The sequence below is a fragment of the Staurois parvus genome, unplaced genomic scaffold (genome assembly GCF_062004578.1).
Source record: "Staurois parvus isolate SC_StPar_1 unplaced genomic scaffold, SC_StPar_1.0 ptg000151l, whole genome shotgun sequence".
NCBI classification, from domain to species: Eukaryota; Metazoa; Chordata; class Amphibia; order Anura; family Ranidae; genus Staurois; species Staurois parvus.
The window spans coordinates 23,480,794-23,624,972 of NW_028317947.1; the positions used below are offsets into that span (position 1 = coordinate 23,480,794).

Below are 144,179 nucleotides of genomic sequence, written 5' to 3' on the forward strand. Positions count from 1 at the left end.
CCTTCCCCACTGGCGCCATCTTTGGTTAGATGGACAGATCCACATTGGTAGCCCCCAATAGCACAAGGCAAAGCCGAGACCTCCCTGAGCAAGGGCTAGTAGTGAGCCATTGGACCTAATTCAGCACCAACCCTCAGTAGTGCCCGGTACATATTAGGAACATGCACCACTTTGGATGTACAACCACCCTACCAGAACAAAAAGCATGCTGTGGTTTCTCTTCAGATCGAGTAAATCTTTTGCCTTTTACTAAAGATTTCCATGGAGAAGAACAACCAGTTTTTTTTGAGTCCTGGTGACCAACATTACATAGTCAGAGCCTTTCTGTATAGTTCCAGGCCCCATAGCAGTCTCATGGGGGGTTCATTTATGAAAGCTGGAGAGTGCAAAATCTTGTGGAACTCTTCATAGAAACCAATCAGCTTCCAGGTTTTATTGCCAAAGCTTAAATGAGCAAAGTTAGAAGCCTGTTGGCTACCCTGCACAAGATTCTGAGTGCTCCAGTTTTTGTAAATCTCCTACCATAGTATGTAATTGTTATAGTCATTCCTTTAGGTGGTTATAATAAAAAGGCAGACCTTCACCTTAGCAGTAAGTCTGATAAAAAAAAAAAAAAAAAACTCTGAGAAGGCAGAGAAATGGAAATATGAGAATATTCCTGCATTGTTTCCTATACTTCCTACAATAAAATTGGAGCTTCCCTTTAAATCCTCACCTAGAATCCTTGCTCATTATTCCCAGTTACGTAACATTTTCTGACCTTTCCTTCCATGTTGTCCTCTGCTGTCATGAATACTCCTCTTTGTTTATCAAGCTCCGTACTCCATGTAATGCAGCCAAAATGATGACATAGTGCAGTCTTCTCCAAAGCAACTGATTCAATAGCTGAAAGGGCCTAGTGAGAGTAAATGGAAAGAAGAGTCCGCCATCAATCAGGTCACTCTGTTTGTAAACACATTCTAATCAAGTAGACGTAAACACATTCACTACAGTCTATTAGAAGCTTTAATGTCATTTCAAAAATATCCATGTTTTATCTGCAGCTTGCATTAATATAATAACTGGTGATCCTGCCATGCAGCCCCTTGTTTAGGCACTTCTTGTTATATATACGGTGACAATGCTTCGTGCCTGTCTCCTGACTGTGATCTATTGTTGTCACCCGGCCACGCAGGCTTTCAATGAAGACTACAAGTGACCATTTCAACACACTTTACACAGACATGGTTGTTATCGTCAGGAAACCCACCTTGGGATATGCCATGCAGCCATGTACAGTGCCTTGAAAAAGTATTCATACCCCTTAAAAATGTTCCACATTTTGTCATGTTACAACCAAAAATTTAAATGTATTTTATGTGATAGACCAACACAAAGTGGTAGAAAAATGATAAATGGATTTCAAAATTTTTTACAAATAAATATGTGAAAAGTGTGAAAGAAAAAAAAAAGAGAAATAAAAGAGAAAAGGGAGGAGAAAAAAAAGGGAGAAGAGGAAAAAAAAAAAAAAAAAAAAAAAAAAAAAAAAAAAGGGGAAAAAAGGAGAAAAAGGGAAAAGGAGAAAAAAAAGGGAGGTAGCTATTTAGGCCCTTTTTACATGGGCGTCATCTGCTCAGTCACGTTTTTCCATCCATTTCCATCTGTTTTTTTTGTCCACTTCCATTTTTTAAATGGAGGAAAAATGCAGATTTGTTCTGTTTAAAAAGAAAAAAAAAGAAAAAAGGAGGTAGCTGATGTAGACAGACAATGGAATACATTGCTGTCTGTTTTTCATCTGTCAACAATTGGATGAAAAATGGACAGATGGAACACCCATGTGAAAGGAGCCTTAGGATAAAAACTGCAGAAACCTCTCACATCAGAGTCCACATACATGCGGGGCTGGTTTCAGTGTGTTTTTTTAAAGGGGTCCAGTGTGGTTTCATTCAGTGGTTCAGGTGCAAATGTATAAAGTGTTTGACAGTTGAAATCTCACCTGAAGTGGGAAGAAAAAAAAAAAAAAATTGCACCGTATTCTTTAAAAAACGCTCCACAACCAGCCCACAGATATGTGAACCAGCTCCCAAGAAAGACAGTTTTGTTCACATGTCATGCGAATCGGTTCAAGATCTAATTCGTATGTATATATATATATATATATATATATATATATATATATATATATATATATATAAAACTAGGGCTTACCCTAGGCTCACAACTAAGCAGTTTCTGCAGCATTTTGCAGAAACGTAGTACAGTCCATTTAACATTATTTCCTATGGGACATGTTCACACCTGTGCGTTTTCACCCGGTGCGCTTTTTGGAAAGGGTCAGGGACTTTTTTGAATGAAAAAAAATTCATTTTTGTTTGTATAGACTGCAATGGAAACACTGTAGAAAAGCATGCATTTCATATTTTGCTGCATTTTGCATTTTAAATCTGCCTAGCAACAAGAAAACAAAAACGCAAAACGCGGTAAAAATGCAGTGCAGAAACGGCTCAAACGCAACCTGCATAGATGTGAACCTAGCCTTAGATAGCAAAACCTGCACCTTGACATCTATAGGTTCCTTTAAGAAGTGGGCATGGCCTGACTGAGAGGGATCTGACAACTATGAGCGTGGTTAATATAAATGTGGGCAGCACAGTGGCTAAATGGTTAGCACTTCCGCCTGGCAGTACTAGGGTCGTTGGTTCGAATCCCAGCCACGGCATCTCCTGCCTGGAGTTTGCATCTTCTCCCTGTGCCTGCGTAGGTTTCCTCCCACACTCCAAAGACATGCTGGTAGGTTAATTGGATCCTGTCTAAATTGGCCCTTGTATATGAATGTGAGTTAGGGACCTTAGATTGTACACCCCTTGAGGGTTAGGGACTGATGTGAATGTACAATATATATGTAAAGTGCTGCGTAAATTGACGGCGCTATATAAGTACCTGATATAAATAAATGTGCATTTCTGTTGAAGACTATGGTGTCAGCCATGACAGTAGAGCTATCGTGATGACATCGCTCTGTGTTGGCTGGCTGTGATGTAACGATTAGAGACTTTCCTATTGATTGTCTAGTTGTACGCACTGAACGCTCAGCCAGGATACACTGTCAAGATAATGTGAAAATCTATAGAGGAAAAGATGCATTTAATTACCTGGTTAGGCTGATTCTTTTACAGTATGAAGTACTGACAGATAAATATTTTCCATTATTGCACCAAACACTCGCAGTATGCTTATGAAATATATCCAGAGTCATGTAATAAGGCAGCCTAAACAGCATTGCCACCTTGAAAAGTCCTGCGATGGCAGCCAATCAGAAATTATCTTTTGTTAACTTGATATCAATACAAGTGGGCAGCACAGTGGCTAAATGGTTAGCACTTTCGCCTGGCAGTACTAGGGTTGTTGGTTCGAATACCAACCACAGCACCACCTGCCTGGAGTTTGCATGTTCTCCCTGTGCCTTCGTGGGTTTCCTCCCGGTACTCCGGTTTCCTCCCACACTCCAAAGACATGCTGGTAGAGGAATTGGCTCCTGTCTAAATTGGCCCTATAATATGAATGTAAGTTAGGGACCTTAGATTGTATCTCCCTTGAGGATTAGGGACTGATGTGAACATACAATATATATGTAAAGTGCTGCGTAAATTGATGGCGCTATAGAAGTACATGTAACAAATATATGTCTCCTAGATTGTAAGCTCGAAAGACCAGGGCCCTCAATCTCCTCATGTTTTGCATTGTATTGGTATTGTTCTGTCACATGTTCTGTCACCCTCTGTAATGTACAGCGCTGAGCGAACTATTGGCGCTTTATAAATACTGTATAATAATAATAATATGATACAATAACATTTGTTTGCAAAGGGTACTGCATTCTACTCAGGGATCAGAAGGGGGCAGCAGTGAACCACCTTATAATCATCAGTGTATTTTGCACACATGTGCCTTATGTCAGCATACATAATTGTTGAACAATATGTCACAGTGCTGCAAGTATTACATTTGATCCATATGTGAAAACATGGAAAAATGATTTAAAAATCGTAAAACAAATAACTGCTCTGTGTTGGATTGCATGACCTTTGTTGTAGCCTCCTTGTAGCCATTTTCTATTTTTGTAAACTTGTAAAATCCAAAATAAAGAAATAATAATAATAAACAAAAAAAACAAACAAACAAAACACACAACATAGTGAACAAATGGCTTTTACCTTGGGCAAGGTTGGATGTTTGTTACATGCTGATTCCAGGTCACTAGGTAGCAAAGTCAGCATCAGGATGACAGCCCTTGAACCTGCACATTTACAAACAAGTCAGCCAAAATTCCTTTGCTCATATGTAAACATACATTTTTTTTTCTTTCAATAACTGACACTTATAAAAATACCTGTGCTGAGCAATATAGCTAGATGTCCACCTCTGCTCTACGCCTGGACATGTTTGTTGCCCAGCGGTCCTTTCAAAGTCACGGATCTGAAACAATCACCTAGCAAGTGAACTCTTCTCAATCTGCCTATTTGTTCCAGTTCAGTGACTAGGAAAGTACTGAAATGTCTGAACCAGCATGACAGCCAGGCAATGAGCATTTTCTAAAGAATAGGTCAGTTGAGGCTGCCTAGGATCCTCATCTGCAGGGAACTGAATGTGGAGAGGGTGAGTGAGTGGAGCATGTACTGCACTGGGATCAATGACAAATCGGCCATAACATCACCTTATCTTTGCTTTTCTACTGACCCAGAAAAGATTGGTATCAGGACTGCTGCGGATGGAAGTGACACAGCAAGTCATGTAGGAAGGATGAGGATGACAGCCACAAAGCTCCTATGGTGGAACAGGAATTGTGGGGCCTAAAATGGACCTATTCCCAACCATAGTGATACCTTTATAATGTGCTCCATCAGCTGATTCAAATACACCCCCCCCTTCCACAATATACATGCTACTTACTGATATGCACGCTTCGACTTTGGTCAACATAGTCCTCATCTTTGTCTGTGAGCAGATCGAACTAAACAGCCTGTATTTTATGAATGGGTTGTAAAACATAGACCCTGCTAAGGAGTAATCTGGTGGAGTATGGTCTAAGCCTAGACTGATCAGATCCAGTACAGGGTACCCCCCCCCAAGTGTAGACTGATCAGATCCAGTACAGGGTACCCCCCCAAGTCTAGACTGATCAGATCCAGTACAGGGTACCCCCCCCCCAAGTCTAGACTGATCAGATCCAGTACAGGGTACCCCCCCCCCAAGTCTAGACTGATCAGATCCAGTACAGGGTACCCCCCCCCCAAGTCTAGACTGATCAGATGCAGTACAGGGTACCCCCCCAAGTCTAGACTGATCAGATGCAGTACAGGGTACCCCCCCAAGTCTAGACTGATTGGATCCAGTACAGGGTACCCCCCCAAGTCTAGACTGATTAGATCCAGTAAAGGGTACCCCCCCCAAGTCTAGACTGATTAGATCCAGTAAAGGGTAACCCCACATCTAGACTGATTAGATCCAGTACAGGGTACCCCCCCCAAGTCTAGACTGATTAGATCCAGTACAGGGTACCCCCCCAAGTCTAGACTGACTAGATCCAGTACAGGGTACCCCCCCAAGTCTAGACTGATTAGATCCAGTACAGGGTAACCCCACATCTAGACTGATTGGATCCAGTACAGGGTACCCCCACATCTAGACTGATTAGATCCAGTACAGGGTACCCCCCACATCTAGACTGATTAGATCCAGTATAGGGTATCCCCCAAGTCTAGACTGACCAGATAGGGTAAAGGACACCCCCATATTCTCCATGTAGATGAAAGAATCTTACCTTTGGTCATAGACTATGGGGCCCCTGCCTTGCATGCAGAGAACAGTCAAACCTTCCTTGGATGCAGCATGCAGATCAGCAGGTGCCAATTAAAGCAGCTGTGGAATAATTATTACTGGGGCAAAATATGTTATGGCTGTCAGAGGTGGGGGAGGGGCAGCACTGCCCTGGTGTGGTATGGAAGGACAGAACAATGTTGTTTTCCTCCTGCCAGAACCTTACTAAATATCATACAAGATTTTCTGATGTACACATTTGCTGCGCTATGCACCATACTAGTGTGACTACAGGGAATACATAGGGTACAACTGTTCCCAGGTCCACCTATCTGGTGACCAGTCAGTGACCAGTGATCACCCATGCGATCCGATTCAGGTGCGGACAAAAAAAAAGGGTCCTGCACTATTTTGATGCGGTTGGCTCAAATCGCACCGCACAGAAATCGCATGTGCTTTGCACAGGAATGCGGTGCGGTCCCTGTACAAATCACATGCAATATAGCGCATTGCATCAGTGTGAACCATGGCTGAGCCCGGGTTCACACTGATGCAGTGCGGAATTTGCAGCAGTTTCTGTGTGAATTCCACACCGCATCATAATCGCACCCCATTCATGCGAACCGCTGCGGGTGTGTATGTGAAGATAACAACACCCTGAAATCAGTCCGCAAAATGGGGTGCATTGTGTAGAATCGGATAGGTGTGAACACCCATGCGATCCGATTCTAGTGCAGACCAGAAAAAGATTCCTGCACCTTTTTGGTGCAGATGTGGTGCGATTGGAGCCATACAAAATGTATGGCTCCAATCGCACCGCACAGAATTCGCATGTGATTTGCACAGAAATGCGGTTCCTGTTCAAATCGCATGCAATGTGATGCACCATGTCAGAGTGAACCCCAGGCAGGGGCGGACTGACCATTTGGAAACTTGGGCACTGCCCGAGGGCCCAGGGTCAGTAGGGGGCCCCATGAGATGCCCCTGGTACCTTTTTCATAGGCTTTTTTGAGTTTGGGCAAGGACACAGGGGCCCCATGATCCCCTATTGCCCAGGGGCCCCATGAGTTGTCAGTCCGCCCCTGACCCCAGGCCTTAATGTGAAATTCCCTTTTATGTGCATAAGGCCGCATTCCCGCTTGCCATTAGGACTGTTAGGCTCTGTTCACACCTATGCAGTTTGCGTTTTGTCCAGTTTGCAGTGCTTTTTGCAATGCGTTTAGTGTTTTTCTACACACGTTTTTGATGCATTTTTACCACATTTTGTTCAGCTTCTTTTTTTTTTTAATTTAAAGTGGATTTTTGTTTTGCTGGGCAGAATAAAAACGCAGCAAATACGCACTACCATGCATTTCAGCAGATTCTCCATCGAATGCTATTGTAGCAAAAATGCTGCTTTTTGCTTTAAAAACCTTTCCAAAAATGCAGCAGTTCAAAAAAGCATCGATGTGAACATGTTCCATAGGAAACCATGTTAAATGGACTGTAGTGCGTTTCGCAAAAAGCATTAAAAAACGCATTGGTGTGAACGGAGCCTAAAACCCAGGTTCACACTGAAGTGGTTTTAATGCTTTCTTTGATCAAATCCATCCTTCCTTTATTTTAATTTAATGCAGCAGGAAATGTGGCAAAAACGTGTTTTTTAAGCGTTTTTCAGACAGCAGTGTGAAGGTTGCCTAGATGGATGTGATCTGTACCAGCTGCAGTGGAGTTAGCAGAGGGCGGTGGAATGTGAGAGACACAGACTGACCAGCAGGTGGTGCCATTTGATTATATTCCCAGATTGCTCCACCTAAAGGCGAACGTTTGTTTAGCTCTGTATACTGGAGAGTGGTGAGGGGTTAGCGCCTCTGTCAGGGTTCTATTGCTGCTCCGTGTCCCTTTATGTCTAATTATCCTGGCCAAAAATCAGTACCCCCTTTTGTATCAAAAGTCATCCTTTTCACATCAGAAGCCCCCATCACATCACAGCCCCCCTTTGACATCATAAGCCCCCCAGTCACATCAGAACCCCCCCACCTTCCATCAGAGTTACCATTTCACATCAGATGTTCCATTCAGTCAGAAGCACCCCTTCACATGAGTCCCCATTCATGCCTGAATCCCCCTTTTACATCAGAAGCTCTCCCATCATATCAAAAGCCCCCCCTTTTCAGAAGAGTCCCCTTTTAACATCAGAAGATCCCCAGTCACATCAGAGCCCCTCCCTTCCATTAGAGCCCCCCTTTCAGAAGAGTCCCTTTTCACATCAGAATCTCCCCCATTGCATCAGAGCCCCCTTCCCCTGCTGGTTGATGTGGTGATCTACAGCAGGGTGTCCAATAGTTTTAGTATGAAGGCCACATTGTCAATTTTACAAATTTTCATGGGCTGGAAAATCAGTACCCCCTTTTACATTGGAAGTCACCCTTTTTGCATCAGAAGCCCCCATCACATCAGAGCCCCCCCTTTCATATCAAAAAACCCCAGTAACATCAGAGCCCCTCCCTTCCATTAGAGCCCCCCCTTCAGAAGATTCCCCTTTTCACATCAGAAGCCCCCCATCACATCAGAGCCCCCCTTTCATATCAAAAGCTCCCAGTCACATCAGAGCCCCCCCCCCTTTCATATCAAAAGCCCCCAGTCACATCAGAGCCCTCCCTCTTTCATATCAGAAACTCCCTAGTCACATCAGAGCCCCTCCCTTCCATTAGAGCCCCCCTTTCCGAAGAGTCCCCTTTTCACACCAGAATCTCCCCCATTACATCAGAGCCCCCCTTTCCCTGCTGGTTGATGTGGTGGTCTACAGCAGGGTTTCCAGTAGTTTAAGTATGAAGGCCACATTGTCAATTTTACAAATTGTCGTGGGCTGGAAAAAATCAGTACCCCCTTTTACATCGAAAGTCACCCTTTTCACATCAGAAGCCCCCATCACATCAGAGCCCCCCCTTTCATATCAAAAGCCCCCAGTCACATCAAAGCCCCCCCTTTCATATCAAAAGCCCCCAGTCACATCAGAGCCCCCCCTTTCATATCAAAAGCCCCCAATCACATCAGAGCCCCCCTCTTTCATATCAGAAGCTCCCTAGTCACATCAGAGCCCCTCCCTTCCATTAGAGCCCCCCTTTCAGAAGAGTCCCTTTTCACATCAGAATCTCCCCCATTGCATCAGAGCCCCCTTCCCCTGCTGGTTGATGTGGTGGTCTACAGCAGGGTGTCCAATAGTTTTAGTATGAAGGCCACATTGTCAATTTTACAAATTTTCATGGGCTGGAAAATCAGTACCCCCTTTTACATTGGAAGTCACCCTTTTCGCATCAGAAGCCCCCATCACATCAGAGCCCCCCCTTTCATATCAAAAACCCCCAGTCACATCAGAGCCCCTCCCTTCCATTAGAGCTCCCCCTTCAGAAGATTCCCCTTTTCACATCAGAAGCCCCCCATCACATCAGAGCCCCCCTTTCATATCAAAAGCCCCCAGTCACATCAGAGCCCCCCCCCCCTTTCATATCAAAAGCCCCCAGTCACATCAGAGCCCTCCCTTTCATATCAAAAGCCCCCAGTCACATCAGAGCCCCCCTCTTTCATATCAGAAGCTCCCTAGTCACATCAGAGCCCCTCCCTTCCATTAGAGCCCCCCTTTCAGAAGAGTCCCCTTTTCACATCAGAATCTCCCCCATTACATCAGAGCCCCCCTTCCCCTGTTGGTTGATGTGGTGATCTACAGCAGGGTTTCCAATAGTTTTAGTATAAAGGCCACATTTGTCAATTTTACAAATTTTCGTGGGCTGGAAAAAATCAGTACTTCTTTTCACATCAGAAGCCCCCCATCACAGCAAAGCCCCCCCTTTCATATCAAAAGCCCCCAGTCACATCAGAGCCCCCCCCCCTCCCTCTTCCATCAGAGTCACCACTTCATATCAGCTCTTCCATTTATTTATTTCAGGTACTTATATAGCACTGTCAACTTATGCAGTGCTTTACATATACATGTTGTACATTCACATTAGTCATCAGTCCCTAACCCTCAAGGGGCGTACAATCTAAGGTCCCTAACTTACATTCATACATACATATACTAGGGCCAATTTAGACAGGATCCAATCAGGGGCGGACTGACAACTCATGGGGCCCCTGGGCAATAGGGGATCATGGGGTCCCTGACCACATGGGGTCGCCCACACTCAAACCACACCCAAAAAAGCCTATGAAAGGTACCAGGGACATCTCATGGGGCTCCCTACTGACCCCGGGCCCTCGGGTAGTGCCTGAGTTCCCCAATGGTCAGTCTGCCCCTGGATCCAATTAACCTACCAGCATGTCTTTGGAGTGTGGGAGGAAACCCGAGTACCTGGAGGAAACCCACGCAGGCACAGGGAGAACATGCAAACTCCAGGCAGGTGGTTCTGTGGTTGGGATTTGAACCAATGGCCCCTAGTACTGCCAGGCAGAAGTGCTAACCATTTAGCCACTGTGCTGCCCATTCCAACAAGATGCCCCCATCACATAAGAGGATCCCCTTTCACATCATAGCCCCCCCCCCCTTTAATATCAGATTCTCCCTGTCACATTAGAAGCCCCCATCAAATCAGACCCCTTCTTTACATCAGAAGCCCCCATCACATCAAGATTGCTAAGGACCGGGTAGAATCTTGTAGCTGGCAGGATGTGGCCTTTAGGCCGTAGTTTGGAGAGCCCTGGGCTACAAAATCTAACAGCAGGTTGAACTGAAATTATTATGAAGGGAAAGCAAAAGATTCATCATAGTGTTAATAGGAATTACTGGGGATGGAAATAACTCTATTATATTTTGTTCCCTTTACACAGAGACAGATGACTCTAGTGAATTAGAACCCTTGCTAAAATTATCCAGCCCGGTGATAATGTGCTTTTTCTGAAAGTGCGGACCTCTCCCCTGGGTTAGGGGCCTCAACATGGAACAGTTATCAGAAGTGACTGGAGGACCATGCAGACACCATCCCTTCTTTGGTATGAACGCTTTTCTTATCTCTGCTGGAGGAGATGTTCCTCTGCATGCTGTAACAATGGACAGTTATTTTTATTTTTATCGGGTGTATGGGGGCCCTGGTGAAGACCTGGAGTGTGACCACACAAACCACAGATGGACTTTACCTGACTCTACATAGTGAATATTCAGTGCTTCAGTAAACTAGGGAAACTTTCAGTATGAAGTCCTTATTCTTAAAGGACAGCTCCATTAATTATCTCTAAATATCTTAATCAATAAAGACTTCCTAAAGTTTAGCTCCTACGAAACTATTAGAGTCTGTTTTAGGATACAGTCAAAAAAAATCAATCACTCTTTTTTATTGCTGGGTGGGTTGGAATTACACTTTAGAGCTGAACTCCAGGTAGATATATCCCCCACAGTTACTACCTCTTGTACCTCTATCCCCTCCCTCCTAGATTGTTAACTCCAAGGAGCAGGGCCCTCGAATCCCTCTTGTATTGAATTGTATTGTTACTGTACTGTCTCGTGTACTGTCTCCCACCATAGTGTACAGCGCTGAGCAAACTTTCGGTGCTATATAAATCCTGTATAATAATAATAACAATAATAGATATAAAAAGTACAGCTTATCTAATGGACTTATGGCTGGCCTTATCTCTTCTCTTCTCTTCTCTCTTTTCTTTCCTTCCTCCTTTCTTTTTTCTCTTTTGTTTTTTTGTTTTGTTTTTTTCCGTTGTATTCTTTACTCTCTCCTTTGATTTTTTTGTTCAATTTTTTCAGTCTCCTTAATTTGTTAGATGACTATCTGCAACTGCCCAGGTTTACTGACCGATGGAATATGTTCTACCCTACTGGGGTTGTGTTCTCTTGTTTACCCCGTCATTGGTTGATGTATTTTTATGTGCCTATATACTCTATGAATCTATATATTTGCCACAACTCACCATGTAGGTGGGCTATGTTTCCTATTTTTCTGTGTACACTTTCTACAGTTTTTCAATAAAAATATTGAAATATAAAAAGTATAGCTACATATTCATTAATACATATTTAAAGGGTAACTCCACTTTTGTGGAAAGTAAAATAACAAATAAGACTCCATGCACACGGGGCGTTTTAATAACGCCGGTAACGTTAGCTGTGTAAAGTCACGTTAAAAATGTTTTTCAGTGTTTTTAGTGTTTTTGCATTAGCATTTAGAGGCGATTTGCTGCGTTTTTCCACGTTTGCATTTTGTGGGGTTTTTTAACAAAAATATATATATTTTTTTTGGTTAAAAAGTCCAAAAATGCCGGTCTTTTCATCATTCGAGTGTTTTTACAGCTAAAAAACTCCTCTAGAAACCCACTAGTTCTGATTTTTTTTTCCAACCAAAAAAAACCCCTGCCAAAAAACGTTGATTCCAGTCTATGTGTGCATGGACACATAGGATAACATGCTGGTGGGTTTATTGGCTGTAGGAAAAAACATCAAAAGCCAAAAACAGCCGTTGTAAAAATGTCCCATGTGCATGAGGGTCCGGGGTGAGGGGATATAGTGAATTCAGGGTCCTGGGAGTCCAGATATAGTGAACGCAGTGTCCAGGGAGACCGGATATAGTGAATGCAGGGTCCGGGGAGACCAGATATAGTGAATGCAGGGTCCGGGGAGACCAGATATAGTGAATGCAGGGTCCTGGGAGACCAGATATAGTGAACACAGGGACCGGGGAGACCGGATATAGTGAATTCAGGGTCCTGGGAGTCCAGATATAGTGAACGCAGTGTCCAGGGAGACAGGATATAGTGAATGCAGGGTCCGGGGAGACCAGATATAGTGAATGCAGGGTCCGGGGAGACCAGATATAGTGAATGCAGGGTCCTGGGAGACCAGATATAGTGAACACAGGGACCGGGGAGACCGGATATAGTGAATTCAGGGTCCTGGGAGTCCAGATATAGTGAATGCAGGGTCCGGGGAGACCAGATATAGTGAATGCAGGCACCACGGAGACCATATATAGTGAATGCAGAGTCCGGGGAGACCAGATATAGTGAATGCAGGGTCCAGAGAGACCAGATATAGTGAATGCAGGGTCCGGGGAGAGCGGATATAGTGAATGCAGGGTCCGGGGAAAGCGGATATAGTGAATGCAGGGTCCGGGGAGACCGGATATAGTGAATGCAGGGTCCGAGGAGACCAGATATAGTGAATGCAGGGTCCGGGAAGACCAGATATAGTGAATGCAGGGTCCGGGGAGACCAGATATAGTGAATGCAGGGTCCGGGAAGACCAGATATAGTGAATGCAGGGTCCAGAGAGACCAGATATAGTGAATGCAGGGTCCTGGATTTAGTATCAATTTAAGTGTAGTTTGTTGTATGTGGTCAGTACCTACACTTGGTATGCTACTCTTATTATCCCCTATACAGCAGCACTTAGACTAGGAGAGGAAGGGCAGTGAACGGGAGCCAAACAGGTGTTTTCCATGCAAATGTGTTGCAAGGAAAATACTGACTGGAGGAGATGGACCAGAAGATGACCTTGCCAGTCTGCTGATGCTCTTTAATAGTCCAGTCAACAGGCTGGGAGTGGAGAGAGATCACCGCTGTATTCCTTAACTGTAAGTGATGTCATCCTCCTGGCTGTGCTGTGTGATCAGGCTGTGTAAATCTCAGGACCGCATGAGCAGAAATACAAATCTTTCAGCATTTGAAATGTTGGACTGATGACTGTAAGTGTAGTTAAATCACCATTCAGACATCAATCAACAGTCATGGTGGATTTTCTATACGTAGCCACCTGCTCCTTGTTCACATTGGAAGATGTGAAAAGGTATGTCACGATAAATCAAGTCTTTTAGGAGCACGCACCTTTCATCATACCCATTCCCACCAATATCTGTGGCACTATGTCACACTTTGCAAGGTACATTTTCTTTAGCCCTCAGGAATCTGTCTACTATGAAAAGGCCACTTGGTTGTATTCCCCACCCCACCCCTTCTGACCAATTGTTCCCAGTCCTCTTCTAGTGCCAAGACATCTTCAAAGTATACCGGATATTTGAATGTGATTAATGATACAGGTTGCAAAGAGAGAAGAAGTTGAACATGTGTCAGAATGTACACACCCAGGGACCCTGTGAGGTGCTCTGTGGCATCTAGCTGCAGCAGATCACAAAGAACTCCGATCAAAGCTGTATGATCCAAACTCAATTAAATACAGTGGTCCATCCCACTTCCTTTTGTTGGTAATCTGGTTCTCCTGGAACAGTTATGAGAGGATGCCTTCTATTATAAACTTTTTTACTGAGTTACACTTTTTTATTTATTATTATTATTACAGGTACTTATATATTATATTTTATTAATTTACACAGTGCTTTACATGTGTGCATGTATACATATACACTATATTGCCAAAAGTATTGGGACCCCCCTCCAAATCATTGGATTCAGGTGTTCCAATCACCTCAATGGCCACAGGTGTATAAAATCATCACCTAGGCATGCAGACTGCTTCTACAAACATTTGTGAAAGAATGGGTCGCTCTCAGGAGCTCAGTGACTCCAAGCGTGGTCCCGTGATAGGTTGCCACCTGTGCAATAAGTCCATCCGTGACATTTCCTGGCTACTAAATATTCCACGCTCAACTGTTAGTGGGATTATAACAAAGTGGAAGCAACTGGGAGCAACAGCAACTCAGCCACTAATTGGTAGGCCACGTAAAATGACAGAGTGGGGTCAGTGGCTGAAGCGCACAGTGAGCAGAAGTCGCCAACTGTCTGCAGAGTCAATACCTAAAGACCTCCAAACTTTGTGTGGACTTCAGATTAGCACAACAACAGTGTGTAGAGAGCTTCATGTAATGGGTTTCCATGGCCGAGCAGCTGCATCCAAGCCTTACATCACCAAGTGCAATGCAAAGCGTCAGATGCTGTGGTGTAAAGCACGGTGCCACTGAACTCTAGAGCAGTAGAGACATGTTCTCTGGAGTGACCATTCACGCTTCTCTGTCTGGCAATCCAATGGATGTGTCTGGGTTTGACAGTTGCCAGGAGAACGGTACTTGGGGATAAGGCACACTCAGGTCCATTAGGCAAAAAGCCCGATGGACCCCTCTTCTCATGATCAGCAGAGGCTGATTGATGGTGCAGCTGATATACAACATACAGGTTGCATCCTATTGCCCTGGTACTTAGCATGTTGGAAGACCAAAGTATGGAGGGTTACAGAGAACTAGGTAAACTGAACCAACATTCTGACATTGGCTCAGCCATGGTGTTTTCTTCATACCATTAGCAAATGAACAATTGCTTTTAACCTGTTTCCTGGATCTGCCATTCAAAAGACATTGGTTGCTTGCTAGACTGCTCAAACAATTGCTCTTAGTGTATGGGCACCTTACATCTTATAATGGACTACTAAAAACAATTAATTATAAGACACAAACTTGTTTTCCTGTGAAATTTATTTGGTGAAAAGTCACCACTGGAGAAAAAAAGTCCCAAATAAATTTACAATCTCATATGGCACTTCAACAAAGGATGAGATTATTTACAAGGACTTCAGAACTTCCACGTCGGAGAGGCATATTACAGACAGCTCGGGTAATGCATCTTCTGGCTCTTCTCAGAAGGGTCAGTAGGGCAGTTGGGACTGTGGGAAAATCTGAAGGAACCTATAAAACATGGAGTATATTTGATTAATTGCCTTTTCAATACAATTGTATGTGTATTTAATGCTTACTCTAACTATAAAAAGCCTTTTGGGTAGATGCTGGGAACCTGGTATACCTTAAAGATGTTTAAAGTCTGTGGTACACTGCATGGGGGCCCAATGCACCCTATAGATACTTATAACTCTATAGTACGCTGGTGGGAACCTAATGTACCCTACTAATGTTTATACCTCTGTGGTAAATTGGAGGTATTCTAATGTACCCTACTAATGTATATACCTCTATGGTAAACTGGAGGTATTCTAATGTACCCTACTAATGTTTATAACTCTATGGTAAGTTGAAGGTATTCTAATGTACCCTACTAATGTTTATAACTCTATGGTAAGTTGAAGGTATTCTAATGTACCCTACTACTCTGTAGTACACTGATGGGAACCTAATATACCCTACTAATGTTTATACCACTGTGATATACTGGTGAGAACTTAATGTACCCTATTGATGTTTATAAATCTGTGTTATCCTGGTGTGAACCTAATGTACCCTATGGATGTTAATAACTCTATAGTACACTGGTGGCAACCTAATGTACCCTACAGATGTATATAACTCTATGGTAAATTGGAGATATTCTAATGTACCCTACAGATGTTTATAACTCTATGATATACTGGTGTGAACCTAATGTGCCCTATGGATGTTTATAACTCTGTGCTATCCTGGTGAGAACCTAATGTGCCCTATGGATGTTTCAAACTCTAAAGTTGACTGTTTTTGGAATCAAATGGTAGCTATGCCACACCAAACCTCATTTTTCCCTGTACTTTCAGCTCCCATCAGGTGCATGCTCAAAAGGGCAGCCCCATTCAGCTGTGCCACTTGTTAAGTAGAAATGAACAGCTTGCACCCTGATGCCGAGGACTCATGACATACAGTCTTAACTGTCCACCTCCTTCCAAATGCGTTTCATCCCATTAAGGGCTCAATCAAGAAGACAGAACAGAACAGAAGGGGGTTCTTTCTGAAGTGGGTGGAATTCCCTTCTTAGAGAGTTGTCACAGAATAGGTGTCTCTAATGGAGGATTTTTCCTCACTTCTTGCTCAGATAAGAGCCCTAAAATTTTGTCACCAGCTCAAAGAGAGAGAGTGAATTTCTTCTGTGGGGACCAGGGGTGGACTGACACCCCTTGGGGCCCCGGACAACAGGGGATCATGAGGCCCCTGTGTCCTTGCCCACACTCAAACCACACCCAAAAAAGCCTATGAAAAGGTACCAGGGGCATCTCATGGGGCCCCCTACTGACCCTGGGCCCTCGGGCAGTGCCTGAGTTCCCAAATGATCAGTCCACCCCTGGTGGGAACACAGAAAACAACAGAAACCTGACAGAAGGTCTGACCCCTTTCCACTTTATCCAGAGCGAAAAAAAAGAAAATTAATTATATGGGTACCATAGAGGGCTTGGTTATTTTCATACAGTGTTGCTAAGGCCAGAAGGTAGGTTTTTGGAGGAAAATTCCCACTGGGCATAAAAAAGGCATTATCAGAGGTTCCAGGGGTTACAAGTGTCACACGCCCTCTGCAATGTTATTGTTAGTAGTAGGCAACCAAGTAGCGACTTTGGGAACACATACCGCATTGTCTCTTCATCCTGACATGATGTGCTTAATGAAAGCTAAGAGAAAATAAAAATGAATATGAGATGAATGTATCACTTTTTTTACACACGTATTAGTAAAATATGCTAGACTGTCTTAAAGTGAATCATCTACAACAGGGCTGCTGCCGTAATTGAATTATTAGTCTTACTTTATTAGACTGACCTGTGTTTTTATTTACTTTACTTGTGTCTGACTTTTAAGCTGTGAGTCAGGAGTGAGGAGTCATCTGATGTCTGATAGTCATTACCATATCAACTGCCCACCTCCTGCTGATAACCTCCAGCTCCTAAGCTTGCATGACAGTATCAAATAAAACTAGGTACGCACTGACATCATTTCCGGTGGCGCAGTGACGTAATTTCCGGCGTCGGCGCCATTTCTGGAGGGATTGTGGAGCAAGTGGAGCTGCATGCATTTCTTAGCATGAGAACCATGGAAACACACCCATGATATGGGAAAAAGCTGATCTTTGTCATTTTACATGTGAGTGGGCATTTTATTTATATTCATGTTATTATTAAAACTGGATTACACTATGGAGGAACTTCTTTGTTTTTAATGGTATCTTAAATGGTTTTGTGGAATCGAGTACCTAGGAGATAGGAGAAGATATTGGAGGGATCTATCCATACGTTCCATCCTTTGATGATACCTTATTGGGTGTATAAGGTCACCTACATAGCTGTTTGGCCCAGTGGGTTGCATCAAGGAGGTGAGGGGCCATCTTGGCCATCTGTGGATTGACCGCACACTGAGTGGCACTGTGATCACCTCACGGAGTTTTGCTGTGATTTTTCATCATCATTGGCATTTATGGACTGCTGCACATAGTATTCATTTTATGAGAACCTAACACTGAATATTTATTGTGCATTCTATATGTGATATTTCCATTTATCTCATTTGTATTTTAGTATAGGTTGTTAGCGCTGCAGTATTTTTTTATCAAATAAAAGAGCCCCACATTTAAAGGAGCACTGTTTATAGGACCAAAAAGCTGATGCACTTTGGTCTGGAATTTGGCTGTATCTGTAGACTTCTTGAGGCTGCTGCAGGCATGTACATCTCCAGGTGCTCACACAGTTTTCAATTGTTCTTGTTCTACAGACTTTTTTTTAAGAGGTTTTCTTTTCTAATAGAAAACTAAACAACCTTGGGACTCTGTTAATTTTTTATTTATATCTTTTATTAACTTTAATTTCAGTACAAAATAAATCACATTAACATTAACCAATTCCAATCTATTCATAATACCTCATTCCCCCCCACTCCCCATCCCTGTCCATTAAGATCTTCCTTATTTCTTCTTTCTTCTCCTAAGGCTGTCTACCTCCCTTATTCAGAGCTATACATTCCATTCCATCCCTACTACTTTCCCAACTAATCTTTTTCTTTCTCCACCTCTACTTCTGGGGCTCCCATTATCTCATAATATTTTTCTGAGGTCTTAAAAGCATCCCACTTACTCCAGCCCTTTCTAAATTTTTCCAATTTATCTTCATCTATATGGAATAACTCCTCCATCCTATATATATATTCTATCCTATTAATCCATTCTCTCATCCTTGGGGGGTCCTGTGCCTTCAGGACTTTGTTATTTAATGCTGTTACAATTTGTATTATAAGCATGATGTCAGGCAGTTGACGGAGCAGCAAGTTGACTCCTTACCATGACTCTTGGCTTAAGAGTAAGACACAAAGTAAGCATGGGTAAATAAGGTTAATTATTTTTATTCAGAAACAATAACCAACCCAAAGCAAAACAAAAACTAGGGCAGTGGCATGCCTGTATGTGGTGGTTTACCTTCATAGTTGATGCAGCCGTTGGCATCTTCTTGCCCTGCTAGGAGCTGCTCCACTTCACTCTCTTGTAGCTTCTCACCTACATGAGACAGAGATAAAGAAAACCTTGGAGGTTTCTGAAGGATACAAGCTTTAGCACAGGTTTCATCTAGTGGGGATATATTGACATGACTGATGTTGGCCGATATGAGAAGGCAAACAATAGGCAATGTGGAAAAAAGCGTCACTGGATACTACTGATGAGCTATATTCTGCTAAAGTGTTCTAAAGTCTTAGAAGTGGATAAATCTTTAGAAAGGTTGTCCTTCAAACCATGGGAATCCATGGTCCAACCAGAAAACCTTGGGTGCAACCTGGATAGGAGAAACATGGAGCATCATAGAAATGGTGGTGAGTAAAACCAGTATATGACAAAACGTTCCAAGATAAAAAGTTCTAACATGGTTTAGGGGTTTATTAGTTACAAGCAGTCTGCCACCAGATTGCTTACATCTATCATCTGCAGACTGTGCCAATAGAACACACATTACATGCAGGCAGTGACTTTTCTACAATCAGAAGTCCTTGGCCATGTTCCTCTTCATACACCCTGAAGAATTAAGTGATTTTAAACTCCTGAAATGCATTGGCACTTTGTATCAAACTAAAAACTGAGTTGTCATTTACCAGATTTGCCTTCCTCTGGATCAACTTTTTTTTTTTTTTCCTTTAATTTCCTATATATTTATATTTCTTATGCTTCCATGTCTATGCATACACACATATACCATACACTATACCAATTTTACCAGATATTATACTATATTGTAACAATACTTATTTAATTTAATTTTATTTTATTTAAACTTTGTGAACCATATTAAGAAGTTTTCTGTAACGTTTTATATCAACATTTATGTTTTGCTAGTGATTTATCTCCTTTGTTCTTGTATATAGTATCGCATATGCATATCCATCCATGGTGCACTACATTGCCACACATGCCTACGTTTCATCATATGACTATACTAGAAGGATAAGCACACACCCTGTAGGCTGCATTTCTATGAATTTATAAGTGTCTCTGCTGGGTTTCAGATCTACTCTCTATATTAAATCCATGTCCCATGGTTGTCTATGGCAAGCAGAGCACTAGGCAGCTTCGTAGCGTTGCTCATCCATCCATCCATTTATTTAAAGGTGAGCAGTGCAGTGCATCACCAGGGAAGGATTTTTATTTTATATATATGTGTAACTTTCCATTTATTTATTTTTCACTGTGCACACTTCTTATGGTTCATATGATTTTATGATTGTCACTAGTTTCAATGGTTTTATTTATACATATATATATATATATATATATTTATAGACCTTTCGTGTTTACTTACACTATGTCAATTGCCCCTGTGACTCCTCCACCTGCACAGGGGAGTGTCCAGGATGGCCCATGTGACCTTTGGTTTAACTAGTAGTGAGCATATAAAAGAGGGAGCAGACATTTGGTCAGTTGGCTCTGAGGAAGAGGCAAGTCCTCGAAACGCGTCAGCCTTTTGGATGTCTAAACTCCCTATTGCGGACTGTTACTCAGCGCGGTGTTGACCCAGCTGTTCTTTATGATGTGCCTTGACTATATTGTCGTTTGTGAGTACAACACATACTTTATTTTTTATTAAACATTTTTTATGGTAATGCACTAGGCCTGTGCGCCCTCTGTTTTGTCTTTCCTCGTATAGGATTATAACTTTTTTTTTTTAATGGTTGAACTGGATGGACTTTTGTCTTTTTTCAGCCAGACTAACTATGTAACTATGAAACACTCCAATTTCTTTGTCCTTTTATTATGAAGAGGCAAGATGCTGTGACTCACCCAAAGTGGCCAAAACGTGACGCAATTCTGCTCCCATTACAGTGCCATTGCTCTCTTTGTCAAAGACACGAAGTCCTTCCACAAAGTCCTCAAAAGATCCCTGGTCTTTACTTTTGGAGATGTGCTGGAGCATTGGAAGGAAGGTATCAAAGTCCAAGAGTTTGGTATTTAATTCTGAAATTCAGAAACAGAAGTCCAAGGTTAACTTGCTACTAATCACTAGTACCTCTTAATTATCAATAAATACATTTTCATTAATGAGATAAAAATATAGGCTTCCCAAAACAGATTTTTTTTGCTGTTGGGTGAATGCTGGTAAGTTAAATCGCCCAGTGGTTTATTTTTCTTCATTATTTTTTTGTGACCTAAAGTACAGTTCCAGCCAAAACCCTTTTTTTTATTTTGTTTGTTTGAAGCAAGAGGCTTACAGAGGAAGATGTAACCCTTTACAGACAGCAACCACCCAGGAGCTCCCAGGTCGTTCATTCTCCAACCTGCCTGCTTGAGATGCTGTGACACCATTCTATGAAGGGGGACTGCTGGGACACACAGTCAGCCCGAAGGCACCAGCTTATCGGAGACTGCCACACTATGAGCTTCCACCAGGTTATAGACTGTCACCTATGTAAGGTATGCCTGGGCAGCCACAAGTCAGAATAGTTAGTGAGCGATTCTTTTGTACTCAACTGTGTTTGAGTAAAGTTTGGTAAAAGCCTGGTCTAAATTTACTCAAAGGGGTGCATGACGGTTAATGGCAATCACAAGAACTTGGGTCAGTTAAAGCACATATGGGGTGTGAAGTGAGTCTGTTACCAGGGTCTAACTTGGCATCAAGAGTGAAGGAAGAGAGAGTAGTTGCCACTGGTAACCAAGGACCGGTGTAAAGTTTTTCAGCAGCTTGTCATTAAGCATGGTAACTGGTAAGGTGAGTTGTTCTCTGGTAGCGAGGATGTCGGTGTTCTGGCCCCCTCCCCAGGGACAGTTTCCCATAGCAACCGGGACCGAACACACATTACAGAGACACACAGCCTAGCCACATGGTACAGGAGAGAGGTAAGCACCTCTGGTGGGTTTCTATTGCTTTTCGTGTTCCCAATAGGCAGATCTTCCTATTTATTCTTTGATCACCCGGACAGAAAGTGAGGGAGATCTTCCTAAAGGGAAGACAGACGGCAATGGAAACTTTTCCCATATTAAAAAATAATAATAATTAATATATATATATATGTGTGTATATATATATATGTATACAGTATACCATATGTTTTGTCTGAAATTGTTGCAGTGTATTTTGTATATTTGTAAATTTTCTTCCCCCTACTGCATTGGGAGGAGTCTCCATCCCCTTGCTGCACTTTCTGTAAATGAAATTAAAACTTAAACATTCAGGAAGAATAGTGAGATCTTCTTTTAATGGTTGTAGCAGGTGAGAGGAGCAGAAAACCCATGTTGAGGGATTCCACAAAAGAATTAAAAAGCCAGTGAAAGATTCTGAAAATTAGCATCAGCTGTAGATGTAATATTTTCTGAACCACTGATCTTGAACAAGTATAAAGATGTAATTTTGGGTCAGTGACAGTCATTGGTGTGACAGCCAGGCAATTAGCATTTCCAAAAGGAGACTTTGCCAATGGCTGCCAGTGTTTCTCTCATTACGGGTTTGCCTTAAGGCAGTTGTCTTGGCCTTGATCCACTTCTTCTATAGTCCTTGCTATGAGAGATTGATGCAGTCCTTTATTGTGCTATGATTTAAGCAGTATTGTATTCTGAATATGCTTTAGAGTATTGTATATCCGACCGGGATCTAGAGCCAGACAACTGGCAGACTTTGTGTATTAAGTCACTAAATCTAAAGTCTTAGAAGTGACCATTTGCGGCCTCGGCTCTTAAGATTTTCTGTGACCCGGCATTGACTGCATTCACAGATAATAGCACACATACCATAGCTTACTGAAATGTCACTTGCCCTCCCCTGGGTCCCCATTGGGAATGTAATGCCGTTCATGGTATGGGCCTGGTCTGTACTGTTAATACTGGGAATTTAATTCCTCTGAGTATAGCGGTGATCAGACCCCCACAAATAGGCTGGGTGAATTACCCACAATTCTTTGAGTCCTCTCGGCGTCATGCCCACCCCTACCCTGTGCTTGGGCCTCAAGGGACCTTAATCCCTGTCGCTGAAATAGAAAGAGCCCTAATGCCAGGTGGGCCAGGCTGAGTGTTTGTTCAACATAGAAGGTATGTCACATTGAGCCAGAAACCCTTGGGACCTGCATATCATTTTACATAAGCAATACTATTTATATGGTAGATTGTCTTGTGCCGTTCCTTGTTGGCCATTCTATGGCTGTGATATATAAAGCTCCATTCAAACACATGGCTTTCTGTTTGCTTAGACCTGAACTCCAGGAATTATCTTTTTTTTTTAATTTACATTGTTCCAACTTGGTTACATCTAATTCTTCATATCTCACAGGCAGGGGCCCGGGGTTAGTAGGGGGCCCCATGAGATGCCCCTGGTACCTTTCTCATAGGCTTTTTTGAGTTTGGGCAAGGACACAGGGGCCCCATCATCCCCTATTGCCCGGGGGCCCCATGAGTTCTCAGTCCACCCCTGCTCACAGGTTTGCTGGGGATGTAGCCTGTACTACATACAGTCAGGTTTGCTCTCTTCCAGGTCCTGAGTGAGTTTCCATCTGTATTCTGAACATGGTTGCTTACTCTGCAAAGAATGTCCTGTATTTTTTCAATGAATAGAAGGCACTCTTTGATTGGACAAGGTGGAGACATTGTCCGTCCTTCCTCTCCACCCTGTCCAATCAGAGAGCGCCTTGTATTCATTGAAAAAATACAAGACGCTCTCTGAATGGTGGGGTTGTCAAGTGAGTGACCCCCTGTGTTCAGAAGGGCAGGTCGCTCAAAGAAAGCTAAAAAGACCAGCACTAATTGTATGTAGCACAAACTACTACTACTTCTGCATCCCCAGCTGCCCTCCGGTTGTGAGAGATGAAGAATTAAATGTAACCAAACTAGATCAATCGTAAAAAAAAAAATCCTGGAGTGCTGATTAGTACAGGGTTTTGGAATGGGGTTTATGGAAAGCATAGTGTGCTTCACTTGTCATTTCAGTCACATATTTGAAAAATTAACAGTTCTGTTTTTTTGTACAATGGTTCTAGCTGGACAAAAATATAAAACAAGAAAAATTACCTGCAAACATTTCATGAGATAAATTAGCTAGAAGCAAAATAAATTTGTAGTTAAAACTGTTATTTCACCTTTAAAAAAAAACGGTGAAATAACCCTTTTAACTACAACTTTATTTTGCTTCTGGCTAATTTATCTCATGAAATGTTTCCAGATAATTTTTCTTGTTTTATATTTTTGTCCAGCTAGATCTATTGTACAAAGAAAAAAAACAAAACTCCTGTTCATTTTTCAAATATGTACTGAAATGACAACTGAATCACACTTTTCCAGTCAATGGATGTCTCAGCATCATCACAGTATCATTCACAAAGAGCTACAACCATTTTCAAGAGACAACTCAGCTAAATAGTCAGGTGATCATGGAAATTCTTAAAGATCCCTCAGATGACAATACTTCTGTCTCAGCTCTTTAGTTATTTTGTTGGTTTAATTATTTTTGCTTGATTGCTATACAAAACTGACACCAAGAATTAAGTGCAATAGATCAATAATAGTGTGAATGTCTATGCATTGACCCAAAAATTGTGCCACAGGGGGATTATGGAAGGTTTGTTCTGACAGTCACTTGCCATCGATAGAAAACAACTCACCCTCTGTTTTGGGTCTTCCCAAGACCTTCATCACCTCTGCATTGGTGGGATTCTGTCCCAGAGCCCTTAGTACATCTCCGCATTGTCCATAGGTGATCTTCATCTCTCCTGTGGGGGTACGATCAAACAGCTGGAAGGCCTCTTTGAATTCTGGCAATAAGGAAAGTGAAAAATATAACAACTCATGATAATATCTCAAATACAGTTTCTATATTGAATAGTGGCTGTAGGTGGTTACCGTTTCCATGCTCCTGCATCAGAGCCCCCAAAATAATTCCTGTCCAAGGTTTGACTTTCTAATAGTAGACCTTCCCCAAGCCTAAGTAAGCTTCTTCCTTCCATGTTTAATAAAACGTGGTCCTGGGAATGGCTGCTAAGCTGCAAGAGGCAGCTGGAGAAGAGGTGTATTGTGCTCCTCATACCTAGAAATGTCTGGTTTTCAGAGGTATAAAGCAGTGGATTGGACAGTGGGAAAATTTGGACCTAGTAGGACAAGGCTCCATCATGGGTTCTACTTTCAAAATGTTGGCATGCTTTTTGGAAGATAATCTCTAATGTTGCCTTTTCATGCTAACGGGACATGTTCTTTTGAAAGCTCAACTTCAAAACCCTACCCTCCCCCCATTACTCAACATCATTACTCTCCTCCGCTGTTTCATTCATCTGTTAGAGCCATCTAAAATAGCCAACGCTTCTGAGTATCCTTTCATTCTTTCCAGGATGTAATGCTTAAGCTAGGGCAACCAATCACCAGGTCTAAACAATTTGTGTGAGGGAGGGGAGAACATCATTAACCCTGTGTAAGCTCTGACACTGTCTGACATGGAGATTTCACATTATTTCTACCCACACCATCTCCAGCAGATGAATGGTCCATTCATTTTGGTAGTAAGTGGGTTTTCAAGGAGACCTGGCCTCTCTCTTTTAAGTATATATAAACTTTAATACCTATTTTCAGTTCTTTTAAGGACTGTACTCTAGGAAAACAAGTGGCATTATATCAACATTATGACCTCAATGGAATATCCTAGACAGCTGGAAGGTATCACTCTCTACGCAGTTAGACACTATGGTATCATGTTACTGTAATACACATTATACATGAGTTAGAATTATTCCATGGGGCATTCTATTCATTCCAGGCTCTTCATTAGCCCTATAATCCCCAGACAATGCTGGAGATTTGTCTGTCACGGCTGTTTCATTATTTTTGCTATGCTCCAGTATCCATAATTAACACAGATCTATAGTTTAACTGGGTGAAATCAGTTAGCTTGAGCACCATGTAATATGAACACTTAAATTACACAAATTAAATTACATTTTATCAGCCTTTTTTACAGATTTTTGGAATCTCAGTGCTGCTGATCTCCTCCACCTATGTCAATGCAATCTCTCACAGCTTGCAATCTCTCACACAAAAAGAACAAAGATGAATAATCTCCTGCGCTCAACAGCAGTACACCGGTACATGGTGGATCTCAGGTTCTTGGCTGTTTTGAGGCTGGCACAGGCCTTGCTGCCCTCTAAGGGCTGAGGAACCCAGGACAAGTACTAGAAAACAAGGAGCAGAGGGTGCACCAGCCTTGCGCATTACCTTTGTACCATTGGCTGTGAGGAAGAGGGGACCCCCTCTCGAAACGCAACAGTTTTGGATGGCCCTCCTGTGGTTGTGACTTGCTTAGGAGACTAGGTCATCTTGAGTGAATTGGGAACATTGATGTGCCTTTATTCTTGAGTTATTTGTGAGTAGAATTTATTTTGTTCATACAGTAAATCTATCACAAATGTAATGTGCAAGGCCAGTGTGCCCTCTGTTCCTTGTTGACAGGGTGACAATGAAGCAAATCAAGCAGGCCAACTGGAATGCAGTTGTCACCCTATACCAGGAATTGCCTGAACAAGGACCTTCTAGGCAGAATCACCATGAAAAGTTGAATACTTTAAAAGGTTGAAAAAAACTTTTGGAATTTTAAAGTAAGTCAACACACAAAGGAAGCAGACATTGATACATTAGAACATACCTGCCTAATGCTAAAATAGCGAACCTCTTTGCAGACACTGAGATTCAAATTGGCCCTGAGACTTTTTTTTCTCAAAGGAATATTAATAAGAGACATTTTGGAGGTTACTCCGGAAGTTGCTTTTCTCATGAAGCCCGCCACTTGCTGGTGACTGAAATATTACTGTACCTTAATATTAACACACTGCTGCAGTACTGCTGTTATGAAGGGGCCCTATTCTCCCTTTGGCCTTTATATCTAATTTTATATAACGGAGAACCTTCTAAAGAGTTATAGAACGGATAATTAATTTTTATAATATAGATGAACCCAAAGCTGGAGGATGCCAAAGGGTGCAGTTGCAAATACTTATTCAAATGTAAAAAGGACTTGCCTTCAATCTGGTCAGAGGAGTACTCGATCTGCAGATAAAAGAAAGTATTGACTGTTAGTTGATTGTATTAGGGTCAGGGGTGTCAAACTGGCGGTGAAAGTCCCATCATGCCTCTACCTTTGGGAGTCAGGCTTGTAACTGTCAATCTTGCAATGCCTCTTGGGACTTGTAGTTTGTAAACAGCTGAATGGCCGCCAGTTGGACACCCGTGTATGAGATGATGAGAAAACGCTATCTCAGATCAATATGGTTTTCTTGTCCAATATCTTTATCATAAATCAGAGTACATAGGCAATTGGATACACACTGATATCACATTAAACAGGAATACAGCATAGCAGTCCGTTACATTGGGGTGACATCAGTGAAGAGCAATAGACAAAATACCTGTAAGACCTTAAACAATAACTGAATCAGAAATGTATAAATATTAGAAACCCTAACAGCTATAAATTATAAGTGTTAACGTAAAAGGAATAGGAAATGGAGTAGGGAAGGGGGAGTGAGTTCTTCGGCGTCAAGGTAGGTTATATCAGACCCTCAGTGGAAACAGTAGGTCAACATCATAGGTCCATCAGTTGACTGTCATCAACATATTTTAACATTGCTCCCTGTTATCTACCCCAGCTTGCCTGTGCCCATTATAAAAAACACCCCTCTTCCTACTGGATGTTTAGTTTATACTATGGAGAATGTACTAAAAGGAGCTGAAACACACAAAGTTGGGTGGGGACACCCTAAAATCCTAGGTGGATAGGAGCAGAGTCCGGAGTTATGATAGGGAGATCTCACTGTTGAAGAATTTAATACAGCGGTGTCAAACTGGTGGCCCTCCAGCTGTTGCAAAACTACAAGTCCCATCATGCCTCTGCCTTTGGGAGTCATGCTTGTAACTGTCAATCTTGCAATGCCTCATGGGACTTGTAGTTTGGCAACAGCTGGAGGGCCGCCAGTTGGATACCCGTGATTTAAGATACAAAAAAGAAGCTAGGGGCTAACTCAGGCAACCAGGCTTGACAAAGAGCTAAAATATCAGTTTCTTGAGTTGTACAAGGGAGGCTTTGGATACAAGCATTGTGTTGGCTGACACTTTTGTACAGACAGTTTAGAGGGAATATTTTTGTTCTCTGTGCCCCTTTGGGGGAGACTTCCCAGGGACACAACGGGAAATAAGAGGAGATCCTACTCTCTTCAAGGACAGTTGTCGCCAGAACAGTTTCCCCAACTGGAAGATTTCCTTCCACCTCCTTTACCTGTGACATCTCCACATTTTTGGATTTCCATTACTTTCTATATTGAAAACACTGGTCACCTGGACAAAGAGTGTTAATCTTCTCATCAAAAACCTGACATGGGTTCTAACACTTCCACATTATATCCAAAACCAAAAAAAAGCAATATCTTGACTTTACAAACCCTTTCATTAGGTTCCTTTGCTGGCAGGGGACATGGATTGCTTAAGCACTTCAGTCAATTGCCCCTCCTAAGTGCACCTCCTTTGCTAAGTCTAAAGTGATAGGTTACATGGAATTTCTCTCTTGGTGCAGCGGTAATAGTTTCTCTGTTTCTGGAAGTGTAATTGGCATCAATCAGCAGCAGGATTAGTGCACGCTGACTATTTGATTCGTTATGTGATGATGTGCTAGCTAGTAAGCACTTTCTGTGTCAATGGTCTTTCCTCTTCATGACATCTTTCTTGACTATAGTCTAAGTAAAATTAGGCTGAGCATTGCAAGCAATTCCAGCCTCTAGATATACATGATAAGATTTCTCTGGTTCAGTCCTGTTGGAGGAACTGGCTTTGAGATAAAGATTGGAGAGATAGGGGGCCCCTATTGGTTTTGTTACAGGGACCCAACATACGTAGCTACAGCTGACCCTTGTTTAAAGCTCAATTCAGTCCTTCTCCAGTTCCCATGTATGTTGTATGTCTTGTTGTTTTTGTATATATGTATTTTTTCCAAATTCATGAAGATGGGGATGTGCTGCACTGGGTCCTCCTTCAGGTTTCTCTTCCCTCATGGAAGAAAAATATATTTGAAATATATTTTTTAAATATTCTTCCAAAATATATTTGAAATACTACAATTTTGGCCATATTCAATATATTTCAAAATATATTTCAATATTGAAATACGTTTTATATATATATATATATATTACAAAATATTTCAAAACTATTTTGAAAAATATATATTTTTTAAATATATTCTTCAGATTTTTTTTTACATATAAAAAAGTAATTTTAACATATATTTTTACATATATTTGTAAATGCATTCCAAAAATGTAGATTTAATATACTTTTAAAGACATACAGTATATTTGAAAATTAAACAAAAATATATATTTTTCATATATTTTGTAATAAAAACATACTATATATATATATATATATATATATATATATATATATATATATATATATATATATATATATATATAAAAATGTATTTTGAAATTTATTGAATACGGTCAAAATTGTAGTAATTCAAATATATATCAAATATATATCATTATATTTGAGAAGAATATTTTTTAAATATATTTTTCTTCCATGTGGGTTGGGAAAAGGAAAAGAAAAAGCCTCCAGAGAGGAGATGAGTACAGTCTGCTTTTTTTTTTTAACACAACCTGGGTGACCATATGATGAAAAAAAAATAGCACAGTTGGGTTTTAGCCACTTTGAGTCATAATAATAATAATAGTAATAAGTGTATATATATATGTAGAAGCCTATCCCGCCCTCTGCTAATTCTGGAATCCTCCAATTTCCAACCACTCCATCCCCCACAGTGACTACCTACTGTACCAGTCACCCCTCCCTCCTAGATTGTAAGCTCCAAGGAGCAGGGCCCTCAAATCCCTCTTGTATTGAACTGTATTGTTACTGTATTGTCTCCCACTATAATGTAAAGCGCTGAGCAAACTGTTGGCGCTATATAAATCCTGTATAATAATAATAATTATATATATATATATATATATATATATATATATATATAATTATTATTATTATTATTATTATTATTATTATTATTAATAATAATAATAATAATAAACATATTAATAGTAACACTGTTTGGGCTGTAAATACCCTGTACAAAACCCTGTACAGGTTACAAAAACATTTTTTTTCTAGTTATAGGCTACGCTTCAGTCATTGATTTATTGTTTATTATTATTTATTGTTATTATTATGTTAAAATAATAATGAAACTAGGGCTATCCTCTGAATATCTCTATTTATTGTATTTCTCCATTTTTTCCTATATTTTTCTCCATTCTTTTACCTATATTTTTTTCCCATTTTTTCCTACTGATAGTTATAGTATCAATGCTCACTACCATGCAGACATATCCATATGTACAGCTGTCATGTCAGCATCAAAGTGACAAAGTAAGACCCAACAAATGTTATATATAGTAAAGCAAGTTGTTTCTTGATAAGCCTGGAATTTCCTCCCACCAGTGCCACATTCCTGTATGTCTGTATATGCTCTGGTTCTAGCCTCTCATGTATAGGTTCATACTTCTCTAATCTTCATTCGGGACCTTCTGATCCCATCATTCGGGACACTAATTCTGTGCATGTTGTCACCAGCCCCCAACATGCAGAACAGATTGTGAGATCAGTGTGAAAGAATGCATGATGGAAAGACAGAGAGGTCATGTTTAATTCTTCTTTTTGTTTTGACCACCTATACACCTAAATGTAAAAATCACACTTCCATGTTGTGTTAACACCATCATTTTGAAGGGCACCCAATACAGTAAGGCGATGTGGGATGTAGTCAATTTTTTTATTTCTGTGTTTGTGCAACCAGCCTTATATTACAAATGATGTAATGGGAACCTGTAGGAACTTCATTTCCTTGGTCCCTTTACAGACTTGTGTGTCCCAAACAGCAAACAGTCTCCAAGAAAAATTTAAATATCGGTAACTATCAGCCCTCAGCACCTTAACGGATGGTGAGGATGGAATCTAACATATATATATATATAAAAAAAATAGAAATAAATATATATATATATATATATATATATATATATATATATATATATAAATAAATAATATAATAATATAAAATAATAATAATAATATATTAAAATATTAATGGTAAAACCAGAGACAGATCTCAAATAGCAATGAGAGATATTGAGAGTTGTCGTTTCTCCAAAATATCATTGGTATAATTGGAAACTTGGTGATTGTAGCAAAGGTTTTTAGTAAGATGCATTGGAGTCAACAGAGAAGGCAAAGTGAAGGTGGCTTTTGGTGTTTTTTTTTTTTATTTTTTAGTATTCAGTGAACTTTAACGCCTGTGGGTTACAGAAGTTCCATCAAGCTATCCTGCACTTGCACTTGTGTAAAAAAGATTGTAAGCTCCAAGAAGCAGGACGTTGCTGTATTGTCTCCAGGGGCGGACTGACAACTCATGGGGCCCTTGGGAAATAGGGGATCATGGGGCCCCTGTGTTCTTTCCCAAACTCAAAAAGGCCTATGAAAAAGGTACCAGGGGCCTCTCATGGGGCTACCTACTGACCCCGGGCCCTCGGGCAGTGCCCGAGTTTCCAAATGGTCAGTCCGCCCTTGATTGTCTCCCATTATATTGTAAAGTGCTGAGCAAACTGTTGGCGCTATATAAATCCTGTATAATAATAATAATAATAAAAGAAAAAAAATTAACAGAAAGAAAACAGTGATAAAAAACTAAAATGATAGTGCACAAATAATGATCACATGCACATAAAAAAGGAAAACACAAACACAATGAATAATAATAATAATAATAATAGTAATAAAAATGTAAAATAATAAAAAAAAAAATTAATTAAATAAGCCCCCCTCCAAAAAAAAACCCCACACCTTTTAATTTGAAAAAGTCAATTTTCTTTTTTTGCTTTTCAAGCAAAAGCATGAGCGAAATTGAGATTTTTGGAAAACGTGCCACAGGGAAACTGGAAATTTTGTTGGGAAATCAATTGATCTGAAATGGCTTTGCTCATTCTAATCTTAAAGCCCTAAAAATCAGACAGCGATGGTAACTCCAGAATTGCCCGAGTATCCTCATCACCCTTCGTTCATCAGTACTCACCGTGATACTCTTGGGGTCAAAGAGAATCTCCTTTGGGGGCTCTGGGGCAGGGGGTTCAGGTGCAGCTGCCGGCTTAGGGGCATCCTTTTTTGGTTCAGGCTTCTTGGGGGCCATGATGGTGCGAGTGAGGACGGCTTGGGGGTGAGAAGGAGAAGAGGACTGGAATGACAGAGCCAGGGGTGGTCACTCTGGTCCCTCTTATATGTAAGGAGTGGAAGCTGTGTTACTATAAAAGGAAGCCTGACAGAGAGATTCCCCCCATGGGACAGAAGAATTCATTGTTATCAGCCCCTGGCTCTGCTCACGTATTAACACCAGCCCTGCCACACACGCTCAGCATTGCTGGCAGGCTGTCACTCATTCTCCATGCAGTCACAGCTGTGCTTGTTCAGAGGGCGAAGTGTACCGTGCTGAAAGTGAGAGCCTCAGGCTCCGTTCACACCAATGCTTTTTTTAGTGCTTTGTGCAGAAACGCACTACAGTCCATTTAACCTGGCTTCCTATGGAACATGTTCACATCGATGCTTTGTTGAGCTGCTGCATTTTTTGGAAAGGGTCAGGGACTTTTTTAAAAACAAAAAAGCAACATTTTTGCTACGATAGAGTTCAATTGAGAAGCTGCTGAAATGCATGGTAGTGCATTTTTGCCGCATTTTGCATTTTTATTCTACCCAGCAAAAAAAAACAAATTTTTATTCTACCCAGCAAAAAAAACAAATTCCACTTTAAAAAAAAAAAGTTGACCCACATGGAAGAAAAATATATTTGAAATACATTTTAAAAATATTCTTCCCAAATATATTGACATATATTTGAAATACTACAATTTTTGGCCATATTCCATATATTTAAAAATAATTAAATAAATATACAGTAAACATACTATATATATATATATATATATATATATATACACACTGCATGTTGAAATGCATTTTTATTACAAAAATATGAAAAATATTTTTAAAAATACATTTCAAATATACTGCAGGTCTTTAAAAATACAACTCTATATTTTTGGAATGCATTTACAACTATATGTAAAAATATATGTTAAAATGACTTTTTTATTTGTTAAAAAAAATCTGAAGAATATATTTAAAAAATATATATTTTAAAAAATATATATATTATTTAAATATATTTTTCAGATTTGTTTTAACATATAAAAAAGTAATTGTAACATATATATTTTTACATATATTTGTAAATGCATTCCAAAAATGTAGATTTGTATTTTTAAAGACATACTGTATATTTGAAATGTATTTTCAAAAATATTTTTCATATTTTTGTAATAAAAATGCATTTCAACATGCAGTATATATATATATATATATATGTGTGTGTAAATATATTTATTGAAATATATTTTGAAATATATTTGAATATGGGCAAAATTGCAGCATTTCAAATATACGGCAATATATTTGGGAAGAATATTTTTAATATATATTTCAAATATATTTTTCTTCCATGCGGGCAGGATCGTTCATTTTTGCCGCGAGGTCAATTTCGCCAAACGCACTCCGCCCATCCCTGGTGCCAGGGGAAAAGGGGGTGGCAGCTGTCGGTGGCTATTGTCAGAATCTCAAGGTCATCGCTGAGAACAGCTGCAGCCATTAGCCTGCTTATATAAATATAATATCTGTGCGGCATTAGAGGCTGGCCAGCGGCTAGGAGGGGGTTAGCCGTACGAAGGTCTGCTTCTATTATTAGAGGTATAATGCCAAGTATCATTCCCATTGGTGGCATGTGGAGTCCAGGCACTCAACCAACCCCCCCCTCCCATTGACTGAGCGGCCACTAATTGTAAGGAGGGTGGGCTCCTTGTTAATGCTGTGTGACAATGTGACAACTTAGGTAGCACTTAAGTGACAATCTCTCTCTTGCTTGTCTATTAATAACTAACTACATTTTAAATGTAATGCAGTCCGTAGATCATTAGCAGGCGCAATATTTAGCACGCTTGCTCCGGTTGCATGTTGTGTACTTAGTACATCTTTACAAGGCTTAGAACTTGGGGGCCTCTTCATAAGTAAGCTTTCATTTGATAGGCACTGTTTTTTTTTTTTTTTTCTCTTGGTTATGGATGGTTATGGATGGTTTTGTATGCCTGGGACCCCTGGACGAGATGCAGGTGAGAATGTTCTGGTACCATGAGTGATGAGGAGGTAGCTGCTTAAAATCTATGAGCCCCTGTTTTGGTGTAAGATAGATTTAATTATCGTTCTAGACCAACTTTTTTCAATAAAGGATAAGTATGACAGTTCTGCGGTATGGACTAAAGTCAGACTACATGTTGTGGTTGTTTGACCTTCAACAAGTAAACCCCAAAGTCTAACATTTTATTACAGGGCCCCACATTTACCTCGCTCTTTATTAATCTTGGACTTGTGCCCTGGCCCCTGAGTGTACAGGCACCTAATCCTTTCAGGGAACTATTTCTCGGTTAGTTTGACCTCTGCCTGGAGGACATAGTTGCCTGCACCCTGTCAACTCATGACCCTGATCCAGAGTAAACTGGGTCCTGTGCTGGGGGCACCTGGGGATAACCCAAATGGTACCCACATTGAGTCAACAATGGATTCTCAGTTTGCAAATATTGCAGTAAATGTTCAAGCTGGACAACTGTAGAAATGCAGTAGATGTCCTTGTTGACTTTTTTTTTTTAAAACGTAAGCTTCAAGGTTTTCATGCTGTTCACTTGAGGAGTCCCTGATGTGGAACAAGTGTGTGCATACCAGGGCTGTGAAAGAAGGACTAGTATGACAGTTCTGCAGTATGGACTAAAGTCAGATTGCATGTTGTGGTCGTTTGACCTTCAACAAGTAGACCCCATAGTCTATCATTTTATTACAGGGCCTACATTCACCTCGTTCTTTATTAATCTTGGACTTGTGCCCTGGCCCCTGAGTGTACAGGCACCTAATCCTTTCAGGGAACTATTTCTCGGTTAGTTTGACCTCTGCCTGGAGGACATAGTTGAGAATGATGAGTGTCATCTGCCCCCAGCAGTTACAGATCTCCCTCTCTGTCTCCACACACACTCTTCCCTGTCTGGAGATAACTCCTAATCACTCCACCACTACACACTCATCAATCATGCTTTTGCAGGCCATAGATTATGCATTTTTCTTTCCTTCCACCAGATTTCAAAATCTCCATTTTCATAGTCAAAGTCCAGGGGTGGAAATTTATATGGACCTCAGGAACAATACTGTCCAGTCAAGGAGCTAGGATTTTTTTAGGAGCCAAAGGTTAGGTGCACTGGCAACCTGGCTGCTGTCTTTGGTCCAGCCCCATCTCTCTCTTCCTCTATACAGTATTAAGCTGGCTATATATGGTTCAAACTCCAAAATAATTTTCTTTTGAAAATATTTTCTAAGAATTTTTGTTCGAATTTCAAACCATTAGTAGGTCACAGAAATGGCCAATTTTTGTGAGACCATGGAATCTGAGTAATCGGGCATGTTGGAAATTTTTTGAAAAACGAACAAATTTCAAATCAATGTTGGGAGAATTGTGCGAGAAATATAAATGAAAAAGACATGAGCCTGAGCTGTGACCTGGAAAGAAAAGCAAATTCTTGGCCACGAAAATTCTCTTCTGTAGCAACATGAGGTGAAATTGAAGGCTTGGTTGGCCAAATTTCGAAATCAATGGTGGCACCATTGGATTACAAAATGCATGAAAATTCAGATTTTCTACAGAAAATTTGTTCCGAATTCAACCCATGTATGGCCTGCATAAGGCCACTTTATTAGGTACACCTGTTCAATTGCTTGGTAAGACAAATTGCTAATCAGCCAATCACATGGCTGACGTGAAGACAACTTGCTGAAGTTCAAACCAAGCATCAAAATGGGGAAGAAAGGGGATTCAAATGACTTTAAACATGGCATGGTTGTTGGTGCCAGATGGGCTGGTCTGAGGATTTCAAAAACTGATGATCTGCTGAGATTTTCATACACAACCATCTCTAGGGTTTACAGAGAATGGTCCAAAAAAGAGAAAAAATCCAGTGAGTGGCAGTTGTCTGGCCGAAAATGCCTTTTTGTTGTCAGAGGTCAGAAGAGAAAGGGCAGACTGGTTGCTGTGACATTCAGATGGTAGGGTCAGAATTTGGCGTAAACAACATGAAAGCATGGATCCATCCTGCCTTGTATCACCGGTTCAGGATGGTGGTGGTAGTGTAATGGTGTGGAGGATCCATCCTGCCTTGTATCAAAGGTTTAGGCTGGTGGTGGTGGTGTCATGGTGTGGAGGATCCATCCTGCCTTGTATCAACAGTTCAGGATGGTGGTGGTGGTGTCATGGTGTGGAGGATCCATCCTGCCTTGTATCAAAGGTTCAGGCTGGTGGTGGTGGTGTCATGGTGTGGAGGATCCATCCTGCCTTGTATCAACAGTTCAGGATGGTGGTGGTGGTGTCATGGTGTGGAGGATCCATCCTGCCTTGTATCAAAGGTTCAGGCTGGTGGGGGTGGTGTCATGGTGTGGTGGATCCATCCTGCCTTGTATCAACGATTCAGGCTGGTGGTGGTGGTGTCATGGTGTGGAGGATCCATCCTGCCTTTTATCACCGGTTCAGGCTGGTGGTGGTGGTGTCATGTTGTGGTGGATCCATCCTGCCTTGTATCACACCGGTTCAGGCTGGTGGTGGTGGTGTCATGGTGTGGTGGATCCATCCTGCCTTGTATCACCGGTTCAGGCTGGTGGTGTCATGGTGTGGTGGATCCATCCTGCCTTGTATCAAAGGTTCAGGCTGGTGGTGGTGTCATGGTGTGGTGGATCCATCCTGCCTTGTATCACCGGTTCAGGCTGGTGGTGGTGGTGTCATGGTGTGGTGGATCCATCCTGCCTTGTATCACCGGTTCAGGCTGGTGGTGGTGGTGTCATGTTGTGGTGGATCCATCCTGCCTTGTATCACACCGGTTCAGGCTGGTGGTGGTGGTGTCATGGTGTGGTGGATCCATCCTGCCTTGTATCACCGGTTCAGGCTGGTGGTGTCATGGTGTGGAGGATCCATCCTGCCTTGTATCAAAGGTTCAGGCTGGTGGTGGTGGTGTCATGGTGTGGTGGATCCATCCTGCCTTGTATCACCGGTTCAGGCTGGTGGTGGTGGTGTCATGGTGTGGTGGATCCATCCTGCCTTGTATCACCGGTTCAGGCTGGTGGTGTCATGGTGTGGTGGATCCATCCTGCCTTGTATCACCGGTTCAGGCTGGTGGTGGTGGTGTCATGGTGTGGTGGATCCATCCTGCCTTGTATCAACGGTTCAGGCTGGTGGTGGTGGTGTCATGGTGTGGGGGAGATTTTGTTGGCACTAGCAAGGTGTACCTAATAAAGTGGCCAGGGGTTGTGTGTATACATATACAGTATATATATATAGGTATATAAACTCTTTCTATCTTTTTTTGTTTTACAAATAAACATTTAATAGATGACAAAGGATTCTCTGAGCTCTTTGGTTTTGTTGATGAAACACAACAGCAGACAATGCCCGCTTTCAGGCTCTGTTTGTCTGATTGAAACCACACACTTGGCAATCTGATTAAGGAGGAGACATTGCTGAGATTGCTCTTTTTTTTTCAGCACAACTGAAAGTGGTACCTACCTACCTTCTTCCTCACCTATTGGCTATGTTTATACTTACTGTATGTACTTATGGTTAGGGGATGGAAAAAGCAAGTGGCTGTGCCGTATTTTTACCCCCTCCCCTTTAGGCTGCAAAAGGCAACTGGACAGGGTTGCGTACTTGTCACAATGTTTTGTTTTGCAGTGCTCCCCTCTACAACAAAATGGCACATGTCTACACACTGTTAACCCCTTCCCGCCACCAGGTTCTAAATGTTGGGAGGCAGAGGAGGGCGTTCTGATCATGTGACTGCTGTGACTGGCAATCACGGGATCAGAAAGCTCCCGAACGCAAGTATGTACCCATCGGGAACCGGTTCATGTACACCATAATCACTGAAATCTACCAAATGGCTCCAGCCGGGTCTCTAGGGAGTCTATGGGAGAACACCCCTCTAACGCGTTTCACCCGCAAGCCCTCGTTAGGATGAAAGCTTGGCATTGGTCACGTGATTTCAGATGAAAGGGGAGGAACAGATATTAAGCAGAGCTGCTAATTGGCTGGTTTCTGGGTCAGCACCAGTTCCTAAACTTCAAAAAAAAAAAATTGGAAAGCCTTTAAATGAAATAAAAACTGTAAGGGTTCCTTTTTTTTCATTCTCGGCAGAGAAATGAATGACGATGAGTGACAGGTCACCACAGACAGGGTCTCCACCATGTGATTTGCAGCCTAGACGTTGCTGTCCAAGTTGGGTCATCGAATATTCTGCACCAGTCGTGGTCGGTGGTTGTCCTTCTCCCTGACACAGGGTGACCTCTTCCTGATTTGCCGATCTGTTCCATAATGGTACTGTACCTCTGCTCACTGTGTCAGTGGATCTGCCAGTCTGATCTGTGGAGGACAGAATCATTTCCCCTTCCTTTGACCTCCCCGGAATTCACACCCACCATCAGGAGGCTCTAGAGAATGTCTTACCACCCCCCCTGTCCCGGCCCAAGCTACCTTCACACGCGGTGATGAGAGACAGAAGAAACCAGATCCCTGGTGGGGGTGTAATGTGCCCCTTCTCACAGCATGAAGGACACAAGGACATTCCTCTGTACCAGTGTATATACTGTATACTGTCCACAGGTAATACACTGAACTGTCACTTTATTTAAAGGGAAACTCCACTCTTGTGGAAAAAAAAAATAGCATATACAAACCGTGGAGTAATTTAATGTTATTAAAAATTTTCTGTAACATTCAATATGAGATGTCAGCCAAGAGGCATTCTGTACAAGGTGGGTGCACGAAACGCCCCCCAAAATGTAATTTCCTGCTTGTGTGATTGGCTCTCAGATTTTCCCAGAGGTCTGCACTACAAGTCAGATTTTAGGTACCCCTGCCATAGAAATTCCAGTTTTGGAGGGATACTCCACGAGGGTTAAACACTGCAGATTTCCTCATCAGAACACCGAGAGTGCACCAGGTGATTATAATGAACCAGACCCCCCCATTCAGAAAGTCTGGAATCATCCTGGTGAAACAAACAGCTATTTCTACACAGAAACAAAAAGGTAGGAATCTGCTACCAAGATAAAATCCCCGCAGTGTACATAGATCACCCCAGGGGGATTCATTATTTTTTTTCAACATAAGTGGAGTTACTTGTTAAAGAGGAACTTCAAGTGTTACTAAACCCACAACCGTACAATCGGTCTGTATATGCAGTAAAGCATGCTTGTTATACTCACTGTGGGACCTAAGGGGTTAATCCTCTGCATTATGTAAAAAAACACAGTTTGACCTTGTCTTCTCTGATCCTCCTCTTCTTCCAGTGTCCCCCACTTATCTCCTGATAAGACATATCTTATGCAGTCACTTTGCACATGCTCAATTTGGTGTGTATTGCTAGAGAGGGTTTTTTTTTTTAATCTTGGGAGACTGTATGTGATCAGCACAGGGCCAATCAGCACTGTCCAGACAGAGGTCAGTGGTTCTGCATCCTCCTAGAGCAGAATGAATTGTACTCACTGTGGAACCTAAGGGGTTTATCCTCTGCACTGTGTAAAAACGCTGTTTGACCCTGTCTTCTCTGATCCTCCCCTTCTTCCAGTGTCCCCCTCTTATCTCCTGATCAGACATATCTTGTGGAGTCACTTGGCACATGATCAGTTCGGTGTGTATTGCTAAAGAGTTTTTTTTTCTTGGGAGAGTGCACGTGATCAGCACAGGGCCAATCAGCACTGTCCAGACAGAGGTTAGGGGTTCTGCATCCTCCTAGAGCAGAATGAAACCCCCTCCTACAAGCTTTAACCAGTGCTCTGCTGGACACTGATAGAAGTCACAAGACTGCTCTAACTGCTGATGAGAAAAGATATTTAGCAGTTTATATTTATTAAAATAATTGCATTTCCATGTTGTGTGTACTGTGGGGGACCAGATATAGTGAATGCAGGGTCCGGGGAGACCAGATATAGTGAACACAGGGTCCGGGGGGACCAGATATAGTGAGTTGCAGGGTCCGGGGAGACTGGATATAGTGAGTGCAGGGTCCGGGGATACCAGATATAGTGAGTGCAGGGTCCGGGGGGGACCAGATATAGTGAGTGCAGGGTCCAGGGAGACCAGAGAGAGTGAATGCAGGGTCCGGGGAGACCAGATATAGTGAATGCAGGGTCCGGGGAGACCGGATATAGTGAATGCAGGGTCCGGGGAGACTGGATATAGTGAATGCAGGGTCCGGGGAGACTGGATATAGTAAATGCAGGGTCCGGGGAGACCAGATATAGTGAGTGCAGGGTCCCGGGAGACCAGATACAGTGAGTGCAGGGTCCAAGGGAGAACGGATATAGAGAATGCAGGGTCCTGCGAGACCAGATATAGTGAATGCAGGGTCCGGGGAGAGTGAATATAGTGAATGTGGGGTCTGTGGGTCGGTAGCCGTGGCCCATCATGATCTGACGTGGCCCTGCATCACTGGACAATGTGATTGATGATGGATAAACATAAATTTTTAATAAATCATTGTAATCATTTTTTTTAAAGAACTTGTCTAAAACTGCGCTGATGTTTTTATTTTTACTTGACATTTTTTTTATAATGAGTAGGGGTACCCCTTACTCATTCACATGGGGTGGGCAAGTATCTGGGGGTCCCCTTATTTTTATAGGGGGCTTCCAGATTTGGATAAGCCCCCCACAACCACCGGCGAGGGTTGTGGTGAAGAGGCCCTTGTCCTCATCAACATGGCACATGGTTACCCCCTCCCCGCCAAAGTACCCTCCCCATATTGAGGGTGTGCGGCCTGGTATAGTTCAGGGGGGGGGGCATGCTTGGATGGAAATTGTTGGGGACCTCATATCATTTTTTTTGTTTTTAGGCTCCCCCTTAAAATTCATTATAGACCTGAATGGCCTGAAACGGATTGTGGGGGGAACCTCCAGACTGGGCTCTTTTGTTTACATTCACCTGTCAAGTGGGAGTCTCCGGAATCTTTTTCATCAACTTTTTTCCAACATATTAAAGCAGAACTAAAGGCAAAACTTGTTTTTTCTATTTTGGATGGAGTAAAGGAAGGTTATAACTCCCCTACGTTTTTTGGGGTTTTTTTGCCATCTGTGTCCCATTAGGGAGATTTCCTTTCCCTTCCTGTCCCATAGCCAAAACAGGTGAGAGGGAATCCCTCCAAAGTGAGGGAATCCCTGGGTGTCACCATAACCAGTGTCCCCATTAGAAGATTTCCCCTCTCTACCTGTTGTGGGGACAACCCAACATTTCAGATTTTCTTTCACTTTAGATAGTAATGGTAAACAGAGCAAATAGAAAGAGTGAATCTCCTTGATGAGGGCACAGACTGCAATACAAACCAGGCAGGGGGTCTATTCCCTCTCCACTCTGTCCAAAAAGAAGAAAAAAAGTTTTGCTTTTTGGTACGGTTTTGATTCTTCCCAGTTCCTATAAGTAGGGGAGGGGGGTGTCTTTTGTCCTGTGTGATAACAGGTGTCCCTCTTTCCCATCTCAGAAAGTTGGAGGCATGGCACTGCTTAGGACTCCCTACCCCCCTCAAAAAGCATGTAGCCAGTGAAACATGATATGCAGATGGTAATTCCAGGTGTGCAAGGATAAGGATGACAGTCTATGTAGTCCACACTTTCAGACACACCCCAGCACTGTCACCCCTGTATGTGTCTAATGACAGGTCCCCTTCACCCTCATTCTCTGCTCATCCATAGAGCACAAGGACCTGCAGTACCAGATCACACCGTGCAATATCCTCGGCGCCCAGCAGATGTCGCCCTGCCCCGCTCAGCTCCCTTTATGGCCTCTTTAGCCCGGCTTCCGCCTCCTCTATTGTAGAACTCGGGGAAAGATGGCGGAGCCGGAGGAGAAGAAGTCGGTGTGCAGTTTTATGTTTAAGAAGAGCAACCGGAAATTCGCCGGCCGGAAACGGAGAGAGGAGGACCGGGGTGAGCGGGTCTTGCTGGCTGCCGGACTGTGCGGGGCATCATGGGAAATTAAAGGGGAGCTCCATTTAAAGGAACAGGATGGGAGAGATCGATGGTGATGAGGAGCTGGTTTAGCACGGTGGGGTGAGGGTGATGATGTACGTGAGCCACCTTCACCGGGAGGGTATGGTTTTTAGTGAGGCCAGTTGGGGGAGGGTAAAAGAGGGTATAGGTACACCGACCGGTCACATGGCAGCCTCAGCGGGGGGACAGCCCAGCGACGTGACCGACTGATGGGGAGACAGCCTGGTCCGCCTTGGGGGGACGACGACGTTGGCAGCCCTGTCTCACAATCGTATTGGGGGAGGTTTAGCCCGGTGACGCAATCGCCTGGGGGGGGGGGCGTGGCACGGTCTTGTGGCCACCTTGGGGGGGAGGAAGTGTTGGCAGCCTGGTCTCACAACCGCCATGGGGGGGGCGGTGACGTTGGCAGCTTCGGTCGGGGGTAGCCTGGTCACACAACCACTTTAGAGGGGTAGCTTTGGGGGGGGGGGGGGGGGCTGGGTTGGCAGCCCGGTTTCATTACCGCCTTGGGGAAGGGGGGGGGGGTTTTAGCCTGGTCATGGTATGCGGCACCCCGGTGACGTGACCGCCTGAGGGGGAGGCAGCCTGGTGATGCGACTGACTGAGGGGGCAGCCTGATCATGTGTCAGCCTTTGGGGGGTGATGGCAGCCCGGTCACACGACCGCCTCGGGGGAGTCATCCCGGTCAGGCGTCCGGCGCAGGGGGAGGCAGCCCGGTCACACGACTGCCATGCATAAATAAAATAGGAAGTCCCCATCCTGCTGCCAGAACCCAGCTGTGTACGCCATATGCAGCTGATGGTACATACCGGTGACAGCAGACATATTTCCGAGTGAAGGAACACAAAACCTGGAATTAAGCTATAAACCCTCAGCGGTTTTTATTTTACCCATTGATCACAATCAGATACACATTCCCCAGCAAACTATTTGGTAAAATTATTACCCCACCACTATACAACTTTCCATGCTGCTGGCTCCTGCTCCTTCAGTGCTGCTTTCCTGAACTTCCAGTCTTCATAGGAAAGGGTCAACCAAGGACAGCGCAGTCTGGAGTCAGTCTGTTAGCTTTGAGAAAAGAGCAGTGGGGCACCTTGCCATCCTAAGCTGTGGGGCTGCGTGTTTCTATTGATGTACACGGTGTAGAGACACAACTCTAGTCCCTACATACGCAGGTGATTCCATAGAACACTGTGGGGTTAGGGGCCACCATAAAGCAGGAAACTTGGTGCAGTGGTCATGACACCGACATAAACTGGAACATAGGCAAAGATTAAAAGATGAAGAGCTGCTACTCAGTAAATGAATAAATCAGGTGCAGTAAACACTGAACTGAGGATTTAATATCACTTTAAAGTGTTCCTTTCCTAAGAGGAGTACAGAGGCCTCCATTGCTGACCTCTGGGAATGCTGTTGGCTGGCCCTCTGCCCTCAATCCTGCCACACTCCATGATCTGGGACAAGTAGACTTCGAGAAGTTGAAGTGACGTCCAATGTCCTCATCTGCATAGTTGTTGTGGGTTAGGGACGCTCAGCATGACAGCCAGGCAGATGGCATTTAGAGAATGAGGAGTTGGCAGTGGCAGCCTGTCTCAGGAAATCTGATGTAGTGTCCTTGTGTCAGAGGAGCAGTGTGTGCTGTGCTGGGGTCACGGTGAGAAGGCATGCTGACATGTTGTCTCTGCAGAGAGCAGTGAAGATGACGAGGGAGCTTCTGTGGTCAGGAGGAGGAAGAGAGAGGTCGTCAACCCCATGGTGCAGAAGGTAGGTCGTCAAAGGTTGGTCATATGAATGATACAGGAGACCCTTTGTAATGAAATGCTGCTACGCAGAGCCATACAAAGCAGTGTGCAGGAGCTGATAGGGGAGAGATCTGTGTTGTTTATACACAGGTCTCTCCCCCGTCAAGAGATACTCGGCGATCACCGGGTGCCGGCGAGTAATCACTGACCAGGACCCGGTGATTGACCGCCGAGGCCGCGAATGGCGGTGCCGATAGGGTGAGCACACACCACCTGCCGAGAACTGCAAATTCAAATATATATATACAGTATTTCTGCTATAGGGTGGCGCGAAAGTGGTTAAAAAAAAATATTGTTTTCCCTTTTTGTATCCTTTGTTTTATCTCCACACTACTGATCCTATCTTTGCAGCCACTACATGCACTCCAGAGATGGCTGCATGGCATTTCTCAGGGCGGGTTTCCTGATTGTGACAACAGTGAATCATGCTTGTGCAATGTGTGCCTGCACTTCTATTTGTAGTCACCGGGGTGGGAGAGTGTGTTAATGGGGAACGAGGCAGGAAGACGTTTAAGTGACAGGGACAAAGCAATGTCACCTTAAGAACCTTCATGGTAGGGCCGGGAGGTATTCATTCAATAAATGCTGCAGATTATAAAATATAGAAAATTACTTTTGTGATTACAATGATGTCACCGTTTCTGAGTTTTTAATTTCAGCCGTTGGCTTTACATCTGTTAGACCAGTTTGCATTTTCCATATTTAATATTTTACTGTACAGGTAACACCTATGTGTCAATGGGCAGCAGAGCTTTCTGTGCATAGAGCATGTCCCAGCACAGTGACTGAGCCGTCAAAGTCCGCTGGCAGTCCATACTAATGATTGAGAGTCGGGTGTGAGCAGTTCCTGATTATGCGACAGCTATGCACATTGGTCATGTGATCAGGCAATCCTTCTCACCCTCCAGGCATACAGATCCCTTTAAAAGGATGCCAGGGCTGGGCAGGAAGGAGTTTAAAAGACATATAGGAGATATTTTCTCCCAGATGATAGCAGTAGCATAGAGGAGTTGCTCATATGAGCATATAGTTGCCTTGCTGACAGTGGTCGGGGTCTGGGTGCTTGGGCAGCAAATAAAGTTTTCCATGATAGTTTCCCTGTGATGTCAGTAGAAGGGACACATATCGGGGTTCTGCCTGTATGACATTGTACTGTCTCCTGAAACTAAAGTATGTTCCTTTTTCAGACAAAGCAAAGTGCCAAGGAGGAAGCTGACTACAAAGCGAGCAGTAGTGAGGAAGAAGAGGTCTCCAAATCCGTAACGGTGTCCTATAAATCTACAAGATCAGCGGTGAGACATTTGTCACCTTGATACAGTGACCCCGCTATTTACTGTCACCTCGATAGATACACTGACCCCGCTATTTACTGTCACCTCGATAGATACACTGACCCCACTATTTACTGTCACCTCGATAGATACACTGACCCCACTATTTACTGTCACCTCGATAGATACACTGACCCCACTATTTACTGTCACCTCGATAGATACAGTGACCCCACTATTTACTGTCACCTCGATAGATACAGTGACCCCGCTATTTACTGTCACCTCGATAGATACAGTGACCCCGCTATTTACTGTCACCTCGATAGATACACTGACCCCGCTATTTACTGTCACCTCGATAGATACACTGACCCCGCTATTTACTGTCACCTCGATAGATACACTGACCCCGCTATTTACTGTCACCTCGATAGATACACTGACCCCGCTATTTACTGTCACCTCGATAGATACACTGACCCCACTATTTACTGTCACCTCGATAGATACACTGACCCCACTATTTACTGTCACCTCGATAGATACACTGACCCCACTATTTACTGTCACCTCGATAGATACAGTGACCCCGCTATTTACTGTCACCTCGATAGATACAGTGACCCCGCTATTTACTGTCACCTCGATAGATACACTGACCCCGCTATTTACTGTCACCTCGATAGATACACTGACCCCGCTATTTACTGTCACCTCGATAGATACACTGACCCCACTATTTACTGTCACCTCGATAGATAGTGACTCCATTATTTACTGTCACCTCGATAGATACACTGACCCCACTATTTACTGTCACCTCGATAGATACAGTGACCCCGCTATTTACTGTCACCTCGATAGATACACTGACCCCGCTATTTACTGTCACCTTGATAGATACACTGACCCCACTATTTACTGTCACCTCGATAGATAGTGACCCTGCTATTTACTGTCATCTCAATAGATACAGTGACTCCATTATTTACTGTCACCTCGATGGATACAGTGACCCCGCTATTTACTGTCACCTCGATAGATACAGTGACCCCGCTATTTACTGTCACCTCGATAGATACAGTGACCCCGCTATTTACTGTCACCTCGATAGATACAGTGACCCCGCTATTTACTGTCACCTCGATAGATACAGTGACCCCGCTATTTACTGTCACCTCGATAGATACAGTGACCCCGCTATTTACTGTCACCTCGATAGATACAGTGACCCCGCTATTTACTGTCACCTCGATAGATACACTAACCCCGCTATTTACTGTCACCTCGATAGATACACTAACCCCGCTATTTACTGTCACCTCGATAGATACACTAACCCCGCTATTTACTGTCACCTCGATAGATACAGTGACCCCGCTATTTACTGTCACCTCGATAGATACAGTGACCCCGCTATTTACTGTCACCTCGATAGATACAGTGACCCCGCTATTTACTGTCACCTCGATAGATACACTAACTCCGCTATTTACTGTCACCTCGATAGATACACTAACCCCGCTATTTACTGTCACCTCGATAGATACAGTGACCCCGCTATTTACTGTCACCTCGATAGATACAGTGACCCCGCTATTTACTGTCACCTCGATAGATACAGTGACCCCGCTATTTACTGTCACCTCGATAGATACAGTGACCCCGCTATTTACTGTCACCTCGATAGATACAGTGACCCCGCTATTTACTGTCACCTCGATAGATACAGTGACCCCGCTATTTACTGTCACCTCGATAGATACAGTGACCCCGCTATTTACTGTCACCTCGATAGATACACTAACCCCGCTATTTACTGTCACCTCGATAGATACAGTGACCCCGCTATTTACTGTCACCTCGATAGATACACTAACCCCGCTATTTACTGTCACCTCGATAGATACACTAACTCCGCTATTTACTGTCACCTCGATAGATACACTAACCCCGCTATTTACTGTCACCCTTATACACATTTTAAATTATTGTATATTCTTTCTGAATATAATTTTTGATGTGACCTATCTTCATTGTGCTGTCTTATATGTCATGGTTTAGTTTCTAGGGGTCCTCTGTGGTTTTATTCCTTCAGGTCTGTCATCTCTCACACGCCTATAAGGCTCACCATACACATTACAATCTGACTCCACAATCTCTATACAATCAGTTTTATATCTACCACAACTATGTATAATAAGGACCTACCTAAACTATCCAGTCAGTTTGTATCTAACCAGGCAGGTCCTTGCACCACATACTTGTTAGTAGATCTGAAGGAAATTGTACAGTCAGATTGTAATGTGTGTGTTGAGCTTAATAACGTTCTAGAACATGATCTTTATGGCTCTAGAACCTATGGTTTTAATGGACATGGGTCCAGTGAGGTTTTAGAAGCTCAGCTTGCTGAATGAAGACTTCAAAGTAAGCTCCCTCCTGATAATCGTCTTTGTATCAGCCGTATTCCTCATTAAAAAGAACTCGACATATTGCTTTATCCTTTTAAACTTTTATTCATCAATTAAAACATAGGAAATACACTCACGTTCCGGAGGTGTATTTTGCACCAGGTATGATGAAGATTCTGTGATGTACTGATTGAACACTAGATGGCAGTATCATCTGAGCAGCAGAGTCCTGTACATGCTGAAAACAGACACCATCCGTAATGTAATGCAAGGCAGAGCAGGGGCCCACTTAATGAATGCCGCTGCCTGCTGTGATGTCATTCCAAGAGCTGTTTACAGAGTGCTACAAGCCACTGTCCCGATGAATGGCAATCGTATCAAGGGGATATGATTAGCAATCGTATCTCCTTGATAGTCACGTGACTAGTGATGAAATGCGTCGGGAAGGAGTGTGCGGATGATGTCACGACGTTGCCATTCATTCATCAGGATAGCGGCTTGAAGTACTCTACAAATGGCTTTTGGAACGACATCACAGCAGGTAATAGCATTCATTAAGTGGGCCCTTGCTTTGCCTCGCATCACATTACAGATGGTGTCTGGTTTGAGCATGTACAGGACTCTGCTGCTCAGATGATGCTGCCATCTAGTGTTCAATCAGTACATCACAGGATCTTCATCATACCTGGTGCAAAATAGACCTCCGAAACATGAGTGTAGTTCATATGTTTTAATTGATGAATAAAAGTTTAAAAGGATAAAGCACTATGTGGGGTTCTTTTTAATGAGGAATACGGCTGATACAAAGACGCTTATCAGGAGGTAGCTTACTTTGGAGTCTTCATTGGAGTCTTCATGGAGTCCATATGGGACCAAAAGTGCAGTTAGACCGTAACATTGTATAATGTCAGGTCACACTGCGTGAGGTGAGCAGATATATGCTGGAGGATGTCTTTGCATGGGAATTGATGACAGATGCACATATTTTCCATTATCCAAAGGAGGGTTCACTGAATGAACACTTTATTGATTGAACTCGATTTTTTTAATTACTTTTGTTTGATTCTCACTTAAAAATATTCTTTATTTTTTGTGTGGTTTTTGATGTATATTTTTTTATATATATATATATTGTGTGTGTGTGTAATTTTTTTATTTCAACATTAATATTTTTTCTACTATTTTTTTTCTTCTAATATATATTTATTTTTTCACTTTGTTTTTTGGTTATATAATGGTTTGTGCCATTGTTTCATGTAGCGCAGCATTTTTCACTTCACATTATGATTGTATAATTTCCCTCACTGAGACATGGGTTGTGTGCACTAGCGGCTACAGCATTTAATTGCAATTTTTGTTTTTATTTCACCACAGTTAGCGCTTGTGTTATTCAATTTATTTTTGAGGTTTTAGAAGACAGATGGGTCCCTGGTTCATTAATAGTCTTGTTTTGTTTTTCTCTCATTTAAAAAGTATACCTACAGTGTCATAGTTTAGGATTTTTTTTTTTTTAAAAACATGGCATGGTTGAACTTTCCATAAAATGGTCATTCCTGTGACATGTGGGATGTCTAATATGTGTATAAGATGTGTATCGCTTTCTCAGAAACCTGTGGGGCCTGATGACATGGGGGCCACAGCCACATATGAACTGGATACAGAGAAGGACAAGGATGCCCAGGCAATATTTGAGAGGAGCCAGAAAGTACAAGAGGTGAGATGGAATGTTTCAGAATGACTTTGATATCCAGTTTGTAATCTTATTTTAAAAAGGTTAGACCTGTTGACATTTGTAATCTCCTGTATTGGTGATACTGCCTACAGCATAACATACATAGACAATGGAGATTGTTGCTCTCCCTAACGGAGCCTCCAGCATAGTGTCCTACCATTGTCCTTCTGGCCCACATATGTGAAGGTCCGTTTTGGGGGGAAATGCGTTCATCGTGCCTGCACTTTGGGGGTCCTTGCTGATTCTCTTTCTCACGTTAAGCCCACAAGGGTCTGTCTTAATTGAAAACTACAGCCTTATGTCTGTCATGAAGTGACTTGGCTCTTGTTAGCCAAGGGCCATGTGATCACCTACTCAGCAATTGAAAGCAAGATTACATTGTATTTATTTAAAAAAAAAAAAAAAAAAAAAAAAAGTCTTGAATGCTGACACAAACACTACTGACTTATGTGATATGTGACTTTCCCTTACCCTGATGTCAGGAGCTAAAAGGAAAAGAAGATGACAAGATCTATCGTGGAATGCACAATTACCAGAAGTTTGTAAAGCCTAAAGACACGTCACTTGGAAACGCTTCCTCTGGCATGGTGAGGTAAGCCGGCCAATCACTGATCACCTGCTGTCTTGTGTTGTCCCTGTAACACTGTACATGCTAGGAGGTAGAGATTTTTTTGAAAGAGACACAGAATGTCTTCAGCCAAGAAACATTTTACACTTTCCCCTAGCAACTTTTATTGTACACTGTGTGGCACATCTGTTATGCAGGATACATTCCTGGCTCGTTTCTAGGATCTGTAAAATACTAGGACTGCAGGAATCACATAATCAGTGGCCACCCAATGGGCAAAGAGGACGACTGGGAACCTGGAAGTGGAGGCAGAGGCGATGACGGCAGCAGGGGACAGTGCCTGCACAGTGCTGGAGAGGGGGGCACACTTGTAAGGTCATGCCTGCTTTCCAAACCATTGTTGCATTTAAAGGCCAACTCATATCCAAAGTTTTTTATTTTGTTTTGTTTAGGATGGGAAAGAGTTAGAACTTTTGTCAGGTTTTTATTTCCATCTCTGTCTTTGTTAGGGAGATTTACCCTCACTTCCTGCCCTGACAGTGACGAAGTCTCCTTAAGTATATGCGAGACTAAAAGTGTGTCTTAAGCACTTGCCTTCCAGAGGATCCCCCCCTCCCTTCCTGACCAGGCCATTTGTTGCGATACAGCGCTGTGTTACTTTAACTGACAATTGCGCAGTCATGCAGCGCTGCATCCAAATGAAGTGTATGTCCTTTTCTTCCCACAAATAGAGCTTTCTTTCGGTGGTATTTGATTACCTCTGCATTTTTTGCGCCATAAACAAAAAAGACCGACATTTTTGGAAAAAAACAAAACAAAAAAAAAACAATATTTTTGATTTTTTGCTATAAAACCTATCCAGTAAAAAAAAATCAAGTTTCGTCATAAATTTAGGCCAAAATGTATTCTGCGACATGTCTTTGCTAAAAAAAAAAAAAATCCCAATACGTGTAAATTAATTGGTTCACATGAAAGTTATAGCATTTACAGATTGCAGTATATATACTGGAATTTTTTTTTTTTTTTCTTCATACTAGTAAATGGCGGCGATCAGCGACTTATAGTGGGACTGCGGCGGGCATTCTAACACTGAGGGGGGGCTGACTAACTGCCACTGATATCCCAAAGAAACTAATACAGTGATCATCAGGGGCGGACTGACAACTCATGGGCCCCTGGTCAATAGGGGATCATGGGGCCCCTGTGTCCTTTCCAAATGGTCAGTCCGCCCCTGGTGATCAGTGCTAATAAGCACTGACACTGTACTGACACTGGACAGGAAGGAGTTAACATCTGGGGCGATCAAACTGTGTGCTATGCTGTGTGTGTTTTACTACGGAAACATGCCACTGTATTTCTCTGCTGTGCAGAGAAGTACACAGCAGCATGTTACTGCTAGCAGGAGAGAGACTTGTGTTGTTTACACACAGGTCTCTCCCCTGTCACTGCTTCTTGGTGATCGCCAGGTGCCGGCGGGGAATCTCCGGCTGGGACCCGGTGATTGACATCCGTAGCTGCCAATGGCGGCGCGGGTAAGGCAGCACTCGCCCCCTTCCCGGAAATGCAAAATTGTGTGTGTGTGTGACTTTACGCCGCCCTGCCTCAGTAGTTCTGCTATAAGGCGGTGGGGAAGCAGTTAAACTATAAAATATAATGAACTCACGTGACCTTTTATATCATTAAGATGCTGGACCTTTTCTGTAAATCCAATGCAGAGGCATATCTGTCTCTGCATCAGCCAACCAGCTCCCTGATTTGGGATAGTCAATTAGATTCAATATGTAGGATAACTGATATATAACAGTGTTGTTATCACCTTCTTTCTATTAATAGCAAGAAGACTTTCAGTATTGTTTTTTATTTTGTGGTTTCTTTAATACAGGAAAGGTCCAATCAGAGCTCCTGAACATCTTCGAGCTACCGTGAGATGGGACTATCAGCCTGATATCTGTAAAGATTACAAGGAGACTGGATTTTGTGGGTTTGGAGGTGAGACAATTGCATTTCACTTTGATTTCTCAAATGGATTTTGCTTTGTATTAGGCTCGCTTTAAAGAGGAATTCCAGGTATGGTTTTTGATGCATAGGTACATTGGACCAATGTAACTAGGCATATACCATACCTGACTGATGCCCCTGGAAGCAGGCACTGCTATTCCAGTGATCTCCGTTTGGTTCTGGGTCCCATGCTGAGTGGTTGGCCTGCTGCATTCTGAACACAGGAGATTGGCCATTCAGCAGAGGCGCCGTGTAAAGAATGAATCTGAATTAATTGAAAATGTTCCTTCTCTTATGGAGCTGGTGATTGGCTGCTAAGGCACCCAGTACTGTCACATGGGTCCTCATCACTGTGTAGTATCTAGGTCATGAATTGGGTTCTACACATGGCTTGCTCGCTTTCCTCGTATAGACCAACAGATTGGCATGGTACATAGCTGAAAAGACTGACATTAGGGCTTGTGCTGATGACATTCTTCTGAGATCATTCAAAATTCATTGATTATTGAATTCAACTTGCAGTTGACCTCCTTCTGACTTGCATTTAACATGCTTCATATGGGTTTTTCATTCCCATAGACTTGTATGCAAAACTCTTCTGACACAAACCTAATCCCTTGAAGGCCAATCCTTATTATGAACATGTTTCATTTTGCTGCATGTGTTAAGCACAGGTTCATTATAAGGCAATGAGAACAGAAGAGTATCCCATCATTCTTTATTAGAAGTGAGTGTGACTAGGAAACAGTCTTTCCTGTCTCTTGCCTCCTTAGGTTAGCTGCTGTTTTATATTAACCAGCATTTTTCATTTTTCTTTCCAGACAGCTGTAAGTTTCTGCATGACCGTTCAGATTACAAACATGGCTGGCAGCTGGAGCGAGAACTGGAAGAGGGCCGATATGGAGCTAATGGTGAGATACATTTTAGGGGTGTGACGTGTGTGCCTCCGTCAAAGGATGGGGCATGTTGCCTTTCTTTATTTAGATACCAAATCTTTGTTTTTGCACTGAACCCTAAGAGCAGTAGCTTGTCAGCCATTCTGTTCAGTAGGTTGGCTGGCTGGCTCATTACATAGAAATTAGAGGATGCTTACCATATATTGTCCTTTTTTGCTTGTATACTCTGCTTCCGTGTGCATTTTAAGTGGTCACCGCCTTCATTTTTATTTTTTGGTTTCTAATGACAGAGTAGTCTGTGTCCTACCCTAGGTTCACATATATGTGGCTGTGCGGGCACGAGAGCCCATTCATGTTGACTCCCGTGCCTCGTGACACGCAGGGAAGAAGTCTCTGCACTTCTTCTGAAAAGGCAGCCAGCACGGGAACCTCGGTTCCCAGTACAGTTGCTTTTTCCAGTGCGGGCGGCATGCCATTAGAACTAATGGCACCCGCACGTGGGTCCACATTCCTCTGTGCGGGTGGTGCAGCTGCACAAATTTTCTTGTGGATCCACAGCCATACCTTCCCCACAGATGTGAACGTAGCCTTAACCTGTTAGCATTTGCTGCATCTGCTGATATACACATAAGTATTCCAAACCATGGATTATGGGGGAGTGTGCTGTGTCTGTGCATTGTGACTAACCCAAAAAACACAGGATGGAGAGATTTTATTGGGTCAGAGATCCAGACCCACTTATCTATGTTGAGGGGAAAAATGGCGAGATGTTTTGGTTTTTTTGATTTTAGATATAGAAGTGTGTCAGCTATTCTATATTTATTAGTTTCCCTATTGGATTGTAAGGCTTAAGAAGCAAAGCACTTTTTACAGAATGTGATGCCATTATATCAGCATTGATGATGAGAGGACCACCAAAGAGTATTAACATCCTACCTTCTCTTGTTTTGTACTGCTCAGATGAAGAGAATTATGAAGTGAGCAGCGATGATGAGGACTTTCCCTTTAAATGTTTTATATGCAGAGACTCCTTTAAGAACCCGATTATAACCAAGTAAGTAACTCTCGATAAATCAAATACCAGAAATAACACACCTTTCAAAATAGAATTCTCCTGAATCCCAGACATTTCCACCTCTCTCCTTGAGTTCACTTTCTTATTGTGCCGTATGGGAACGTGTTGTGGAAGCCCAGTTTCACTAAAAACTGGCCAATGCCATTCTGTATATAGCATCATTGTGGAACTTGTATGCCAGGACATAATGCATGCAGATGTAGGAAGAAACATTCCCTTTGTTTCTTTTAGAAATCATTCACAATGTAAAGCTGAACTTCACACATGCAGATAAAAACATTTACAAGCTAAATGATTTATATTTCTGTCCATGCAGTCCTGATATTTACACAGTACAGCCCTGTCTGGCAGGGGAGGAGATCTGGTCTTGGTATTGCCTGCAAGTAAAGCAGAAATAAACCCTCCTGTCCTTTACATCCAAGGAAGCTGCCATGTCAGTCTCTGCTTGATCTGCAGATGCTATGGTGCTGTGCATGTGATCCGTTCTTTACAGGGATGTCAAACTAGTGGCCCTCCAGCTGTTGCGAAAGTACAAGTCCCATCATGCCACTGCCTTTGGGAGTCATGCTTGTAACTGGCTATCTTGCAATGCTTCATGGGACTTGTAGTTTGGCAACAGCTGGAGGGCCACCAATTTGACACCCCTGGGTTATACCATTGGCCATTTGATGGTTTGACACTAAGGTTAAGAGCATAAGCAGCTGTGACAGTTCTCATTCATGGAATGCCTAGAATGTAACTGTTTTGGGAAGCAGATCAATTTGTTTAGTTTCACTTGAAATAATGTACAAGTTATCCCCCTCCCCCCACCCTGTGACTGGACAATGGAAGGAGAAGCAGTAGATTGATGTGCTCTTCTCTGTGTCATTCTGATATCTACTCCTATTAGTATGTCACTTGTTAACACAACTTATGGTCTTTGTGCTTCTTCTCCCTGTCGCAGTTTTGCTGTACAGGGTAGATTGCTAGAGACTGTTACCAAGTTGAAATTTAGGTATTTCCACTTAAACAAATACATTTAATGATGTATTAATAAATACAGAGCTGCATTCTTTTTTTTTTTTTTTAATCTGCCCGGAGTTCAGCCTTAAGCACTTGGTTTACTTAATGCCTATGTATCTATCTACTGCTGGAAGGCAGAAAAATAATGGAATCTAATAGTAAACAATGGTTTCTCCTCTTAGGTGTAAACACTATTTCTGTGAGAGCTGTGCCCTGCAACATTATCGGAAATCCAAGCGGTGCTATGTGTGCAACACACAAACAAATGGTGTTTTTAACCCTGCTAAAGGTATGTATTGTGTTCTTGTAAAAAAAAGTATGCAGCGCTAATAAAGCTAAATAAGAACAAATGGAAAATCAGAACATAAGTTGCACAATAGCATAAGTGAAAAAACTCAGTCCATATTACATGGTGAGATAAAGTGATAGGTGCAATTGTCCAAGTAATCCATGGTCAGAGATAATCGTGACTCTTGTGATCTTATAGTTGTACAAATAATGCACTAACCAGATAGCGCATAAAGTGCGCATGGAGCAATTAAGACCCGCTCCTGGTGCTCTGGACTTGTGATATTAGGAGGATGTCATCTACAGGTTGGCCACAAGATGCCATCAATCCAGGTATATTCCTAAGTCATCCACCAGAAAAATCATCAGCGGGGGAGGGGGTAATCACACATCACTCCAAACCAGCAGGAACCTTCAAAAGTGGGCTCCCATGCAGTAGATGAGACCCAGAGAAGCTTCTAATAGTGTAGTATATCTTTAATAAGCAAACTTACAGCATGTACAGATAACGGATACACTTACATCCAGAATGAGATCTGGCCACCAGGGTGTCAGTCAGGATAGCCTTGTGGTATGAGTACACAGGTCAGGGGCACCTTTCTAACGCGTTTCGTGTAAATAACACTTCCTCAGAGGGCTCTCTGACACCCTGGTGGCCAGATCTCATTCTTATGAATATACCTGGATTGATGACATCTTGTGGCCAACCTGTAGATGACATCCTCCTAATATCACAAGTCCAGAGCACCAGGAGCGGGTCTTAATTGCTCCATGTGCACTTTATGCGCTATCTGGTTAGTGCATTATTTGTACAACTATAAGATCACAAGAGTCACGATTATCTCTGACCATGGATTACTTGGACAATTGCACCTATCACTTTATCTCACCATGTAATATGGACTGAGTTTTTTCACTTATGCTATTGTGCAACTTATGTTCTGATTTTCCATTTGTTCTTATTTAGCTTTATTAGCGCTGCATACTTTTTTTACATGTTCTCATTGGGTTCCAAAGGTTACCTCCTATGCTAGCTGCTTTATTTTGATGTTCCCAGCGCTCAATTACCATTTTTATGTATTGTGTTCTGTGTCGTGGCTACAGCTAGCCAAAAAAATCTGAGGGTCAATTAAAGTTGTTCTGGGATAGGTTGTGTAATGCCTGTCTAGGCCCAAAAAGAAACCCCAAAACATATATTTTATTTTTTTATATATATTTATATATATATAAAATAAATTTATATATTTCTGCAATATGTACATTTTCTGTTTTATTACTGCAAGTACAGAATATTACCTTGTGATTTTGCTAGAAATTCAGTGAGCTCTTAACTTCCTATAGTGGACTGACAAAGCTGAATTCACTTCACTGAAATCCCAAGCGTTGTCAGTCCTGTCCATTTCTCTGTCGAACTTCACCTATTCCTGCCCTTCTCTATCCCACACCGCATGCAATTGTTGATTTCTTTCCCAGCAGTACTACTGCATTGACTCCCAAGAGCCTACACTGTGTAGATATGGAAGATATAGTTCTAAAGGTGTGGCTATATCAATAGAAATTGACATAGGACACTCTGTTGGCCTCTCCTCCCGGTGAAAAAACTCCAATATATTCTAAAAACCAGCGCTCAGATCTTTATATAGCACAAGATCATGTATATAGTTACTTGCTAAGGTGCAGCCCTCCAAAGATAGGGGAGTCTTGGTACTAGCAGAAAAAAAAAAAAGGATAAAAGAGGGCGCCCTCTCCTCGTGCATTACCGTGATGAAAACAAATGGATACTCGCAAAACCAATAGGTCATAAAAACAGAGAGACAGCCACAATCAATGGTCCCAGGTAGTGGGGACCCTGTAGTGGAAAGTGCTAACACGTTTTGGGAGTCTAGCTCCCTTCCACACAGTATATGGTTTCTAATGTCCCCCCAAGGAGTGATTGACTTGTCTTTGTAATGTTATATGAAACCTTGCATAAGAGGGAGGTTATCTTCAGGGAAAACCTCTAGTCAAATACCACCGAAAGAAAGCTCTATTTGTGGGGGGGTAAGGACGTAAATTTCATTTAGGTGCAGCGTTGCATGACTGTGCAATTGTCCGTTAAAGTAACGCAGCGCTGTATCGCAAAAAAAGGCCTGGTCAGGAAGGTGGGTAAATCCTCTGGAGAGCAAGGGGTTAAAGCGTCAGGCTTTAAAAAAAAAAAAAATCCACTTTAATGGTCCTTCAATGTCATGGATTCATTGAACCATGAAGTGCTGAGAGAGGCAGAGGCAAGTCATCCTGTACCTCAGGATCTACTCATCGTCCTGACATAGTTTCCACTTAAGGTAACCTCTTATGCATGCTTTCATTACATACTTAGTATGAATTTTCCCAGTTTCATTTTTAGAGTTAGAGCCCATTTGCACCACTCCTGTGTGGTTATTTGAATGACTTCCTAACTCAGCTCTTCTGTACCACAACTACCATGTGTTGTGGTGTGCTGCATTGCTAAAAAAAAAACAAAAAAAAAAACACCATTATTTATTTTTGCACATTTTGGTTGGATTGCCTAATGCACACAATGTACCAGTATGCTAAGGTTTGAATGGGATCTAAATGAATTGATTGGTAACCGAATGCAGTTCTAAGATCCGTATAGCCTGCTTTAACCTATCAGTTATGCTGAGCATACACATCATATAGACTGTTTCAAATGATCTTTCTAGCAAATATGCTGTTTGAATTCAGGTAGATGAGTCTTGAGTTTTCTGCCCAATCAGTCTAATACTGATTATTCCATATTGTACAAAATCAATCACCCACTTAGTGTGTAATCCGTTACTGAAATCTATGAATCTTTGATCGTTATATTGAATAGTTGGGTACAGTATATACACTTAATGGTCTTTTTTTTTTTTTCCTCTAGAATTGATTGCGAAGATGGAGAAGCACAAGGCTGAACACGATGAAAGTGATTCTCCTGAAGAAGAGGGATAACGCCTGACCTTTCCTGACTTTTTTTTTTTTTTTTTCTTTTTGGTATAAATAAAAACTTAAGCTAAAAATTGTTTCTCTGAATTTTCTAATGTAGGTTGGATCACACATCCAAATCATGGATCTGGATCACGTTACAGGTAGGATGTGATGCTTAAAAAGCAGAAGCTTTTCTTTATTTTCAGGTTATGAGTATATTAAAGCTGAGCTCCAGGCAAAAAGCTAGATACACAGATAAATATATGGGAGCTGTTTTTGCTGCCATGATCTGTAAGCATTTAAAGGATAAGTTCAACTTTTGGACAAAAATATTAAATGCACTTTGCAGGTAAAAAAAAAAAAAAGTGCATTTATTTATTTCCAAAGGAGCTTGGAAAGCATTGCACCAGTGGTTAGTGGATTGCTGAAGCCATGCATGTCTCCTGCAGCCCTGTCAGAATATCTGCTTGCCGTACGGGATGAAGTTGTACTGGCAAGCAGATATTCTGACAGGAAGCTTCAATGAACGACCACAGAGCTCCACAACGCCATGGTAGTTCACTGGAACTTACAAGCCCACAGCCGCTAAGGCTGGCGGGGCTTGCAGTTCATTCATGGAAGTCCATAACTGAATGACGACTCTGTGTAGGCAGAGCCCCGCTGTTTTCAAATTTGACAGATAGTTCAGGGAGAAGTCTCCCCGTACTCTGGGGAAGCACGGTTGCAGCTATGGGAATGTTACATGTTCCACCCTAAATACAGGTGGAACATGTAACATGTTGCAAAGTTGAATTTATTTAACTGCAACAACAAAAAAACGGGGTGTTTTTTTTTTTTGCCAGATAGGGCTGTGCGGTGTGTCAGAGCCATGTAAATCTCAGGACTGGATGGACAGAATTACAACCTTTTTTGGCAGGTAAAACCCCCTCCCCATACTTCATCTATGTTTGAATTTGGCTTTAAAAAACACTTACCTGCAATTATTCCAATCAGCCACATTTCAAAATCTCGGTAATGTAATCGGTTAACCATTGCTGATCATTACAAAATATTAGGAAGAATTGAGTGAAAGTATTTAAAATGTATTTATTTTGGCAATAGAATGTGTAACAGAGAATCTCCATATCATTGTATAACACCAGATGACATGTGCCTGTGCACTAGTTCACAACAGGTTTGTCCATGAGGATGGTAGACATGCAATGAAGTTTATAAATAATTGAAAAAAAAAAAAAAACCACCACAAAACATCTGCTTTGTTTAGGGGGTGCTGTATCAAAGAAAGAGTTTTGAGGGCTTTTACTATTTGCCTGTGTGGAGCCTGTAGGCAAATGATTGTCATGGGAAGAGTAGTAATCCTGGGTCTCTGGATAGGGGTCACCCCTAACTTCTGCAACAGCAATGTTGCTTCATATTCTTTCCCCTGATGTATGCTGTTGTGGTAGGGGGTCTTTACACCTGATGGGATTTAACAGTGCTGTGATTTCGGCCCATTTATGAACAATCTGTCCTAGAAATCTGCAGGCTGAGGGGGTGGGGGTTGTATAGCAAATCTGATTAAAAATGTGGGCCTTTTTTGGTGAAAGTATAGGCTTTATTTAACAAATCCTATCGGGTGGTAAAATTCCATTACACCTACATGCTATCATCTCCCTCCCAAGGGAAGGATCAGCCCCCACTGTACAGAGTTGCATAAGGCAGTGGGAAGGCTGAAGTGTCTTGATTGTCACACTGAACCTTTGAATCATGTCAGTCACCTATATCCAGCCTTTACTGTGGATTCCTCACACACACCATGAGCAAAAAAAAAAAGCTGTAGGTACCATTGGTTTATATGTGTATGTACATATAGAAAAATGGTATATCTTCTAGTTAGTTGATGAACAGAGCTGAAACTCCACCACTACTCATCTTTCCTATTTATGCAGCCCAACAAAGTGGAGACTGTCTTGGGAGATCAATAACAGACAGCAGATAACACTACCTGCTCTCCAATGTGCACTGCGGCCCTGTTCATCAAATACTGTCCCATGGTGTGTAGCTGGTGAAGCCCCATAGAGATCAGGCTCTCCTCTTAGCTTTTTGTTGTGCTGTGCCAGCTTCAAAGTCTGGAAGCCAGAAGGACCTGTATTGATGACATCATTGAGAGGTAAATTTATCACACTTCCATTGGGTTTTATGTTCCCATAAACTTGTATGGAATGCAAAACACCATGCTTTGTAAATGAGCCCTTGTGTACAAATCCAATAGCATTTACAATGTAAAAAGGCAAAGTGTGTACCTCCCACACCATCTGTATGGGTTTACATCTAGCAATGAACAATGTGTAAAATGGATAAGGCCACAGAAAAACAAAGTAGAAAGCAGTGGTGTGTAATGGGCTGAATCAGTCTGGTTTGTCATAGGTCTAACCCTAGATTCACACCTATGCGGGCCGCGTTTTGCTGGGGCACGAGAGCCCATTCATTTGAGTAGGTGCCCGTGACACGCAGGGAAAGAAGTCCCTGCACTACTCTGGAATATACAGCCCGCATAGAAACCTCGGTTGCATTTTCCAGATCGGGCGGTGTACCATTAGAACTAATGTCACCTGCCCACGTGGTCTGGGTGGTGCAGCTGCACGGATTTTTGTGCGGATCTGCAGTGGCACCACCCACACAGATGTGAAACGGGTTATGGACACCTTTGTTGAAATACCTATGTAGGTCTGCTATCACATATAAATTATTCTAGAGTTCCAAGGCAGCTCCAGCTAAACCAAATCTTTTTAGTGCAGGGATGTTCTCTTTTCTCATAGCATTGAGTAAATGGATATAACTGGATTTTATCTATATAAAGTGAATGCAATAGTGAGATTTCCTTGCAGTAGGTTTTGTGTCAGTTGGACTCCTAGCACCCCCTTCTCAGTTGCCTATTTTATGTAATGTAAAATCCATCGATTGGATTTCTAATGCCTGAATGCAAATAGTGACAGAGGTAGCTCACCAGTGGAATCTGAAAAAAGAAAAAAAAAACCCAGCTAACCAATATACACGCAAAACAAAAAAGTTACATTAGCCCTTTAAAAGGGGCCAAAAGGCAGGAGCACTCCAAGCAAGGCTTCATTTGGACAGGATTTTTTCTATGCTGCGAATCCCATCAGCAAGAATCTGATTTCTGTGGCTTGGAGTGACAGCTGCATCTGTCAAGTATGTACACTGCAATGACAGGCTGTCAGAGGCTGCAGTTATTGGTGACTTCACACAGCCAGCGATCACCCAGCTAGCTGCTGTGATTTGAAGCAATTGCAAAATGCCTGTGCGAATGAATCACAACATGAAAGATTATTCAGCAAAGCTGCTGAGCATGTAGACCGAGGCTCACACGGATAAACCTGGAAAAAGAACCATTTTTGCTGAGAAGAGAGCTTGAAGATCAAGCATATTGTTTTACAATTCAGCAACTCCTTTACAAATAACACAAGAACAGCATTTACCATTCCAGGAAGGGTTGTCAACACATGCCGGGTGGTAATTTCCACCACAGATGAAGGGGTGCAATATGCATGTCCTATATTCATCACATCTCATCCTGTAAAGCAGGGCAATGAAACCATCAACTTTATAGAAGGTTTAAGTTATTACTTTGTATACAAACAGTACCGTGTCCATTCTAGCACCTGTTAAGAGAGAGTTCTAGTCAGGATCAAAATTGCCTGTAAGAATCGTTTCTACTTTTATGTCCTGTTACAAGACCTGAAGTAAAAGTTGTAAATGAGATGCCAGCATCCAAGGAAAATTTCTAATCAAAGCAACTTGGGTAAAACGAAAGGTTCGCTGTTGGATGAAATATCACTGAGTGTTGGGGCTACTATGTTGTCCATGACCCACAGAATTAGGGTGAGGTTTAGGAAAGGCTTAATTTCCTGTTACAGGCCCCAACCTCTACAGAAACAGGAAAGATGAATTGTTTTCTGAGCTCCTTCCAAAGAGCTACCTGCACTGCAGGGAAAAGCCAAGTCACATTGCCCAGAAAATTGTGAGGTGTTGCATATTGGCCAATACCCTTTAGCAGCCTGACCAGTATAATACAAGATACCAATGGCCATGTTCATTTCATTGCCCTGCACTACAATTCCAATTGTGTTACAGCTGAACATGCCCTTCCAATAAAATATGCATTGTAAACAGTCAAACGACGCCTGTCTAGAAGTAGTAGCCCTCCCACCAAGAATGAGCCCTTTCGCAGCAGGCTAGCCTGTCCTTTGCATGAGCAAGTTGGGATGGTTGTTAAGGACCCTAGTGCCTGATGACCATCGGACACAGCTTGTCCCATTGATGGGTGTTCCAGGGTAAATACTGTGCACAGTCTGGTTGATATCCAATAATAGGACAGCCTCCAGTGCGGGCTGTAGGATATATGGGAGGTGAGCCACAGGCATACCTAACCATTCTGAGGACCTGTGATGTCAGTCTTGGTTAATCAATCCCTCTCCTATAAGTGAAGCAGGTGCCCTTCCCTGCTTACAGGAATCATAAAGCTTTATAGAACGGACCTATGGTGGGCCAATTTGTAAAAAATGGCCGCTTTTTTTTTTTTTTTTTTTACAACACTGACTAGCAGGTGAAGGCCGTAAACAAGAAGGGTTGGGTGAACGGTGCTGAACCCCGATAACCAAATGAACTGATGTTCAGTGACAGTACAGTGCTAAGCAGGTTAACTATGTGTATATACAAGACTGATTCCAGCATAGTGTGCCTTCTTCCAGAGGACCAAACAACACAAACAGTGAGATGAGGCTGTGGCCAACACCAGAGGCAGTGTCTCTGTATGGACTCCTAAGATTTGTGATGGTAGGTTTCCTCATGCATCTCCAATAAGCGAGAAGCCCTGGCAGGGGCTCCTCAGTGTAAACATTAACGGGATTCCAATCCCTCCCCTCTTCCCCAATCCCTCCCTTTCCTCCTTAAAAGTCCCAATCATCCACAGCCAACTGCTCCATGTTAGATACCAGTCCCTCTAATCCAGGAGGCTCTGAACTTCTAGCTCCCTCGAAGTTGGTGATGGGGGACACTGGACGGAGGAGCTCGGGGAGGGCTTCAGAAGCTCTGCGCTTTATCTGCAAGTAGAAATCTTTGTTAATTTGATAGTCTTTAAAACAAAAGTTAGATGTTAACAAGAAATTTACAGGTATTAGATGCATTTTTAGAGTGATTGCTATATACAAAAACAGCCAAAAAAATTAACACAAACATGTCATACTTGCCTGCTCTGAGCAATAGTTTTGCACTGAATGGCCCCAATGGTCCCATGCTGATGCTGTCCACTCTTCCTTCTTCGTCTGCCTCCATAGTAAACAGCTTGCCATGGGAACAGACGTGGGCTTGATCTCAAGTCAGACTGTGTGAGTCTAAAGACACACATAATGTGCCTTGGCCCTGCCCCCTCTACCCCAAAAGATTTGTCTGACAGCAGCAGGAGCCTATGGCTTTCACTGCTGCCAAGTCTCCTGTGAGAAAAGAGATGGTGGGGGGGTTGGGAAAACTGCTGTGGATGGGCATGGGCACAGGTAAGTCTTTAAAGGGGGGGGGGGGTGTTGGGCACTTTTAAAAAGGTCTTTTACCTTAATGCAGAGAATACATTATGGTTAAAAACTAAAAATTTAAATTAAAACATTAAAAATTTGGTAAAAATGTTTTTTGCCTTTATAACCTCTTTAAAGCGGAGCTCCGCTTATTTGCCTCCCCCCTCCACTGCCATATTTGCCACCTTTTGGGGGGGGTACTTGGTTTTGACAGGTACCCGCTCCTACTTCCAGCTCAGTTCACCGCAGTGAAGTGACCCAGAAGTTCGCCCCCCTCCTCGCTCCCGCAGTCTCTTGCGAAACTTTCACAGGTCCAACAAAACAAACACCTTACTCCTGCGCTAGGAAAGGACTCAGTAGACCCAATAGGAATGTTCTGGAATATGTGCTGCTTGCTGCCCTCAACAGACCGGGGTGGTCCGAATACACTGGATACAAATGGAGAAACAGAAAAAGGGCGCACCGACCTAGTGCATTATCGTTTAAAATAATTTATTAAAGAAAAAAAAATAGGTATCATACTCACAATGGACATAACACAAGCATGTCAAACTGAACAAGATGTATGATCCAAACAACATCTGAGTCCATACGATGGAACCCTGGATGACCAACTTGCTAACGCGTTTCGAGGACACAACCTTGAAACGCGTTAGCCAGTTGGTCATCCAGGTTTCCATCGTATGGACTCAGATGTTTGGATCATACATCTTGTTCAGTTTGACATGCCTGTGTTATGTCCATTGTGAGTATGATACCTATTTTTGTTTCTTTAATAAATTATTTTAAACCATAATGCACTAGGTCGGTGCGCCCTTTTTCTGTTTCTCCATTTGTATCCAGAACTTTCACAGGTCCCAGGAGACTACCGGACCAGTCAGGAGGCGCAACTCACGCATGCACAGTGGGCACCAGGCTGTGAAGCCACAAGAGGTCACAGCCTGGTGCCCACAGTAGAGATGCCAGCACTGTGAAGGAGAGAAAGGACTGTGCGGGTGAGCACATCGCTGGACCCCGGGACAGGCAAATGTGTTTATTAAAAGTCAGCAGCTGCAAAAACTGTACCTGCTGACTTTTAATAAACACAAAAACAGCTGGAACTCCACTTTCAGTGAAACTAGTTTTAGGACCTACATTTGCTTTGGTATCAGCTTCTTGCACTCAGACTGAAAGCCTATCAGAGCGTGCTGGTTGGGTGACACATAGGGTGCTTCCTTCCCAATACCCCTCTGTAAACAAACTTTGGGACTCTTGTACCTCTAGTTAGTGTTAACAAATTTGACTCTGGGCCCATTCACATCTTCACTTAATGTATCAAGCTGGGCATCACAATTCAGACCATGGGTGCGGTTTTCAAAAAAATAAACGGAGGAGGGTGGAGTCATGCTTTTTAGTGCAATAAGCTGCACTGCCAGTTCATTCAAAATGAATAGGATGCCTCATGCCGTAAAATGCAGGAAAGGTTGTGGAGTTACATGGAGGAGTCAGAAGCATCTGCAAAGCTATTTCTTGTGGATCTTGAGTTTTGAGTGCTGCACTTTATATAAGGTGCCTGGTATCAAGGTGTAGGGTCCAGCTGCTATATATTGGTCTTAGTTCTTCTCTGAGCGCAGATTTTGGGTTATACTAAGGCTTAGAATTTCTTGTGGATAGTCCCTCAAAAAGTTTGCAGAAGGACTGCTCAGTTATCTACAAATATGTCATTCAACCCAATACAGCAACTGCAGCATGCCAACTGATCAAGCACTGCACTACCCTTGTAGCATGGCTAGAACATGAGCACATTTACCTGTTTGAAGAAGGAATGATTGAGCAGAGTGCCAGCATTTGGCCTGCAAAACACAAAAATATGAATTAGAATGCAGAAACCATCAGTGCGGTAACGGAAAATGCTGGATACGTTACAAGCTGCACCATAGCTAAACTTTTTAGGGCAAGTTGATGCTTTGCAACAGTTGTAGTTTCACGCCAACCCTTGTCCAGTAGCTACCCTACCACTTTGTTTAGTCTGGGTAGCATGTGACTCACTTCCTTTTCGATCATATGACAGTACTGTTAATTGGTCCAGGAATGTCCTGTGTGACACAGTCCTCATCTGCATGTAATCTCCTACCAGAGTGATGTGGACTGTACACACAGCTTCTTTTTAAACCTTACTCCCAAAGGCTCAATGGAGCTGAGGGCAGAATTAACCCCTTTGTGCCTAAGGGTAAAGCAAATCCTAACGCCGAAGCATAATTTTGCAACTTTGACATGTATTAGCAAAACCGTTCATATCACCACAACTACTTTGTACATCCAGGTGGATTATACCTTTTCAGGACAAATTGGGCTTTTATTTGGTGGTAAATGGTAATGGATATCTCCTGATTTTTTTTTTCTATTACCCAAGGAAAACTGGCCCAAAATAGTACATTTAGTAAATTTTTAAAATTTAGCTGTATATTGCTAATACCATAACCTGCCACCAAAGAACAGCCCAAAATAATTTCTCCTGCTCCTGATGATCACAATGATACCACAGGTGTGTATGTTGTTGTTAGTACCCGTAGTACAGCCCAGAAACCATAGTGCGCAATTTTTTTTTATTTTTTATTCTTCCATTAACTGACACTGATACTAATTTAAAAACTAAAAAAGCAAAACAAAAAAAAAACCTGGCCCAAAAAAAAAAAAAAAAACCCTGACCTAAACACTAACCCTAGCACAGACTTAGATCAAACCTCAATCTAGGTACTTTTTATTAGTTTTATTTATTAATTTCTTTACACACTTTTTTTCCCTCTTTGAAAGGACAGAGAGATAATGTATCTCTCCTCAATTTAGAGAGAGAAACCAAGGGGGCGGGCTTCAAAGTGACTGATCACTGTGATAGCTAGTCAAAGGCCATCACAGAGATCAGGTGACCCTGAATCGGGAGTTCCTGATCCCGATTGTTAGAATGGGACCCGGGGCTCTCAGTGACACCCCGGTCTTTGTGCTGGGAGCGCGGTGTGCTCCCAGTAGAAAGACAGGTATGCAAATTAGTGGCCCCATGGAAAAAAGCCCAGTTCTATGAGGCCGCTAATTTGCGTACGGTTGGCGTCAAGGGGTTAAAGCAACACTGTTGTAGCCTTATTGGAACAGCTGCTCATTATTAATACACGGTGCTTAAAGCTGAACTCCATCTTTTGTTCCACTTTACATAGTTCATTTGGGCCAAGCTGGCCCAAATGAACCTTGTCCGTCACTAACCTCTGAGACTGCTGCATAAACTGTATGTAGAGGAGGCTACATATTGCATACAGCATGGTGTGCCAGTCTGAGCCGAGACCTTCCTGTCTCAGACCTGGAACACAATAGAGTCTGCTGGAGTGGCACTCAGCCGTTCAGAGAAAGTGATGTGTTCTACCAATTAATACAAAGCTTCCTCTGATTTGGCTGAGTCAGAGAGGCGGGCTAATGATATCACAATCTCTGAATCAGCCAATTAGAGAAAGCTTTTTATTCAAAGCCGCTCCAGAAGACTCTGTGGTGTTCCCGGTCTGAGACTGGAAGGTCTCGGCTTGGACCAGAACACAGTCCTGTGTGCTGTACATAGCCTCTGCTGCATACAGTTTATACCGCACATGCAGCAGCCTCAGAAGTTAGTGAAAGATATAGTTTGGGCCGGCTTGTAAAGTGGAACAACAAATGTAGTTCAGCTTTACAGCACTGAAATTTACAAAGTTGTTCTCTCGTTTCCACTTTCTCAGCCTTAGACACCAACTAAATTGTGCTGTACCAAGGCTCACCGTAGCTCGGGGTTTCTCTGCAGACACTGCTCCACCAAGTTGTGAAAGTGTGGGGAGAAAGTTCGGTTGTAAGGGTGCATGCTGGGTTCCCCGTTGGATGGGCGACAGGAGGTGCCTTCTCCAATGCCAGAGTCCGCTCCAGAGCGAGAGGTCTTCATGGTAAGCTCAGAGGCAGGAATGGTTGCTGTGTCCAGCAGACAGGGTACTGTGCCGTTCAGCTTCTCAAGGAGCATCTAGTGAGGAGAGAAGTCACCCCATTAGTCAAGTAATATCATACTGGTATATATATATACACTATATCTAAAAGGTCCAGAAAAGCAAAAAATGTGGGCTAAATTATTTCTCTGTCATATAAAAGGATACGTTCACCTTTTATGACATAGTACACCTGTAATTAGAGTGTAATATGTTACTTTGGAGCAGTCCGCTGCAACAACTCCCCCTTCCCCATGAAAGCAGGCAGGGATCTTCTCCCTGCCCGATGTCACATTTTAAAAATAGTGCGGCTGCATGGGACTCCATCCTTGTCATCCATTCACAGAGTTCTACGAATTAATGAATTACAAGTCTTGCCTGCCACGGCAGATGGTTTGTAGTTCTCAATAAATTGTGAGGGTGCCGATGAGCGCTCCCATAGTTTATTGATTGAGGTATGTACAAAGAGCTGTACTGAGTGTCTGCAGAAGCCTGACATTGCACCTGCGATCCACTGATAGCTAATGCATTGCAGGCTGCAATGTAGAGAAAAAAAAAAATGATAAATGCATTACTTTACCTGCAAAATGCATTTATTATTTATTTTTATTTTTTTTACAAATGTCGAGCTTAGCCTAAATGTGTAACAGATTTAAAAATTTTGTATTAATAAATATACTTATTTTTAACTTCTAATGTGAAACAGCTTGTTTTATATTGTAAAATGTCTATTTTTCTAGCAGGGTGTTAACACCTCTAACAGAAATTCACTTCTGTCTGTGTTCACATTGGGGATCCTGATCATTACTGCCTGTCAGGATGAAATCCGATGTGTCTGAATGTGAGAAGAGTCAATTCAACAGGAAATGAGTGGGAATTCTCTTTAATGGAAAGACCACACTATGAAATCGATTTTTTTTTGCTAGCAAAGTAGAGAAAGGGTTAAAAATCTGTCAGGCTTTCCTTCCAGCTCTCTAATTAGGGAGACAGGCCCTAATGCAGGCCATAGACGGGGAGAAAACTGGCGGTTTTTTTTTAGAAAAACGAAAAATTGGTCGTTCAGGCGGCCGACGGTAAAAAAAAAAAAAAGTCGGCTGATTTTCCTCCCGTCTACGGCCAGCAAATATAATAGCGGTGTCCCTGCAGAGAGCTGCGCTATTATATTTGACAGAAGAAATAGAATATAAAGAAAAAAATATGAATAAGAAGCAGAAAAAGAAGAAATAGAATATGAATAAGAAGAAAAAGTTGCAACATTGTATCTATTTGTATCCATTTCGGATACAGATGTTTCTATTTGGATACAAATAGATACAATGTTGCTATACTTTTAAATGTCAAATATAATATCGGACTGAAATTCTTTTTCTTCTTCTTCTTCTATTTCTTCTTTTCTTCTTCATATTCTATTTCTTCTTCATATTCTGTTTCTTCTTTATATTCTGTTTCTTCTTGCTGGTCACTGCTCATGCGCATTTTTTAAAATTGGTAAAAAGATCGGCCGATTTGTCCATCATAAAAAAAAAAAAGTGTAAAAATCATGAAAACAGCCGACTGATTATCCCACTAGCGATCTGAAAATCGGCCGATTTTTTTTTTCGTCCGAAAAATCGGCCGGTTTTCTCCCAGTCTATGGTCTGCATAACTGTCCATCCTGATGACACCCTGCCTGCCAGAATATGAGAAGTTCTTGGAAGGAATCAAATTAACTGAGATACAGATGGCAATAAAAACCTGACAGAAGTTCTAATCCCTAAATTGATACTAAACCTTAAACCTTTTCAGTTTCCCTGTTCTCCCCCTTCCCTGTGTGAAGGGGAAGAGAGGGGAGAAGAGATCAGTGCTGCGCATGGTTGCATCTCTTCTCCGCTCTCTTCTTCACTAGAGCCCACTAGAAGAAAGAAGAGTTCAAGGATAAACGTACATAATATCTATTTGTGTGAATATGGGCTTCTCGTGAGTAAACAGCAGCAATACCGGCCATGAATACATCCTCTATAAAATAAGGATGTAGGGAAGATTCTGTGCCTAATGTAATCTAAGTGCACCATGAACAATTGCTACCATGTTTTCTGGAATTCGCAAAAGCAAAACGCTATCAAGATAGATAGTTTCTTCTTTAAATGCTTTCAAAAACAAAGAAGATGGTACCATTGTGCTTACCTGTGTAGCTGGCATGTCTTTGAATGGCACGTGTCCATTAGCAAGCTCACACGCTGTAATCCCCACACTATAGATGTCAGATTTGGCATCATACCCCTGAAGGTTCTGCAGGGGCAAAAAAAAAAAAAAAAAAAGATAGCAATACCAGCTGTCAAGAAGCACTTAGCCCTGAAAAAGGTACCATATAGACTGTATAATAAAAGATAGACTGAGCCTCATTTAAAAATGTACATTTAAGTGAACCTGTGCTTTGTTAATGTAGGGCAAAGTGACTGGTTTACTCTCATGCAGCCTGCGCTGCACCTGCAGATCAGTGTGACAGCAGCCTAACAACCTTTTTTTTTTTTTTTTTTTATAAGGTGCCAATATGCCCATTGCAAAAGTGCAGTGTATGTGATGTGTAATACACTGACCTTTCCCTCTTCCAGCTTCTGCTGGCATCACCCTCCAGGCTGCTAGAAAGGTCCCACAGGAAGGGCACTTGGTATCATTCCGCCTGGGACAGGAGCTGGCGCTACAGAGAAAGCATCAGCTTATGCTGCTCCCTCCAGCGGCTGCCTGCTTCCTTCGTTGCTGGCTCCATGCACTCTAATGCTAGGGGATGGTGGGTCGGCAACCCACTGATTGTGATCTGGACTTATTGACCCTCCATCCCAGAGCATGGGCATGTGTGTCCTTGATTTGAGGGCGCGGACCACATCAGAAGGCCCCACAGGCCACATGTGGCCTTTGGTTGAGCATCCTTGCTTTAAAGAACAAAAGGAAAACAAATATGAAAAGCCAATGGCAATAATAAACTGTATTTTACAGAGCGTTAGACGTACATTTCAAATTCTAATGTTTGCCTTGTATACTCCTCTCACCTGCTGTAAGAGCTCTGGACTCAACCAGGGAAGAACCCGGGAACTGTGCTTGGGGAAGTCATGGACCACTTTCAGTCTCTGTCCGTGGTTTATCATGCTCAGAATACTGCGCAGGCCAGAGAGGTACACCTTCCCGTCCACAGAGATGAGGATGTGACTGGCCTTCACACTCCTGTAGAGAGAGAATTATTCACTGGCTAGATTCTAGGAGAAGATACTAATGGGCTTACACTTCATTCTGAAGAACTGACTTCTGTGAAGATCATTTACATTGGGACAAAGTAGTGGGACACCCATCCCAATCTAAAGGCTGTTTATAAAGTTTACAAAGTAAAGCACATTACAAATTACAAATGACACTGGCATGCAGTATAGAATTCTTCATGGGATCCCCATCACAAAAGGCTGCTCCCCTGTTCAAGGTGGGCTGGGAACATTCAAAGATGGGACAAGAACAGAGATGCAGTGGGTATTAAGGCAACCTTTCAAGGCAGAAACATGAGAACGGACTTGGAAGGTGCAAGCCTATGTTTACCCCTACAAAGACTGGATATATTCTAATCTCTGTGAAAAAAATCAGCCTAATGTAAACAGTCTTTTCAATGTATGTAAAGTAAGTACTTTTCCTGTTCGGGGCATTTAAGATGTATCTTAGAGCAGGGAGATAAGAAGCACATAGGAGGGAAACCCCTGCGCTACCTCAATAATGAGAGAAAAAAAAAAAAAACACCAAAAAACCCCCCAAATAACAAAAAAAACACACAAGCAGAAAATAAAATAAGTTGTGATGATAGTGGCTGCTTCCAACATCAAATTGTGTTTCCACAATAGTAGAGCATATTAAAAATAAATAAGTGATGCAGGGGCGGACTGACAACACATGGGGCCCCCGGGCAATAGGGGATCATGGGGCCCCTGTGTCCTTGCACAAACTCAAAAAAGCCTATGAAAAAGGTACCAGGGGGCATCTCATGGGGCCCCCTACTGACCCTGGGCCCTCAGGCAGTGCCCGAGTTTCCAAATGGTCAGTCCACCCCAGAAGTGATGTAGGACTGCTATATTAATAGCTACAAAAAAAGTGACATAACTGAATAAATGTGCTCACCTCAGAGCACATGGAAATGCGCTTTATAATATCAGATAGACAAAAGGATCCTTCACTTTTTTAATCCACAACCATGTGATAGTAATCAGACACCTTTGAGCTTTCAATAGATTGTCAAACCAGAGCCAGGGATCAGTCCCTTTAAGGATGATGGAGGTCACACATTTCTATCTATTCATGTCTGCCCAGAGCCAAGCCCCTTATGCGTTACATTACACCCACGTGACTTCATCGCGGCTCAACCATTCAGTTGGCCATAGCCCGTGAACCTGGAAGACCAGTTGAAGGTGGAAGCCTCAGCAGTGGTGACAGTGTTCCGCTGGAGGGCTTCGTTTCAAGGTAAGTCTTTCATAATGTGCTAGTATGCAATGCATACTGGCACATTATGCCTTTACCTTTCAGGAGGAAATCTTTTTTTTTTTCCTAACTTTACTACCGCATAAAAAGAAAATATAATCAGGTGGCCATTTACTTTGCTGCCGCATGACCTATATTTTCCCTTTCAGTAATAAAGTTGCCAACATTTGACTCCTGCCCTGTCTTACCTGTGAACGTAACCCATGTGGTGGATGTAATCCAAGGCTTTCAACACTCCGAGCAGGATGTAAGCGATTGCCAGCTCACTCATTCCATCTGTGAAGTGTGTGCATATCAGGTCTTTGGCTGACCCTGTCAGGAGAGAGAATAAGCATCTACAGTCTATCAAGCTTGCTTCATTATGTAAGCCATGCCAAAAGGGCACACATGGTCCAGTCCCCTAATCAAACATATGCTGGAATCAGGTACTGCTCCATTGATGAGAAAACACAAAACTAACATACTTTAGTGGTGACCTTTAAAATTTTATGAAATTCAGACGGGGAGCCACCATACTGTTGCTTTCTGCCGTCCCATCTCCCAATCCCCTCTCTTCTCCTCTTTCGATATCCTCTCCGCTGGCTTTTTTCTTTCCTTTTTTTTTCTTCTTCTTTCTCCCTTCTCTTTCTTAGTTTAGGGTTACATTTTGGTTGTATGGAGTTCTCCCATATTGTTCCATACATCTCTCCTGGAGATAGCCCCTGATACTTTATTATGTTATACCTCCGTAATATGGGTTATTGATCCTTCCCTCTTGCAGTTTTATTACATCATTTTCATACATCCACATGGATCATAACCACATCTGTGATGTTTTTCTGTTTACTTACTTGTACATGTTCTTTATACGGCTCATGCTCTGTCTGTTAAATTTATGCAAAATAATAAAGACAAATTTGCCTTTAAAATTTAATGAAACTAGGTAAAACTATCTAAAGACTGTGTCCTGTAAGGGAGATTTTGCTTCCTGTCCCAGACACACAAGCAGGAACTAGAGAAAATGTCTTTAAAGTGAAGGAACATTCCCTTAAAAAACTGTCACCTGCATCAACAAAGCTCTAAACGCTACTTTACCAAAATTACAATTCAATTCTTTCCAGTATCTACTCACCATAAGCCATGAAAGGGGTGACCACCCAAAGCTCATTGTTGGCTATGAAAGTGGCTCTGTAAGGGAGGATGTTGGGGTGGTTGAACAGCTTTGACACATGAAGTTCCGTCTGCAGACAAGACCACGTGGTCAGTATCGACACCTAGAAATCTTGGTAACCATGCAACATCATCTACTAACCTAATATAATATAACATTTGCTCGAGTGCAGATGGGAAATGGATAACTGCACAATTTTTCAGGACGTGAATGGCAAATCTCTGACAACATAATACTTCAAAAACTGCCACTTATGCCTTACAGCGGGTTCTTGAACAGCTAGCTGGATGCTCTGCAGAGTGCCAAAGAGCTGCGAAAATTGGGATTTTTAAAATATGCAAGCAGGTCCTTGCTTGTCAGCTCTACCCATTCCCTTCCACACCTCACTATTGGCTCTTCATTGCAATGGGAAACCTCGCTAACCACTAGGTAATAGAGGAAAGCAGGAGGCAGAATAGGTGAGAAGAGCAGGTAACAATATGAAATGATTTGCACATCAAAGCATCCAAGTTTTTGTACCTTCTAGGTGGGCTACAGCTGGTACACCCAGGACAACAGTCACTTGGGGGTACCTGCTCTACAGCATAGGAGGCACTATTATGTTGCCACATGAGGGAAACAACAATTTCAACACTGAACTCAAAATGCTGGAAACAACAAAGGGAAACAACAATTTCAACATTGAACTCAAAATGCTGAATCACATCAATCGCTGCTGAACAGGTGTAGTGGATTGAAGTTCCATCACAAGATTTCTTTAAGCCTGTGCTCAAAAGTAAGCATTTTATTGCTTTTTTTTAATTTTTTTTTTATTTAAGAGGAAGTTTATCCTAGAATTACCCCATCAACATAAACAGCCATATAACACCTGTACTGCGATAAATTCATAGCACCATATTTGACTATCAATGCTCCAGTTGTCCATCAATTGGCACCGGAAACTGCCGGCCTTTTACCAGCGACACCATGCCCCCCGCACAAATATATGCACTGTGATTGCAAAGCCTGACTGCTGTCAAAGATATAGTCAGCACAAGAGGCATTGAGTGACACCAAGAGGGATGACACAAGTTAGGTACAGTAGGCAAAAGGTGCTAATTATGGTCTTTTTATAAAGGTACATTTATAAAGTTAGGAATCATTATATATTAATTAGTATGCACATTTCAAGGGTAGGGACAAATAAATGTACAAACATTTCAGGAGATTTGAAACGGTCATTCATCAGGGGGTATGCAACAAACATCGGAGGTTACAAAGAAGAAAATACAGCTGAATAAATGATGCAAAATGGAGCAAAGATTACCTGCAGGAAGGCCACCATATCATTGGTGCAAGACTCCAAGTTAACTCTTCTGATACAAACATACTCTCCCGACGGTTTGTATCGTGCCAAGTTTACCGTCATCAGGTCTTCAAACCCTCTCCCTGAGGAAGTGAAAATATCAGCGGACCATAGGATTCTAAATGGTACAAAATCACTTTGTAAACTCCGAACGACTTCTGCCTTGTATTTTTATCATTGAATACAAGGCTTCATCTGATAGGCCGAGATGGAGGTTGTGACATCATCTGCCCCTTTCAGCACCACTGCCAATCAGAACAAGTTGAAATAAATAGAAGGCTTCTCCTGAATGGTGGAGAAGCACTCAGCCTCTCTTTATATCTAGCAGCAGACAAGAAGTCGCCCATACACAGCGGCACTTACTGTATGTAGCTATTGCTACTACAGTCCATCACATCACACCCAGCAGACACATCGTTCTGTAATGGGAATAGAAAGTTTGGGCAAACTTGGCCAAAAATGACTATTTAAAGTGCCATTAAATATTAACTTCCATTTTTTAGTTTTTAAAATTTTTACATTTTTAAAATTTCTAAATATTCAGCAGGACATATATTTAGCTACAGGCTTCCCTTTGGATTTTAGATCAGTAAATTTAAAAATCTGAGTCCTCCCAGCCTTGTTTTTGGGCTCGGGAACAAGGAGTTTGGGTATATTTGCAGAGCAGGACTATCTGCTGTACAAAATCTATGCAGAGATCATTAGAGGAATAGGTTAGCAGGCAAGCTATTTCCATGTTACTATAACTGGTAAATGCTTGGCTACTATATACCTGTCCCAGGCTGGTGATACATAGCAATAAAACCAAATTTCTGCCCAACTAGCACAGAAAATATCAGTTTACCTATGATAGTGAGGAGCTCGTAACAACTATTATCCGGAGCGTATACACCCATGGTGTCCGGACTGCGGCAGGACGCTATGGACTCCGCGCTGGCTGCTTCATCAGGCTGCAGGACAGAACACCACGGTTGACAAAGACAAGAAGTGGAAACAAAGTGACTTGGTCAGATTAAAATATCTCACTTAAAAGAAAGAGGGTCATTTATAAAAACGAGTGCAGAGTACAGTACACAATAGCTAAGAGGGGCAATCTGAATAGCAAAATTCCATTTCTAGGTTAAAGGACCTCCTCCATGCGGTGTTGACATTTTACAGTAGTGACACTGGTCATGTGCTGAAGACAAATAAAGCTCAGCTGCTACCTGCACTGGATAGGAAGCACACTGCACCCGTCTTGATGAATACACCCACTGACTTTACATTAGTAGAAATATGAAAAATCACAATACAGAAATAATGATGGTATACATCACAATCTAGGACTCGCCACAATATTTGAGATGCAATGATATTTATTACATGTAACAGTTATACTGGAGTTATGTAGATCAGTGGTCTCCGAACTGTGGCCCTTTGCTTGCCCAAGGGACACTATTCTTCCCAATGACAGCAACGATGTGGCACCATTCATCCCACTGACACCAATAATGGGGCACTATCCCTCCCACTAATACCAATGATGGTGTACTATTCCTCCCACTAATACCAATGATGGGACACTATTCCTCCCATTGATACCAATGATGGGGCACTATTCCTCCCACTGATACCAATGATGGGGAACTATTCCTCCACTGATACCAATGGTGGGGCACTATTCCTCCCACTGATACCAATGGTGGGGCACTATTCCACCCACTGATACCAATGATGGGGCACTATCCCTCCCACTAATACCAATGATGGTGTACTATTCCTCCCACTGATACCAATGATGGGGCACTATTCCTCCCACTGATACCAATGATGGGGCACTATTCCTCCCACTGATACCAATGATGGGGAACTATTCCTCCCACTGATACCAATGATGGGGAACTATTCCTCCCACTGATACCAATGATGGGGAACTATTCCTCCACTGATACCAATGATGGGGCACTATTCCCCCCACTAATACCAATGATGGGGCACTATTCCCCCCACTAATACCAATGATGGGGCACTATTCCACCCACTGATACCAATGATGGGGCACTATTCCTCCCACTGATACCAATGATGGGGCACTATTCCTCCCACTGATACCAATGATGGGGCACTATTCCTCCCACTGACACCAATGATGGGGCACTATTCCTCCCACTGATACCAATGATGGGGCACTATTCCTCCCACTGATACCAATGATGGGGAACTATTCCTCCACTGATACCAATGATGGGGCACTATTCCTCCCACTGATACCAATGATGGGGCACTATTCCTCCACTGATACCAATGATGGGGCACTATTCCTCCCACTGATACCAATGATGGGGCACTATTCCTCCCACTAATACCAATGATGCGGCACTATTCCTCCCACTGATACCAATGATGGGGCACTATTCCTCCACTGATACCAATGATGGGGCACTATTCCTCCCACTGATACCAATGATGGGGCACTATTCCTCCCACTAATACCAATGATGGGGCACTATTCCTCCCACTAATACCAATGATGGGGCACTATTCCTCCCACTGATACCAATGATGGGGTGCTATTTTTCCTCCTACTGTCTGCAGGCATTATGATTTTGTTCACTCCCACTGACCACCAAGCATGAGGCATGGTTTACTTTCAGTGATTCCAGAGCATCAGAGTATTTTCTAATCTTACTGGCCACAGTTCGGCCTCCATAAAGTCTAAAAGACTGGCCCTTTGTTTGGAGACCCCTGAAGTAGATGACAATTAGATTTTTAATGGTCAGAATTAGTAGCTACAAACCAAAGTACAACCAAGTGTACAAAGGCAGTCACACAAACACACACTTCTAGTTTTAAGTTTTTTGTAAAAACATCCTTGTGATTTACAATTTTTCCTGGTTCAGCAATGCAGCTTCCTGTGCCACCTCCGGCCCTCAGTCTCCTCACTGTGCAATCCAGCAGCATCAATTCTGCCCAATGACCAAGAGCTGACCCACAGAGCAGTAATAAATATGGGTAGCCATACCAAAAAAACAAAAACAAACAAAAGCTTTTTTGGGGGTTTTTTGGATAGAATGGGGAAAGGTTGGAACTCGTGAGGTTTTACAGATATAAAAAAATAAGGATGTTACAAAAATATGTTCATAACTTTCACATTCTTTGACTGGTATCCCCATTTATTGGTTAAACTTGAACAAGTGCCTATATTACACACACACGTAAAGGTGTAAATCACATTTATTTAAATTCTGTATTTAGCTGTTTGAATGAAATTCCACTTTAACTTTTTGCTGGATCCTTAGCATTTATTTTACGAACATATGTGGGGCTGAAAGCCTAACACTGTATGTCTCACCCACAGATAAACATACACAGCACAAACTGTGGTGCCAATGTGGGTGGATGAACATGCACAAACATGGAGAGAGCAAACTCAGTGTATCTTGACAAAATTAAAAGGATAAGGTAAAAAAAAAGTGCATTTATTTTTTTTCCCCAAGGAGCCTGCAGACCATTGCACCCATGATCAGCAGATCGCAAGTGCAATGCTAGGCTCCTGCAGACTGTCAGGACAGCTCAATAGGAGACTGAGCCTTCTCCTGCTATGCCCCAAAACTCATCAGAGTCATCTTCTCTAAACTCATTCAAATCAAATCTAAAAACTCTTTTGTCATTGTCCCGTTTTTCCTTTGTTTTATCCTGTGTATTTCTTTTGTTTTTTTCTCTTGTCTATGTAAAGCGTTTTCAGAAGCTACTTTTAAAAAGGTACTATATAAAGTAAAGTCTATTAATATTATTGTTGTCTGCCTGTACCTCATACATTTATCATAGTTAACCTTTTGCCGCCCGGCGATTGGCCGAATGGCGGCCGGCAAAATCCCTCAGCGTTCCGGGTGGACGCCACCAGTCAGTGTCCCTGATCACCACCATGCCAGTTATATGAAGACGCTGTACTGCACTGGTGACAGGATGTAGAAAAAAAAAAATTGTGAAAATCATTTTTTACATTTTTTAATTTTCCGAAAAATGACAAAAAAAATACAACTTCAAAAAACTCGCCATGCCTCTTATGAAGTACGTCGGACTGTCTACTCTGCAAAAAGGGGTCATTTGGGGGATATCTGTACTATTCTGACATTCTTGGACCTCAAGAATTAGATTGGCCGTCAGTACTTCAGGATTGATCAATTTTCAGATCTATACCATAGTTTGTGAACTCTATAACTTTCCTACAGACTAAAAAATACATCCTAATTTGGGTTATTTTCACCAAAGACATGTAGTAGAATACATCTCGGCCTAAATTTATGAAGAACAATTATTTATTTGTAAACTTTTATAACAGAAACAAAGAAAAACTTTGTTTTTTTTTCAAAATTTTCTGTCTTTTTTTTGTTAATTTATCAAAAAATAAAAACCCCAGCGGTGATTAAATACCACCAAAAGAAAGCTCTAGATGTGTGAAGAAAATGATAAAATTTTAGTTTGGGTACAATGTTGTATGACCGCGCAATTGTCATTCAAAGTGTGAGAGCGCTGAAACCTGAAAAATGGCCTGGGCAGGAAGGGGGTAAAAGTTCCCGATATGGAAATGGTTAAGGAGTACTCTTTACCAACACCAGCCCTGGAGACAAGTTGGCAGGGAGAATGCAGCCAATCATGCAAAGACCCAACTCAAACGTGAAGCAAACCTGTAAGAAGATAAAATACTAAACCAACAGCAAGGCCAGGTAGCACTAGCTGTCAGTACAGATCTGTTGTTTTAGCTTTCACTGCCTGAAGCGCCCCATGTGCAGTTTCTGTCTCCTGATAGTAAGGGGTATGCCCATCATCCCCATCCCACAAGGCAATGCCTATGGTCTAAGTAACCAATCAGAGGGCCCAGGTACTGTCAAATGGGAGGCATGCCCATTGTAAATACAGAGCCTCAGAATGTCACACTTCTGCAGGCCATAGACGGGTCGTTTATCGGCCGAATTTTCATCCGCATCAAAAATCAGCCGATATTCACGCCGTTATGCAGGCCATAGATGGGTCGAAAATCGGCCGATTTTTCTTTTAAAAAAACGAAAATTCGGTCGTTCAAGCGGCCGACGTTACCAGCAACGGTAAAAAAAAAAAATCGACCGATTTTCATCCCGTCTACAGCCGACAAAAAGTGTCCTTGCAGAGAGCTCCGCTATTTCTTTGACAGTTCCTTGACATTTATAGCGGTTGCAACAATGTATTTGTATCCATTTCAGATACAGATGTTTTTATTCGGAAAAAAATAGATACATTGTTGCAACCGCTATAAATGTCAAGGAACTGTCAAAGAAATAGCGGAGCTCTCTGCAGGGACACTTTTTGCCGGACTGGAATTCCTCTTCTTCTTCATCCTCTTCTTCTTCATCCTCTTCTTCTTCATCCTCTTCTTCTTTTTTTCTTCCTCTTGCAGGTCACGGCTCCTGCGCAGATTTTTTATCGGTAAAAAGATCGGCCTATTTGCCCATCATTGCCGCGAAAATCGGCCGATCGGCAAATCGGACGATTTTTTCCAACTTTACCGATAAAAAAAATCTGCCAAAATACCGAAAAACGGCCGAACAATTAGCCCACTAACGATCCGAAAATCGGCCGATTTTATTTTCGGCCGATTTTCGACCAGTCTATGGTCTGCATTAGTGGGGCAATACCGTTGGCCATTTTTTGGGGATCTTCTTGTTTATTTTTATTGGTCATGCTGGAAAATCCACGAAAAACGGCCGACATTGGTGGCAGCATTGGTGCCAGCAACGAACGATTTTTCATTTATCGGCCGAAAATTCGGCTGATAAATGCCCGTCTATGGCCTGCCTTCAGAAAGTGCTCCAGGCAGGCTGGAGTAACAAATGTTAGGAAAGAGGTATGTGCTGAAAGCTTTACGCTGTTAGCTACTTGGCACAACCATTAGTTTGGGATTTTTATTTTCCCTAAGGCATACTTTAATACACAGCCAAACCTTTTTTGTTCATTTTCAGGTAAGCTGCATATTCAGCTGGGAGCAAATTGTCCCTTGATAGTCATTTCAACAATGCACAGATTGACTATCCATGCAACTGTATTTAATTATTTCAAGCAGCCAAAGATCAATGGACAGAGCCGGTCCAAACAAACAAAAAAAAAAAAATAAACATTTATTAAAACGCACATGAAAATAGCTGTCAAGAGACAGTTTACACCCATGTCATGAAACGACTCAAAATAAATGACATTAACAGGGAGAGATCTTTAGCATTTCACGTTGCTTGAAAATCAGACAATAGACTGTATACAGGAGCAAGACAGACAGGAACAAAGCGCCCTCCTTTTATAAAAAGTGGGTGAGCATTACACAGGCAGCGCGTTAAGTACTTGGGAAATCAGATATGCTGAAAATGTCCATGAAAATGGAATGAAAGGTGTCACATACAATGCAGGCAGCTCCAATATGGATCACAGACTCATCCCCACAGCCTGATCTATTAAGATGAGAGGTGAATCAGAAAGGGGAATTCCTGTACACTTCTGAAGAATCTTTTCATATGCAGCCTGTTACGTCTGAGCATCTCTCTTTCTGTACAACACAGCCAATTTAGCAGAATACGGCCTAGTTGCTGTCATGCTCCCGCTTCACTCCTAGCACTGTGATCAATGTCAGGTTTTTTTAAAGTATATATTCTGCCTCTGTCCAAATTCTCTTGTGATGGATGCATGGAAGTCATGATTTTGCTTTAGACAATCCAGATGCCTTTATACAGGGAGCCTGGACCAGAGAAAACATCTTCTACTTGGCTGCAGGCCACCACTTCTTTATCAGTTTGGGGGATCAGGAAGGAATTTTTTCCCCTGCAGGAGCAAATTGGATCATGCTTTGCTGGGTTTTGTTTTTCCTTCCTCTGGATCAACTGTTGGTATAGGATTATAACTTTTTTTTTTTCCAACCAGACTAGCTATGTCACTATGTAATGACCAGTCCTGACAGAAATTGGTATTTAGAGCAGGTGCCAAAGCTCCCTGTAGTGCTGGGAACAGGTAAGCTGAAATGTCTGTGACCTCAGCATGCAGAAAATTCAAATTCTGCTCAGCAAACTGTGTCACACTCCGCAGAATAATCCCACACGTTCCTGTGATACTGGTCTTCAATACTTGTACTATGATCCATTCTACTACTCTGGTTACCTACTACTCTGGTTACAACTTCAGTTTGTAAACACGGCCACCTTACCTCACCTGGCATCAGCTTCCAGCATGACCCTGCACATACACGGGCGTAAATCAAAGGAAACCCACAGCTGTAGGAAGACTCCAGATTTCAAAGATGGCGTTGGACAATAATGACCTGTAATCTAAGTATGCTCTACAAGACCAGGCTGCTGAAGATGAGCCTGACCCATATTCAGATGCCCCCATGCTGTAATACAAACACATGCTGCACTGACAGGCATTCCCACTTACTTTCTTTCGTGAGTCCCCTAAATGCGAGTCTAGAGGAAGGGAGAGGAGGATTGGCTCAGCTTATAACAAGCATATAGATAGAACATAAAATGCAAGCACTTGCCCTCATTAAAGTGGACCAAAACTATAAAAACACCCCCATTTTGTCCTGACCATCCTGCCCTATAAAACTAATACAAAGTAAAAGATTGGCACATCTACTTACCTTTCCTAAAGAAATCAATGTTTTGGGATTTTGGCCATGTGATCTCTGTTACAGGGGAAGATAATGGTACAGACTGAGAGGCTCCCTGGCCGGCTCAGCTTAAACTTCAGTCTAAGCGTAAGTCACATGATCAATGGCCAGCAATAGAGAGATGGAGAAACAATTACTTTAGGAAAGGTAAGTATTTAAAGTGAACCAGATGCAATTTTCCACGTTTAGTGAAGGCATGCCAAGTAGAGTGTAAGTGTAATGCGGGTATGTGTAAACGCAGCAATCCGCCCACATTCATCTTTCCTTTTCTGTAGAAGACCAACACCATTTCCGGTGCTGGTCTTCTACAGAGGATCCAAAGATCCCACAATCATGTAAATATCAATAGCAGTTCATGAGTTCCAAGCCAGTGGTCTTGCCTGGGCTCAGATGGTGTCATTGGTCTGCTGCAAGCAGGAGGAAGAACTTCCTCAGTCTCTTCCCACCAAGCCCCCCCAAGTGATTAGACTGTACTTTGTAGCAAATCACAAGGTGAGAGGCTACAGCAGGGGATGACATTTATGAACATGGCCAAATATATATTTATATATATAAAAATAAATCATAACTGTAATTTCTGAGCTGGTATCTCAGTCCAAGATGTAGATCTTAACCCTAGATGATGTCAGGACATACAGTAGATGGCACCATCCTACTGGAGAGGAAAGCAGAAAACACCAGAGCTGATTTACTAAAGGAGGTGACAACCTTCACTCAATAAATAGTGAAGATTCACTTCAAGTATCCAAGCATGTGAAATCAAATTCCTGTTCATTTTGAATACTCAATCATGTGCAGATGAAAAAGGAGAGGAATTTGCTTTGCACAAGGTTAGTAAACTTAAATGAATTTTAAATTTATTGAATAAATATACTTACGTCCTTAGGTAAATCAGGCCAATTGTCAAGAACACTACTCAAAGTGCTGTTTTTACACATTATTTAGTATGTATTCACTTAAAGAAGAACTCGGAGAAAGAAAAAAAAAAAACACAAATAAACAAAAAACACCCATTGGTACACCCCTCTACACAAAACAGTTCATAAAATTCTGAAAATCCTTACCATTTAGGAGAAAAGTCTTATTGAATTTTCATGACCTTATCACTGTAATCAACAGATAACAGCATCTGCTCTGCAAAGGAGGAGGTGTAACAGTCAGGATTACATCATATCCTCTCCTTTCTCTCTGCAGTAAAAGGAAACTACAGTTCCCATCAACCACAGGGAATTGTAGTGAATGTGGGGGGTACACTAGGCCTGTACATGTTGAATGTGTCTACAAGTCTCAGTCCGCCCACCACTGCAAGTGGGGCTGAATTACATCACAGCTTCCTGGAGTAGGAACTACAGAAGGGATGTGCCAATACCAGTGACTGGGGGAATAGGAGGCATAGCAGCCACCGGTCTTACAAACAGGAAACCAAAGAGAATTAATGGTTTGGTTTGAAAATGAATAGGCTAATTCAGAGCAACTACTGAGTGAACCAGAAGATGAATGACATATTATGTGAAGGTAGGAAATCAGCAACAAGGACATGTAAAGAAGTTTTTGCCCAGAGTTCTGCTTTAACATTATTACCTACAACTGTCGCTAGGTCCATTTTAACCCCTTGGCACAGGCGCCTCCCAGCCCTTTAAGTGTTTCAGAAGCCGGGAGGCGGGGCGGTGTTTTAGGGTCATGTGACCGCCGTGATTCGCCGTCACATGATCGGGAAAGATCCCGATTGAAAGAGGAGATCGGGACCTTACTGTGAGTACCGGACACATGTGCTGGGAGCGCGCAGGGCGCACGCTCTCAGCACATATGTTTTTCTTAATTGCATGCAAATGTGCGGCCACTCGGCATCAAGGCCCAGACACCGGGAGGCGGCACATTTGCGTGCAGTCTGCACAAGAGGTTAAGAATTGCTTTTTAAATGACAAATAGATACCATTGCCATATATTGTGACATGTCATTAAATAATTGACATCGGCCTGTAAATATACCATCTTAACACCTTTTTTACCATCTATTAGCATATAGGAACAGGATGTGGAAGAAGGGGTTACAGCATAGGTCCACTTTTCCTTAATAGTTACTCTTGTAAGAAAACACCCAACCACTGAATCAAAACATGCAAAGCAGGCCACTGAAAGAAACAGAAAGATTGAAGAAACATACAGAGGAGAAGTCTCTACTTTGTCAGATGTAAAAATTTAAATACTGGGAGGAGGGGTTTCAATTCCCAACACTGGGGATGAGGATTCAAACAACTGACCTCCAAAAAACTCCAGCTCCCTCAAGCCATCAACCAGGATCCGGTCAGAAACCCAACGCTGGAGGAAAAAAATAAACAAGGAAAAAAAAAAAAATGATACAAGGTTACAAAATAACACAGGATAGGAAATGACAGTGCACCAGATCCGGGGATGGTCAGTGATATTGGCTATATTTCCTTCATTTTGATCAGGTATAAGAGATACATTTTTGTTAGGTGACCATGAAATGTTATCATTTTGTATCGTTAAAGCCTTAGGGGTAGATTTACTAAACTGGAGAGTGCAAAATCTGGTGCAGCTCTGCATGGTAGCCAATCAGCATCTAACTTCAGCTTGTTCACTTAAACCTGGAAGCTGATTGGTTTCTATGCAGAGCTGCACCAGATTGTGCACACGCCAGTTTTAGTAAATCACCCCCTAAGGCTGGCCATGCACTATACAATTTTTTGTTCAATTTCTGCCCAATTCCCTTTAGATTTACCTTCAACTATGTAGTGCAAGGGCCCGCCTAATTGGATACAATTGAAAGTGTTGTTAGGTTTAACCTCATATTATATGGTTTTTGGTAAATCTAAAGCAAAATTCTCAAGAAAATTGTATAATGTATGGCCAGTCTAAGTCTCTGAAATGTATATATTTTGGATATAGTGGGGAGAAGCTTGGTTGTGTGTCTTGAGGAGATTAAGAGGTGGAAAGATAGAAGAAACACTTTTTTTTTTCGTAGAGTGGGGAACAGGGGCGGACTGACCATTTGGAAACTCGGGCACTGCCCGAGGGCCTGGGTCAGTAGGGGGCCCCATGAGATGCCCCTGGTACCTTTTTCATAGGCTTTTTGAGTTTGGGAAAGGACACAGGGGCCCCATGATCCCCTATTGCCCAGGGCCCCATGAGTTATCAGTCCGCCCCTGGTGTGGAATAAAGTATTCTTTGCGGTCTGTGCCTTCCTGTCCTGGTGACACCACGTTTTGTATGGAGTACCAGGGACAAACAGTCATTTTTTATTAAACAGTGATGAGCTCAGGCATGTTCAGACACGAGCCAGCCTGAGCCATCCTGCTGTGAAGCTGTCAAAGCTGACAGCCAATAACAGGCGGCAGAGGCATACCCCATCTCGCTGCAGCATGTGTACATGCCCCTTGCATGACAGCATAGTGATGCTTAAATATTTGAAAAGAATCTTGCGAGCCCAATATAAAAATTCCTGTTGTTGGATCGCACACCTTTAACACATAACTACCAATGTGAAAACCGTGAAAATAAAATAAATAAGGTATTGCGCTCACAACACTTCCATCTGTGCATATACACAAAGAAATGTGTATTATTGAACACTAATGACCATATTTGTAAATCTTATGGAATCATTTAAATGAACAATATGCAATGAACAATATACATGAAACCGTGAAAAAATAATCTAATAAATGAAAATAAAAAATATATATGAATCTGTGTAGTAATAATATCCCACAGTAACAGTGACTTTGTGCTGAAGAATCTTCAATATTATCAAATAAAACAATATATATGATTCTGTATAATAATAATGTCCCACACAAACAGTGAATTTGTGCTGTTGAATCTTCAATATATATAAAAAAGGTGACTGCTTGTGCCTCCTCCCTTAAGTGAAGATATGCGCTCACCTCATGAATAGCCTGCAATTAGGCTATTAACGCTTGCGGTTCACCTCCTTTGGAACCTACTAGTTTTAGAAACTCCTGTGTGAAAGATATCCATAGACTGCGACATGTGATGTAAAAAAAGATCTCCTCTCATGGGGTGTCACTCCAGTATCTTCCTGACTCCTTGCGATTCTCCATAAGTAAGAAAAAATCTTGACATGGTGCTTTATCGTTTAAAAGTTTTAATTGTGCTGACAGGTAGCACTCACATAAACCCCAATCAAATCCCCCTGATGAAGCCACGTGACCAGTGGCGTAACGCGTAGGGGTGGGACAGTGCACGTCACTCGGAGGAAGCCAGTCCGACAATCGGACCACGAGAACACAGCTCCAGCAGCCAGCGGTGGTTTGCAATATATTTGTACTGCCACTATACGAATTTATGTGAGTGCTACCTGTCAGCACAATTAAAACTTTTAAACGATAAAGCACCATGTCAAGATTTTTTCTTACTTATGGAGAATCGCAAGGAGTCAGGAAGATACTGGAGTGACACCCCATGAGAGGAGATCTTTTTTTACATCACATGTCGCAGTCTATGGATATCTTTCACACAGGAGTTTCTAAAACTAGTAGGTTCCAAAGGAGGTGAACCGCAAGCGTTAATAGCCTAATTGCAGGCTATTCATGAGGTGAGCGCATATCTTCACTTAAGGGAGGAGGCACAAGCAGTCACCTTTTTTATATATATTGAAGATTCAACAGCACAAATTCACTGTTTGTGTGGGACATTATTATTATACAGAATCATATATATTGTTTTATTTGATAATATTGAAGATTCTTCAGCACAAAGTCACTGTTACTGTGGGATATTATTACTACACAGATTCATATATATTTTTTATTTTCATTTATTAGATTATTTTTTCACGGTTTCATGTATATTGTTCATTGCATATTGTTCATTTAAATGATTCCATAAGATTTACAAATATGGTCATTAGTGTTCAATAATACACATTTCTTTGTGTATATGCACAGATGGAAGTGTTGTGAGCGCAATACCTTATTTATTTTATTAGCATAGTGATGGTATTAATCAACTCCGAAAATACCGTTGGCTCACTTTGCTGTAGATATGAGCACTGTCTTGCTCTTACCTACATGCAGATAAAAAGGCCCTAAAGTGATTCTAAAAGTTTTTTTTTTAAGAAAAAATAACAGACATGTCTATATTTACCTGCTGTGTGCAGTGGTTTTGCACAGAGCATCCTGGATCATCTTCTTCTCTGGACCCCGCTGGCTCTCCTGGCCCCTCCCTCCTGTCGGGTGCCCCCGCAGCAAGCAACTTGCTATGGGGGCACCCACTGCTCCGTGTGTCCATTCACACAGGGAGCAGTGGCTTGGCCCTGCCCCCTCTCTCTTCTCATTAGCTCACTGGCTGTGACTGACGGCAGTGGAAGCCAATAGCTCCAGCTTCTGTCTCAGCCAATGGGATGAGGTAGTCCCGGGATAGCCGAGACTCCAGTGCACATCGCTCAATTGAGAAGGGGCTTAGGTGAGAATTAGGGGAGGCTTCTGCACACAGGTTTTTTACCTTCATGCATAAAATATATGAAGGTAAAAAATCTTGAGCCTTTACAAATGCTTTAAATTGTTTGGGAATAAAATAAAATGAACTTTAATGTCAGCCATGGTAACTACATAAAACTACTTTCCTTCTACTTTGTTTTGCCAGGAGAGCAAAAAAGTACATCAGGTGATCTTCTGGGTCAGCTGTATGTACAGGATTGTATATGGAAGTTTTCTATTGTTTGAACTAGATGTCTTTATTCAACCTATGTATCTTTGTAAGTGCAAAGGCTTTTGGAGCTTACACAGGGTTGAAAACCATCTACTCCCCCCCTCTGGTCTAAAAGGGGATTTTTCTCATTTTGGAGACCCCCCCCCCCTCATTGTGTCATCTTGGGATATAAAATGTCCCCAAGGGAACACAGACAGCAAACAAATGAATAAACATTCCTGCATGTTTGAACCTCCCTGTATCTGCCGGTATCTCTGGCCTCTGATTTTGGTGGCAGTTCTTATGTGATGACACTGGAGAGCCGCTATCTATATGGCCGTAGGACTTACCGGCAGGTGTCCCGAGAATTCTTGGATCAGTTAGGAACTAAATGTTACAAAGGAGATCATACATTTCTACATTGAGGGCAACTTACAAGAAAAGACATGAGGTCCTCTTTATGTCAAATGGATATTAAGATGCCATAAACTAGAACCTGAAAAGTTGAAAAAAAGATTTGATTAATTCCAAGAAAACTCTCAATCCTCAAGCAGGGAGCTGAACAAACAGTTAAAATGTGTTGATTCATTATTCGAAGTCCACATAGCAATTTCGATTTTAAACTGGCAGCGAACAGCTTCACGATCTTCAGACATAAACTCTCCAGCATTTCCAATAATACCTACAAAACATCCTAGCCCCCGACATCTCCTACACTGATCCCTTTGTGACACATCCTGCACAGTCCGACTTCCTCTCTGACAGGGAATTGGACCTCACACTAATACCACAAAACGACGAGTATGAGGCTGCCGCCACACAGTCGCTCTCTGTAGGACAATGCGCTCGGTTTGTTCTCCCAGGATTGACAGACCGTCCGTCACAGCAGTCACTTCCATGCATTCATACGTTTGTGTAATCAGAGGAAACTGTAAAGCCCTTCCACCCGCACCCCACTGCCTTCCACACAGGAGACATTTAAAAGGCTTTCAGTCGTGTTCAGTAGTTAAAGACAAACTCCGGGCACAGACACATCAATTACATGAAAGGATTTATAATTGTCCAGCTAGTGCTAAATTTACACAGCTCTGCTACACAGCACAGACAGGTTGGTGACCTGATTTTTCTCTGCTAAAAGTTAAGCAAAACATCTGGTCACTGCCCCGCCTCCAGCCACCTCTAAACTCCCTCCTCCTCCTCTCACACCTGATTGGCTCAGAGTGCTGCTATGTCATCTCATAGGATATCCCTATTGTCACCATGACTACACAAATGGACCCTCCCAGTGACCTGCTGTCTCCATGACTATACACAGGACCTCCCACTGAATCGCTTCCACCATGACTACACACAGGACCCCTCCACTGTACCACTGCCACCATGACTACACACAGGACCCCCCACTGACTTGCCATCACCATGACTACACACAGGACCCCCTATTGACCTGCCATCACCATGACTACACAGGACCCCCCACTGAACCACTGCCTCCATGACTACACACAGGACCACCCACTGAATTGCCGCCACCATGACTACACACAGGGACCCCCCACTGACCTGCCGTCACCATGACTACGCACAGGGACCCCTCACTTACTTGGCGTCACCATGACTACGCACAGGACCCCCCACTGACCCGCCGTCGCCATGACTACGCACAGGACCCCTCACTGACCCGCCGTCGCCATGACTACGCACAGGACCCCCCACTGACCCGCCGTCGCCATGACTACGCACAAGACCCCCCACTGACCCGCCGTCGCCATGACTATGCACAGGACCCCCCACTGACCCGCCGTCGCCATGACTACGCACAGGACCCCCCACTGACCCGCCGTCACCATGACTACGCACAGGACCCCCCACTAACCCGCCGTCGCCATGACTACGCACAGGACCCCCCACTGACCCGCCGTCGCCATGACTACGCACAGGACCCCCCACTGACCCGCCGTCGCCATGACTACGCACAGGACCCCCCACTGACCCGCCGTCGCCATGACTACGCACAGGACCCCCCACTGACCCGCCGTCGCCCTGACTACGCACAGGACCCCCCACTGACCCGCCGTCGCCATGACTACGCACAGGACCCCCCACTGACCCGCCGTCGCCATGACTACGCACAGGACCCCCCACTGACCCGTCGTCGCCATGACTACGCACAGGACCCCCCACTGACCCGCCGTCACCATGACTACGCACAGGACCCCCCACTGAGCCGCCATCACCATGACTACACACAGGACCCCCCACTGACCTGCCGTCACCATGACTACACACAGGACCCCCCACTAACCTGCCGTCACCATGACTACACACAGGACCCCCCACTGACCTGCCGTCACCATGACTACACACAGGACCCCCCCCCACTGACCTGCCGTCACCATGACTACACTCAGGACCCCCCACTAACCTGCTGTCACCATGACTACACACAGGACCCCCCACTGACCTGCCGTCACCATGACTACACACAGGACCCCCCCCACTGACCTGCCGTCACCATGACTACACTCAGGACCCCCCACTAACCTGCTGTCACCATGACTACACACAGGACCCCCCCCCCACTGACCTGCCGTCCCCATGACTACACTCAGGACCCCCCACTGACCTGCTGTCACCATGACTACACACAGAACCCCCCCCACTGACCTGCTGTCCCCATGACTACACTCAGGACCCCCCACTGACCTGCTGTCACCATGACTACACACAGAACTCCCCCACTGACCTGCTGTCACCATGACTACACACAGGACCCCCCACTGACCTGCTGTCACCATGACTACACACAAGACCCCCCACTGACCTGCTGTCACCATGACTACACACAGGACCCCCCACTGACCTGCTGTCACCATGACTACACACAAGACCCCCCACTGACCTGCTGTCACCATGACTACACACAGGCTGTGTACACAGGACCCCAGGCTGTACTCTTCCCCCCTCCAATAACCCCAGTCCTGGAGTTCCCCCATGTGAGGACATCACTCCCCAGTGGCAGACTACTGCACACCTCACCCCCTCCTAAGAGCACAATAGCTCACGGGGCTCATCCCCAATACATAGGACTGGAGTACGGAGACCCCACACTGTGTACACAGGAAGCTGCCACGCTGGGACTTGTAGTCCTCCCCACTAACATACATATACACACCCCTCTGCCAGAACGCCTGCCCGGCTCTCCGCTACTTCCGCTCTACCCCGGAAGTGACCCGAACTGGGCGGGGGCCGCCTGCAAGCATCACTTCCGCTGCGGCCTGTAAGTCAGGAGGGCAGAGTGGAGGAGAGAAGAAGAACAGCTGCTGGGGGTAATATGGCTGACAGGGCTGGTGGTACGGCTCATGGACACCCTGTATGTATGTACAGAGAGCAGTGGAGGCCATTGTATTGTGGGACCCCTCCAGCACCCTGTCTACTCATCACAGGGAGGGAAGTGTGCTTCCACCTAGCAGTACACAGGAGTCATGTTAGTCGTGTAGATAAAATGGGACTGTGTACTGGAAGTGTATGGTAATATGTCCCCCTCCTGGACTTCTCCATGATGGTGGCCGGGCTGGAATGGTGTTGTGGGTGGGCTGTAATGTAATGGTGTTGCGGGTGGGCTGTAATGGTGTTGTGGGTGGGCTGTAATGGTGTTGCGGGCGGGCTGTAATGGTGTTGCGGGCGGGCTGTAATGGTGTTGCGGGCGGGCTGTAATGGCGTTGCGGGCGGGCTGTAATGGCGTTGCGGGCGGGCTGTAATGGCGTTGCGGGCGGGCTGTAATGGCGTTGCGGGCGGGCTGTAATGGCGTTGCGGGTGGGTTGTAATGGCGTTGCGATTGGGCTGTAATGTCATTGTGGGTTGGCTGTAATGGCGGTGTCAGCAGGCTGTAATGGCATTTGGGTGGGCTGTAATGGCATTGCGATCGGGCTGTAATGTCATTGTGGGTTGGCTGTAATGGCGGTGTCGGCAGGCTGTAATGGCATTTGGGTGGGCTGTAATGGCGTTGCGATCGGGCTGTCATGTCGGTGTGGGGGGGCTGTAATGGCATTGCGATCGGGCTGTAATGGGGTTGCGATCGGGCTGTAATGTCATTGTGGGTTGTCTGTAATGGCGGTGTGGGCGGGCTGTAATGGCATTGCGATCGGGCTGTAATGTCATTGTGGGTGGGCTGTAATGTTATTGTGGGTGGGCTGTAATGGCGTGGCGGGCTGTAATGTCATTGTGGGTTAGCTGTAATGGCGGTGTCGGCGGGCTGCAATGGCATTTGGGTGGGCTGTAATGGCGTTGCGATCAGGCTGTAATGTCGGTGTGGGGGGGCTGTAATGGCATTGCGGGCGGGCTGTAATTTCGTTCTGGGTGGGCTGTAATGGCGTTGTGAGCGGGCTGTAGTGGCGTTGCGGGCGGGCTGTAATGTCCTTGTGGGTGGGCGGTAATGGCATTGCGGGCGGGCTGTAATGTCCTTGCGATCGGGATGTAATGTCATTGTGGGTTGGCTGTAATGGCGGTGTGGGCGGGCTGTAATTGCATTTGGGTGGGCTGTAATGGCGTTGCGATCGGGCTGTAATGTCGGTGTGGGCGGGCTTTAATGGCATTTGGGTGGGCTGTAATGGCGTTGCGATCGGGCTGTAATGTCGGTGTGGGTTGGCTGTTATGGCATTTGGGTGGGCTGTAATGGCGGCGTAAGCGGGCTGTAATGGCATTGCGGGCGGGCTGTAATGGCATTGCGGGCGGGCTGTAATGGCGGTGTGGGCGGCCTGTGGCAGCTGCCTTTCACTACAGGGCTACTGGCAGCAATTTTGTGAGTGCAGTCTGCGAACGTACAGCAGGGTCATCCCTAGCATGCGTGCGCGGATTACCACAATGGTGCTGATGGGTGTCATAATAGGGGGTGCATGCGCAGTAACGCTAATATTGTTGTGGATGGCACACGGCTCCATGATCACCTTCCTGCCTGCCCTGGTGGCCCTTTAAACCGTTTAGAACGCTTGGGAGGTTGGGATGGATTGGCAGTCACATGATCAGAAGCCCATCCTGCTGGCTACCAATCTGTAGCCCTGACTGAGAGCCGTCTGTGCTGTGGGTGTGCCACCAGCGATGCATAACGTGCAGTGTGCGGGTATTAAACCCGCCATTTTGCTACCACACTTGTGTCCAGTGGTAATAAAGGGGTTAAAATGGCAGCGGTATCACCGTTGGTAGCAGCAGGTAGGTGATAACATTTCACCACAGTGTAAGCTCCAGGTATCGGCACCATTTTGGGTTAGACCCAATAGTACTGCACACTTCCTGTGTCGTAGGTGGCCAGTATTTGTGTCATTCCAGGTTAAGCCAAGGGCTCTACTATGCATGCGTTGTAGTGGAGCCGTTTTAAAGTAGAACTGAACATTGGTAATAGGCAACATCTAGAAATGTGAATTGTGCCTAAGTAGTACCCTTTGTCTGGAATTCTGGAAATGAGAGTGCACTTTCTGGTATGTGAGGGTGCCTAGGCACTCCTGTATCGTCAACCTCCTTGCTGTACATCTGTGTTAGATCTCAGGCACTACTGCCTCTGACTGATCTCAGGAGATTAGAAATGACACATGGTGATGCTATTGCACTTTTGCTCACTGTTTTTCTTGCTGGAGGCTCCTGTTATGAGAAAGCAAAGCCCTGCTTTTACCAGGATGGTCACCTCTACACAGTGCTCTTTTGCTTACTATTTTCCTTGCTGGAAGTTCTGATATGAGGAAACAAAGACCTGCCTATACCAAGATGACAGCCTCCATACAGAGGCACTGTTCTCCTTGCTGGAGGCTGTGACATAAAGAAACAAAGCCCTGCCTTTACCAAGATGGTGGTCTCCATACAGAGCTCTTTTGCCCAATGTTCTCCTTGCTGGAGGCAGTGACATGGGGAAGCAAAGCCCTGCCTCTACCAAGATGGTGGTCTACATACAGCATACAGAGACACAGAGCTCTTTTGCTCACTGTTTTCCCTGCTGGAGGCTGTGACATGAGGAAGCAAAGCCCTGCCTTTACCAAGATGGTGGCTTCCATACACAGGTACAGAGCTCTTTTGCTTGCTGTTTTCCTTGCTGGAGGCTGTGACATGAGGAAGCAAAGCCCTGCCTCTGCCAAGTTGGTGGCCTCCATACAGAGGCACAGCTCTTTTGCTCACTGTTTTCCTTGTTGGAGGATGTGACACGAGGAAGCAAAGCCCTGCCTTTACCAAGATGGTGGCTTCCATACAGTGACACAGAACTCTTTTTTTTGCTGTTTTCCTTGCTGGAGGCTGGGAAATGAGGAAGCAAAGCCCTGCCTCTACCAAGATGGTGGCCTCCGTACAGCGACGCAGAGCTCTTTTGCTCACTGTTTTCTCTGCTGGAGGCTGTGACATGAGGAAGCAAAGCCCTGCCTTTACCAAGATGGTGGCTTCCATACAGAGGTACAGAGCTCTTTTGCTTGCCGTTTTCCTTGCTGGAGGCTGTGACATGAGGAAGCAAAACCCTGCCTCTGCCAAAATGATGGCCTGCATACAAAGGCACAGAGCTCTTTTGCTCATTGTTTTCCTTGTTGGAGGCTGTGACATAAGGAAGCAAAGCTCTGCTCCTACCAAGATCAGCTTGCAGCGTTCCGTCCCCCAATATTGGAGCCAAGCACCATGCACAGCAGCAATATTACATTGCATGTGCTTTCCTGTGAATTGAAAGGCCACTGTTGCCAGGGATGTCAGAAATATGGTGGCATCCAAAACAGCCATCACCATCTTCTTAAGATGTAAGAAGATTTTCCTCTGTATAGTTCACATGACTTCCCTACCACTCAGCTGCATATGTGGTGACAAAGCTTTAAAGGGTTAGTCCACCTTTTCTTGAAAAATGAATAAGTGAACTAACTCTCAGTATCCTGGCCACCCTTCAAGATTCTGCTACCCATGCCCCATGTTGCCGTTGTAGCGGTCTGTACACTGCAATACGCAGCCTTGGAGTGAGTATCCATCATAATGCATGCAATGGCAAGTCTTCATTGGTCAGCATGTGACCCTGCTGACCAATGAGAAGTGCATCTGAGGCTGCTTCTTCTGGTAAGGTTTTCCAGAAGATAGAAAAGCCACCAATTGGGCAACACAGTCACCTGGTCATAGTGACCAATGAGTGCTTGCCATTGCTAACTTAATGATGGATGCTCACTCTAGGTCTGTGCACTCCGGTGGCATTACGGCCGCTATGTGCAGCAGGCTCCCGGGGGTGGCCAGGATATTTGGAGGTAGCCCATATTTTCATTTTTTTTTTTTTTTTTTTTGAAGACGTGAACTTACCCTTTAAAGCAGCACATGCACTGTACATGGGTTCTTTAAACTGTTTTTTCTTTCTTTTTTTTTTTTTTTTTTTTTTTTTTGTCACTGTATGTATTGGTTTTGCACAGTTTATGATCCATATCATCAATGTATAGAATCGGTGGGGTCTACAGCTATTGTTACAGTAAGAATGTATACATTGGATGTGCTAGATCACTGGTATAACTGTGTGAATGTAAACATTGTAGGTGTCTCTTCCTAGCAGAATGCTCTGGAAATAAAGGCTGACATCTATATTTTGATTACGTGCTGGTGTCTCTGGTGACATGTGTCTTTCTGTCCCTGCACCCCTGTCCCTGTCAATCATTGAGACACAGAGAGACTCCTTCTCAATGCGGTGGCACCCTCTGGAGTTTAGATTTGAATGAGCTCCTTGTGCATATGATCAGCAAGCGGCTTTGCAGAGGTTTTTTTTGTTTCCCAAATGTAACAGAATAGTTGGTAAGGACATTGTTTAAAGGCCACCTTTTCTTAAAAAAAAAAAAAAACACAAAAAAACTAAAAAAAAAAAGTGCACTTTTTTTCTTTTTTTTTTTCTTTTTGCCAACGAGCCTGCAAAGAATTGCAACCACGATCAGTGGATCACGGGTGCAGTGCACAGGCTCCGGACATTCGCTCTGGTTGTCAATGTGTATTGCTACATGTCAAGGATTGAGTTTGGGGCCCAGGGGAGGGGTGACATGCATTGCCCAATGAGCCTGTAAGGGATTACCTCCTAAGGAGATTACGGGAAATATTTTACTGTCTGAGCTTGGTTAGATTACTGTTGTCATTAAAGGCCCCTTAATCTATGTTTACCATAGCCATGAGATGAGTTTTTCCATCCTGCTTTGACCATCAGGGGATACAATCAACCAGACAGGTTAGTGCACCTTGTATGATCGCTAATGTAACCCCACAGATAAGCCTGTCCGCACGCTATCTGCATTGACATGAACTGGTATGTGCTGCCAAGTGGAGGATGTCTGTTTATGGAGTTTTATCGGAGGGAGGTCCGATGATGCTTGCACATCCAGCTATTCTCAAGTCTCTGTCCATTCTAAACAGACAAGAATCCGGGGATGATCTTATGTCTGTGAGCTCTGCCAGACACCCCAACTGACAAATCACAGGGGAAATAGATGTCGTGTTCTTCCTGATCAGCCAGCAGCAGGGTCCTCTCCCTATCCTATATTATAGAAATGTATGCCTAGATGATCCAGGTGTGCAAATTTATGAACATTCAGTGTTTCATTATAGCTGCACATCTGACTGCTGTCTATTATCTATGGACCCCCACCCCACCAGTACTTCAAATTCTGACAGGTACATCCGCCGCTATCAAAATACACTGATCTGCGGCTTGCAAAAAATGTTCCAAAATGTCCTTTTCGACAGAAATAGATCAAACGATCGACTACTGTCACACTCTGTGATTGAAATTCGTCCGGTCCCTGCTTTTGGATGGCAATGCACTGACCTGTATATTAGAGCCAGATACATAATAGATTCTAGCATTGCATGTAACAGATGACCCAGGCAGGATAAACCTGGGAGGTGTAATGATTGCTGTGAACATTGGGAACACTTATTAAAGATTTCCAGAAATGCCATTACCACTTGCATCCTTTTTGGTGCCAGAAATTGAGAAAAAAATTGTGCTGATAACCTGTAACCAAATGTAATATTCAGCAGTCATGTCTCTCTTGTGTTTCCACACTACATATATTGCAGATGTTAGGGTACCAAAAGTCTCTACGATTGATTCACTAAAGAAGTGTGACCTGCACCGCACCATTTATAATAATCCCACAGTTAACCGGCCTTTATCATGGAAGAAGACACTATTATTTACTGGCTTCCAATTGCGCAACGGATCAAATTCAAAATCCTAACGCTGACGTACAAAGCTGTCCACCATACTGCCCCGAACTACATCACTGACCTAATATCCAAGTACCGCCCAACACGCACACTCCGCTCCTCACAAGACCTCCTTCTCTCTAGTTCCCTGGTCTCCTCCTCCCATGCCCGCCTCCAGGACTTCTCCAGGGTGTCACCCATCCTCTGGAACTCCCTGCCCCAACCCAACAGATTATCACCTACTCTCCTCTCCTTTAGGTGCACCCTGAAAACCCATCTCTTCAGGGAAGCCTACCCCACCCCCTGCTAATTCCTGACCTCCTCCACTCTTCCTACCACTCCATCCCCCACAGCTATCTCCTCCTGTGCCACCATCCCCTCCCTCCTAGATTGTAAGCTCGAAAGAGCAGGGCCCTCAATCCCCTCATGTTTTGCATTGTATTGGTATTGTTCTGTCACATGTTCTGTCCCCCTTTGTAATGTACAGCGCTGAGCGAACTATTGGCGCTTTATAAATACTGTATAATAATAATTTAAAATCTATCACACATTTGCACCCAGTATTCTAGGCTAAAGGAAATAAGTTACTACAGTAATTGCACAAATCAATATAATAATGGCTTCCCCTCCCCTCTGTAGAATGCATTCGGCAAAGATGATGTTCCGCCTGTTGGCGGCTGTCCTCCTCCTCCTGCTGGTGACCACCTCCAGTGCCAAGTTCCAAGAGTTTGATGATGGCGATGATGTGACAGAATATGATGACAACGATTTTGCTGAGTTTGAGGATGCTCCAGAGGAGTCGGCCACTGTCCACCCTCCCCAGCAGGGGCCGCCGGAAGAAGAAGAAGAGGAGGAGGAGGATGATGAAGAGGCCACGGTAGAAGTGGAAGGGCAGGAAGAATTTGAATTGGATGCAGAGGGACAAGTAAGATGTTTTACGGCTTCATCACAGCACAGTGTTTGTTTTTTTTCTGCTAGGAGAGCCTGTCAACTGCACAGAACAGGCAAATGTTGTGTCACAACAGTGTAACTGGATTTACTAACACAATGGCTTTTATAGACCACACCAGCATTTCTCAACCAGGGTGCCATGAAGTTTCTTTAGGGGTGCCTTGGCAAAATGTCTAAAAATTGTCCAAAACTTGTATACAAGATAAATCTGAAGCTTCCAGAAGAACACACCAGTAAAGGCTCCCCTTCTCCCTTTGATACACATATGCCCCTATCTGGAGCAATAACCATCTTAAGGGCACTTTGAGATTTATCTTGGGAAGAGCCTAGAATTGGGAATCCATTCATTATTCATTTGCCCAGGGTCATGTGACCATCTATTTGGGAATCTATATCCTCTGTTCCTTGGAGAGCCATCCACATAAAGGAAACTAGGAGTTCCATCCTATGAGAGCCTACAGTTGTTTGACCGTAGACCTCTATTTGACCACCTTAACAGGGGTCAATAATTTGTGGTGAATGAGGAATTCATCTGTTGCACTCACGTGGTGGAAAATAAATTCTTTTGTACTCCGGGATACTCTCATATGGGACTGGTATTGACTCCCTAAATTCCAAATTTTTTGGACTTTAAGTTATCCTGTACCTACATATCATTCCTATGGTGTTGGGAGAGCACTTATTTGACATTTGTTGTATTGAGCAAGTGCCTATCTATTCTTGATTCGGTACATTCAGTGTTTATTCACTATTTAAGGGCATCTGCTATCACCACCTGCAAAAGGCAGTTATCACTAATATTTATGATTTACACATATACCTGTTTTTAGGCTCCGCGATATTGCTTTGTAAACTGGTACAGAAATACCTAATATATTCAAGATGGATTAGAAGGGGTTAGTTTTAATGTTTAATCCATGCAGGACCCCTTTCCCCAAAAGCACATACTCTTGTCTTCTTTGCTGCCATATCCCTTTGGTTAGCCACACCGGAAATAGACAGCACCCTGTACTGTTGGGTATGCAGGCACATGTGACTTGCTCATTGTGATAGCACTTGTGCTTGATTGGCCAAGTGCTTTTTCGATGTGGTGAGTGAGTCGTCCACCACCACAACAAGAAGGGAAGGTATGTATGAGCTCTGAGGGATGGGAATATTAAAGTGAACCCGTTGCTTTTCCCAAAAGCCCAGGTTCCCTTTAAGTATAGGGGCTTAGGCTAAGGTTTGTTTTGGCATGAGGATTAGGGGGTTAGTTGCTAGGTTGTGGTTTAGGGTAAAGGTAAAGCTACATCATATTCTCACATTTCTGATTAGCATCCTAAAAGCTTGCCCCTTAAAGCATAGAATGTTAAGTTGACGTGCTTTGAGCTCCAAAGATGCTTTTTCACTTTATGTATATTCTTTCCTTTTCGATGAAAACTTCAAATGACAACCTCATTCCTTTTTGTCTTAGGAGTCAGATGCAGACACTGAACCTTACGATGATGAGGAGTTTGAAGGTTATGAAGATAAGATTGATGCAGGCAGTCCCAGCAAGAACAAGGACCCTATCACCATTGTGGATGTAAGGATAACTAATCCTATTTCCTAAATATATAAAATATGGATGAGAATTTTCTACTTATGTTACGTATATTTCCACTAGGTCCCTGCTCACCTACAGAACAGCTGGGAGAGCTATTATATGGAAATCCTTATGGTCACTGGCCTCTTGGCCTATATCATGAACTACATTATCGGCAAAAACAAGAACAGCCGCCTTGCACATGCTTGGTTTAACTCCCACAGAGAGCTCTTGGAGAGCAACTTCTCTCTCGTAGGTGAGTTTACCTGTGGGGCATAACGTGCATCTGTTGATAGGAAGGAGTGTATTTACTTGCAAAATATGCAGCTAGCAGATGGAGCTGTCTAGAAAAAAGCTATTAACCACTTGCTAACCGCGCTATAGCCAAATGATGGTTTCAGCGCGGTTGTCCAGTTCTGGGAGGGTGTCATATGATGTCCTCCCAGAACGCGCCCTCCCGCACGCCACCTGGGGCGTGCTCCCGGCGATCTCCATGATCGCTGTGTCCTATGGACACAGCTGATTCTGTGATGTGGTAAGAGGCCAATCACAGCCGCCTTTTACCACGTGATCAGCTGTGTCCAATGGCACAGCAGATCACCGGGTAAATGCAGTTGCCGGTTATCGGCTGCACTTTCCTCACGCTGTCACAGCGCGAGTAAAGTACTGCCGATAACCGGCAATTGCCAGAGGCTGGATCGGCACTGATCATCAGGGGCACTGATGATTAGTGCCCAGCAGTGTCGCCCACAAGTGCCTAGTAGTGCCACTCACCTGTGCCTAGTAGTGCCACCCACCTGTGCCCCCCATCAGTGCTACCCAGCAGTGCCACCCATAAGTGCCCAGCAGTACCACCCATCAGTGCCGCATATGAGTGCCCTTCATTGTTGCTTATCCGTGCCAGCTCATCAGTGCCGCCTATCCGTTCCAGCTCATCAGTGCCACCTATCCGTGCCAGCTCATCAGTGCCGCCTATCCGTGCCACCTATCAGTGCCCATCAGTGTTACCTATCAGTGCAGCCTCCTCAACGCACATAAGTGAAGGAGAAAAATTACCTGTTTGCAAAATTTTAAAATAGAAACAAAGAAAAACTTTTTTTTTTTTTTTTGCTCTTTTGTTTGTTTATAGCACAAAAAATAAAACCCCCAGCGGTGAGTAAATACCACCAAAAGAAAGCTCTGTGTGAAAAAATGATAAAAATTTCATATGGGTGCAGTGTTGCATGACTGCGCAATTGGCATTCAAAGTGTGATAGTGCTGAAAATTGGCCTGGGCAGGAAGGGGGTATAAATGTCCAGTAGGCAAGTGGTTAAAGGTTAAAAAAAAAATAAAAAAATTTGAGTTGGTTTTGACACAACAACATTGTTAGATTTACAGAGCCAGCATTATCAATTAAACCATTCACTTTCTTGTTGCAGGAGATGATGGGACAAGCAAAGAAGCAGTGAGCACAGGGAAACTGAACCAGGAGAATGAGCACATTTACAACCTCTGGTGTTCAGGACGCCTGTGCTGTGAGGGCATGCTGATTCAGCTTAAGGTGCTGTCATTGTCTGTGTTTTGTCTTTATACCAAAGTAATATGCACAGCCTGTATTATTTAGGGCTAGCAGACTGGATCTCTCCTGATTGGATACAAATTAATTGTACAGATTAGGTTTGTACTCATATTACATATTTATGGTAAATCTAAACTGGATTGTACAGTCAGATTTGTAACATGTATGGTGACCTTTAGGCTTTCCATACACTATACAAACTGAGTGTACAATCTCTACAGTTTCCTTTATATTTACCAAAACTATCTAATAGGAGGACACACCTGAACAGTCCATGCAAATAGTATCAAATCAAGGGGGCCCCCGAACTATATAGTTCATACTAGATCTAAAAAAGATTATACAGATTGTATGGTGAGTCTTAGAGGTCATACACGTATCGATCTAATTGATTTGATTCTTCACTGGATTGGATAAAACGATCCAGTCTATGAACTATCAAAAAGAATCTGTCATCGATCGATTTCAAGCAAAACCCATTGATTTTTTAAAAATGATTCTGTTTGGCCTGGACAGAAAATCTGATCGCAGGACAGCAGATAAATTGATATGATCAAAGAAGTTTCTATAAAATAAATTTGATGTAATCAACATCTATTATATCGTGCCAAATGCAGCTTATGTATAAAGAAGCTGCCACTATATATATAAACCCCAAAAAAACTTTTTTAAATTAAAACCGTAAATGAATAAAGTGTTTAAAGTGGCGCCACTTTTGGTGTTTTGATTTTTTTAAAAAATTGATAAGAGCGTTCAAATAGTAATAAAGGGGCAGGTCTCTAGGTAACGTCACTGACCGAACATGGACATGTCAATTTTTGGTCAATGGAGTCATTCCAATGGGATTGAGTTGGTATCTGGGAGCACCTTACTGTTCAAGGGGATTTGAGATAATGATAAGCCCACTGCCCGCAGACCCCCACAAACACATGACCAGGGGCCCTTATTCCCTTCAGTGGGGTAGGGGGGGACAAGGAAAAAACAATCTCCTAGTTAAGGGCTTGTAAACTGGTATCCTGCTTGTCTGTCTCTCCCCACCCACCCCTGCCTCCACCTCCTTTCGGGCCTGGTAGACTGCATGCTGGGATAAGGGTCTTCACACTATCAGATGTGGAGAGGCCTCACTGATTTTTATGCCTTCCTTTATTATTGTTATGAAACTGGCAAAGTTAAGCTCCTCCAGTACAGCCAGAGGGGGCTCCCTAGCCCTTGCTTACAGACCGAAAAAATACAGCGTCCCCTCTATTAGAAGCAGCTGTAAGTCAGCAGCCATGCAAATCATATTGAAATGCTGATTTACTGCTTGTTCTAAATATCTAAATTCTTGAAAGTCCATAGCCTTGACAGAGACCCCCAGATGCAGACTAGGCAGATGTCATGTTTGACAGCAATATTCTGTGAGCATTAGAATGCAATCTAGTTGGCTGTAGAAAGGGTTTCACAGCATTGTTTGCATTATTATAGAAATCCTTTATTTCTGATGAAGGTAATCTTTACAAAAGATCACATACCTTTCATAGGGAAGTTCCATTTTTTTTTAAGTTTCATTTGAAGGGTATGTCCCAGTTCTTTGCTACTCTTGGGTAATGGTATTAAAAGCTTCTTCCTGTTTTCCAGTTTTTGAAACGCCAGGATCTGTTGAATGTGTTGGCTCGTATGATGCGTCCAGCTTGTGATCAAGTGGTATGTGTTGTTTTTTTTCCGAAACTTTTCTCTGTACTGCCTCTCAATAACTCTTTATGGAGAATCGAATTCCCGTATAATGATCTCCAGGCTTATTGTTTTCAGTTTTCTGCATCTGGAAAGCATCCCAGATCTGTAGTTTTGTGGCGTGTTTTTCAAACCGTATTTTCTCTTGTCTCTCTATCACTCCCAAGCAAGTAAAAGTGACAATGAATGATGAGGATATGGATACATATGTGTTTGCCGTCGGCACTCGGAAGACCCTGGCGCGGCTGCAGAAAGAGATGCAGGACTTGGTAAGGTTCCCATACTTTGGTAGCTGATGAACCATGACTGTGATATAAACACCCTAACAGGTCTGTTTTCTTCTTTGTAGAGTGAGTTCTGCAGTGATAAACCCAAGTCTGCAGCCAAGCTGGGGCTCCCGGATTCTCTGGCTATTTTGTCCGAGATGGGGGAGGTGACAGACGGTGTCCTGGACACCAAGGTGGGAAATGAAAACTCTTCCTCTTTATGGCTCTAGCCCAGTTGCCTTTAGAAAACTACTACATGTGCTCTCTCTTTCTCCCACAGATGGTTCACTTTCTAACACACTACGCTGATAAGATTGAATCCATCCAATTCTCGGACCAATTTTCTGGTCCAAAGCTTATGCAAGAGTAAGTAATCCAAATAGCTGTTTTGTGTGAGTGATGTCATGGCTTTTTAGTGCAGAGGTGCTTTGCCCTCATCTATTAAGGCAGGATTAATATTATTATACAGTATTTATAATGCGCCAATAGTTCGCTCAGTGCTGTACATTACAATGGGGGACAGAACAATAACAATACAATACAATGCAAAACATGAGGGGATCAAGGGCCCTGCTCTTTCAAGCTTACAATCTAGGAGTGAGGGGATGGTGGCACAGGAGGAGAAAGCTGTGGGGGATGGAGTGGTAGGAAGAGTATAGTTGCAGTATTAAGGGTAACTCCGCATTTGCTGTTAAAAATTTATATTGCTGGTTCAATTTGTAGCCAGCTATGATTTGAAAGAACTGGCAAAATCTCCAATATGGCTTCCTTGTGTGTGGAGGCATTCTGCATACTGTTTGTGTCCTTTCCTGCCCATATGATAGGCTCACTGCTCTTACCAGCACTTTCTCTTATTCTAACACTGGGACTGAACATGTGACTATAATAGGAAGACCCACGTAGCACTGTAGAATATAGGAAATGAATAGAATCCACATGTATGTTTCGGATCAAGTGGTAGCAGGTAGGACTGTGCAATAAACTTTGCTAAATAGCCATGCAACTGGCCATGAAGGTTTTTCTCAGTGAAGGTACACTAATCAAAACTGGCATCAATTATGGCTCGAATGAGTCCTCTAAAGACCTCCTTTATCTCTGGGACACTAGCACCATCTCCTCCATCATCCCATCTACACACTTATGGGGTTTTAGTTCTGCTGTAGCCTATAGGGCCTTACTCTGCTTGCTGCGTGCATATTATTGTAAGGGAAGAGTAAAAAAGTCATCTGGTGTAAGTTAGGGTGTGGATGCCATCATCTCATACCTTGGATCAGGGCTTAAAATTTCAAGTCCTGAGCTACTAGCCAGGGCTTAAGAGTTACTCGCCACCAACAAACACACACAAACAGACACCTGTACACACACACACAGACATGTACATACACACACACACACAGAGACACGTACACACGCACAGAGACACTTGTACACACACATACAGACACATGTATACACACACAGGCACGTACAGACATGAATACACACAGATACATGTACATACACAGAAATACACATCTTCTCTCTCTCTTCCCTCTCTCTCTCTCCTCCCCTTCTCTCTCTTCCTTTTTCACATCGTATGGGGCTGCGCACAAACACCTTCTCCAAGGGCTGCCCCATACGATCCGTCAGTGTAGGGAGGGAGGGAGATCCCACAGAGCACAGCACAGCTCACCTGCTCCGGGCATATTCCTCTCCGACACTTCTCCTCTCCCTGCTCCAGGCTGTTACCTGGTCAGTCCCGGCTCATCAACTGCTGGAGGGAGAGGTACAGGAGCATCGCTCTGCAAATACCCTCCCCCGCATCGATTCTCCTGCTGTCCGGGCCACTGCAAGGGTACCGGTGCGACCCCTCTGCTGGCGGCCCTGCATGGCTTTGTCCGCTGCTGCCCAAAAGGTCCCTTCTTCCGCGGGGCGGGGCCACCCCTCTAAAAATTGCCGCCCTAGGCAAACGCCTTGTTTGCCTCGTGGTAGATACGCCCCTGCCCTGGGGGACACACTCGCCCCCACCATAATTTCCACTCGCCATTGGCGAGCAGACGAGTGGAAATTTCAAGCCCTGCCTTAGATTGTACACCCCTTGAGGGTTAAGGACTGATGTGAATGTACAATATGTATGTAAAGCGCTGTGTAAATTGATGGCGCTATATAAGTACCTGTAGTAGTAATAATAATCCCTATTTTTCTAACAGAGGGATTTGTACCTTACATTTGGTGGGATTTTTAAAGCAGCCTTAGAATATATAAACCAAACCATTTTTTAAAAGAAGATTTGACATTTTATTTGACACATCAATACATATTTCCCCAATAGAGTATAACAATTCTTGACAACATATTTGCTTGAGAATATTAGCAATTGTTGGATTGGAAAATTAATGGTATCTCTTGAAGCTTATTTTCATCTTGCAACCTCAACTGAGGGAACTACAAGTGCATTCAGCCTATATTAACGCGTTTCGAATACTTTAGTGCAGATTCTTCCTCAGGGAAAGGATACTGCTCTAAAACAATAATTATCAATAGTTAAACCTTTTATACATATTATTTATGATCCAAGAATTGAGAAACCAACTTTACAAATTTTACATACCACCATTTGCAGTTTGACCAATTTTAGTGGTATGTAAAATTTGTAAAGTTGGTTGGCCCTAGTATATGTATGAATGTGAGTTAGGGACCTTAGATTGTACGCCCCTTGAGGGTTAGGGACTGATGTGAATGTACAATATATATGTAGAGCGCTGCGTAAATTGAAGGCGCTATATAAGTACCTGAAATAAATAAATATTTGTTGTATCAGAGATTAAACAACATTGTCTGCCATGTAAATAATGGGCCTGTGACTCTAGATCCTCATGGGAAAATTGTTGTTTTGTGGTCTCATACCATCCTATATGTTACAGGGAGGGGCAGCCACTCAAACTGCCAGAGACTAAGAAGACTCTGTTGTTTACATTTAATGGTAAGTGGTGATTTGGTCTATAAATGCATGGTATGGTAGATAACATTGTAAGACTGTACTGGAGTAAACCTTCATCCTTCCTGACAGTGCCTGGAGGAGGAAACGCATCTGTTAAAGACATGGAGTCCCTTCTGCCACTAATGAACATGGTCATGTACAGCGTTGACAAAGTAAAAAAGTTCCGTTTGAACAGAGAGGTAAGTGGATGCATGTTACATCAACTTAGGACTCTGAATAGTTTTTTTTATAAATCTATATATATTTATATTAGTAATGGCGATCAACTTATAGCGGGACTGCGGTGGGCATTCTGACACTGGATGGGAACTGACTAACTGCCACTGACATCCCCAGTGACACTAATACAGTGTACTGATGTACTAATGGCACTGGGCAGGAAGAGGTTAACGTGGGGCGATCAAAAGGTTAACTCTGGGCTGTTTTACTGTGTTGTCTGTGTGTGCTTTACTGTGTAAGCATACTGCTTTGTATTGCTCTTCTGTGCAGAGCAATACAAAGTAGCATGCTGGTGCTGACAGGGGAGAGATCTGTATTGTTTACATACAGACCTCTCCCCTCTCAGTGTTCCTCGGTGATCGCCGAGTGCTGGCGGGGAATCTGTGATCAGTGCTAATAAAAAGCACTGTTACTGTACTAATGACACTGAGCAGGAAGGGGTTATTATCTGGAAATATCAAAAGATTAACTGTGTGCCAGGGAGTGTTACTACTGTGTGGTGTTTTACTAAGGGATGTGCTGGCTTTTAGTCTCTGCTTTGTGGGGAGATAAAAACTGTCACTTTCCCTTGACGGAAGAGAGATCTGTGTTGTTTACATGCACATATCTCTCTCCTGTCACTTGCTCCGCCAATCGGCATGTCCCAGTCATGAATCGCCGGGTGGGACCCAGTGATTGATATGTAAGGGATCCAATGCGCGTGTGCGCCCCCTACACAAAAAAGCAGAATTATGTATATATACATGTTTCTGCACAGAGCGGCCACCCCGTAGTAGTAGTAGTAAAGCTACATGGGCCAGCCAGGAAGTGGTTAAAGTGCAACTAAAGACAAAACTTTTTTTTTTTTTTAAGTTTTGGATAGAGTGGAGAGGGATTAGAACCCCCTGTTGGGGTTTTATTGCCGTCTGCTTCCCTGTTAGGGAGATTCACCCTCTCTGTTTGTCCTGTTTTACCTCTATCATCGAAAGGAAAAATAAAAAATTCCCAAATTTTGGGTTGACATCAGAACGCTAAGGTGATATCCTTCAATGGGGGCACTAAAAATGGTGACACACTGAGATTCCCTCACTTTTGAGGGATTTCTTTTCATTTCCTAGATTGTAAGCTCGAAAGAGCAGGGCCCTCGAACCCCTCGTGTAGTGTATTGTTACTGTCTTGTCTCATGTTCTGTCCCCCTTGCTACTGTACAGCGCTGAGCATACCCTTTGGCGCTATATAAATACTGTATAATAATAATTTCCTGTTTTGGCTATGGTACAGGAAGTGAAGGGATATCTCCCCAATGGGACACTGATGGCAAAAACAAAATAACCTGACAGGTTATACCCCTCCTGCCTCCTTACTAGATTCAAAATGGGGAAAAAAACTATTGCTTTTATTGCTACTGTAAGTCTCTCTTTTGTACACCTTTCTTTTCTTTTTACAAATTTTACAAGAGTTTTTGACCATTTCCTTCTCTATTCAAAGGAATGAAAATATTAAGAGGAGTTTACTAAGACTGGAGCAGCCAGAATCTGGAACAGTTGTGCATGGAAACCAATCGGTCTCAACTTCCATTTTCAAAGTTGATCTGAACAAGCTGAATATAGGAGCTGATTGGTTCTTATGCACAGCTGCTCCATATTCTGTCTCAGTTTTAGTCAATTCCCTTCTTTTCTTTATATGCACTTTAGGACATAAGTTTTATTTTCAACGATCTGTCTGGGGTTGTGCCGGTAATCACTCTCTGAGCTCCTCATCCCTGCTACCCTTTATGAATATTTTGTACTTTGACGGCAGGGCAAACAGAAAGCTGATAAGAACCGTGCCCGCGTGGAAGAGAACTTCTTGAAGCTAACACACGTGCAGCGCCAGGAAGCAGCCCAGAGCCGACGGGAGGAGAAGAAACGTGCAGAAAAGGAGCGCATCATGAATGAGGAAGATCCTGATAAACAGCGTCGGCTGGAAGTAAGCACATTCTATAGGAGACAAACTGCAGGAGAAAGAGAACAGTTCATGCACAATCCTGCTTTCCTCTTATAATGCATAGTTTAGTAAGGGGGAGTTCACAAAAGGCTTAACGCTGGTTATTTTTCTTACTTAGGAAGCCGCCCAGCGCCGTGAGCAGAAGAAGTTAGAAAAGAAACAAATGAAGATGAAGCAGATCAAAGTGAAGGCCATGTAAAATAAATATGCTGCTTTCAACCCAGTCCTTTATCATCCCTCCACCTCCCCTTCACCTGCAGGGGAACAGAGAAGCTTCGTCTAGCAGCCGTGCTTCCTGCCAGTGCAGAGATATCCCTTTTGTTAAAGAAAAGGTAGTGTCATCTGAGTTTCCACATACATGCTGCCAGATAACCCACGTGATTACTTACAGACATGTCAAGCGTGTCTCTCTGCTTGTGTTTTTATACTAAGGTCAGGAAAATTCTCCATTGTGAACTCTGAGTTAAAGCCCAAGTCCAGCCAAATGTATTTTACGTTTCGGCTGGCTTGTAACCATCAGTTGGGGGGAGATTCCTTCTATTTGTCCTCTGGACACTTTTCTGTGAGACAGAAAGTGGTGGAAAATCAAAATTTACTTTTAATTATTTAAGAGAAGTTGCCAACTTTCAGTTGCTTTTCCCCCATTTAGGAAATTTCTGCTTCACTTCCTGTGTATTTGACAGATGTCACTCAGACCAGGAAGTGAGGAGGAATCTCCTAGGCAGCATTAAAACACATTTTCTAGTAGAGTAAGGTCTAGTCAGATGCCAGCAGCAGAATCCCCAAGGAGAGGTTTCCACTTACCCTTGCTCATCAAGAACTCTGCAGAATGTTGCTGGTTCACCTAGCGAGGGAGAGGCTCATTAGTAAAAGCTAAGTGGTCTGTTGGCTTGCGTGACAACAGCCACAGATATTGAAACACTATCAGGATTTTATTGCTGTCTATATCTCCACTGTGTGGGATCTCACCCCATTTCCTGTCCAGGTGATGGGTGTTAGAACAGGAAGTGGGGAGGGAAGCACAGCAGGGATGCTGACAGCTTACATCAACCCTGACAGTGGTTCTAACCCCCCCCCCCCTCCCTGCTTTGGTTGGACTAGGGCTTTTTTAACCATTTGTTCACATAACGTGCTCTTATAAATATGCATATTCACATGGGACCTGTGACGGCGCTAAAACTAACTAAAAGTGTGGATAAAATAATCATGGAACCAGAAGCGCAGTGCTGTAATGGTTAGCCGTCAATCTTTATGGCTGAGGCTGGTTTTATATAAGTGACAGCGCACCACTGCTCCCAGAATACCATTACATCAAGAACCCAATTCTTTTCTGGCTTTTCTGCTACCCTGCACGGAAGGGATTCAGGAAATTCTGTTTTTAATACTTATCTATGCTCCCCTTTTTTTCAGTTCCATAATAACCTCCCCCCATCCTGGATTTTATAGATATAATATAAAAGTATTTAAGTTATTGCAAAAATTATTTCTGAAAGCTGTATAAAACAAAATAAAAGTAGTATTATTGGTAGGGTGCCCACCAAAAGGGAGGCAGTAGAGAGGCCATGTGCTTGGATTACAAAGGTCTTTAAAGAGAAATGGTCCTTATAACAGATATAAAGGACAGTCCACAAGAGCATGTGGAAATCTCATTACCATGCGTTTTTTCTTTTTTTTTTTCTTTTGATTGAGAAATAGATTTTTCAAACCATTGAAAGCATTGCCATGCTCTTTGGATACGCTTACAGCACACGTTATATTTTGATTTTTTTGGGGGGCTTTATTTTTTATTTGTAAAGGATAATTTGTTGTTGCACAGGTTCTTGCGCTCTAAAATACCTCTAGCGTCATATCGGTGTTTACAGGAGAATTTTAATTGGATATTGCTGAGGAGAGAAGGGCAAGGAAACATAAGTCATTCTAAAATAAGCCTTTCAGGTATTAAATGTCCCTTTCACGTGAGAGTGCAAAATCCACACCTAGAACTATATTTCTTTTTCATCCTCTGAGGAACAATGCTAAGTCATTCACCTCCGGGTTATATTGCTGCCTACAGCAGGATTGGACACGGGCAAATTAAAGTTACTGTAGGCCAGCTCAGGGCAGGCCTTCAGCTCTTCTGTGAGAGAGACTAAACTTTTTTTGGAAATCTCTTTTTTGCTACTTTTTTTTATTGGCCTGCTGTTTCCCAGATTTGCAAGGCTACCAACATGGTCCTCTGTTCAAATGGTTTGCAAGAGGGATGCTGGGACTATATCTGATGCCATCTTTAGCATCTCTTTAAGCTGCAGAGTGCCCCCAGTTCTCTGTTGTTTTCATGGACCTGTTAGCATTTGTTTGCTGTGTTACCCACCCCATGGACAAGAAGGAAAGGGGGATTTTTTTTTTACTCACATATGGGTAGTAAGAGGGGTTATGCTGGACTGGCTGACTTTTTTTTTTTTTTTTTTTTTTTTTAATTTCCCCCCCCAAAAAAATCTTGTTTAAAGTGTTACTAAACCCACAACAGTAAAATCAGCCTGTATATGCAGTAAAGCATGCTTGCTATACTTACTGTGGAACCAAAGGGATTAATCCTCTGCATTGTTTAAAAATGCTGTTTGATTCTGACTTCTCTGATCCTCCCCTTCTTCCAGTGTCCCCCTCTTATCGGGGGAGAGTGGATATAGTGAATGCGGTGTCCGGGGAGAGCGGATATAGTGAATGCGGGGTCCGGGGGAGAGCGGATATAGTGAATGCGGGGTCCGGGGGAGAGCGGATATAGTGAATGCGGGGTCCGGGGGAGAGCGGATATAGTGAATGCGGGGCTCCGGGGGAGAGCGGATATAGTGAATGCGGGGCTCCGGGGGAGAGCGGATATAGTGAATGCGGGGCTCCGGGGGAGAGCGGATATAGTGAATGCGAGGTCCGGGGGAGAGCAGATATAGTGAATGCGAGGTCCGGGGGAGAGCGGATATAGTGAATGCGGGGTCCGGGGGAGAGCGGATATAGTGAATGCAGAGTTCGGGGGAGAGCGGATATAGTGAATGCGGGGTCCGGGGGAGAGCGGATATAGTGAATGCGGGGTCCGGGGGAGAGCGGATATAGTGAATGCGGGGTCCGGGGGAGAGCGGATATAGTGAATGCGGGGTCCGGGGGAGAGCGGATATAGTGAATGCAGGGTCCTGGGTTTAGTAACACTTTAATGTTTCTGAGATGAACATTTTAGCAATTGGACAGGCACTTGTGTTTTCAGGAGATGGGAAGAAGGAGATTGAGCTACAGGAAAAAAAACTTGACGAATACAATAACCTGAAACCTGTTTTTATCTGACCGCTCTTCTCTGTAGTTATTCTGTTCAGAACATCAGTGCTGTGAAGGCATCAAAACACCTACCTTCACTACTAAAACAGGCATACAAAGAGATGATCAAGTTTCTTGCCTTTTTAAAGTATAGCTATAGACAAGACTTTATTTTTTAGTTTTGGACAGAACGGAGAGGGATTAGAACACCAGGGATTTCCTCTTACTTCCTGTTTTGGTTATTGAGCAGGAAGCGAAGGGAAATATCTCCAATGGGGCACAGATGGGAAAAACAAACCTGACAGAGGTTAAAACCCTAAGTTCTAAATTGAAAAAAAAGTGTTGCTTTTAGTTTTGCTTTAAAGTAAATTGAAAGATATATAAAGGCTGCCTATGCCTACCATTGCTTGTTGCCTGGTTTCTGGTCCTTGATTCAGAAATGTAGAACAAGCATGCAGCAAATTTGTTCAGAGTTAAAGCAAAATTCCTGCTTTACCTTTTTCCTCTAGAAAATGATGATGCCAATGGATCCACACGACAGTCAGGCAGCTGGAGGAGCCACCATTAGCACCGTCTATGTTTTTCAGTATAGTTTTCCTTTAAAGTTCCCCTGGGGCCACTGATTCTTGGACCTAAAAATATTAAGAATGCAGTTTATCCTAAGTGCTGTGCTCCTTCTAGAATGACACCAGTAGTCTGTAGGTTTCATGCTGTAATCTCAGCTTCTTGGTCTCAGTAAGGCCTCTAACCTGGCTTTTTTTTATTTATTTTTTTTTAAAGTGTGGCTCCATCACAATGTGCTGCACATCAGTGGAGAAAGTATTTTAGACACCACTCCATTAACTACAAGTCTCACATGGATATAATCCTATTCAATGGATGAAGACTAAATTCTTACCAACTAACACTAATTAAAAAAAAAAAATCACAATGTCAGAAGCTATGCAAAATAGATTAATTTTAAAGTTGTAAATTGTAATCTTTATGAAGCCAAGTCTTGAAGCTATTATTTCTAATATACTGGCCAGTAGTTAGGTGATTTACACATTCTGTTTGTATAAATCAGGGCTACACTTCTCAATTATCACTCGCTGCTTGTTGGACAGGACAAAGACAATGCATTCGCCCCTGCAGCACCCCTGCTGGTGAAATCCAGTATGGCATCTCAGTTGCACTGCAGTGGGGCTTTTATGAGCAGTGCCATTGTTAGGTAGACAAACTAAGACTTCCAATATAAAGAGCAACAGAAGTAAATCTGTTTGTTTTTTTTGACAAGCTAGGCAGATGGTAGCTGGGCTATTAAAGGGTCTAATTTTGGGCTCCATTTTTTCAGTTAATGTAGAACATTAATTTAATACTTGTTATTTGTTGCTATAAGTTTCAAGGACGAATGTAAAATATTATCTGATCACAGGAGTGTAGAATAAAGCGATTGATCATCTGGTCTTAAAGTGAACTTGTACTTTGGCCCCCTGCTCCTTATACAGGCCTCTGTTAGCTTGAGGACTGATGTGTTTACCCTGTGCTTTGTGGAAGTTTCAATTCAATCTAGTAAAAGATTACAAAGGACTAAGGACCCACGCCTCTGTTACAGTACTCAGGTCAGCAATTGGCCACTCAGGCACTTGGTGCTGCACATGGGTGGAAGAGGAGATATATACGCTTCCTTAGTTTTTTCTGACAGGGTATGGGACAACAGTAGGGAAAACAAGGTTCACATAAGCAACAGGTATTAAAGGAACCCTACGTGGGCAAAGTCTCCCTTTATGCTGCCCATTCACCACCATTTGAGTGATCCTACTTTTTAAAAATATGCAGGTCCACTCTTCAGCTGAGAGCCTTATGCAATGTAATAAATGGTCCTAGTTTATCTCTGCTCAGTCAGAACAACAGGAGATCAGACTTTTTTCCAGCCAAAGGCCATATCTTTAATGATTCTGGTGCTTAAGTTTCTCAGCTGCTTATTTTTATCCCATATAATATGAAACCTGGATATGAGTGAGGCAGAAGTGTTGGCTACATGCAGAACTTCTTTTGCAGTAGGTTGTCAGCTCTCAGGTGGCTATAATTTAATAGTCTTATGGCTGGTGGAGCATGATGGAGAAGTCTCAGGTTGCCATCCCTGAACACGACTGTGTCTGCTATACTTTCTGTTTTGTGAAAAATGAAACCGCAAAACTGTCATATGATGAAAACACACGACTGAATGTATGGAACAAGCCAGTAAATTTGTAGATGATTCAACTCCTATCCATACCTGTCGGATACTGTTGACCAAATATAACATCAGGAATTTCAGGGGCATTCAGGGAGCTGGAAAGCCATAAAACCTAGGGCCTTATTCACACGGCTTTGTCTGAAGAGCAATGTGTACTGAAAGGTTTCAAGTGTCAAGCCATTCTTCTTGAAGCCATTTAAGCACCCTTTAGCTCCATAGTAGGAATGTAAATACACATCTTTTACCAAAGATTTTATTAAGCATGTTGAAAGAAACATACAAACAAACCATGACAAATCGCATGATACAAAGGGACAGCAAACAATAGGGGATAGGGAAACATCATACAAAAAACACAGAAATACACATATAAGACCCATGCCAGGGTCTAGATAACACTGTGTAAGACAGAGGGCCGCGAGGCCCACAATCACATTCAGAAATATAAAAGCTACATTCAAGAAATGCAGCAAAAAAACAGAGAGCCTCTCCCTCTCGAGGCAATATTGTCCCTGAGAATCATAGATTTGTTAGATAACAATAGCAAATGAGACAATTGGTCTAATATAAACAAACCATATGAAAGAAGAGAGATAGAGGAAAAAAGAGTCAAGTAGACCTATAGAGGGCCATTGGGTCAAAAAAAACCCCAGACCCCCCCAATCGTAAATACACATCTTAATGGGTGTGCTGGCTGTCACTTTTAACCCCTTCCTACCAGTCTTACACATATCTGTGGCAGCATGATGGTGGGCTTTAATGCCATGCTACCACATACAGTATATGTATACAGCTGGTGTTTCTGTTCTGTGATGGCTCCCTTAAGTTTGTGCCCCCAGGACTTGTGACCAAGTGTCACTGCGACCCAGAGCTGGCAAGACAGGCTCACAATCAATTCTCTGACATTTGCGAGAGTCAGTCAGAGTGATTACATGATTTGGGAGGCCCAGGAAATTCCTCCAGATTTAAGATCCCCCTTTAAAGAGCAGAGAGTTTTATGATAGACCAACCCTTCTACCTCCTTCCACCTCCACCTCTTGTCTGTATGATCTGGGATTGTAACCTCCGCGTTGGCCCGTGAAGCTTACACAGGGTCAAGTACCTTCTCCCCTCCCCCACACCTGGTGTTCCCAAAGACTCTGACAGGTGAGCAGAGCAGCAGAGACTGTAGTGAAGATAAATATCAGTGAGGTGGGGAGAGTGAATGGTCTGTCCACAACAAAACGGAAAGCTTTCATCGCTCTTTGAAATTGTTAAAAACCTGTTATCGGCTTCATTAAAGATTATGTACAGTTGTTTGTTTTACATTCCAAAAATGGACCTATAGGGTGCACAATGCTGACTTGAAAGCTTTGCAAATACTTTGAAGAAGCTTACAATTCATACTGCTCTTGGTGTCTACAAGCTGAGGCTCATGTGAACAAAGCCATGGAGTCAGCCTGTGTCTAAGCCAGAATAGCCTCCAGCAGTGAGAAACTATTAAGTTTTGGGTGACATCAAATCCCTCCACCTACTTCCATTCCTGAATGCTCCTATCATTTGGGCAATCAATGCATAGATTTTGGTTGTTACTAGAGTGCAGAGTTTTAGCAATAAAGGTGAAGTGATCAGACATATAGATACTCAGGAACCCCACCTTCAATTGCTGCTTTCACATAGAAGTGGTTGCAGACAGAATGTTCTGGTTATTGTACATTTTTAATTTTAGCGTGATTGGAATGCTGTGTGCGATTTATTCTTCCTTTCCCTGTACATGGTCATGTGATCACCGCGGAAGCATTGCAGCTATTCCGCCATTCTGATTTTTATCTGTCAAGTGAACAATAAAATTGATGTAATATGGATAACAGCCTGTGTATTTATTTCATGGACTAATGGTTGGTAAATCTATTATTAAAAAGATGAGCAGACCTTTCTATATCTTTAAAATACCTGAAAGTGGTACACATACTTTGCATTCTGCACCTAACATTACAGAGTGACCTTCAACTGAAGGGGGTAGGGAGATGGTCCTGAGCCCTGAAATGTCTTCAACTGAAGGGGGTAGGGAGATGGTTCTGAGCCCTGAATTGTCTTCAACTGGAGAGAGTAGGGTGAGGCTCACAAGCTTTGAGTTATCTTCAACGGGAGGGCATAGGGTGAGAGTCCTGAGCTCTGAGGTTTCTTCAGCTAGAGTGCATAGGAGGAAAGTCCTTAGCCCAGAGGTTTCTTCAACTGGGGGGGTAAGGTGAGAGTCCTAAGCCCTGAGGTATCTTCAACTGGGAGGAAGGGAGAATTGGGCCCCGAGTTATTTTTAACTTGAGGGTGTGTGGAAAAGAGAGTCCTGATCCTTGAGGTATCTTCGACTGGAAGGAGTAGAGAGACATCGAGGCTTGGCCAGTCAGATGGCCGCAGCTTGAGAACCCGGAAGAAAGACTGGGTGAAGAAGCCTCTGGGACCCGTGACCGCGCTTCACTGAAGGGGTTTGTTTTCAGATATGTCTTCATAATGTGCTAGTATGCAATGCATACTAGCACATTATGCTTTCAACCTGCAGGGAGAAGATTTTTTAGATTTTTTTTTTCTAGTTTTAATGCTGCTTTAATGAAAGATTTCTGAGACTTTATGTAAAGTCTTAAATTATTGCAAGTTCTGTCACCTGCACAAGCAGATCCTGGAATACAATTCAAGTAGTACAGTACTTCATAATGCAGTTCTCAAAAAGAAATATGCATTTCTGCCACTATGGGGCACGGCAGGGGAAATGCTCCAGTTTTGTCTGCATGTGGGTTCACCTTGTACCTCCTACAGTTGGGTGATTGTTGGGATACAGTATATAGTTTCTGTCCTATCAGGCCTTAATTGACAGGTAAGAGGGTAAATTTGCTTGACAAATTAGTTATCTTTATAACCTTTAAATGATTCCCCTTAATGTTCTCCACAATCACAGCATATGTTTATCTATAGTCTGCTCAGTACATTTTTTTTTTTTTTCCTCTTCTCAGTAACATCGTGAGACCAACATCTATAGTTTGGAAACATTTCTACAGTGCAATTTCTGCACTGAGAGAAAAGCTGCAATACGCAAATATGTGTGAGAAGAAATATTCTTTTCCAAATGCTACAAGGATGACAACACATCCTGGCATGCCAGAGGTGCCCTAAAGACATGAAAAAATACTTCATGGAATTAAATGATCTCATTCTAGAAACACTTTCTGCTGTTTTGGGATCATCACACATTTTAAAAAGCAAGTTTACATTGTTTACTGAATAAGCTTTACTTTCATTTCAAGCATAATACGTCTATATGCAATGCATTTCACATTCCCAGTTTTTTTTTTTTAATTTTTATAAAAATGTCCATTTATTTCAGGTAAAAAAAAGGAAGTTTTTTTCCCCATGGCATCAAAATTTCCATGAAATTTTACATCTCTAGGTGAGAGTCTCAGGCACTGAGGTATCCACTGTAGGGGGGATAAGGAAATAATCTTGAGCCCAGAGTTCTCTTCAGTTGGAGGGGGGTAAGGAAAGAATCCTGAGCCCAGGGTTACCTTCCACTGGCGGGGGTAAGGAGAGAGTCCTGAAACCCAGAGTTCTCCAATTGGAGGGGGTAAGAAAAAAATCCTGAGCCCAGAGTTCTCTTTAATTGGAGGGGGTAAGGAAAGAATCCTGAGTCCAGAGTTACCTTCTACTGGAGGGGGTAAGGAAAGATTCCTGAGCCCCGAGTTATCTTCCACTGGAGGGAGTAGGGAGAGAGTCCTAAGCCCAGAGTTATCTTCAATTGGAGGGGGTAAGGAAAGAATCCTGATCTCAGAGTTATCTTCTACTGGAAGGAGTAGGGAAAGAGTCCTGAGCCCAGAGTTATCTTCCACTGGAGGGGGTAAGGAAAGAATCATGAGCCCAGTGTTATCGTCCACTGGAAGGAGTAGGGAGAGAGTCCTGAGCCCAGAGTTATCTTCTACTGGAGGGGGTAAGGAAAGAATTGTAAGCCCAGAGTTCTCTTTAAGTTGAAGGGGTAAGGAAAGTATCCTGAGCCCAGAGTCATCTTCCACTGGAGGGAGTAGGGAGAGAGTTCTGAGCCCTGAATAATCTTCAACTGTCATGACCAATGCCAGAAAAAATATTTGTAGACCTCAATACATCAGACCAAAATGGGAACAGTGAGGTATGCCCCATGTATAAGACATTCTTGTTTGGCACATATGTCTCTGTACGCAAGTACCACTAAGATGAGTGTACAACCCATGGCTCCAGGGTGACAAACTACATCCAATTGTTATGCTGTACAGGCAGATGGGTCCATGTGCCTGAACCCTAGAGGAAAGTTAAAGCCAAAAGATTTTTAGACATTTTGAAAGGATTACAGCCTCTACAATTTTTACTGCTGTCCATGTCATGGCTGGAGTGGGATTTCTAATCACCTTCTGCCCTCTAAAAAGGAGGGGATACAGCAATAGAAATGTTAAAATTTAACTAAAGGTGCTTTTTTTTTTTTTTTAAATCCTTTATTTATAAAACAAATGTATGGTTCGGTAGCCAAAAGTCATACAAGATAAAGTACATAGAAGCTACAAAACATATGGTAATAAAATGAGCCAAGTATAACAAATAGATGAGTAAACAAGCAGCATTATGGTGTAAATCAAAATAGGCGACAACATAATAAGTCATAGTAAGGTAAACATTTATGTGGACACAGTACGGCCCTGGAGTGGTTAAGAAGGCCTGAAATCTCAGAAAATGGAAAAGGAGGTCCCACAGAGAGATCTCAGATAGCAGACAGAGAAGCATTCCCAATACAGAACTCCCTGCAGATCGGGAAACCAGCAAGAGAGACTATGGATACACAGGGCAGTCAGAATAGGAAGAAGAACAGGGTGCAAAGAAAAGGAAACAGGAAAAAAAAGGGAACGGTGACAAAGGAAGAAAAAGAAACAAAAGAGAGGAGGAACAAGGAATGGAAACTGAGACAGGAGGAGTCCAGACAAGAAACTGGAACGTGGAAAAGAAGAATATAAGATCAAGAAGAGACCAACGGAGGAAGGAGCAGCAGCAGAGAGTGGGTCGGCTCTCCCATCCGGTGGCCACGAAAAACCAAATAAAACAGGACAAAACTAGACAGGACAGGGGCCCCTCACACCAGCCCGGAGGGCGCCTGGAGATAAGAATCAGTATACACAAAGTATTGCCACGGTCTCCAGGTGTCTCTAAAAATTTCACCCCGGTCATACAAAGAAGCTGTGAGGTCCTCCATGTCCAGTGGGCAGGGATTAGACCTAAAAGGTTTTTATTGCTGTCTGTGCCCCTGTTAGAGAGATTCACCCTCTCTATTTGTCCTGTTTACTGTTATCATTGAAAGAGATAGTAAAAGAAAATGACAAATATTGGGTTGTCACCAGAACAACAATAGAGGAGAAATCATCCAATGGCGGCGCTAGTTCTGATTCCCTCACTTTGGAGGAACTTCCTCTCACTTCCTGTTCTGGCTATTGGACAGGAAGTGAAGAGAAGTCTCTCCTCTGTGAGACACAGATGGCAAAACCAACTCTCTTTTATTCTATCCAAAATGGGGAATACTGGGGGGTATTGAAATAGAAATGTTAACATCTCCTATATATATATATATATATATATATATATATATATATATATATATATTTATTTATTTTTTTTTTCTTTTCTTCCTCTGCTTCCATTTTGTCGGAGACGAGTGCATTTGAGTTATCATTGGGACCCACAACAAAATGGCTCCTGCAGGGTGGACACATCTAGCGCCCGGAGCCTCTACAGAGCGGAAGTGACATTTTAGGAAGGGGCTGTCGCGCTGTGGTGACGTTCGCAGGCGGTGCAGAGCTCCGGTGTATGTGGCGGAGAGGTGACTGGCTGTTATAGACGGAGTAGGGGGAGGTTGGTTGGTGTTCCGTGACTGTGTGACCCGAGTATGGTGTTGTGTGTACCGGGGGGTAGGCCCGGCGGGACCTCTATTACTGTGTACATAGAGGGGGGTGGGGGAGATAACACGGCCATTGGGGCCTTCTCAGTCACGGACCTGGAACAAGTATGCAGCCAGTGAAGTCAGGCCGGTGACTCACTTTAATCATCACAACGCGCAGGCCTCTATCCTCTTCAATAGGACAGGTTAGCCATGGCAGGCCTCCTGTACAGGAAGGGAGCTCTGGAAAGGCTGGTTGCCATGGTGACACAGGGGCCTGGCTGTCATGGTGATCCTCTGGGGGGTCTGCGCAGCCAGGACCTGAATAATGCATTGAAGCCAGAGGATGACAACCTATGGCGGGTTCTTTATGGCTCCGTGTTCCTAGATTTCAGGAATGGGCACCCATCTCTCACTGCATGCCATGCTGGACTTACCTACAGTGACCCCGATGGCATCCTCTGTATGGCAGTCTGTGAAGTAGATTGTAGGCAGGCAAGCTATGGCAGAACTATTGGATCACATCAGTGTCCAGAGGGGGCGCTCCACTGCCAATCCCATGTTTTTGGCAGGGATGGCTGGCTGTATAGTACCCTTGCTGGTAGTGGTGCACCAAAATGGAAATTCTGGTGCCAAAACTGAAAAATTCAGGATGCACTTGGCCGAAAACTGAAATTTTAAGTTTTTAAAAGTTATATTTTTGCAAACACAATTTTTTTTTTGGAAAAAGAACTTTAATGATTAAAAAAACACAATATATACCCCATTTTTTTTTTAAATATGAAAGAGGATGTTACGGCGAGTAAATAGATACCCAACATGTCATGCTTTAAAATCGTGCACGCTTGCAGAATGGCGCCAAGCTACAGTACTTAAAAATCTCCATGGGTGACGCTTTCAAAATGTCTACAGGTTACCAGTGTAAAGTTAGAGGAGCTCTAGTGTGAGAATTATTGCTCTTACTCCGACAGGCGTGGCGATACCTCATGTGTGTGGTTTGAACACCGTTTACATATGTGGGCATGGCCTATGTATGCGTTCACCGCTACGCGTGAGCATGGGGGGGGGCAGGGCACGTTAAACTTTTTTAAAAAAATTATTATTTTTTTTTTTACATTGTCCCTTAAAAAAAAAAAAATTTAAATCACTTTTATTGCTATCACAAGGAATGCAAACATCCCTTGTGCTAGAAATAATTAGTGACCGGTCCTCTTTATGGAGAGATAAGGGGTCAATAAGACCCCACATCTCTCCTCTGCAATGTAAGGCATTGGATCAAAAAAAAAAACCCCATTGATCTAGTGCTTTACAAGAAGAAAAGGGCCTTGTTTAAAAGGCGCCAGAACCGGAAGTGACGTCATGACGTCGCTACCAGTCTTCCAAGGGCATAGAGATAAGTGGAGGCCATCTTTCCTTCGCTGATCTCTATGCCCAGTGCCGGGATCATTGAATGGGTTCTCGGGTAAGGCTGAGAACCACCGGGCGATGGGAGGGGGGTATTTTCGGTACTTATTTTCATATCAGCCAAAGGCCAATAGGGGTGCTTTCAGCCAAAAAGTTTCAGCCACTGGACTTTTGGTGCATCCCTATGGCATAGAGATGAGTGGAGGCCTTCTTTCCTTCACTCATCTCTATGCCCTGCGCCGGGATCATTGCATGGGTTCTCGGGTAAGGCTGAGAGGCGCTGGGAGGGGGGGTTATTTCCGGCACCTGTATCGGTACTTATTTTCATATCAGTCAAAAGGACAATAGGGGTGCTTTTAGCCAAAACATTTTGGCCACTGAAATTTTGGTGCATCCCTATGGCATAGAGATGAGTGGAGGCCCTATGGCATAGAGATGAGTGGAGACCCTATGGCATAGAGATGAGTGGAGGCCCTATGGCATAGAGATGAGTGGAGGCCCTATGGCATAGAGATGAGTGGAGGCCCTATGGCATAGAGATGAGTGGAGGCCCTATGGCATAGAGATGAGTGGAGGCCCTATGGCATAGAGATGAGTGGAGGCCCTATGGCATAGAGATGAGTGGAGGCCATCTTTCCTTCACTGATCTCTATGCCCAGCGCCGGGATCATTGAATGGATTCTCGGGTAAGGCTGAGAACCACTGGGTGACTGGGGGGGGTGGGGTTATTTTCGGCACCTGTATCAGTACTTATTTTCATATCAGCCAAAGGCCAATAGGGGTGCTTTCAGCCAAAACGTTTCGGCCACTGAAATTTCGGTGGATCACTACGTGCTGGGATGATGGGGGTCCTGAGGGATCTTCCTGTTGGGATAGAAAGTGGAGCATCCCTGGGAATTGGAGGCTGGGAGTAATTCCCTGGTGGAGGATTGCGAGCCGCCTTGTGCCTCCTGATTTGAGCTGCAGTGTCTGGTCAGGGGCTGAGAAGGCAGAGGGCCCGCAGGGTTATTTCACCAAACTTTTTCTTGGGTTTTTACATATAATACAAGAAAGGCAATCACATAAAGAAAAGGATACAACAGAGGTAAAGGTGGAGAGGCAAATGAAACCAATGTAAGAAGGATCACTGATTAGTGTGAAGGTGACATCACTGCAAGGGACATCACAAGGAAACTGGACATATCCAACTAAAATGCAGACTGGGTGAGGCTCCTTCGGTGACACCACCATGTGAGGGGCTATGCCCCGATGGGAGCAGTAGAAGGAATAAGGCACTCAAGACAGGGGTGGAAGGTAGAAGAGTGAAGGAAAGCATGCATAAAAGCCACTCAAGATCCACGTGGGGCAGCAGAGAAGGGGGTGGGGGGGAACTTGCCGGGGTGGAGAATCATATGCTGGCCAGCTGGTTACAAAGGATGTCCATCTAAAGGGTCAAATGGAGAGTAAAGGATGGTCTAAATACAATTAGTCATTGGGATCCCAATTCTTCAGAAATGTGGCGTGGGTGTCAGGAAGTATGGGTTGAGCTTCTCATGGATTGTGTGTTTTCCTTCACTCAGGATGAAGGGTGTGGTTATTTGAGCTGACCCTCCAGTCTAGGGGGAGGATTTGTGGCCATCAGGTTTCTTCCTCCCCTCTCTTGAGGAGGTGGGGGGGGTTCTCTTCAGTTGAACCCCTCACCTAGTACTAATTGGTCATCTTCAGCTGATTACTGAAGGTAAGGAGTCTGCTGGGTCTTTTGGCTAGGTGGATCTGAGTGTGCCTGACCCTCATTGCTCCCTCAGGGGGGTGTCAAGGAAGGGCCTTTCCTCTTTGGGAAGGGACTAACTGACACACTTTTTTTTTTTTTTTTTTTGTGTGTGTTCACATGCACTTTTTTGATTCATTTATGGGTGTTTAGTTTTTGTGCACCACAGGCCTAGAAGAAAGAAGAGTCTCATGAGGAATTGCAAGACTCTGAAAACCTAGAGGCAGATGGATGATGGAACTTGTAGTTCAGCAACAGCTGAAGTTTGCTTACCCATGAAGGAGATCTTCATCAGGGATGAGGCCAGGCCTAAGTTATCCTGCCAAGAAACTGTCCCTGCAGACAGCCAAATATAAGTGGCATCATTGCAGAGTGCACAGTTAGCTGGTGGTTCCACCTACACCCTGTCCTCCTTCCCAGTTATGGCGTCTCTGCACCTTGCGAGAACCAGAAGTGGCCCGGCAGAAACCCTAACCCTTTTTCCTGTGCTCCACTGACCAGAGTTCCATGACCAATTATAGGGGTTACCTCCACCTATCCGCAGGGATAGTTTAGGCAGGTTCAGAGCTCATCCCTAACCTTCCCCATCAGATTTACATGAAAACAGGACCTGCCAGGGGAGCAATAGAACAACTGAAGCTGCAGGGTCCAGGGCTCTGGATTTTAGTACATTCAGTACCCATGACAATAAATGATTGGTCAGAGGTAGATATATTGGCATGACCTTTAGATCCACAATGATGAATCGGTGCAGCAAAGAAATATGTGATTGGTCAGATTTGATTGTGTTTTTAGTTATTTAATGTTAAGTAAAAGAATAAAACAATTTATTAAAGATACATGAAATGATGGAATCGGCGAATGTGTGGCCAGCCTATTGACCATGTATTCTGAGCCTTGCAGGAAATCTATGTTCAATGAGTGTGATTTTACTTTCATTGGAGCAGCTGTGCATACTAACCAATCACCTTCCAGCTTCAGTTTGTTCAGGCAAAGTGGAACCAAAGTCTGCAGTACTTACCTCTGCTTCAACAGTCCAAGGTTGAACGCTGGCACCTTCTCTATGACTTCTTCTGGGGTGACAACTGGCCCTAGACCAGTCACAATAACCCCCCCCCCCCAACATATACTGGGCCTTATTTTGTTCTCCTTCCGGAGAGTGGAGAGGGATTAGGACCCCTGTCAGGTTTTTATTGCTGTCTGTGGGGACAAATTCACCCTCTCTATTTGTCCTGTTCACCATGATCATCAAAAGTGAAAGAGAATCCCAAATTTTGTGTTGTTCCCAAAACAAAAATAGAGGAGACACTGGTCCTGGGGGAATCCCTTACTTTTGGGGAGAATTCCTCTCACTTCCTGTTTTGTCTTTGGAACAGGAAGTGAGGGGAAATAACCCCAATGGGACACAGATGGCAGAAAAAAGAGAAAAATGTAGAAAACGTTGTAACCATTTCTTACTCTATACAAAATGAAAAATCTAATTTTGCCTTTAGATCCACTTTAAGCTGCACTAGGGGTTGAAAAGTGTCGGTGGAAGGAGTGGGTTGAGTGTCAGTGTTCATTTTGAAACTTGTACAATAAAGTTGTTTTAGCTATGTATATGTATATGCTATTGAATAAGGATGGATTATGGGGCTTGTAGTCACACAAGGCATTCTGGGTAATATAGTTCCATGACACTTGGGAAGGTGCAGTTCAGGACAGATAAAGGAATATTTTTGCTCAAAACATAATTAGAAATTGTTCTCTCTATGCAGGATGGCTATGAACTGGAACAAAGGGGGTCCGAGCGGGAAGCGTGGCTTTGGATTTGGAGGCTTCGCTATCTCTTCGGGGAAGAAGGAGGAGCCAAAACTGCCACAGTCTTCTCACAGCGCTTTCCGTGGTCCACCTACTGGCTTCGGACCTGGCAACAGTTCCCAGCTGCCCTCCTTTTACAAGATTGGATCCAAGAGGGCCAACTTTGATGAAGAGAATGCGTAAGGGACAAAACGTGTGAAAATTATAATGCAGCTGCAGTTTTTTTTTTTTTTTTTTGCCCATTTGGTGTACTGTCTGTATCCCTGGCATTGAAATGTACAGAACTTCCTGTCCCCAAAGATACAACAGAGAGTGGAAATCTCCCAAACATTTGTGGAAGACCCGCCAGAACAGGGTTTCCCCTTTACTCAAATTACAGGGACAATTATAAAATGTTGGATATCTGTTACTCTCTGCCTTGGGGACGTGTCCATGAGAGGAGATCTTACTGATATTGACGAACATTAATAAAATGTCAGAAAATTGAACCCCTCACTCCCATAGTTTTGCCTGTAGTTCTACTTTAAGGGATATATCTAGCAAAGTCTTTAAAAAAAGGAACTGCTCCTACAGCCCATAGCAGCCAGTCGGTGTTCCTTCAATTCTACAGCATGTAAGAGTCCTGGTAGCTCTTTATCTGAAGAACAATTCTTTCTTTAGGTGCTTTAGAGGACCAGTCAGATATAGTTGATTACAGGAGTACACAGTAAGTGTCCTGTATACTCAAAGCTGAAGCCTATGAATTGCCTAGTTTCTGACCCACACAGAGTCTGCAGATCAGGGGTCCAACCTCACTTGGTAGTGCATGTTTGACTTGGAATTTATTGAGGTCATAGACAGCCAGTGCTGTGGTCCCATGATAGACATGTCACTGAATGAGTTAATAAAACATAATCTCAAGTTGAGCCGTCTGTGACGTCTCTTCCCGTAGATACTTTGACGATGAAGAGGAAGATTCCTCCAATATGGACCTGCCATACATTCCAGCAGAGAACTCCCCAACCAGACAGCAGATGTTATCAAAGAAGGAAGAATCTGACAGTGAGGAGGACCCGCTCGAGGCCTTTATGGCAGAAGTGGAGGTGAGCTGTTTTTCCATGGGCTTTGCATATTGGGCCCTGTTTACACTTGTACCATTTCCAGTGGTACACCTCTGTAGCATACATGGATTTCACTTCACTCGCCTTTGTCATCAATTCATATAGCTGTCTTTCTGCACTCCAGTGCAGGGGTGTCGAAAAAGAATGCTGCATTTCTTAGGCCAATGCAGTGGAAAAAGATTTGTCTTGATGTTTTTAAACGCCTATGCAGGGCTTTACTGGGGATGCCTTTGGTTTGACCACCAACTCTGTGCTGGCTTCTATAAAAAGCAGGGAACAGGTTATAAGACCTTGGGGGAAGTGTACTTACAGATACTGCCAACAGAATCTGGCTAAAGAGCAATTTTGGGTAGTTTTTAGTAAATTACGACTCACTTCGGTTTTGAAATAGGTCATTTCTGATAACATTCAAGCCAAAACTCCCCCCCTTTCACTTCTCGTCCTACTGACGTGGTGTCCTGCAGTCACATCACAAAGATGAAGGGTCACTGTCTGCTGGGTTTTGCTGATGTCAAATTAAGATGGCTGTATCCAGGTTTCTGCTCCAGTAAAGAATGTAGCTGGTGCCCCCACGCATTTCCTGTCTTTTTTTGTTTAGAAAAAATGCAAGCAAACAAGCAACATGTAATCTTCAGTTTACCCTGACCCCTGGTTCACATATATGCAGCCGTGCGGACCGCGTTTTGCACGGACATGAGAGCCCATTCATTTGAATGGTCTCCCGTGCCCGTGACACGCAGGGAAGAAGTCCCTGCACTTTGGAAAATGCAGCCTGGGTTCCCAGTACGGTTGCGTTTTCTAGTGTGGGCGGTGTGCCATTAGAATTAATGGCACCCGCCCGCAGGTCCGCATTCCTCTGTGTGGGTGGCGCGGTTGCACAGATTTTCGTGCGGATCCGCAGCGGCACCACCCGCACAGATTTGAGCCTAGCCTTAGACACGTAAGATTTAACTGCATAGTAATAATGTTAAGCTGAGGAGGTTTGTACCAGACACCAAAAGTAAAATGGGTCAGATTGGTTCACTGCATGTTACTAGCCTGCACAGGAGACCTGTAATGTGATCTATATTGTGGCTTTTATCAGAATGAGTGTTTCTTCTTTACTTTATAGGATCAGGCTGCCAGAGACTTGAGGAAGCTGGAGGATCGAGACAAGGAAAAGAAAAACGCCAGGTATGGAGGAGTGGTGGTGTAACCTCCAATCCTGAATACACAAACAGGCCAGACCATCATTGAATGTTATAGGTGTGTCACTCAGATGCTACATGACTGGTGTGGTAGCCCTGATGCTGTTTTATTTCACCAACCTGTAACTGTTATTTTAGGGTTGGTTGGGCCTTGCAGTGATTCATTTGCTAGGGGCTTCTCATATAAGAGGTTCCTTTTAGCAAAATTTAGTTTGGATCTCACTACTACAATGCCTTAGATATATAAGAAGCAAGCCTGTGACTGAGCTTGTTGGCAAGCATGCAAAACTAAAATATAAGTAGATTTAGCCATCTAGTGAGATTGTGTGGAACATATGTAAAAATCCATAGCTGCCGTTCACATATTTCCTAGTATCTGTCTGGTTTAGTCTAAATTGTAAAGTCCATCTTAAACTGATTATTTCAGCTTTAGTCGAATGTTGTGGACCCGACTGCATACAGTCTACTTTTTTGGAGGTTTTAATTCTGTCATAGATTTCCTGTCTAACAAACAAGAGATACCTGTGCTCAAATCCCAATAGCTAGTACATGCATTTATCCATCAGGTGCTAAAGGGGTGTAACCACATATTAACACTAGACATTCTGAAGGGCCCTCTGCACACAGTGTGCAGAGGGCCCTTCAGAATTTCTAGATGTCCTGTCTAATTCTCACTGTCTTGCTTCTGTTTGAAATGTGGACTACAGGAAAGGGCAATCGGTGGAGTTTGTGAGTGAGAGCTCTTTTTTTTTTTTTTTTTTTTTTTTTTTTTTAAATCTTTATTGCGCATAACAACAAAAACAGTCAGCAATCCAGCAGTGTAAAGTGGCATTCATTTTAAAAAGTAAATCTGTGCCAGCTTCTAGACGTCCACACAACCCTAGTGCAATATGAACTAGAAAAAGCCGACCAGTGGACTTTATTATTAAAGAAAACTCCACAAAGCATTGTTGGCTTCTAGATGTCCACACAACCCTAGTGCAATATGAACCAGAAAAGCCGACTAGTGGAATTTATTCTTATAGAAAACTCCACAAAGAATTGTTGGTTCTAGACATCCACACAACCCTAGTGCAATATGAACCAGAAAAGCCGACTAGTGGACTTTATTCTTAAAGAGAACTCCACAAAGGATTGTTGGCTTCTAGATGTCCACACAACCCTAGTGCAATATGAACCAGAAAAGCCGACTAGTGGACTTTATTCTTAAAGAGAACTCCACAAAGGATTGTTGGCTTCTAAATGACCACACAACTCCAGTGTAATGTCAGCTAACAGAAAAGGCCAACCGGGGAACTTTATTCTGTATTCCACCAAGGACTATTGGCTTCTGAACCGCCACACAGCTTCAGTGTTATCTGAGAAGTATAGCAGACCTTGAAAATGAAAACTGTTACTGCTTTTGGAGATCACCATGACCTTAACGGTTGGAGCACAGAAGTTAAAAAAAAAAAAAAAAACAATTATGGCAGCAGTACCTCAGCAGGGCATAGCTGAGCAAGTCCGAATTAGGAATGAAAAAAAAAAATCATTGTTCACTTGAACCATTCAGTGATGAAGAGATAAGGATGTGGCTGGGTCCACACAGAGCATGGTGGTCTGTGACTCCTAGTGATGTTGTGGAAGGGCAAACACAGATAACAAACTGGTCAGGGTATCTAATGATGAAGCCTTCCTAGCTTCGGGAAGTCAAGACCTGAATAGCACTGTCATTTGATAGATTTCTGCAACTGATGGGGTAGTTGGATGGAGCTGGGAACTCCGTCGCAGAGACAGGTTCCCTTTAACACAGTTGTAAGAAGTTGATGGATGGACTTATCAGCTGCTACCCAAACCAGAAATATCAGTTTAGGTGAAACTGGCCTACCAGCGATTATACTCTGGTACTCTGAGGGAAAGCACACATGCTATACACTACTTTTATTCAGAATCAATTTTTGTGTTTTCCTGTCGCTGCAAAGTCATGGCTTATATTCAGCTCAGGCTACCACCTCCAAGCATGTATGTGCATAATTGTTTTCTGTGCTTGGCACATGTACTATGAATGCAGGCAGCAATACACTTTGTGAGCTGCAAGTGCAAGCATGCATGCCATTCTGGAACTTGTAGTTCTGCAGACAGCCCGTGTCCTGCTGCATGTATGGTTCTGACTATTGGGGATTCACCCGCAGTGCACACACTTTTGCCATAAACTTCTATACTACTATACAGACACTGCACTGAACACATAGCTGTTACAAGACTGGGTATGTGGACTGAGTGCAGGGAAGTTTGTTTTTCCTCTTGTTTCTTGCAGGGGTATCAGGGACGACATTGAGGAAGAAGATGACCAGGTAAGTTTGTAGTTTTTGTTTCATCCAAAGTAGATATATGGCCTTTGATTGCAGCAGAGAGAGATGCACAGCTTGTCTGTGTTTAGCAATATATGTGTGACATCTTAGATCAACATATATATCTGATCAGCTTGATGGAAACAAGAGGGTGCTATTTTTCCATGCTATAGTTCTGTTAATATTTTTTTCTTTGTATTCATACAAGGCAGCAGCCATATTAGAAGTACCTGAAATAAATATTTGGTCACTGTATATACATGCTGCACTTCCTGGTTAGTAGTGCAGCACAACAGTTGTACAGTACCTTACTACTCTCAGTGCATGTCTGATGATCAGGTAGCAACTCTATAGATTAATTGAAAACAAGCCGGTCACACCTAGAGCCACCGGGTACTTCATATAGCCAATATCCACTAAAACAACTTCTTATTGTCACTATTAGATGTGCATATTGGCTCAGATGATCTTAATAGCAAACTTGCTGCATGGGCTGTCTGATATTCAGAAAAACTTCTCAGAGGGAAAATGAACATGTTTGTGTCCATAAATACCACCTTGAAAATCTGGCAACACAACCATGCTAAAACATGACAGTGGAACCTGATATTGCTTTGAGGTAGTCTCTGAAATAGACAGTTTGCTTTTAAGCACCTGATTCTGCCTTTTTATGTTAACGTATGTGAAAGGCCATGGTTAGGTCTGGGTCATTGGTCTCCAAACTTTCTAAACAAAGGGCCAGTTTACTTTCCTTCCGACTTTAGGGGGTCGGACATTGGTATCAGTGGGGAGGAATGATGCCCCATTGTTTGTGGCAGTGGGAGAAATGGTGCCCCATTGTTTGTGGCAGTGGGAGAAATGGTGCTCCATCATTGGGGTCAGTGGGAGGAATGGTGCCCCGTCGTTTGGGTCAGTGGGAGGAATGGTGCCCCGTCGTTAAGGTCAGTGGGAGGAATGGTGCCCCGTCGTTGGGGTCAGTGGGAGGAATGGTGCCCCGTCGTTGGGGTCAGTGGGAGGAATGGTGCCCCGTTGTTGGGGTCAGTGGGAGGAATGGTGCCCCGTCGTTGGGGTCAGTGGGAGGAATGGTGCCCCGTCGTTGGGGTCAGTGGGAGGAATGGTGCCCCGTCGTTGGGGTCAGTGGGAGGAATGGTGCCCCGTCGTTGGGGTCAGTGGGAGGAATGGTGCCCCGTCGTTGGGGTCAGTGGGAGGAATGGTGCCCCGTCGTTGGGGTCAGTGGGAGGAATGGTGCCCCGTCGTTGGGGTCAGTGGGAGGAATGGTGCCCCGTCGTTGGGGTCAGTGGGAGGAATGGTGCCCCGTCGTTGGGGTCAGTGGGAGGAATGGTGGCCCGTCGTTGGGGTCAGTGGGAGGAATGGTGGCCCGTCGTTGGGGTCAGTGGGAGGAATGGTGGCCCGTCGTTGGGGTCAGTGGGAGGAATGGTGGCCCGTCGTTGGGGTCAGTGGGAGGAATGGTGGCCCGTCGTTGGGGTCAGTGGGAGGAATGGTGGCCCGTCGTTGGGGTCAGTGGGAGGAATGGTGCCCCGTCGTTGGCGTCAGTGGGAGGAATGGTGCTCAATCATTGGTGTCAGAGGAATAGTGCCCTATTGTTGTCAGTGGGAGGAATAATGTGTCTTATCAGTAAGAGGATCAGTGCCCCAAGGGCCACATAAAGGCAATCATTCGGCCCCCGGGCCGCAGTTTGGAGACCACTGGTCTAGGTGAACGATGAAAGAAGATTTGATAATTTTAGAAGGAAGTGCTGCCTGTTAAATCCTAAATAAACCACTATAATCATACACACATGAATCAAACTCTGTTATGCATACAATATAAATAAATTAAAGCGCTTGTTGAAACGTGTCTATTCTTAGTGTGCTCCCCCTCCAAGAAAAATCAATATAATGTGCCCAATATCAGAACATATGTTCCAGGAGCACATTAATGTATTAGAAACATAAACAGTCTCTTAGTGTGCAAACATGCCGTTCTTCTTTATAGAGTGCAGTGTAGGATTATAATGGCTTATCTATGATTTAACAGGCAGCGCCTCCTTGTAATATTATCATACGTGATGGTCAGAACCCTATATAGAAGCAGCAGCCAGGTATATAGTAAAGCACATTGGTGAAAATAGATAATAGAAACAAGTATTCGTTTTTGCACACAAGGTTGTAATCCTAGCGCAGATTATTGGTTGTTATAGAATGAAAGATTTACTTACCCGATCCTTCACTTTTCCCCGATGCTAGACCGGTCCCCACAGTATCTTCTTCCCCACTCTAGAGTGATCCAGGACAGTCTTATTTTTCAGTTCGGGTGCCCAGGCACTCTGGGGTGCTTGGAGGTATTTTCAGGGGTGCCTTGGCAAAATGTCTAAAAATTGCCCCAAATTTGTATACAAGCCAGTGGGTGGAACAAGCCGGCCTTTTAGTTACACAAGCCAGAAGTTTTCATTGTGCACCATAATGACCTTCTAGTCACCATCATCCTGACGACAACCAATTACATCATCAGTTGATAAGGAAGATGTCAGTTGCCTGCAGAGCATCCTAGTTTGACCCTCCCCCGCCTCTCTCCATCAGTGCTGGGGTCACATTAGCTCAGTGATGGAGAAAAACTGAGGGAGAAGAGAAACACTGGAATACTAGTCAGTACCAGTGTGCAGAAGTGTATTTGCTTTGGAAGAATAAATCGCCTCTAATGTTGGGGGTCCTACATGTGTGGATGCCACTTGCATTATGTAAAACTATTAAAATAGTTTTTCACATTTTAGAATTTGGTGCCTCGGGACTGTCTAAAATTATGGACAGTCCCAAGATACCCTTTAAAATTATGGACAGTCCCGAGACACCCTTTAAAATTATGGACAGTCCCAAGATACCCTTTAAAATTATGGACAGTCCCAAGATACCCTTTAAAATTATGAAGGGTATCTTGGGACTGTCCATAATTTTAAAGGGTGTCTCGGGACTGTCCATAATTTTAAAGGGTATCTTGGGACTGTCCATAATTTTAAAGGGTGTCTCGGGACTGTCCATAATTGTAAAGGGTGCGTCGGGACTGTCCATAATTGTAAAGGGTGCGTCAGGACTGTCCATAATTGTAAAGGGTGCGTCGGGACTGTCCATAATTGTAAAGGGTGCGTCGGGACTGTCCATAATTGTAAAGGGTGCCTCGGGACTGTCCATAATTGTAAAGGGTGCCTCGGGACTGTCCATAATTGTAAAGGGTGCCTCGGGACTGTCCATAATTGTAAAGGGTGCCTCGGGACTGTCCATAATTGTAAAGGGTGCCTCGGGACTGTCCATAATTGTAAAGGGTGCGTCGGGACTGTCCATAATTGTAAAGGGTGCGTCGGGACTGTCCATAATTGTAAAGGGTGCGTCGGGACTGTCCATAATTGTAAAGGCTGCGTCGGGACTGTTCATAATTTTAAAGGCTGCGTCGGGACTGTTCATAATTTTAAAGGGTGTCTCGGGACTGTCCATAATTTTAAAGGGTGTCTTGGGACTGTTCATAATTTTAAAGGGTGTCTCGGGACTGTCCATAATTTTAAAGGGTGTCTTGGGACTGTTCATAATTTTAGAAGGTGCCTTGACTGAATAAAGGTTGAGAAACACAGGTCTAGGATCCTGAGGTTCAGATAAGTAAAAGTGTTTTTCCTCACCTTCAGACGAAATGAGCACAGCCCCACTGCAACGGCAAATTTAAAATGTTCCCCAAATGCATGGCAATGGATTTATGGTGGGGTCTCTTCAATTATTCCCTCATAGTGTACCCCATGCTAGAGGAATATCTGCTATGAACCATTGGTAGGGCTTTCTATAGGCTGCACCACTGAAGTGACCAGTACAATTTAAAAAAAAAAACCACACAAAAGAAACAGTATGGTTATGGTAGGTGTTTGTATAAGTATGTGGCACCTTTTATAAAAGCAAGTATGAACTTATTATTTGTCTGCTCCCCTATTTTATTAATTTTTATTTTTTTTATTTTTTCCCCTGCAGGAAGCGTACTTCCGGTACATGGCTGAGAACCCAACTGCTGGGCTTATCCCTGAGGAAGAGGAGGACAACCTTGAGTATGACAGTGATGGGAACCCCATCGCCAGCACTGCTAAACGTGTCATTGATCCTCTTCCCCCGATAGATCATTCTGAGGTAAGAAGGGGATACCCATGGCGCTTCCTGTTCAGAGTCCGTACCTTTAGAGTTGTTGACCTGTGGATGTCGGCCTTGTCTTTGCAGATAGAGTATCCACCTTTTGAGAAGAACTTCTATGAAGAACATGAGGAGATCACGGCCCTGACTCCCCAACAAGTTGTAGAGCTGAGGCACAAGCTGAACTTGCGGGTGAGAATAATTGATGTGGAGAATGTGTGTTTATTATGGAACCGGTAAGCTTGATGGTATAAACACTTCCTCTTGATGAATTTAGGTTTCAGGAGCTGCTCCGCCACGTTCACTCAGCAGCTTTGCTCACTTTGGATTTGATGAACAGCTTATGCATCAGATCAGGAAGTCTGAATACACCCAGCCAACACCCATCCAGTGCCAGGTGAGCCTAGCACAACATTTCCTATAAAATGTATTTTTTTTTTTTTTTTAACTGAGATTTTGCTAATACAAACAGATGAGAGCAATTAGTAAGCCAGCAGGCAATGCAAAACTTAACTTTATTGTTCGTCATTTCAGTCAACAGGTAGGATAGATAACGGGTAGAATTGTGTTACTCTTGTGAAAAGACTTTTAGTGACGTACTGTATACCATGGGATGGCTTTTGTTGCTGTCTGCATCCCTGTCTGGGAGATCCACCCTCTCTGTTCAATCTGCTGTCACCAGGGAGAAAGTGAGAAATCCAGATCTTTGCCCTTGCCACTAAAACAGGAAACGAGGAAATCTTCCAATGACAGTGAGATTTCCTCTCACTTTGTAGAGACTTTCTCACGTTTTGTCTCTGGGACAGGAAGTGAGGGGAAATCTCCACAACAGAGAGAGAGCATTAAGAACCCTTCCTGACGTTTCCCATTGTAACTAAACTAGAAATTAAAGTTTTTCTTTTTGCTTGCTAAGCTTATACAGCATTCTATCTAGTGAAGTGCAATTGGAGCTTAGAGGGAAAATAGGGGGAAAAAAAAACATAAAGAGATTGATGGGCCCTTTTTCTCACTGTCTTATGTAGTCATGTTTGGGTGATCAAGATCATTCACAAGTCCCACACTTTGTTAGATTTTGCCAATCAGATGTACAGAGCTCTACATTGTGCCATTGTTTTCAGGCTGGATTCTGGGCAAGATCTTTCCCAGTTTTGAGGTAAACCTGCTTCAACATCTGCACTGTAACTACAATAATTCAGCATGGAGCCATCATAGGCTGTGATGGATTTTAAGAAGGCTTCTTTTTGATTCTGTTCTTTTATGCCATTGAAAGGGAGCCCTGACTGGAAGGTATGTTTAGCACACTATGCTGCTATACCCATCTGGGAAAGCATATTGTGCTTTTTGGTAAAGGTGAACTTGGATGACATCATGATCTCCACCTCAGCCAATCAGAGGAAGCCTTGTATTCATTAAGTAAATACAAAGGTTCCATTTTGGAAATGGAAGGGGACTGGGAGTCCCTGCACTGCTGCTGTAGCACAGCGCTGTATACTGTGTGTAGTTATGCTACATTCAGCATATACAGTGCTGACAACACTTCTTAGTAAAGGACATAGCTCATATGGGCCAGCTTGTCCCAAACAAACTATTTAAAGTGAAAACAAAGCTGGGAGTTGTGTGTTTTTTTGTTTTTTTTTATCTTTTTTTTTTTAAGTTTCAATATCCACAAAAACAAAAGTAGAAAGGAGTAAGCGATATGTAGCAAAGTTTAGAGGGGTGCATAATAAAACACACAAGCACCCAATGAAGCAGTATGCACACACTACAGATCAAGATCAGGAGACTTAAGGCATATCCAATTAATTCCACATTGTAATAAATCATAAAAACACTGTGTCTATAGGTATATGGGTGTGCAGGGGGGCCCCTAGGCTGCCTCTGAGCACACAGAGAGGGTACGAGCCATAAACCTACTGCATAAAGCTGGCGTTCTGCTTTAAGTCACTTATGGAGGTATTCTTAGGAATTCAGCCTGTTCTGTAGAAACTGGTGACATCACTGCAAATGTTGTCCTGTACAAATAGATGGCCACGTCTCGTATGCCCACTGCTGTTCTTTGGTACCACAGCTGCGTTCCTGTGTGCATATTTCTTTATTTTTTTTCCTTCTGTAGGGTGTTCCAGTGGCACTTAGTGGACGTGACATGATTGGCATTGCCAAAACTGGAAGTGGTAAGACGGCTGCGTTCATCTGGCCGATGCTGGTACACATTATGGACCAGAAGGAGCTCCAGACAGGAGATGGCCCCATTGCAGTCATTGTGTGTCCCACACGTGAGCTGTGCCAGCAGGTACTGCAGATGTAGTAGGCTTCATATTTGGTGAATCATTTTGTCTGTTAACATGGACTTCTTTTTTTCTTTTGTGTATACAGTATTACCCCTAGAATGGACATTTTATTACAATTTCCCATCCGCACTGGCAATTTGTCTCCTTAAAGGTTAAACCACTGATACTTCTATTTCACTCTCCCTTCTAGCTCTGAGCTCACCACCAGTTTCTCTAAGAAGCTGGTGATTGTTTCAGGTAGCCAGCAGTAACACAGTTCTGAAATTTTTGTGCATTATGACAGAATTTGAGCTTTTGTATGTGGTTTGTGTATTCAGTTTTTTTTTTTTTTTCAAATATTTCAAAGGAAGTACAGAGCTCTAATACAGCACATATAACAATGAGTATACTATAAACACATATGAAAGTGCAATGCATTGCAAAAAAGAATAACATAGTTTCCATTTAGTACAACATTGTGCAAGACTGAACTTGAAAGGTTACAATATGAGGTATAGCAAATGTGGTCATGTTTCCTTGTCACTTTTCTCAAATTGTTACTAAAGAAGAAGAGTAAGGGAATGGCATAGCAATATAGCAGTCCTAATCGTACCCATGTTCCATAGAGTTAGCAGTGATAGGGTAAGGTGTGTATTCTGTTTTTACAAATTAAGAGTAAAGCGAGCGCTCAAAAAATCAGCAGCTGAAACACTCCAAGGAATCACTGGACCTCATAACAGAAACATTAAAATATATAGTGCAGCGCTGTAATGTAATTAAATAGATAAAAGTAGTTCATAAAGTCCTTTCACAATAAAATAATCAAACGTGCAGGCCTCCTCCTCATTAGGTGACTGGAATCAAACAGAAAAAATGCGCACTCACCGACCGCACATTTTATATGCGCCTGTGTGTAATTTTATCCAGATGACCAGCCAGGCATGCAGATCCAGAGAACACACAGATCATCCCTCTTAAACACTGACATCAGCCTTGGGTGTAGTAGTATACCTCCAGGTCCAGAGAGCCCTCTTGCCCCAAATGATAGGTAGACAGGGGTCCCCCTCCTGGTTCCAGGTACCCCGGAAGTGGTAGATGTAGATGAAAGTCTGTGTGTGTGTTACACCGGAGTCCTCCCCGCACTACTACACACGGCATGTGACTGAGCACCGTACCTGTCACTTCTGTTTTTACAGTCTGTATTTACAATGCATGTATTGAATTGGTAAATATTCATTTATTAGATCTTTCCAAGACAGCTCCTGCTCCCTGTTTATGATCAGGAGCTGGTGGGACAGGTCCCCAATCATGTGATCACCGTAGTGGTCAATCAGTGATCACATGGCTAGAAATTCCTTGTAACGCCTTGTGCCAGCTTAAAAGGGGTTAAAGAGAGCCTAAACCAGCCTATACCTGCAGTGTTTAAGTTCCTCATTTGTTAGTCTTCAAATCAATGCCTATGTTCCTGTGGAGCCCCTTGGATCTTAAACCCATGCTGTACTTTGTTCTTTCAGATGTCAGTGGGCAATAAAGGCTTTGACCTTGACATTTAAATGAATAATGACATTTTCGAAAATTTGGGGGAGGGGGGCTAATGTGTTTTTCTTTTTTTTTTTTTTTTTTTTTTTTTTTTTTAAATATTGTCTGTTTCAGATTCACAGTGAATGTAAGCGTTTTGGAAAGGCCTATAACCTGCGCTCTGTGGCTGTGTATGGCGGTGGCAGCATGTGGGAACAGGCCAAGGCTCTGCAGGAAGGAGCAGAGATTGTGGTCTGCACTCCGGTGAGTCCCAGCGAGGGTTGATGAAGCTTTACACTGATTGTAGAAAACATAAACTGTATGATCATTGACATTACTGGCTTAGTATTGCAGTAGTGACCATCCTGTACAGCCTGAGCCTTTATATACACAATATATGTAAAACTTGGGCGGAGATAATTTGAGAATTTTCTTTTATAAAAAAAAAACAAAACTTTGTGATTCCCTTATCATACAATATGACGTGCATCAGAAGGACAGCTGTGTTTCTATGGTGAAACGTTCTGTCTCCCCTTACTGTTCTTCATATCAGTAACTAGATACATGTCTTTTGTTTAGGGCCGTCTTATCGACCATGTGAAGAAAAAAGCCACCAACCTGCAACGTGTCACTTACCTTGTGTTTGATGAAGCGGATCGAATGTTTGACATGGGTTTTGGTAAGATTACTAGTCTATGGTAACTGCGTTTTTTTTTCTAACTGAACAAAGTACATTTAAAGGCAGTTTTATTTGTTTTATTTGCATGGAGTAGGAAAGGGTTAACCTCCAACCATTTTTTTTTTTCTTTCTTTAGTGTCCTGTTGTAAAACATACACATTTTTGTTTCAGAATACCAGGTCCGATCCATTGCCAACCATGTAAGACCAGACAGACAAAGTAAGTACCACGCAGCCAGCCGTGCTCAACCAAAGAGCATATTGGACATGTTAAGCAATTTTTCTACAGTTTGTACTTTTTATTTGAGGAATGGTTCAGTGTACATTACAGTCATTCATGAATTTGAGACATCAGTTCAGAATTTTTTCCGGATGCAAGGCTGGGTAAACAGCAGATGTAGCACAGTCTATGCTTGATCGGCTGGATAAGAACACAAGGGAGATATTAGGGTTGCAATAAACTCCTAAGGTTTCTATAATGTGTACTTGTCACCTGCCAAACGCTATCACATAGGGGGCTCGATAACCACCTTGCAGTAGCAAAAAATATGAAAATGCAAAAAAAAAAAATGAAAAGCACCCCATCCCTCCATGTACACAAACGCAAGCACACGTGTATGTTAACAACAAATGCGCGACTCTGAATTGATGAGCTGTAAAGGCATTTAAAGCATCACCAGAGAGGGTTGTGCTGTAGGGCAGAGTAGTGTATGTCAGAATTGGATGTACAGAAATACAAATGTAACAAGTAAAAGAGCTCCCCGTGTATGTATTTCATGGGTATATCAAGCTGTTTGCCTGGAGATTAACTGTTGTTTTTGTTTTTTTTTTAAATCGGATCTTTGTTATTTATTGAAGCTTGGATCCATGTATACAAATAATCATACAACCGCAATCTCCAGCAGTATTGCGTTGGTATCAACAATTTACAGCTTTACTATGTAAAAGGGGTACATAGTCATGTATACCGAAGATATAAACATAGATTCCAAACCTCAACATTTTCCACATCCTCTTTTTTTTTTTAAAAAAAACTTCAAGACAAACTGGGAGAAAACAAAAAAAAAAAATAGTACGAAATATACAACCAAAGTAATTAACAAAAAACAGCCTTCCACTGAACTGAACTCTGAGAGTCAAACCCCACAGCTCATCCACGCGCAATATAGTAGATAGGAATTCTAATTCAACATCTGCCAGAAGCAAATTTTTACTGTATGTATACATCTATATTCCCAATTCCTATTCAAGGGTTGATGGGACAATAGTTATCTTTTGAAGAGATTCCACCACTTAACAGCCTGTCCTTAACAAATAGTGTTGGTGCTAATCCTGGTGTACCCAACCAGGCATCCCAGATGTTCGTAAATTTCCGGGCACATCCTCTATGTTGATCAACTAGTTTTTCTCTGATTAGATTGCAAACAGCTTTAATCCATTGAATATGGGAAGGGAGGTGTGGGGGAGAACCATTACTGAGCTATAATATTCGGAGCAATAAACAGCACTCTGGATGGCTATATAGACATGCAGAGTGTACAGTACCTCATCCAGAACTCCCAATAGACAAAGCTTGGGATCTAATGGTACATTAAGACTCCAGATCTTATTGATCATTGTTATTATATGGGACCAATTTGGGACATTTCCATACCATATGGATAAGCGTGCCATTATGAATTTCACACCTAGGACAGAGAGGAGAATCCCTCCTACTCCAAGCGAACAGCCCCTGAGGAGTGCAGTAAGTATGGTGGATTATAAAAAGCTGGGTAAGCTTCTGAGCTGGAGACAGAGACTTTAATTACATTTTCTAATATGGTGGACCGTTCCTCATCTGAAATAGTATCTAAATCAGTCGACCATTGTGTCCTACAACTGAGGGACATTGCCTTAGAAATTCTGAGCATAATGGATTGATACATCGAAGATATTTGACCCTTTCTTGTGGTCGAAGATATAGTTTGATGAAGTATTACCGGTTCAGTAAATGACCATGAAGAGGTTTTAGATTGTGCAGAAATAGCATCTCTAAGCTGTAGGTACTGGAGAAAAATTGTTTAGGCAAGTCATATTCAAACTGAGATCAGCTTTAAAGATGCAACTGTAGCAGTAAGTCATGCTTTAGTTCTATTAATAATAATGGATTAATAGAATCCGATGTTACAAAGCAATTGGGAAGCATGATCACTAAATAACAGCATCTTTGCTCCTTGCTGTATTCTCATGCAGAACATTAGCAGCACTAGACTAAGCTGGGCCACACACATTAAATTTTAATTGTTTGATCTTCCGTAGGTTTTCCAGCAACTATGTAGTGCAGAGGTCTGCCTTGTTGGATATATGTTGAGTGAATTGTTTTGGAGTATCCTTACTCCGCATAGTTCATGTAAAGGAGATTATGCACTCGTCTTGTAATAAGTGCAAATGTATTAAAAAAAAATATTAGACCGAGGATGTATTGTGAACATGGTGACCAACCATTGATTGCTGTCTGGGGATCACTGATCAAATGCAAAGCTTGCCGTTCTAATCTCTTGCCGTTTCCTTGTCATAGCTCTCCTATTCAGTGCTACGTTCCGGAAAAAGATTGAAAAATTAGCCAGAGATATTCTGATTGATCCCATTCGCATTGTTCAGGGAGATATCGGAGAGGTGAGTTTGGTGTCTTCTCTTCTGTCAGTTCATTGTGGTAAATGTACACGAACAGTTCCTTTTTTTTAAGCTTTCATAAACAAAGCACAATATAACCATTTATGTTCTTGCATCAGGCCAATGAAGACATCACTCAGGTGGTTGAGATTCTGACATCCGGCCCAGACAAGTGGAGCTGGATGACCCGCAGACTGGTAGAGTTCACATCTACAGGAAGCGTCCTTGTTTTTGTCACCAAGAAAGCCAACGCTGACGAGCTGGCCTCCAACCTACGCTTGGAGGACCATTCTTTGGGCCTTCTTCATGGAGATATGGACCAGAGTGAGAGGAACAAAGTCATCACAGAGTTCAAAAAGAAGGTCATCCCCATTCTGGTAGCCACAGATGTTGCTGGTGAGGACCATTTGATAGACTGCTGAACATACCAACAGTTCATATTTGACAAACTTCATGGATAACCCGTGAAGAAGTCCATATAGCCCAAGAGCAAAAGAAATGTGAATTATTTTTCAGTAGCTTTAGCAGTTTATGAAGAGAAAGGAAAATCCTATATTTACTAGGGACTACTAAGCATAGAAAACACCCCTATAATGCAGGTAATAGCTAAGATGAGCTTGACCCTTGGCTAAGCCTAACCTGAGCTGCTTTGTTAAAGCTCCTGTCGCTTTACTCATTTAAGGCAAACTAAGAGTTTGATGTCTCCCTCCTCCTCCTAGCTTTTTTTGCTAGCTGGCCTTATGAAATTCCTGGTACCCCCAGGTATAGGGGGAGCACGTGCCTCCCTTCTTTCCTTCACTAACTGTAGTGCTTGATGGCTCCGCAGCCAATCACTGGGCCTATGCACCATCACCTGAGGATGGGGGAGCTTTTGCATTTCTACTCATCACTTTGGCTATTAAAATTAGCAAATGAAGAAGGGAAGGGTAAATAAATATCAGCATTAGAGGAGGTGGACAACCAATGGAACCTTTGACGGTTACTCCTGCCACCACTAGTTTCTAAAGTTCTTCTGTGAAATATAGCTTAACCCCTGCTACCCCTCCCCTGAACATAACCTGCCCAGTCTAGTTTTAATCTTAACTATGAGATTAACCCTAACCTAGGTTGCTATGAGGGTAAATGGTTGTGGAACGTGCCAAAAACAGACAACTAGTATAGTGAATACTTAAAAAGTCCATAAAGACATGTTGGTTATCAAGCTACCAGATTGTCAAACTGCCTTTCCTGTTGATAGCCCGAGGCTTGGACATTCCATCAATCAAGACCGTGATCAACTATGACGTGGCGCGAGATATTGACACGCACACTCACCGTATTGGTCGCACAGGTAGAGCGGGAGAGAAAGGTGTGGCATATACTCTGTTGACGCCAAAAGACAGCAATTTTGCTGGGGACTTAGTGAGGAATCTGGAAGGGGCAAACCAGTATGTGTCAAAGGAGCTTCTGGAGCTGGCCATGCAGGTAATTCACATTAACCATGTATGAGGGACTTCAGAATGATTATTCAGAACACCTGCTAAAACCATTTCACCAAATATTCTTGTCATAGCAATAACAGCAGATACACTAGTTGCTCAAAAACTAGTGGACACCTGACCATCACACCTGGTCCTTTCTACAGATCATGCATCTTTTTAAAATTTTCCTTTTATCCTCTGTATTTGCTGACATTGTTCGTTCTTATTTTGTTACACAGAATGCTTGGTTTCGCAAGTCCCGCTTTAAGGCTGGAAAAGGCAAGAAACTAAACGTTGGTGGAGGTGGCCTGGGCTATAGAGAGCGCCCAGGACTTGGAGCAGACAGTTCTGTAAGCAAAAACTGATTTTCATACTTTACCCATCAGTAGACCTCCTCATGACTAAGAGCGGTCAGCAGATGACCACTGTAGAGCTAATTAAACTTCTATAGGTCATATAACCCCTCTCTTTTTCTGAGGCTCCATAGGTTCTGCTGCAGGCCATTGGCTATATCTTTGTAGTAAATTTCTCAAACCGTTTGTAGGAACGCAGCATGACTGGGAGTGTGATGAGCAACTATGAAGCCTTCAAACCCACGGGTGGGGCAATGGGAGACCGATTGGCCGCCATGAAAGCTGCTTTTCAGGTAAGCGATGGAAATGTTTCACTCTGCAATGTAAATTTTCACAACCATTTCTGAATTATTAATGTCTGCTCTTCCCTATCTTATTCCCAGTCTCAGTACAAAAATCACTTTGTTGCTGCTAGTTTAAGCACACAGAAATCAGGGACATCTACAGTCAACTCTGGTGCATGGACAAGTGCTGGTAGTTTAAGTTCCGTACCCAGCACCCCATCACACAGTTTAGTACTTGGAGAGGAGTCCGCTCCACCACCTCCTAGATCCATTCCGGGCTTTACCAGCAGTGGAACACTAAGCAGCATTCCCGGTACTTATGCCCCTGTGAGTGCTCCCAGTTACCCTGCCTCCAGCCCATACAGTGCCAAAGACAGCAGCAGTGGCAGCAGAGAGGGAAGCGCGGGCCGAGACAGAGATAGGTACAGCGATGGAAAAGGGAGACACGGGGATGGACATCGCCATAGCGACAGAGACAGCCACCGCTATGGGGATGGGCACCGGCATTCCAGCAGTGGAAGACACGGGGATGGCCGTAATGGAGATGGCAGAAGAGATAGCGACAGTCGAAGGGAGAGCTCACGAGATAGCGAAGGTCGGAGGGACAGCTCCCGTGACAGGGACGACAGCCGAAGAGACAGCCATGGAGAAAGCCGAAGAGAAAGTACTCACGAAAGCAGGAGAGAGAGCTCCCGAGACAGCGACAGTCGCAGGGAATCGAGGGATGACGGTGAAAGTCGAAGAGAATCAAAAAGCGAAACTTTTGCAGTTCCAGATCCTCCAAAGCGGAAAAAGAGCAGATGGGACAGTTAACTTCCCAGAAAATGTAGGGAAAGGATACAGCATCTGTCACAAATGCAGCTTGCTTCTGGGGAGGCTGGGTGAAATCTAAGATGGAAGGTTGGTGAGATTTATATACTGTCATGGATTTACAACACTTTGTGAAATCTTTAAGAAAAGGTTTTACCATAATAACACAATCTCCAGAGTATTTTCGGTGTCCGTACGCTACTGTGTAGAGCAGCTACTCCCACATTGTACTCCTCACTCTGACATACGCAAGACAAGAGCCCTTCCATCCAGAAACCCATCATCTCTGATCTGTGTGTGTTTAGGATATCGTCTCTATATGGAGCGCAGTTTTCTGGTTTTATTATTCCGTATGTTCGTTTTTGTTTTTTTTTTTGTGTATCGAGTTGTTCTCATTTCACAAACAGTGATTAAAAAGAACTTTTGAGTTTTGTTTTCATTGGTGCTTGTTTTCCCTTATGACTTGATAAAGACTGAGCGGATGGTAAGAATGAAGACAGATCCTGCCATGCCCAGAGAAACGTCAGGCAAGTTAGTTTGGTACCGTGTATATGGTTCACCAGAATGGGGTTGATGTGATTTTTTTTTTTTTTTTCTTTTTTCAACAAAGCTGACATTTTTCTGAAAGAAGTATTTGATTACTAAGCTCATTTGGTAAAGCTCA

At 43.1% G+C, this 144,179-nt stretch overlaps 5 protein-coding genes and 1 non-coding gene across 11 annotated transcripts; 4 read left to right on the plus strand and 2 right to left on the minus strand.

Moving 5' to 3' along the window:
- Positions 1-205: 205 nt before the first annotated feature.
- Positions 206-316, plus strand: LOC149464620 (U5 spliceosomal RNA). Its single transcript, XR_016312384.1, has one exon. It is a non-coding gene; the product is annotated as a U5 spliceosomal RNA (small nuclear RNA).
- Positions 317-15,179: 14,863 nt separating this feature from the next.
- Positions 15,180-32,200, minus strand: MYL4 (myosin light chain 4). The gene is made up of 7 exons (XM_089674663.1): positions 32,018-32,200; positions 26,919-26,946; positions 24,522-24,671; positions 20,722-20,895; positions 18,874-18,951; positions 17,043-17,083; positions 15,180-15,407 (listed from the first exon to the last, which is right to left on the minus strand). The coding sequence occupies exons 1-6, from the start codon at positions 32,129-32,131 to the stop codon at positions 17,055-17,057; spliced, it is 573 nt and encodes a 190-aa protein (XP_089530789.1). The 5' UTR covers positions 32,132-32,200; the 3' UTR covers positions 15,180-15,407; positions 17,043-17,054.
- A 9,696-nt stretch (positions 32,201-41,896) lies between these two features.
- RNF113A (ring finger protein 113A) lies at positions 41,897-58,198 on the plus strand. Its single transcript, XM_089674664.1, has 10 exons — positions 41,897-42,048; positions 43,799-43,875; positions 45,101-45,205; positions 49,205-49,312; positions 49,813-49,922; positions 51,781-51,887; positions 52,718-52,807; positions 53,753-53,846; positions 55,052-55,158; positions 58,060-58,198. Exons 1-10 carry the CDS (start codon positions 41,952-41,954, stop codon positions 58,128-58,130), a joined length of 966 nt encoding a protein of 321 aa, XP_089530790.1. The 5' UTR covers positions 41,897-41,951; the 3' UTR covers positions 58,131-58,198.
- A 974-nt stretch (positions 58,199-59,172) lies between these two features.
- STRADA (STE20 related adaptor alpha) lies at positions 59,173-91,202 on the minus strand. 3 transcript variants are annotated; one of them, XM_089674667.1, is made up of 13 exons: positions 91,136-91,202; positions 88,397-88,456; positions 84,549-84,606; positions 82,053-82,081; positions 75,466-75,571; positions 74,583-74,704; positions 73,238-73,346; positions 72,315-72,438; positions 70,665-70,836; positions 69,802-69,906; positions 67,444-67,676; positions 65,460-65,502; positions 59,173-63,205 (listed from the first exon to the last, which is right to left on the minus strand). In XM_089674667.1, the coding sequence occupies exons 2-13, from the start codon at positions 88,406-88,408 to the stop codon at positions 63,053-63,055; spliced, it is 1,266 nt and encodes a 421-aa protein (XP_089530793.1). In that variant the 5' UTR covers positions 88,409-88,456; positions 91,136-91,202; the 3' UTR covers positions 59,173-63,052. The 3 variants fall into 3 exon arrangements, with proteins under 3 accessions (XP_089530793.1, XP_089530794.1, XP_089530795.1); XM_089674668.1 differs by lacking the exon at positions 69,802-69,906; XM_089674669.1 differs by lacking the exon at positions 82,053-82,081 and having other exon boundaries at positions 91,136-91,155.
- On the plus strand, positions 91,195-115,701 carry CCDC47 (coiled-coil domain containing 47). Of its 2 annotated transcripts, XR_016312370.1 has the most exons (14): positions 91,212-91,289; positions 97,783-98,068; positions 99,548-99,658; positions 99,740-99,914; positions 101,078-101,199; positions 102,835-102,900; positions 103,095-103,196; positions 103,277-103,387; positions 103,474-103,559; positions 106,097-106,155; positions 106,243-106,352; positions 108,172-108,339; positions 108,476-111,033; positions 111,292-115,701. XR_016312370.1 is itself a non-coding variant. In XM_089674665.1 (13 exons), the coding sequence occupies exons 2-13, from the start codon at positions 97,784-97,786 to the stop codon at positions 108,554-108,556; spliced, it is 1,476 nt and encodes a 491-aa protein (XP_089530791.1). In that variant the 5' UTR covers positions 91,195-91,289; position 97,783; the 3' UTR covers positions 108,557-109,575. The 2 variants fall into 2 exon arrangements, 1 of the variants encoding a protein (XP_089530791.1); XM_089674665.1 differs by lacking the exon at positions 111,292-115,701 and having other exon boundaries at positions 91,195-91,289; positions 108,476-109,575.
- A 3,911-nt stretch (positions 115,702-119,612) lies between these two features.
- Positions 119,613-143,954, plus strand: DDX42 (DEAD-box helicase 42). Of its 3 annotated transcripts, none has more exons than XM_089674671.1 (18): positions 119,613-119,711; positions 124,677-124,898; positions 125,651-125,801; positions 126,931-126,992; positions 129,303-129,339; positions 133,341-133,493; positions 133,581-133,685; positions 133,771-133,890; positions 135,607-135,783; positions 137,414-137,542; positions 137,858-137,957; positions 138,129-138,176; positions 140,514-140,611; positions 140,728-141,004; positions 141,846-142,072; positions 142,308-142,418; positions 142,613-142,714; positions 142,805-143,954. In XM_089674671.1, the coding sequence occupies exons 2-18, from the start codon at positions 124,678-124,680 to the stop codon at positions 143,516-143,518; spliced, it is 2,832 nt and encodes a 943-aa protein (XP_089530797.1). In that variant the 5' UTR covers positions 119,613-119,711; position 124,677; the 3' UTR covers positions 143,519-143,954. The 3 variants fall into 3 exon arrangements, with proteins under 3 accessions (XP_089530797.1, XP_089530796.1, XP_089530798.1); XM_089674670.1 differs by having other exon boundaries at positions 119,650-119,743; XM_089674672.1 differs by having other exon boundaries at positions 119,678-119,696.
- Positions 143,955-144,179: the final 225 nt, after the last annotated feature.

Excerpts from the sequence above, each read along its gene's own strand:
- STRADA (XM_089674667.1), bottom strand. Across the intron at positions 73,347-74,582 it reads ATATGGTGGCCTTCCTGCAG|ACGGAACTTCATGTGTCAAA; the intron begins GTAATCTTTGCT and ends TCTTGTCTGCAG. Across the intron at positions 72,439-73,237 it reads CACCCCTTTCATGGCTTATG|GGTCAGCCAAAGACCTGATA; the intron begins GTGAGTAGATAC and ends CTCTCCTGACAG.
- MYL4 (XM_089674663.1), bottom strand. The coding sequence starts at position 32,131 with ATGGCCCCCAAGAAGCCTGAACCAAAAAAGGATGCCCCTAAGCCGGCA. Across the intron at positions 26,947-32,017 it reads TTGACCCCAAGAGTATCACG|ATCGAGTACTCCTCTGACCA; the intron begins GTGAGTACTGAT and ends TTTTATCTGCAG. Across the intron at positions 18,952-20,721 it reads TCACGTTTTGGCCACTTTGG|GTGAGAAGCTACAAGAGAGT; the intron begins GTGAGTCACAGC and ends TGTCTCATGTAG.
- CCDC47 (XM_089674665.1), top strand. The coding sequence starts at position 97,784 with ATGCATTCGGCAAAGATGATGTTCCGCCTGTTGGCGGCTGTCCTCCTC. Across the intron at positions 99,659-99,739 it reads ACCCTATCACCATTGTGGAT|GTCCCTGCTCACCTACAGAA; the intron begins GTAAGGATAACT and ends TATTTCCACTAG. Across the intron at positions 106,156-106,242 it reads TCTGTTGTTTACATTTAATG|TGCCTGGAGGAGGAAACGCA; the intron begins GTAAGTGGTGAT and ends CCTTCCTGACAG.
- RNF113A (XM_089674664.1), top strand. The coding sequence starts at position 41,952 with ATGGCGGAGCCGGAGGAGAAGAAGTCGGTGTGCAGTTTTATGTTTAAG. Across the intron at positions 43,876-45,100 it reads TCAACCCCATGGTGCAGAAG|ACAAAGCAAAGTGCCAAGGA; the intron begins GTAGGTCGTCAA and ends TTCCTTTTTCAG. Across the intron at positions 52,808-53,752 it reads GGGCCGATATGGAGCTAATG|ATGAAGAGAATTATGAAGTG; the intron begins GTGAGATACATT and ends TGTACTGCTCAG.
- DDX42 (XM_089674671.1), top strand. The coding sequence starts at position 124,678 with ATGGCTATGAACTGGAACAAAGGGGGTCCGAGCGGGAAGCGTGGCTTT. Across the intron at positions 124,899-125,650 it reads AACTTTGATGAAGAGAATGC|ATACTTTGACGATGAAGAGG; the intron begins GTAAGGGACAAA and ends CTCTTCCCGTAG. Across the intron at positions 137,543-137,857 it reads AGATTGTGGTCTGCACTCCG|GGCCGTCTTATCGACCATGT; the intron begins GTGAGTCCCAGC and ends TCTTTTGTTTAG.